Source organism: Odocoileus virginianus, chromosome 27 (genome assembly GCF_023699985.2).
Source record: "Odocoileus virginianus isolate 20LAN1187 ecotype Illinois chromosome 27, Ovbor_1.2, whole genome shotgun sequence".
Classification (NCBI taxonomy): Eukaryota; Metazoa; Chordata; class Mammalia; order Artiodactyla; family Cervidae; genus Odocoileus; species Odocoileus virginianus.
The window spans coordinates 45200846-45342807 of NC_069700.1; the positions used below are offsets into that span (position 1 = coordinate 45200846).

The 141962-nt window shown below is 40.5% G+C and overlaps 10 protein-coding genes, 1 long non-coding RNA gene, 1 other non-coding gene and 1 pseudogene across 29 annotated transcripts; 2 read left to right on the forward strand and 11 right to left on the reverse strand.

Moving 5' to 3' along the window:
* Positions 1–294: 294 nt before the first annotated feature.
* On the reverse strand, positions 295–9876 carry ZSCAN9 (zinc finger and SCAN domain containing 9). Of its 2 annotated transcripts, XM_020890186.2 has the most exons (5): positions 7883–9876; positions 7534–7681; positions 5365–5451; positions 3341–4004; positions 295–1039 (listed from the first exon to the last, which is right to left on the reverse strand). In XM_020890186.2, the coding sequence occupies exons 1-4, from the start codon at positions 8300–8302 to the stop codon at positions 3388–3390; spliced, it is 1272 nt and encodes a 423-aa protein (XP_020745845.2). In that variant the 5' UTR covers positions 8303–9876; the 3' UTR covers positions 295–1039; positions 3341–3387. The 2 variants fall into 2 exon arrangements, with proteins under 2 accessions (XP_020745845.2, XP_020745867.2); XM_020890208.2 differs by lacking the exon at positions 5365–5451.
* Positions 9877–23204: 13328 nt separating this feature from the next.
* TRNAS-GCU (transfer RNA serine (anticodon GCU)) lies at positions 23205–23286 on the reverse strand. The gene has a single exon. It is a non-coding gene; the product is annotated as a tRNA-Ser (tRNA).
* Positions 23287–29319: 6033 nt separating this feature from the next.
* LOC110135162 (zinc finger and SCAN domain-containing protein 12-like) lies at positions 29320–38941 on the reverse strand. Its single transcript, XM_070456907.1, is given in 5 exon segments — positions 29320–32922; positions 32925–33686; positions 37051–37198; positions 37718–38163; positions 38302–38941. Coding segments are annotated over 4 exon segments (1830 nt in total). The 5' UTR covers positions 38126–38163; positions 38302–38941; the 3' UTR covers positions 29320–32410.
* Positions 38942–41203: 2262 nt separating this feature from the next.
* On the forward strand, positions 41204–42952 carry LOC110135427 (dnaJ homolog subfamily A member 2 pseudogene; annotated as a pseudogene).
* A 2845-nt stretch (positions 42953–45797) lies between these two features.
* LOC110135225 (zinc finger protein 665-like) lies at positions 45798–64055 on the reverse strand. Its single transcript, XM_070456906.1, has 5 exons — positions 63931–64055; positions 62050–62198; positions 58421–59270; positions 54414–54522; positions 45798–48186 (listed from the first exon to the last, which is right to left on the reverse strand). Exons 3-5 carry the CDS (start codon positions 59210–59212, stop codon positions 47585–47587), a joined length of 1503 nt encoding a protein of 500 aa, XP_070313007.1. The 5' UTR covers positions 59213–59270; positions 62050–62198; positions 63931–64055; the 3' UTR covers positions 45798–47584.
* On the reverse strand, positions 48968–52417 carry LOC110135206 (zinc finger and SCAN domain-containing protein 31-like). Its single transcript, XM_070456905.1, has 3 exons — positions 52264–52417; positions 50913–51421; positions 48968–50624 (listed from the first exon to the last, which is right to left on the reverse strand). The coding sequence occupies exons 2-3, from the start codon at positions 51339–51341 to the stop codon at positions 50520–50522; spliced, it is 534 nt and encodes a 177-aa protein (XP_070313006.1). The 5' UTR covers positions 51342–51421; positions 52264–52417; the 3' UTR covers positions 48968–50519.
* Positions 64056–66871: 2816 nt separating the features above from the next.
* ZKSCAN8 (zinc finger with KRAB and SCAN domains 8) lies at positions 66872–87254 on the reverse strand. Of its 5 annotated transcripts, none has more exons than XR_011484010.1 (7): positions 86958–87254; positions 79572–80102; positions 78780–78921; positions 74711–74802; positions 74264–74387; positions 71033–72793; positions 66872–68218 (listed from the first exon to the last, which is right to left on the reverse strand). XR_011484010.1 is itself a non-coding variant. In XM_070456892.1 (7 exons), exons 3-7 carry the CDS (start codon positions 79986–79988, stop codon positions 71832–71834), a joined length of 1737 nt encoding a protein of 578 aa, XP_070312993.1. In that variant the 5' UTR covers positions 79989–80077; positions 80162–80265; positions 86958–87254; the 3' UTR covers positions 66872–71831. The 5 variants fall into 5 exon arrangements, 4 of the variants coding, with proteins under 4 accessions (XP_070312993.1, XP_070312992.1, XP_070312991.1 ...); XM_070456892.1 differs by adding an exon at positions 80162–80265 and having other exon boundaries at positions 66872–72793; positions 79572–80077; XM_070456891.1 differs by having other exon boundaries at positions 66872–72793; positions 79572–80074.
* A 746-nt stretch (positions 87255–88000) lies between these two features.
* LOC110135171 (zinc finger and SCAN domain-containing protein 16) lies at positions 88001–103680 on the reverse strand. 4 transcript variants are annotated; one of them, XM_070456904.1, is made up of 5 exons: positions 103593–103680; positions 102342–102811; positions 100713–100851; positions 96833–96941; positions 88001–92416 (listed from the first exon to the last, which is right to left on the reverse strand). In XM_070456904.1, exons 2-5 carry the CDS (start codon positions 102726–102728, stop codon positions 92095–92097), a joined length of 957 nt encoding a protein of 318 aa, XP_070313005.1. In that variant the 5' UTR covers positions 102729–102811; positions 103593–103680; the 3' UTR covers positions 88001–92094. The 4 variants fall into 4 exon arrangements, with proteins under 4 accessions (XP_070313005.1, XP_020745750.2, XP_020745732.2 ...); XM_020890091.2 differs by lacking the exons at positions 88001–92416; positions 96833–96941 and adding an exon at positions 92900–93392; XM_020890073.2 differs by lacking the exon at positions 88001–92416 and having other exon boundaries at positions 93884–96941.
* LOC110135232 (uncharacterized) lies at positions 92268–103871 on the forward strand. Its single transcript, XR_002313301.2, has 2 exons — positions 92268–92355; positions 103575–103871. It is a non-coding gene; the product is annotated as an uncharacterized lncRNA (long non-coding RNA).
* A 3336-nt stretch (positions 103872–107207) lies between these two features.
* Positions 107208–116001, reverse strand: LOC139031496 (zinc finger protein ZFP2-like). 10 transcript variants are annotated; one of them, XM_070456899.1, is made up of 3 exons: positions 115747–116001; positions 112813–112948; positions 107208–111420 (listed from the first exon to the last, which is right to left on the reverse strand). In XM_070456899.1, exons 1-3 carry the CDS (start codon positions 115783–115785, stop codon positions 110396–110398), a joined length of 1200 nt encoding a protein of 399 aa, XP_070313000.1. In that variant the 5' UTR covers positions 115786–116001; the 3' UTR covers positions 107208–110395. The 10 variants fall into 10 exon arrangements, with proteins under 10 accessions (XP_070313000.1, XP_070313003.1, XP_070312998.1 ...); XM_070456902.1 differs by having other exon boundaries at positions 115804–116000; XM_070456897.1 differs by having other exon boundaries at positions 112813–113536; positions 115747–116000.
* A 6130-nt stretch (positions 116002–122131) lies between these two features.
* ZNF165 (zinc finger protein 165) lies at positions 122132–129939 on the reverse strand. Its single transcript, XM_070456893.1, has 4 exons — positions 129478–129939; positions 125412–125894; positions 124778–124916; positions 122132–123105 (listed from the first exon to the last, which is right to left on the reverse strand). The coding sequence occupies exons 2-4, from the start codon at positions 125820–125822 to the stop codon at positions 122201–122203; spliced, it is 1455 nt and encodes a 484-aa protein (XP_070312994.1). The 5' UTR covers positions 125823–125894; positions 129478–129939; the 3' UTR covers positions 122132–122200.
* Positions 129940–133429: 3490 nt separating this feature from the next.
* Positions 133430–134302, reverse strand: LOC110135418 (F-box only protein 27-like). Its single transcript, XM_020890446.1, has one exon. It carries the CDS (start codon positions 134300–134302, stop codon positions 133430–133432), a length of 873 nt encoding a protein of 290 aa, XP_020746105.1.
* A 1706-nt stretch (positions 134303–136008) lies between these two features.
* Positions 136009–136950, reverse strand: LOC110135182 (putative olfactory receptor 1F12P). Its single transcript, XM_020890106.2, has one exon. It carries the CDS (start codon positions 136948–136950, stop codon positions 136009–136011), a length of 942 nt encoding a protein of 313 aa, XP_020745765.2.
* Positions 136951–141962: the final 5012 nt, after the last annotated feature.

The window sequence follows — 141962 nt, forward strand, 5'->3', positions numbered from 1 at the left end:
ATAAAAACCAGGGCCACTAGCTCTTACCCTCCTTTTGCACTGGTGGTGGTGGTTTAGTCCTAAGTCTTGTCTGCCTCTTGTGATACCATGAACTGTTATTTCCTTCTCCAGGAAGCTCCTTATTTGAGCTTACCTGGCTGTCTGCAATGCAGGAGACCTGGGCTTGATCCCTGGGTTGAGAAGATCCCCTGGAGAAAGAAATGGCAACCCACTCCAGTATTCTTGCCTAGAGAATTTCATGGACAGGGAAGCCTGGTGGCTACATCCTTGGGGTCACAAAGAGTCGGACACAACTGAGTAACTAACACTTTAATATACCTGATAGAGAGCAAAATTTCAAATTCTGTCTTGGAAGTTCCAGTCTCAGCTCTCTTAACCTGTGACATCCTTTGCACCATTCAAGTCAATTCTGGACCAGCTTGGGTGCTGCCCTACTCTCCCCGAAAAGTTCCTTGATGAGAATAAAACATTTTTCATTCATTCTTCAGAGCATCATCCCTAGTAACTGGAAGGGGGATTCATACCACCTCTATACAATAAGCACACTCACAGCTCAAAGAGAGGTAACACAAAGTGAAAGGGTCATGTAGTCCTCCATCTACCCCCGTTACCATGTTGACAGTCTGATGCATATATCCCCTACATGATCAAATCTTGACATATCCATAAGCATTCTGGACCATTCTGGATATGTTCCTAGGCCAATCTTCCTTCCTTCTACTGACAGATGTCCACTGTCTGAACTTTTCTTCCCTTATCCCACATACGTGTTCTGTGTCTGGCCATAATTTCTTCTTTTGGCCCCTGGCATCACAGATTTCATCTTTCTCATGCCCTCCTCAAATTATTCCCTCTTCATATACTTTTCAGATACACACCAACTTCATATTCTTGCATTTCATTTGGAAGATTTTCTCCCTCCTAACAGGTCCCTTCTTTTCATTGGATTATTATTTCAGATGGAAAACTCAGCAGTTCCAAAGAAAATATAGGGTCATACAGGACGGTATGTAGAACACTGCAAGCATTCACCAGGATCCTAAGTGTGAAAAAAAAAATGGACACAAGATCAGATTAGAACATCAGCAGACAACTCCAGACCTAAGCAACACAACAGAAAGGAAAGATTCAGGAGATTTAAGATGGTGGTTTTTAAAGCATCTTATGGATGATGATCCAATGCTCTGATGTCTCATGTTAATACTTAGGATACTGATGACTTTTTGTAATGCTGAAGATGGGATGGGAGAGCACTAAGGGAATTTCAGGTGACTGAGCTTAAATGAGGAAATCTAAGAATACAAATATGAAGCATGACACTGTAAACAGTGGGATTTGGAGTCAAAAGTCAAGGGTTTAATTGAAAAGACCTGATGTAAGATGTTAACATTAGGGGAAGATGGGTGAAGGGTACATGAGAACTCTATCTTTACAACTTTTGTGGGGGGAGGGCAGTGACATGCTGCACAGCTTGTGGGATATTAGTTCCGTGACCATGGACTGAATGGGGGCCATGGCAGTGAAAGCCCCGGGTCCTAACCACTGGACTGCCAGGAAACTCCCTCTTTGCAACTTTTTTTATAGTCTAAAATTATTCCATAAGTTAAAAGTTTACTAAAATTAAAGACCAAAGGTTAAGCCTTGGCTCTAAGGTTTGGATCTTCTGAATCTTCAATTCCTCATCTGTAAAACAGGATAATAATATTCATTTCCCTGTGTGGTTGTTGGGAGAAGCAACTGTGGTGAAGTAAATGGAAGCACTCTGAGAACAGCAAAGTGCCCAGCCAACGCTGGTCAGTGATCCAAGGGAGGATCACGCAGGTGTCAGAGGGAAGCAGTAGGCAGAAATAGTGTTTACTATGTGGGTACTGGTCACAGAGAACACCAAAGACCCCTCTATTGTAAAACATCAGCAGCACTCTATGTGATCTTTAGGAATTAAACACAGATACAGGTCGTCCTAGCAGGTTGGCTGTGGCACTGCCATTTATTAATACATTTTTAGAAAAGGTTAACAGTCATCTCAAAGAGAATAAATAAGAGGGAAGGGGCTAGTAAGAAACAGGAAAGGGCAAAGGAACCAAAGAGAAAGCAGCACCTTCAAAACCCCAAACCTTCCTTTTATGGATGTCCCCAGATAAAAACACCAACATCCGCTGGATCATCAAAAAAGCAAGAGTTCCAAAAAAAAACATCTACTTCTGCTTTACTGACTATGCCAAAGCCTTTGAGTGTGTGGATCACAACAAACTGGAAAATTCTTTGAGATGGGAATACCAGACCACTTGATCTGCCTCCTGAGAAATCTGTATGCAGATCAAGAAGCAACAGTTAGAACTGGACATGGAACAACAGACTGGTTCCAAATTAGGAAAGGAGTAGGTCAAGGCTGTATATTGTCACCCTGATTATTTAACTTATATATATGCAGAGTACATCATGCAAATGCTGGGCTGAATGAAGCACAAGCTGGAATCAAGATTGCCGGGAGCAATAGCAATAACCTCAGATATGCAGATAACACCACACTGATGGCACAAAGTGAAGAACCAAAGAGCCTCTTGATGAAAGTAAAAGAGGAGAGGGAAAAAGTTGGCTTAATACTCAACATTCAGAAAACTAAGATTATGGCATCTGGTCCCATCACTTCATGGCAGATAGTTGGGGAAACAATGGAAACAGTGACAGACTATATTTCTGGGCTCCAAAATCACTGCAGATGGTGATTGCAGCCCTAAAATTAAAAGATGCTTGCTCCTTGGAAGAAAAGTTATGACAAATCTAGACAGTATATTAAAAAGCAGAGACATTACTTTGCTGACAAAGGTCCGTCTAGTCAAAGCTATGGTTTTTCCAGTAGTCATGTATGGATGTGAGAGTCAGACTCTAAAGAAAGCTGGGTGCTGAAGAATTGATGCTTTTGAACTGTGGTGTTGGAGAAAACTCTTGAGAGTCCCTTGGACTGCAAGGAGATCCAACCACTCCATCCTAAAGGAAATCAGTCCTGAATATTCATTGGAAGGACTGATGCTGAAGCTGAAACCCCAATACTTTGGGCACCTGATGTGAAGAACTGACTCATTTGAAAATATCCTGACTCTGGGAAAAACTGAACGGGGGAGAAGGGGATGACAGATGATGAGATGGTTGGAATGGCATCACCAACTCAATGGACATGAGTTTGAGTAAACTCTGGGAGTTGGTGATGGACAGGGAGGCCTAGCGTGCTGCAGTCCATGGGGTTGCAAAGAGTCAGACACGACTGAGCAACTGAATTGAACTGAGACCAAAACACATTTTGTAGAGACAGGAAGAAAGGTGTTTTCTAGTCTTTACGTACCCCACGTGACTTGGTGAGTGATCCGGAAAACTTGCACACAGCTTGGATTAGACCAGCTCAGCCACCAGGTGGATCTTCTGATGGCGGATGAGGTTGCAGTGGCGGTTAAAGCTTTTCCCACACTGGTTGCAATGGTGAGGGCGCTCCCCCGTGTGGCTTCTCTGATGCTCGATGAGGAATGAACGCCGACTGTAGCTCTTGTTACACTGGCTGCACCGATATGGCTTTTCTCCCTTGTGGATTCTCTGATGCTGGATGAGACCGGCACTCTGGCTGAAGGCCTTTCCACACTCCTTACAGTGGTACCGTTTCTGAATATTGTGGATTCCTCTGTGATTAAAAAGACCCGAACTCCGACTGAAGGTTTTCCCACACTCATTACACTCATAGGGTCTTTCTCCAGTGTGAACTCTTTGATGTCGAACCAGACCCGAGCTCTGAGCAAAGCTCTTTCCACATTCCTCACATCTGTGTGGTCCGCTTCCTACAGGGTTTCCCCAGTGCCTCTCTACCCCACCCTTATGTTCACTGACTTCCCCATGTCGGGGCCCCTGCTGTGATTCCTCCCAGGTCTGTCCATAAGACACCTTCCCACATGGTTCCACTCTCTTAAGACAATGTTTCCTTAGCACCAACTCTCTGTCCTCAGCCTGGGCCATTCCACCTGAAACAAAAAAAAGACCAGATAAATGTCACTTGTTCCCTGAGCCTAGTGATGAATGGGTTGCTATGTGAACAGAAATGCAAGGTGCTGCTGCCGCTTGTTCTTTTTAATCTTTGTATTTATTTGGCTGCAGGGGTCTTAGTTGTTGCACATGAGATCTTTGATCTTCATTGTGGCATGCAGAATCTTTTTTTTTTTTTGAGCTGTGGCATATGAACTCTTAGCTGCTGCATATGGGATCTAGTTCCCTGACCAGAGATCAAACCCAGGTCCCTGCACTGGGAGCACAGAATCTTAGCCACTGGACCACCAAGGAAGTCCCAAGTGAGGTACTTCTATCCTGATGTCGCAGAGTAGGAAGGAGGTTACAAACTGAGGGGCCAGTGTGGACACCTTCTTCTAGGTAACGAGGGAAGTTTGCCCTCTTTGGCAAAATGCAGCGAGGTACCCCTCACATGGATGGGGCCTGAAGAAAATTTTTTTACATTCTTCACAAGAAGAGAATGGTCAGGATCAGAGTGGCTTCTCTGGAGTCTTCCCTGAGAATTCCCTCCACACTGTGATGCAGGGAGCCTCAAAGTGACCCTTTCTAAAGAAAGTTATTTTGTGTAGACCTCCATTCATGTGGTCATTTATGGAAAAAGTGCTGAGCTTCTCCTATTCTAGGTGCTGTAGGAAGTACTTTATGTCTTTCTAATCTGTAATCATCCTGGGTGCACCGCCAGGACAAAGCCTCAGCTCTAGTGCGTCTCTCTTCCTGGAAACTCTGACCTCAGAGCTCATTCTCTCACTTCCTTGAAGCTTTTGCTCAATTCTCACCTTCTCAATTCTTCCACTTAAAACTATACTCTGTGCGCCCCATCCATAGCAGTCAAATTCCCTGTATGCTCTTCTATTTGTGCTTTAACAAATTATATAATCTTATTTGCAAGCTTATTATTTGTCTCTGCCTTGCTACATACAATCTTACCTTCATGGGAACAAGATCTTTCTGGTTTATTCCCTGAGAATCATGGCTGGTGCACAGTGGTGGCTCAATAAATACTTGTTGAATATTTAGAGAAAGGATTAAAATCAATGTTACTACTATGGCCTGAACTGACAGACCCAGGGGCTGGTGCTGAGGCAAATGCTGTTCCATAGGACTGGTTCACGTTGGACAATAGTCAACCAACCTAATTAGACCGCCTCTATTTAGATGAGTTGAAGGTGAGGATGGAGAAGGGCTGCTGTGGAATCCTTAGGATGTCTTGGGTTCCCCAGTGGTGTGATCACCACTTTGCAACTCAGAAAAACCCAAAACATTGGACTCTTTCTCCGACATGTAACTGCACTGTCCCTCACACTCCTGGATAGGTACCTCTAAGGACTCCTCTGGGATGAGACCACTGTTCTCCACTTCCTTTTAGCTGGGAGGTGACAACAGGTTTGCAAAACAGAAATGTGTCTGCAGAGAAGAAATGGGTCACAAGTGAGGCCAGTACTGTCCTTTTGCTCAAACTTTACATTTACATCTGAAATGTACAAGGGGACTGGGTAGAATATAAAAGCCAAGACATTTCCCACTTTTTAATAATTATCATTTATACAGTGTTCCATGAGTTACGAAGCACTTTCATGTATATTATCAAACTAACCACAAAACCTGTTCATGTTAGTATCCCACTTCTTAAAAGAACTAAAGATATACAAAGGAGTCTGTCTATAGTTAGACAGACTATATTTAGAAAGAAATCTGAAACACACTGCAATTTGACAAGAGTAGTTACTCCTGGGGAGTTGGACTTGGAGGATAACTTTTTTACTGTGTAAACTTGTGTGTTTTGGGGATTCTTTACTATCTGTATGCATTTTAAAAGAAACTCAAATTCAGTGATATAAAGTAACTTTAAATGTTGCTTGGCTAAAAAACTGAAGAGCTGGAACTTGGATTTGGTCCTTGTAATCTCAAGTACTTCCCACATTGCTTTTACAAAATGGGCTTTTCCTGAACGTACAACACACATGTGCACTGACAGTGCTGGAGGGAGCACTCTCTGCTCTGTAGAAGCCCTCTGGATACTCTCCTGGAGCCACTGTAGATGCTTAACACATATTAGTTGAATGAATGAATGACCAGATGGATGGATGGATAGATGGATGAAGGACCTACTCAGATGTGCTGTGGAAGAAGGATTCTCAGCATCGTTCTAGATGCAGGCTTGGAAAGTAGAAGAAAGTTAAAAATGGCTGAAAAATGAGAAGTCCAAATTCATGGGGAGAGGAAGAAGAAAGTAACAAAGGAAATGACTGGAAAGATGCCCATTAAGGAGGAGGATGAAACCGAAGGAATTTTAGTAAGATGAGGTCATGGGAGTCAGAGGAAGGTCTGCAGTGGGCACTCATCAAATATAGTTTTAATTTAAATTAAGAGATGTGTTCCAAAATCATAACTGTGTGATTGCTAGGGTAAATGAAATAAATAGAAGCTGGAAACAGAGCGACAAGCGAAGTTGTAGCTTTGATACACATGGGGTAATGTGAAAGTGAAAACAGGAGACCTCTGCTGTGGATAGATTACCAGAAGGGTAAGAAAAAGGCAGTAAGAGGCTGTGATGTTATATGTGAGGAATTAGACTGAATTTGGAGCCAATTGTGCAGGGAGAGTTAGAATGGGAAGGCAACTGACTCAGCCTCAAGTACCCAGGTCTATACCCACTCGTGCCCAGTGCTGACACCACTAAGATTACACACAAAAAAATGGCAAGGTCTATTCCGTTGGATTCTCTCATCCGGTCTGCCACCTACTAAGTATACCTCATATCTTTTGACTGCAAATGTAAACCCAAATCAACAAGGGTGGCCCTGGTAATTTCTGATAACAGTTAATACATTAAGCATAATGTGTGCCACATGCTTTTCACAAATTGTATTCAATGTTCACAGCGACCTTTTGAGGTACATATTTGTTATTGACTGAACTGTGTCATGCCTATCCCAAATTCATCTGTTGAAGCCTTAACTGTATTTGAAGATAGGGTCTTCAGAGAGATAATTAAGGTAATTGAAGGTGGGGTCCTAATCCAATAGGACTGATGTCCTTATAATGAGAAGAAGAGATACCCGAGGGCTCTCTTGCTCTCTTTCTCCTCCTCTCTTCACACGCACGGGTAGAGAGAAATGCCCATGTGAGGACATAGCAAGAAGGCAGCTCTCTACAGTTCAGGAATAGAGATCTCACTAGAGATCAACTCTGATGGCATCCTGACCTTGAATTTCTAGCCTTCAAAACTATGAGAAAATAAACTTCTGTTGCTTAAGCCAGCCAGTCTGTGATATTCTGTTATGGCAGCCTGAGCAGACATTTTGCAGATGAAGAAACCTTGATGAACTGGTTAAGTAACCTACCCAAGTAAAAGCAGCTTCCAGAAGCTCTGAGCATTGCTGGTAGAGCATTTCTCACCCCCTGGTTCCCCAGTTCTGGTTTTTTTGTCCATCTGTGCTTGACCAGGTGGGATATGTTCAACACCAGATAAATCCTGTCCCTCACCTGTCTCTCGGATAGGGTGGGGCTCCTGAGCAGGGTCATGTGTGAGTTGGGGCTCCTTAGGCTGGGACTGAAAGGCCAGTGACATCTGTGCTTCCAGAGACACTGTCTCTTTAGAAAGGACTTCTTGTTCCTGTCTGCAGGCTACCATCTAGAAACAAAGAAACAAGATTTTTTTTAAGATATAAGATTTGACCTCTGAAGAAATTAACTGTCTAAAGAAACACTTCTCAGAAAGATACAGAAAGCAAGGTCTTATTTAATCACCAAAGTCAAGGGGATACAAAGCAGAGGACACAGAGCTCCTTGGTGACTGACACATACTCTTTCCCTGGTGAATCTCCCTTCCTACCTTGTGTTGCGGTTCATCGAGCTCTCTCTCCAGATCCTCCAGCAAAATCACTGCTTCTTCCCCACTCTCTGGACAGTGCTTCCGCATCCAGCTCTGCAGCTCCTGGGGCAGGATGGACAGGAACTGCTCCAGCACTAGCTGGTCCAGGATCTGCTCCTTTGTGCTCACATGTGGCCTCAACCACTGGTAGCAATGTTCCCGGAGTCGAGTGAGAGCCTCTCTTGGTCCAGGAGTCTCCTGGTAGCAAAGCTGTCGAAAGTGCCTTCGGGAGATCTCTCTTGCCAGTGGATTACTGCGTTTCAGTCTAGATTTCTGCATTTGGAGATGACTTTCTGCCTCCATTTTTTCTGTCAGAAGTTCTTCCCAAACCTTGGCAGCTTGCATATCCGGGCATAAAATCTCCTTGGAGTCTATATTCATCCTGACCTTGAATAGCTTAAAAGGCTCCCTCTAGCTGGAGCTGTGAGTTAGAAACACCTTTGGAAGTTCCCTCCTTTTAAGCAGTAAAAGTCATTGTTTAGGTAGAAAAATGGCAACAGTTAATGATAGAAACTTAGAATCAATTGTTATAGACCTAAACCTCTTCACTGAAAGTAGTGACTTGCTGACCAAAGAATGAAATAATGGAATAGATAAGGTCATAATGTACAAAAAGCAGGCTTTCAATTTACCCAGACCTCAGTTTTATTCTGATTCTTTTACCAAGTGTGCAATCTTGCACCAATTTCTTATCTTCTTCCAATCTTAGTTTTTTATTGTGAAAAAGAAATAGCAATAATACCTTACAGAGTTCATGGAGGAATTAGGGACCAAACAGATCACTCGGAATGGTTAAAAAGTTCAGACTCATTGTAAAAAAGTTAAATTAGAGAGAAAAAAAAAAAAAACAAAAACAAAAACGAAAACTTTGCTTCTTGTCTTGGACTAAATGAATGAACTTATTTTTACTGAAATCTTTACATGAGTTTTTAAAATTAATCTTCAAAACAACCACTAAGGACAGTTTCATTTTCACTAAATTTACAGAAAGGAAAGCTTAGGTAGACTGCAAATTCTCCGAGTTTTCCACACTGCTTTGTTGATTCTCAGAGTAACAGCCAACACTGCACAACACCCTACAACATGCTTTCAGATACAAGACCACATTTTATCCTCACAATTACCCTCTGAGGTTTGATTACAACAACTATTTCACTAGATAAGAAATGGGGGCCAAGGGAAGTTAAGGAGGTTGCTTGCAGTTAAATTATTTAACAGGACAGTCCTAGGAATCTACAGAAGCCCTAGGGAGAAGTCTGCAGGAATCAGGCCTGATTCCCAGGAGGGCTGTCTCCAAAATGTCAGGAAGTGCAGCCCAGCAGCTGAATTTCAGCGTTACCGGCCCTGGGGCAGAAATCTAGGGAATAGGAATCCAGGGTTGGGGGGTGGGGGGCCGGATAGGGAGCCCTGATCGTGTATCTTTAATCCCTAGGCTCCCCAGGGATTTATATGCACTCCAAGGTTTGGAAATCAGTGAACCATGGGAAAGGGGATTGGAAAACGTCACATTCTGCACTGGAAAACCAGTTCATTCAACGCCCCTTTATCTGCTTTTAGAACCAAAGAGTGAGAGTATTACACGCTGGCTCTCCATGAAGAAGGCTACAGAAATTCTACAAATTTGTCCTTAACTTTCTTGTACCCAAATATTTCCCCAGACTTCAGGCATTTCCTGTTCTGAGTCCTAATCCTGCTGCCGTTATTCACAGGGAAGACCCTTCGTCCCGGCAACCCTCTCCCGCGCAAGGTATTCCCAGCCCGGGAGACTGGTCGGTTCCAGGTCCCGGGGCACGACCACCGCCCGCTCCACTCCACCCTCCCCGAGCCGAGGTTCACTTTTCACACCCCTTTCTCAGCCCCACCCACTCCACCCTGGTTCTCGGGCCGTCTCTGCAGACCTGGAAAAGGCGAGGGGGTGGGGTGGGGTGTCCCGCCCCAGCACTGGGAGGAGCGCGCCGGGAACTGCGGGCCGGCGGGGAGGAAGCCAGCCCACCGCGGGGCCCACTGCGCACAGGCACTTCCGGTCGGTCTAGGATTCCGAGTCTCGTTTCCTACCTCCTGCTCGTGCCTCACCTGGAAGCAGCCCCCAATTTCCTGAGCGTCCATGTGGATATCAACGGTGAATCACATAATCAGAATGTGTCCATATGTGTGTGGACCCCAGTTAGGTTTTTAAACTGAAAACAGAGAGGAAGCACAGACCATAATTATTGAACATGTTTAAAAAAAAAAAAACATTAAAAAAAGCAATACACGAACTACAGTTTTTAAAACACCTAAGACAATGCCAAAATTAATAAAGGGTGGTAATCCCGCCTGTCCCTCTTTAGCCTCACTTCCTTGAAGTAAACAGTCAACTGCCGTTAGCTTGGAATTTTCATATATAGTTCTGATTTCTGACACATATTAGGAGATAAATGGATAGATAGGCATTAAACTATTTTACAATTAGCTTCCCCCACCCCCATCACTTACTTTAACGTTTTCATGTCATTTATCTCAGACATCTTTATGGGTCATGTTGGTCTAGCTCATTTAGTGGTTGTGTAATAGTACATCAAGCACCTGCCTCCCAGTTTATTTGTCCAGGCCCCTACGTATTGACAGAGTTCTTCTTTCCTTCCTCCACCCCTTCCCCAACAGTTGTGTCGATTTCTAGTAGTGTTGGATTGCCAAAAAGTATTGGGTTCCGAACAAATTTTTTGGCCAACCCAGTAAATACAAAATCAATTAAAAAATCAGTTAAATTAGGTTTACTGGTACAAAAGAGTGTCATTATAAGTAGTCATTCATCAATTTTATTATGCCAACCAGAACAGAGGCATTTCATCGATTAAACTATGTTTTGTTTTGTTTTAACAGGATCTCATTATTTTATCACAGCAGTAAGAATGCATCTTGCATGCTAATGGAGGTTTCATGATGGGTTTTAACTCCAAAACTGCAGCTGTATAAATTTCTTTAGTTGTTTTCCTCAATGTTGCCACCTGAAGGCATTAAATAAATTCAGGCTTCATCCCTTACTTTAACTTCTTCCAAATGTCCAATAACTGTGTAATCATTAAGAGCACCAGCATGAAGAAAATTTGCCCCAAATTCTGATCACTTTCTCCAATATACCTCATGTGCAAAGCCCTCAGCACAACTTTCCTAAAAACTATATAGTGAGAATAAATGCTCACCTTCTCTTGGGCTTTAAATATATTATTCTCTTCCATTTTTGATGCCCATCTGTAACAAGTAAACACAGTTACCATATGCTTAAATATCTCATTGACAGTTGATTAGGCTCTCTAACTGGTTTGTGTGATTTTTAAGCAGGTAAACTATAGGACTCAGGCCAATTCGAATTAGGGTCAAGTGAACAGCACGCTGGACTTCCTTAGAGTTAAATAGCTAGGAGAAAGTCTGGCTCCCGCTTTTCTGTCTGGAGGAAGATTCCCCTGTAGCAGTACCTCGATGAGTGTCCTAGGACAGAAGGGATTATTTTTTAACTTAGAATTGGGAATCTCTACTGAAAATATTTAAAACGCCACTCAGATTAGGGACAAGGAGAAACACTGATTACTTGGCTAGCGAAAACATTGAGGGTCACCTGAACCTGGAAACAGGCATATTGAGATACTGACTTTACTGTGTGTTTTATCATAAGTTCAAAAAGAAGAAGGAGAAGGAAGAGAAAATATTTGGAGGATTGGTAGCAAAGAAAGTAAGGAACTAGCTGGCAGGTGAATAGACTCAAGTGTAAAAATATTTGTGTCCCATATGAATCTTCACTAACCCACCATGTGAGAGGTTTCAGTAAGAAGTGGGGAAGCTGATCTCCCCATGTATGTCAGCAACTGCTTATTCAGCTACTTCAGGATTTGGTCAAGGAACTTTTGAACATGGTAACCTTGACTACCATGATGGAAGATGTGTGCAGACTAAAAAAAAAAAAAGGCTTTCTTTCACTAAAGCTAATCCAGACATTACCATTGTTGAGCTGCAACCACAGTATGGTGCAGTATCCCAGTAGGAACAGCCAGTCGCCTAGGGTCAAATTGATTACATTGGACTCTCTATGAATCTGCCAGCCAATGCAAGAGGCACTGGAGGGGCGGGTTCAATCCCTGGGTGGGAAAGATCTCCTGGAGGAAGAAATGGCAACCCACTTCAGTATTCTTTCTGGGAAAATCCCAGGGACAGAGGAGCCTGGTGGGCTGCAGTCCATGGGGCCTCAAAAAGTCGGACACGACTGAGTGACTGAGCACACCCTCTATGACAGAGAAAACAAAATTTTACTTCAAAGCTTTCTGTGCCATGCTTCTGTCAGTACTGACTTGATGAAAGCCCTACTCATGCCAGCCCCAAATTAGTTGGGTATTAACATGAAATGATTTCCCCTCCAATCTCTTTTTTTTTTCAATCTCTATTTTTAATTGGGTATTTGTGAATCCTTTGTTGTCCTTTAGTGATAGTTTGACAGATCCCATAGCTTTCTGGTTAATTTTCTCTATTAAAGGTCTCATCCAAATTTGTTTCTAATTTAGAATTGCATTATCTATTGAATAAGTTATAGAGCCATGGTTTCAAAGTACAAAAGTACAAAAGAGACTACATTGAAACATTTCCCTTTGATTTTTTCTCTTCTGTTGAGCTTGACAATGGTATCATTGTTCCACAGGAAAATGTTCTTATGAGAACTGAAGAACAAGGGTGGTATGTCATGATGTCTATAATTTACTATAAAATACGTCAGCAGAGAGAGAGGGTGTGAGAGAGAGCACAAATATGACAAAATGAACACTTAAAAATGTAAGTGAGTATATGGTGTTCATTATATAATCACACACAGACCTCTGGGAGTAACTATGTTTCAAAATTCAGATTTTTTAAGACTATTAAAAAAATTCCAGTTCAGTTCACCTTGAGATTTGTCTCAGATGAGTTTTACTGCCAAATTTATGAGGGATAAAAGAGTTCAGAATTGTATGGATTTTAGAACTGTGGACGGAGAAGGCAATGGCAACCCATTCCAGTGTTCTTGCCTGGAAAATCCCAGGGACGGCAGAGCCTGGTAGGCTGCTGTCTATGGGGTTGCACAGAGTCAGACATGACTGAAGCGACTTAGCAGCAGCAGCAGTAGAACTGTGGATAAGAGATGCTGGATATGTTCTAGTTAAGAAATTTTTAATAAAAATTTTCATCTTACTCCTACCTCTAGTCACTTAATTTCACTCCCTAGAAACAGCCAAAGCTCTTGATTTCTTTTGTAGATTTTCAAAGATATTTTATACATGTGGAAGCAATTATTTATTTATAATTTAACTCCATTATTTTATACAGATAGTAGGATATTATGCACACAGCTCCTCTGTTTGCTTGTTTAATTTTGGAGTTTTTCCCATAGGCATAGATCTCTTTGTTTTTGACAGTTGTATAATATTCTATCATATAGATTTATTTAGCCAGTCCTATATTGATGAGCAATTAGATTATTTCCAAATATTTTCTGTTTATAAATAATATTGTACTAAATATTTTATTTATTTATTTTTTTGACACTTGGTAACAATATCTTTTAACATCATTTTATCTACACAGTACTTTACTGTCTAACAGAATACTGAAAATATAGTCCAACATCCCAGTTTTAAGCGCAACAATCAGAGCCGCCATTGTATTTCGGAAGTGAGAGTGAAAGTGAAAAGTCGCTCTGTGTCTGACTCTTTGCGACCCCATGGACTGTAGCCCACCAGGCTCCTCCATCCATGGAATTTTCTAGGCAAGAGTACTAGAGTGGGTTGCCATTTCTTTCTCCATAAATAGTTTAATATATACCTCATCTTACACATATATGAATATATCTGTAGGATAAATTCCTAAAAGTAGAATTTCTGAATCAAAGAATATTCATTTATTATAGACTACTAAATTGCCTTCAAAAGTAGTTATGAAAATTTCCAGCTCTCTAACACTATCTGAAAGTGGTATCATGCCCAATCTTCATCAAACCTTTTGATTTTTGCCAATATACTAGTCCCTTATGTTTTCTGTGATGCCAAGAAAGGCCTCCATTGTGCCAAGACTATAAAAGAAAATTCTCATGTGGTTTTTTCTAGGACCTTTACAGCTTTATATTTTTCCTATTTAAATTCGTGAGCCACCTAGAAATTACTCAGTTGTAAAATATGAGATGTGGATTGCACACTTTTTTTTCCTCAGATGTCTGTCTACCCAGACATCAGTTTTCATTCCAATCCAAAAGAAGGGCAATGGCAAAGAATGTTCAAACTACTGCACAATTGCACTCATTTCACATGCTAGCAAAATAATGCTCAAAATTCTTCAAGCCAGGCTTAAACAATACATGAACTGTGAACTTCCTGATATTCAAGCTGGATTTAGAAAAGGCAGAGGAATCAGAGATCAAATTGCCAACATCCGTTGGATCACTGGAAAAGCAAGAGAATTCCAGAAAAACATATACTTCTGCTTTATTGATTATGCCAAAGCCTTCGACTGTGTAGATCAAAACAAACTATGGCAAATTCTTAAAGAGATGGGAATACCAGACCACCTCACCTGTTTCCTGAGAAATCTGTATGGAGGTCAAGAAGCAACAGTTGGAACTGGACATGGAACGACAGACTGGTTCCAAACTGGGAAAGGAATACATCGAGACTGTATATTGTCACCCCGCTCATTTAACATTGATGCAGAGTATATCATGTGAAATGCCAGGCTGGATGAACCACAAGCTGGAATCAAGATTGCTGGGAGAAATATCAGTAACCTCAGATATGCAGATGATACCACTCTTATGGCAGAAAGTGAACAGGAACTAAAAGCCTCTTGAAAGTGAAAGAGGAGAGTGAAAAAGCTGACATAAAACTCAACATTCAGAAAATGAAGATCATGGCATCCAGTCCCATCACTTCATGGCCAATAGATGGGGAAACAATAGAAACAGTGAGAGACTTTATTTTGGGGGTTCCAAAATCACTGCAGATGGTGACTGCAGCCCTGAAATTAAAAGATGCTTGCTCCTTGGAAGAAAAGCTATGACCAACCTAGACATATTAAAAAACAGAGACATTACTTTGCTGACAAAGGTCCATCTAGTAAAAGCTATGGTTTTTCCAGTAGTCATATATGGATATGAGAGTTGGACTATAAAGAAAGCTGAGCCCTGAAGAATTGATACTTTTGAGCTGTGGTGTTGGAGATGATTCTTGAGAGCCCCTTGGACTGCAAGGAGATCCAACTAGTCCATCCTAAAGGAAATCAGTCTTGAATATTCATTGTAAGGACTGATGTTGAAGCTGAAACTCCAATATTTTGGCCACCTGATGGGAAGAACTGACTCACTGGAAAAGACCCTGGTGCTGGGAAAGATTGAAGGCAGGAGGAGAAGGGGACGACAGAGGATGAGATGGTTGGATGGCATCACGGAGTTGATACACTTGAGTTTGAGCAAGCTCCAGAGTTGGTGATGGACAGGGAAGTCTGGCATGCTGCAGTCCATGGGGTCACACAGTCAGACACAACTAAGTGACCGAACTGAACTGATCTACTCAGATGTCCCAGTACCATTTATTGAGTGATCTGTCTTTTCTCCACTGATTTGAAATACCATTTTTATCAAATTCTTAAATATTTGTGCTTACTTCTGGATTTTCTATTCTGTTCATACTATAATATTTTTTTCATTGAAGTTTGTTTTAAAACCCAAAGGGCTTGTTCTTCCTTGTTATTCTTTTCTGAATTTTCCTGGCTACTAATGCTTGTTTACTTTTCACACAAATTTTTGAATGTATTTATCTAGTTTGAAAACAAAATTCTATGTTAATATTTATTGGCATTATATTAACACCTAGACTTATGATAGATGAAAGCTGACATTTTGTCTTGGGATCCCGGATGAGCCCTCAGGATGATAGCTTACGGTGAATGTTGCTGCTGGATTTGTGACCTTGGAAGAGGATTTAACTCTGGGGCCAAAGACAGTGTCACTCAGAGCTTTCAGTAGATTTTATTAAAGCAACAGGGATAGAGAGCACTTCCAACAATAGCACTGGAAGGGGGCAGGAGAGTACCCCCTGTGCCAGTTTTTGCAAGGCATCTTATACGCATTAGCGAGCTGTTGATCATGGATAAACACCTCAAGGCTGACAGAGTTGCAGCAGGTGCAGTTCTCTCCCACAACATACATATCTGCACAATGGGAGTCCTCTGTGGGTGAGACACATTGTATAAGTCTTGAAGGAAAACAGACTTCTTTTTTTTGGAAAACAGATTTCTAAACAAGATACATAGTTTCATTAATATAACTTAAGAAAAGCTTTCCCAGGAGTGAGATGTACTATTTTGTTGGGCAATTAGCAGCCCAAGGTTGGAAATAAGTTACTTTTAGGCAGAACCCATTGCCCTTATAGCAACACAGAACTAAAGGTGCCTGCTAAGTGGTTATAGTTGGAGCAAAGGAATGCAGGGGAAAAAAAGTTTGGCCACTTGCCACTGGCCTCCCTAGGCAGACCTGCCTAGCCCTTAACCCTTTCACTAACATGTAGAGAAAATTGATATGACTTTCTCTTCATATCTGGCTTCAGTAAACAAGATTTAAAGTTTTCTTATTATTGACCTGGTATTTTACTCTTAAATTTATTTCTCAACAAAACAAAAAGACAACCTACTGAATCAGAGAAAACATTTGCATATGACGTGATTGATAACTGGTCAGTGCCCAAACATATAAGGAGCTCATTTAACTCAAAGCAGAACTAAAGAAACCAAAAATCCCAACCTGATTAAAAATGAGCAGGAGACCAGAAGAGACATTATTGCAAAGAAGACATACAGATGGTCAACAGGCACCTGAGAAGATGCTCAACCTTGCTAATCATCAAGGAATTGTTAATGAAAACCACAATGAGATATCTCACACCTGTCAGAATGGTTATCCTCAAAAAGTGTATAAATAACAAATGTTGGAGAAAATATGGAGGAAAGGAACCCTTTTCACAGTTGGTGGGAATGTAAACTGGTGAAGCCACTATGAAAAACAATATGGAGGAGCCTCAAAAACTAAAAATAGAACTACCATGGTGGTGGTGGTTTAGTCACCAAGTCGTGTCTGACTCTTGTGGCCCCATGGAGTGTAGCCTGCCAGGCTCCTCTGTCCATGGGATTCTCCAGGCAAGAATAATGGAGTGGGTTGCCATTTCTTTCTACAAGAACTACCATATGCTCCAGAAATTCCATTCCTAGATATATACCCAAAGAAAATAAAAACACTAATTGAAAAATATACATGCACACAAATGTTCATAGCAGCATTATTTATAATAGTCAAGATGTGGAAGCAGCCTAAGTGTCAATTAACAGGTGAATGAATAAAGAAGATGTGGTATATATACACAATGGAATATTATTTAGCCATAAAAAGAATTAAATTCTGCTATTTCAAAAATGTGGATGGACCTAGATGCTACTATGCGTAGTGAAATAAGTTAGACAGAGAAAGATAAATACTTTATATTATCACTTATATATAGAAACTTAAAAAGAAACCAAATGAATAAATATAACAAAATAGAAAAAATTTATTTGTTTTATCCTTTTTGTTGCTATTGAAAACAGATCTTTTCTTTCATTCTGTGTGTGTGAAGGCAATTGATTCCTCTTGTTTATTTTTATAAGTATATTTAGTTTTATAAACAAATCCTTGGATACCTTCATATAATTTTAACTCTTTTCTAACTTATTTCTCATTAAATGCGTTGTCTAGTTCCTGCAGAGCAATATAAAATAATAGTAATCAGAATGGACATTTTTCTAACATGTTGCTAACTTCAAGAGAAGTCATAAGATGTTTCCTCTGAAAGCAGGATGGTGTTGATATAAGTTAGATATGTTTATCACAGTGAAGTAAGGAAATATCTATTCTTTTATTTAAATGTTTAATCTATCAAAATGGATGTTAACATAATAAAAGGCCTTTTCCATATTTACTAAATGTAGATGTTTCTTGTGAGATATGCTAATATGGTGAATTGTATTTAAAAACTTTAAAATTTTAAACAATTTTAATGCTCTTCTCCATCTTGCCATAGAAAAATTTTTACTCCTGTAATGTGCTGCTGGATTCTGTTTACTCTGATTTTATGTAGGGTTCAGCATAAATAAAAATATGTGGTTTTCTTTTTTAATTAATTGATTTTTGGTTGCACAGGGTCTTGTCTCTGCTCAGTAGTTGTGGTCCACAGGGCCTTTGCTCTTTGGCTTGAGGAATCTTCCCAAGACTGTGTCCCCACATTGGCAGGCAGATTCTTATCCACTGCACCACCAGGGAAGAACTAGGTGGGTTTTCTTATCAGTAATCAATTTTAGTTTAAAGATCATTATTTGTTCCCCACCCCAATCCAAGATCAAATAGTCTCTTCTTTGTCTATATTCTAACAGTTTTAAATGCATTAGTATCTGTTCTGTAACTAGTTTATTAAAATTCATCTGTGAAACTTATGTCTGATATTTTTTCAGGGTAGTTTGTTGACAACTTTATGTCTTCAATTGTAACTGGTCTGTTCAGATTTTTTATTTCTTCTAGGGTCATTTTCGTATGTTATATTTTCTAGAAATACACATATCCAGGTTCTTAAAATTACTCTGCATAGCGTTGATTAGGATAGTATCTTTTAGTTTTTCCTGAATTTGAAATTAAGAACATTTCTCACACACTGGGCTGTGCCCTGCGACCAAGAGAGTTGCAGGAACTCTCCCCAAAGAGAACGAAACTTTGGACTGAATGAAACTGGAGCGGAAGGGGCAACGCACCTCCTCTAGACTCACACCATTTCAACGCACGCGCCATTCTAGCCAGGTTATTTGAAGGTCCCTGGGAGCTGGAGATGCAAGAGAATGAAGAACCCAAAGAACTGGAGTAAATAAGGGGGACTGAGAGAGCAGAAGGCGCAGGTTGGGGGATTCCTCCAAGACAGTGGAAGCGCAGGAGCCGTAGCCAAGGCTGCCAGTCCATTTCACTTAAACATCACCGCAAACACCACCAGATAACTGTCCTACTGTGTAACGGTTAGCGCTCTGGGCTTTGAATCTGACGATCGGAGTTCATATCCTTCATATCATATCAAGCGACCTTTGGGTCCAGTTTAGCTTTGCCTCTCGGGTAAGCGACTAGGAGGAGCTCATTTCTGCACACACACACCCTGCTTTTTTTTCCTCCCCCTTTTTGAGTAACACCCCTTTCCGACGTAATGATGCGTTTAGCTTCAAGGAGAGAGTTATATTTCAAAGCGAAGGAGTTCTCCAGTCATCATTTAATGCCCCTTTCTGTGATTCCCAAGTGGCCCGAGCCCTGGAGAAGTCAGAAACGGGCATTTTCTCTTGGAAGTTTACAAACTCCTGGGGAGCCGGTGGAAAGGGAAGGAGAGTGAGATTTCCTGAGATGAAGGCGATCTCTGGCCTCAGAATCGTCAAGAACCCTCCTCGCCGCCCGCCGTGCCCCGAAGGCTGCTCACGGATGTGCAACCACTATCTAGGTTTTCCACACTTGTATACAAAAAATTGCTCATTCTCTATCTGAAATTCACATATAGCTGGGCATTGTGTTTCATCTGGCACCCCACCGCCGACCTCCAGCGGGGGTGCTTTCTTCGCCGCGGGGCATCTGCGGGAAGCGACCTCCCTGCTCACTGGGATCATTCTCGAGAGGTGGCCTTCTCTAAATGCTTTCCTTACCGACGCCCACCCCAACCCTAGCCTGGAAAGGCCTCAAGGCGGCAGCAAGCAGAGAAGGCAGGAGCGCAAGTTTCTCTCCCTCTGAGGGCCGTTTTCCCGCGCCTCCTCTTAGGCGCTTTGGATTGAGGTTAAAAGGAAATCTCGGCCTGCTTCCTCTCCGAAGTCTCCTGAAAGTCCACAGTCAAAGCAACTTCCCCTGAAAGAGTAAAAGCCTGTCTAGATGGAAAGGAAGAAAACTTACTCTGATTGAAAAAGAACAACAAAAAAGGGGGGGATGGCTGCTGTTATCAGGCTGGGAGGAAAGATACAGGTAATGCCAGCTGCAAAGTAAACAGGAATCAATGTTTTCCCCAAGATCAAGCAGCAACTGTAAAAAGCCACCACGGTCCGTCCTTTGAGTGTGCCTTCTTACGATGTCCCAGACCCACTCAGCTACGTCCCATCTATTACTGGAATACCTAAAAGCACCCTCTTTTCAAGACTATACCTAATCCCCAGTTAATCCGCGCTTCTTCTAATCCCTCCTCAGAAACAGCTATCCACCCAGACTGGCATCTCGCTCCCCTTAGAGCCTCTTTAGAGTCATTTAAAGTAACTAGGTTCTTAATAAAGGCGGTTTTCTCTCATTTCTTTTGTTGAGCGGTCTTTCCCGGAGTATCCTGTCGCTGTATTAATTCATTACACTGATTTTGTCAGGTTTGTTCCTGGTGGTCTTTGGCCGGTGTCTTAACACCACCTTAGCTTGCTCTGTGAGTCCTAGCTGCGTGGGTAGAGGAGGGGTTAGAACAACTAATCCTGGCAGAGCAGGGAAAAAATCAGGATAGGCACTCATGTTGATGCTGGAATGACAGGAGAAATGTGGGTCTTGGGGAAAAAAGATTTTACCAAGGCGGACAGCAACTAGGATAACCATGTTTTAAAACAAAATAGAATAAAACTAGAGTTTCAAACTTTAGCATTTATCAGGATTACCCCAGAGTTTATTCAGGCACAAATTGTTGGGCCCCAGTCCTGGAGTTTGTATTTCTAACAAGTTTCCAGGTGATAATGATGCTGGTGTTGCTTGGGAGAAACACACTTTTGAGAACGGCTGAACTAGAGTAGTCTCTTGGATTGCATAGGAGCTAATCCAGTGACCCAATATGAGACTAATGATTTAGACATTTAAAATTTTCATTCTAACAAAAGAATCAAATGAGTTCCACCCTACAACCACAGAAGGCTCAATTTCACCAGTCCCTGAAATCCATTAAATTTTTAATCAGTCCAATTTATAAACTGCCACTGGATATCCAGAAAATCTGTAATAAACAAAAGCCACCAAGCTCATGAGAAATCAGGACTCCTATTTCTTTCTCACTGCAGGTGCTTGTGCTTCCATTTAGATGACCTGTGACAATGCTAGTTGAAATGAAAATTCCTCTCATAGGGCTGCAGGAGCAGATGTGGTCTGGTCTCCTTTCTACTTATTAGGTTGGGGGGCTTCCCAGGTGGGGCTAGTGGTAAAGAACCTGCTTCCCAATGCAGGAAATGTAAGAGATGCGTTCCCCGTCCCCATGTCAGCAAGATCCCCTGGAGGAGGACATGGCAATCCACTCCAGTATTCTTGCCTTGAGAATCCCATGGATAGAGGAGCCTGACAGGCTACAGTGCATAGGGTCACACAGAATCAGACATAACTGAAGTGACTTAGCAGGCACACATGCATAAATTAATATAATCCCTATGGAGGAAGTTGGAAAATATCTTACAAATGACTACACCCTAGAACACAGCTTATCTCCTAGACATTTATATTATAGCTATAGACACACACGCAAAATGGTGTATATATTTAGATACAGATATATTTACCTTTTAAAATAAGTAACATTATATACATTGTCTTGCACTATGCTCTTTTTCATTGAACATTATATTTTGGATACATGCACCCATATGTTCAAAGAAGCACTATTCACAATAGCCAAGACATGGAAACAACTTAAATGTCCATCAACAGATGAATTGCTAAAGAAGATGTGGTACATGTATACAATGGAATACTACTCAGCCATAAAAAGAATAATGCCATTGGACCAACATAGATGGAACTAGAGATTATCATAAGTGAAGTAAGTCAGAAACAGAAAGACAAATGCTATATGACATCACTTACATGTGGACTCTAAAATATACAAATGAATTCATTTACAAATAGAAATGGACTCAAAGACATAGAGAACAGACTTGTGGTTGCCAAGGGCAGGGGGTTGGGGAGGGAAGGATTGGGAGTTTGGGGTTAGCAGAGGCAAACTATTATATATAGAATGGTTAACAACAAGGTCCTACCGTACAGCACAGGGAACTATATTGTGATACACCATAATGGAAAAGAATATATGAATAAAAAGAATATATATATGTAACTGTATCACTTTGCCATACAGTAGAAATTAATACCGGAAAGGCAATGGCATCCCACTCCAGTACTCTTGCCTGGAAAATCCCATGGATGGAGGAGCCTGGTGGGCTGCCGTCTATGGGGTCACACAGAGTTGGACACGACTGATGTGACTTAGCAGCAGCAGCAGAAATTAATACACCATTGTAAATTAACTATACTTCAATAAAAGTGTATCTTGGAGAGCTTAATACTATACATGCATACTGTGTTTCCGGAATGACACATCAGGGCCAATAATGTCCTACTGGTGGGAAGGGTAATTGACAACAAAACTTTGCTGTATAGATTTTTATAGTTTTTGAATCATATGAACATAGTACTTACTCCAAAATGGCAATAAATAAAATAATAATAAAATGAAAAAATACATTATATTTTTTCCTCCCAAAGTCTGTCAAGATGGAAGTCACAGGTAGAAACGGCGTGTTACTTTGGGGGGGGGGGTAGTGCATCACAGGGCATGCGGGGATCTTAGTGCTTTGACCAGGGATCAAACCTGTGCCCTCTGCAGTGGAAGTGAAGAGTCTTAACTGCTGGGCTGACAGGGAAGTCCCAGATTTTTATTACCTTTTTCTCGGGGAGAAATACTTAGCTTTAACTGAGAATATTGTAGTGTGTACTTTTTAGTTTTGTCATATCTCTAAGAGATAAATATTCTTCCTTGTCAATGATAGGGATCCTTAGAAATGGTTGCTTTTAAAGTTAAAAGATAATAGACAAAAATTCCCTAAAGATAAAATTAACCTGATAATGCCTTAAATAATCCATAATTTTGTGTACACTTCTCTATAAACAACTTCATAAGCTTCTCTAAATTTATTAGGCAATGTTTTTCTATGGTCTTCAATTAATTCTCCAGTGATTTCCTCAGTGGAAAATCTCTAAGCAAAACTTGGAATGAAAATTTCACAGGAGAATGAAACACTCATCAAATGTATCATTTAACAAAGTTCACAGCCATGACAATATGCTACTAAGGAAGTCGGGAATGGGGCGGGGGGCGGGGGGTGGAATAGAAGGAATTAATTCACGTCAGTCAACTGAGTAACGAATTACCTCGTACAAAATGAGTAACCACCCCCCACAAACTCAACCAGTCGACGAGGATGGGATTCGAACCCACGCGTGCAGAGCACAACGGATTAGCAGTCCATCGCCTTAACCACTCGGCCACCTCGTCGCATGTTGAGTTTTACTTCTTCAACGTCTTCTGGCAGGCGTTCTATAGTAATGCATCTAATCGTTCTGTTCCCGGCTTAATCGTCACAACCACAGTGTGAGTTAGGTGTCTTAAACTTCACAACGGACAATAATTGACGGACAATGCTTGGAGTGGTGAAGTTACTTGGCAAATACCTGATAACAGGTGAAACTAAGCATAATACACGTTGTTGGACACAGGCAAACATTGTCTTGCCAACTCAGCTCTGCGGCCCCGGGAAACACCCACCGGGCTTTCAAAGGGTCCCTCGACCGCTGCATTTCTCATTGAAGGGACCGATTTCCCCACCTCTTGATCAGAACTCCCAGGATCCCCGTTTTCTACGTGGTACCAGAATCCCGATTCCTTTCTATTTACTTCTGTGATATGCTCGCCAGCCAGGAGATGCCCTCATTTGTCTTTTGTTTTCCTCTCTTGGCATTGAACAGTCTGAAAAATCAGCAACGCAGGGGAATGTGTTTTGGAAAAAAGAAAAAGTAGAAAAGAGCGAGAGTCCTAATGGGAACTTGCTTGCATCGTAGCACAAGATTGGTTTAGCCTGACTCCTATCAACCAACGGTGGGGTGGGTAAATAATCCCAGATGCGGGAGTCAAGGTGCAGGTCCTGGTTATGGCTCTTTCCTAAGCCCCACTGTGCAGACCGGATTGAATAACCCCTAACATCCCTCTGGCTCTGACAACCTCTGGGATAAAATGACCATCAAGAAACCTTTTCCGCTCACAAGAGTTTGTGTACCTTTGAAGGTGGCTTAACGGTAAAGAATCTGCCCGCAAAGCGGGAGATGCAGGTTTGATTCCTGGGTCAGAAAGATCTCCTGGAGAAAGAAATAGCAAACCCACTCTTTCCTGAGGAAATCCCACCGATATAGGAGCGTGGCAGGCTACAGGCCTCGGGGGTCTCAAAAGTCAGACATTAAACAACGAAAAACAAAAATGTAGTGCAGAAGGTTGAAGTGTTCTTTTCTACCAAAAATGTTGGTCCCTTTTTCCTCTCTATGATATCTCTTAGCTCAGCCCTTAACTTTGTTGGGAAGGACTCCTATCTCAACTCATTCACCGAATTTCAAAATACCTTTGATCAGCACGAAGCCCTTAGAGGTACTTCATCTAAAATACCGAATAAAACCATCTTATTTGTTCCTTTGAATGGGGCGAGTAAATTGTTACCCTTTGCGTCATCGTCATCGGCTACCACTCACACCTACCTCTCAGAGACTCAAAGGCAACCTCATTTCACACCAGTGACTTCGGAACTATTCCTAGTGAGAGCTCGGGGGTGGGGGTGGGGATGGGGATGAGGATGGGGGGTGGATTTCTGCTGTTAACTAAGAGTTTCACTGAAGTTTAACTTATACCACTCTCCCTACAGCAACAGGTCAAGGAATGTATTTGTTTTGGTCTTATTACACCAATGTCAGTGTAAGTAAACAATAACTATTGTTAATAAATTTAATACCAAATCTAAGCATTAGAATTAAGGTACCTAGAAAGCATATTTTCAATTAATCAAAACTTTTGGGTTGATAATCTTAGTTTTTTTAACCATAAAGTTATAGTGAGTATTAAATTAGTGAAACATCAAATTAGTTAACATTAAATTAGTTAACATCAGTGAAATGCTTAGAAACTTGTCTTACAAATAGCTATTGCTGTGTAAATCATTTGATATTATGGTAGTTGTAATACTAGCAAAATAAATAATAAACTAATAATTAATTACATTAAATTGTATTCAAGTAGAAAAGAAAACCCAGTGGGGGGAAAATACCCCAAAACATTCATGATGGAATTCCTTGGCAGTCCAGTGCAGAAAACAAAATGATCATTGTAAGAAAATTAACACACTGATGAAAATAAAATAGGATGAAGCAAAAAAAAAAATCTGAAGAAACCATCTTCCCCCTGCTAGACATGTCCATAAATAAATGAGCAGGGCATATATTTAAAAATTCTGTCTCCTTTATGTATTGAAGTCTTGATGGATAAAATTATATTATACCTGGATTTTCTTTAAAATACAGGAGGAAAAATTTGGGAAATATATATATGTATATACATATATATTTAGAGAGAGATTGGCAAAAATACTAATTTTTACAGTTGGGTGATGAACACAGACTATGTTTTATTATTTTCTTTGTGTTTTTAAATAATAATAAAATTATTAAAATAATTTTAATAATAATAATAAATAATAGTTATAACTATATAATATATAACCATAAAAAAGTTATAATATATTTAACTTCACTTTATTGAATAAGCAAGGAAGAATTAATGCAACGGTCAGGGAGACAGAGTCAGTCAGTTTAGTCGCTCAGTCGTGTCCGACTCTTTGCGACCCCACGGACTGCAGCACGCCAGGCTTCCCTGTCCATCACCAACTCCCGGAGCTTGCTCAAACTCATGTCCATCAAGTCGGTGATGCCATTCAACGATGCCATCAGGATGACCATGCCATCCAACCGTCAGGGAGCGTATAAGTAAATAAGCAAAGACACATATAACTGTGTTGACAAGAAAAGCTGAGGTAGGGTTTAATACCCTATTTGTAGGAAATTCCTTATCCACAATTTAAAGGCCTGTAGGTAAAAGTGCGAAATTGAAAAACATCTGCGATCCACAGGCTGACAGCTCCGTGAAAGTTCTCACCCGCCCGCAATCCCCAAACCTTTCCATCCAATGACACTGTAGACTCCTCGCCCCCAACAACCCCCACCCCTTCCCCGCCTCACCCTCCAACCTGCGCTCTAAGCTTCAGCTTTTACTTTATTCCCTGGAAGTGCAGACGGTCGGTCGTGGAGCACAAGTTGGTGGCATTAAACCTGTCATGCTTCTTATTGGGGGAGGTGGGGACCTCTCTCTAGGTTTAAAAAATTTTGGTTCCCACCTTCTAGTCTTTATACCTGGGTAATGATAATAATGGCAAACTCCTACACAGCTCCTATTCTGGGGAGCACTAGCCTAAGTGCTTTACGCGCATTATTAAATAAGAGAATTCCTAGCAGATGCAAAGTTCTAAATAAAATTTATAAACAAGTCTTACTGTACAGCACAGGGAACTGTATTCAATATCCTGTGATAAACCATAATAGAAAAGAATATATGTGTGTGTGTAACTGCATTACTTGGCGGTACAGCAGAAATTAATGCAACGTGGTAAATCAACCGTGAAAGTGCAAATCACGCAGTCGTGTTCGACTCTTTGCGACCCTATGGACTATACAGTTCATGGAATTCTCCAGGCCAGAATACTGGAGTGGGTAGCCTTTCCCTTCTCCAGGGGATCTTCCCAACCCAGGGATCGAACCCAGGTCTCCCGCATTGCAGGCGGATTCTTTGCCAGCTAAGCCACTATCAACGTTACTTCAGTAAAATAAATAAAAAAAAAAATTAAGGTAATCCCAAGCGCCGCCCTTTGAAGATGGATGCCTGCCCAGGGTCCCACGCAGAGTTGCCCGGCTGCGGTTTAAACTGAGCACTCTTGTCTCCACAGTCCAATGCTGCTACCTTTCACGCAGTATTTCAAACGAGAAGGTTGCAAATTATTTCTCCCTAAAATCCAGTGGAGACGCGATCAAGTTTCATTGACTGGCTTGTTTTAGGTTTGACAAGCAAGGGAGAAGGAGAAACCAGTGGTGTAAAAAGTCTTAAAAAGAAACAGAACGCTGGGAAAATCAGAAGCCATTCTTAGGACCTAAATTGCCAAATACCAAACCAAAAGACGGGAAACAAGATCTGCTCAGTGCGCAGGTGAAGGCTTCCCTCGACTTTTCTGGAGGGTTTTGATGGATGTTGCTCTGGACTTCGGTTCTCTAGATGGGGAAAGCTGTGATTATAACTAGTTCTATGACGCGCTTCTCTGAGCTCTGATTCTATCCCTGATCACAATCCCCATGTCCATTCAAATCAGCTGCCCAGAGCTGAACCTTTCCCATCTGAAAGAGAATCTTGGCTAATATTTCAAAACTGCTCTCTCTGCATCCTGGAGGAATCAGGGGACCAGGTACGGTTCACCTTCTCCGAGAATTACGTGTCCCCAGGCACACGGAGAAGAAAAGGCAAGGTGGATAATGTGAACTGTAGGAAATTTAGGCTGTGGTAACATGGTTGCAACCTTTTCTGCTCCCGCTGGGATGCGCGCTTGAGTTTCTGAAATAGAAATTCCAGGAAAGCAGCCTCTCTTTGGATGTATACCCTCCCTTTCTGTCAGTAGGTAAACAAGCCACATAAACAAGGTGTTAGACAATACTGGGATGACAAACTCAAAGTTGGGGTATTAGGGTGGATAATGATAGGAAGAGGTTCCAACATATTCCCATGTTAACATCTGGATCCTAGCAGGGTCATAATTTTCACCCACCCAAGTAGCTTTCAGCCATTCCCAAGGCCACAGACCTTTCTTTCAGATTGCCCCCCTCCTGTTTCCAGACCAGATATTGGGAAAATCTGGTGGGGAGTGTGGCTGACTTTTTCTCTTATCAGGGAATGCTAAGGAGCTGGATGCAGAGAGTTTCGTGGAAACCGGTCTAGTGCTGGAACACTGCCTGGGTATTGCTTGGACCTTGAGATTAAGACCTCTATCTCTCTGCCAAGGGAGACAGACCTTCTTTGTGGTTGAAGGCATTGCTTTTCTAGAGTCTCTAATGAATCAATGCTCTGATGAATCAATCTTTTTAAAAAAGATTATTATTTTAATAATTGAAGTACAGTTGATGTACAATAGTTACAGGTGTATGATACAGCAATCTAAAAGTTTTAAAAGGTTAAACTCCATTTATAGCTACTATAAGATAGATTATATTGTGTTGTACAATATATCCTTGTAACTTATTTTATACACGATAGTTTGTACCTCTTAAGCCTCTATCCCTACATTATCCCTCCCTGCTTCCCTCTCCCCACTGGTAACAGCTAGTTTGTTCTCTTATTTCTGTGTTCCTTTTATTATATTCATTACTTTTTTAGATTTCACATGTAAGTAATATCATACAGTCTTTCTCTGATTTCTTAATATCCTTCAGGTCCATGTTGCTGCAAGCATGTATTTGTTGATGGATACTTAGGTTGCTTTCATATCTGAGCAACTGTAAATAAGAACATTGGGGTGCATGTTATTTTTTTGACTTAGTGTTTTAACTTTTTTCAGGTATATATGCAGGAGTGGAATTGCTGGGTCATATGGTAGCCGTGCTTTCTCAGAGTCTCTGATGAATCAATACAGTACTTGTTTTCTTCCCTACATTTATTTTTAAAACAAATTACAAACATTCCTGAAATTCTATCTTTAACATCACTTTAAAGAGAATATAAGCTCACGTTTCAATGGTTAAAAAACAGAATCCCCCTCAAATTCTTTTTTCCATTTTCTGGAAGTGACTAGTGATCCTTATTGAGGGTCTTCAGAATCCCTTACAAGATTTTACTGCCCGTGGGTCAGGCTGTGCCTATCAAGGGTTTGTGTTGGTTGATAACCCAGTGCTGAAGGCTGGGAACCAACATTTTCACTGAGGTAAGAAGCCCTTTTGAGAAGCTACTTTAGATTTTGACGCTGTACTACACAATTGAAAGCAACCTGGATCCATGGCTAATTCATTTCAATGTATGACAAAAACTACTGTTATGATGTAAAGTAATTAGCCTCCAACTAATAAAAATAAATGGAAAAAAAAAAGACTTATTGTCTGCTACTTAAAAAAATAAAAAATTAAATGTTTCTCTAAGTCAAAAAAAAAAAAAAAAAAGCAACCTGGAGATTCAATGCAATTCCTACCAAAATTCCAATGATATATTTCACAGAAATAGAACAAACAATCCTAAAATTCATGTGGAACCAACCAAAATAGACACCCAATAGCCAAAGTGATGTTGAGAAAGAAGAGTGAAGCTGGAAGCATCACACTTTCTGATTTTAAACTATATTACAAAACCATAATGATCAAAACAGTATGTTATTTGCATATAACAGACATACAGATCAATGGAACAGAGTCCAAAAATAAACCCATGCATATATGGTCAATTTATTTACAACAAAGGAACCAAGAATATACAATGGGGAAAGGACAGTCCCTTCAATGAACAGCATTAAGGAAACTGGAACACAAGCAAAAGAATGAAACTGGGCCACTCTCTTACCATCATACACAAAAACTGTCAAAATGGATTAAAGAGTTGAACATAAGACCTGAAACAAAACTTCTAGAAGAAAACATAAAAACTCCTAGAAGAAAACATGAAGGGTAATCTACTTGATATTGGTCTTGGTGATGAAAAATGCAAAAAAAAAAAAAAAAAGTCAGACCACATTACATTAAAAAAGCTTCTGTTCAGCAAAGAAAGCCATCAACAAAATGAAAAGACAACCAACCTACAAAATGGGAGATACCACATGGCTGATGGGGGAGTTAGTATTCAAAAGTATAAAGAACTTATACAACTTGACAGAAAAAAAAAACCAATTAAAAAAATGGGCAGAGGATCTGAATAGACAGTTTTGCAAAGAAGACATACAGATGGCTGACAGGTAACATGAAAAGGTGCTCTGTATCACCAATTATTAGGAAAATGCAAATTAAAACCAGACTGATATCACCTCAAACCTGTTTGAATGGCAATTACCAAAAGGCAAGAAATAAATGTTGGTGAGGATGTGGTGAAAAGAGAGTGCTTGTACACTGCTGGTAGGAATGTAAATAGGTACTCTCACTATGGGAAACAGTATGGAGATTCATTAACATGATCCAGCAAGTCTACTCCTTGGTATTTACCCAAATGAACAAAAACACTAACTCAAAGATACCTGTACACCCCTGTTCACTGCAGCATTACTTACAATAACCAACACATGAAAGCAAACTAAGTGCCCATCGACAGATAAATGGATAAAGAAAATGTGGGTGTGTAATAGAGTTCAGCCAAGAGGAAACCTTGCCATTTGCAACTTGAGGATATTATGCTGAGTGAAGTGTCAGAGAAAGACAAATACCATATGATCTCACTTATACATGCAATCTAAAACAATAGGAAAAAAAATAAAATTCATAGAGAACAGGTAGGTGGTTGCCAGAGTTGGGGGAGAGGGTAAGGGTGAAATGGGTGAAGGGGGTGTCAAAAGTACAATCTTCCAGTTATAAAGTCATTGGGATGTAATATACAACATGGTGACTATAGTTAATACCGTATTGCATACTTGAAAGTTGCTAAGAGGGTTGATTTTTTTTTTTTCCTGTTTGCACTGTAGATATTCCCAGCAAAGTGAAAGTGAAGTTGCTCAGTCGTGTCTAACCCTTTGTGACCCCATGGATTGTAGCCTGCCAGGCTTCTCCATCCATGGGATTCTCCAGGCAAGAATGCTGGAGTGGGTTGCCATTTCCTTCTCCGAAGAGGGTTGATCTTAACTGTTCTCATCAAAAGAAGAAAATTTTGTTACCTGTGTTGATGGATATTGACTAGACATTTTTCTGGTGATTATTTCATAATATATATGAATACTGAATCATTTTGTTGTAGATCTGAATATGCAAATTACATCTAAAAAAAGTGTTGGACTAGTGAGTCACACTTGACTTGGGCTTCAAGGACTGACACAATATTTAATAACTCTTAATGCTCCATATTTGCCATTTAAGAAAACACTGTATTTATATGGATAGGCTGGAGCCTGAAGAGAGTTAAATATCATTGGCCTAAAAGAGAAATGATAGTTTTATTCACCTCGGAAGTGAGAGGTAGCAACTACAAAGAGACAAGGGGAAACATTCTCCATGAACAGGAAAGTTTTGAGTCTTGTTTTCAGAGGATTAAAGGCAGTAGTGTGGAAAAGCGACAGAATGACAAATCAGCAGACTAGGTAGCCTAAGAGGGACTTAAATACACCAATATTTTTACCATGGTTGGGCCAGATTTTCTTGCTATTGACAGGGAATTCTATTGCCCGATAAATATTGTAAAATCCAACAGAAGTCAAGTGCAGTCACAAAACTGAGGAAATATTTTTCCAGTGCTTGAAAGCTATTACCAGCTTCAGCAAAGTCCCTCACTACATTGACTGAGGGAGGTATGCAGTGCTGAAGCTGAAGGAGATTTCAGTTGTGTTAATGTAATTTGTAGGAGATGGAAAATGCTGGAATGAAAGGCTTACTTTCTCCTCTTCTCTTTTGTCCTCTGTTTGAACTCAAGGAGCTGTGTTCACAATGAAAAATGTGTGCTCTAGGCTTTAGCCATGATGGCCACACTAGACTTTGATGTACTGTGGGCCCAAACCTCTATGCCTTCCACATCACTTAGAATGTAACACATCTTTTTTCATGAGGAAATGGTAGTTCTGGGGCGGGGTGGGAGGTGGGTTTGCCGGGGGGAGATGTCAGGATTGGGAAGGGTCTGCAGGCCACCCAATTCTGGTCAGAGACTTGGTTAGGAAGACAAGGTGGTAGAGAAACAGACAACTGATCTCACACATTCCAAGCTCTTGGATACTCCAGTGACCTCAACTGGTACCGTGAAAAGCAATTTCAACATTAAACTAGGCTAAGGCTACTCAGAAATCAAAATGATTTCAAAAAGCAAAACATAAAAACTCATGAATTCAGCATAAAAAATAATTTTTTAACAGAAGCCCTTGTTTACCTTTTCACTGTATTAACTGACACTCCATTGCATTTAACAAAGGTAATTATAGGTAAATTTCTTGTTGATGTTTATTTTCCCAAATTCTCAACTTTTCCAGCATTTATGACCTTTAAACAACTTTTCAACACAGTATCTCTGACATTTTTTAAGTAATGAAGTTTAAGAAACATTTCACCTCAATTTAAAAAAATTCTGAATTCTACTTGAAGTTGTCACTAGACATCTTGGCAAGGAGTCATTTTAGTGGATTCTCTGGTGACGAATCAGAGCTGAGCTTCTAGGCTTTACCTCATTCACACCACTGCTGAGGCTTAGCAGGATGTGGCCTCTCTGATGTTGGATTAGCAATGCTCTCTACCTAATAGGCCTTTCCACACTATTTATATGTGTAGGATTTTTCCTCAGAGTGGACTCTTTTATGTTTATTGAGATTTGATTTACAGCTGAAGTCTCACTCACACTGAGAACATTCAAAAGGTTTCTCTCCTATGTGGATTTTGAGATGATGACTAAGACCTGTCTTCTGACTGAAGGCTTTGCCACACTCTTTACATTGATAAGGCTTCTCCTTGTTGTGAATCCCCTGATGTTCAATAAGATGCTCTCCCCTTATAAAGGCCTTGCCACACTCAGGACATTGGTAGGTCTTATCCCCATTCTGGATTCTTTTGTGGTTTCTCAGGCCAGTTAACTGTGTGAAGGTCTTTCCACACTCATCACATATATATTTTCTTAGTTTAGGAGAGTTTCTGTGCTTTCCTCCTAACTTGTGTTTGTTAAGGCCTGAGTATCGACTGAACGCTTCACCACACTCATCACATTTATAGGGCTTCTCCCCAGTGTGACTTCTCTGATGTATGACCAGGGTTGAGTTCACTCTAAAGGTTTTTCCACACTCAGCACATTCATAAGGTTTTTCCCTGAGTGAATTCTGTGATGTATTACAAGTTCTGAGCTTCGGCTAAAAGCTCGTCCACATCCAGGACATTCAAAAGGTTTCTCTCCAGTGTGGAGTCTCCGGTGTTGGTTAAGTCCTGCATACTGAGTGAAGGCTTTTCTACATACTTTACAATCATAAAGTTTTTCTTTACTGTGAATTCGCTGGTGCTCAGTAAGATTTGAATGCTGCCTGAAGGTTTTCCCACATTCATTACATTCATAAGGCTTCTCTCTGTTGTGCAATTGTTTATGTTCAGTGAGGTCTGCACTATGGCAGAAGGTTTTCCCACAGTATATACATTCAAAAGGTTTCTTTTCAGTGTGGAGACTCTGATGTTTTGAAAGAACTGATCTTTGACTAAAACATCTGCCACATTTATTACACTGATGAGGCTTTTCTACAGTGTGGATTTTGAGATGTTGAGAGAGGCCTGCTTTCTGACTGAAGTCTTTGCCACACTCTTTACACTGATCGGGCTTTTCCTTGCTGTGAAGCCCAAATTCTGTACTGGAGTATGGTTTCTTCCCATTGTGGATCCTCTTGTGCATATGAAGGCCTCTCATCCAGGTGAAGGTTTTCTTACATTCATCACAGTCATGTATTTTCTCACCTGTGGCATCCCCATTCTGCATTTCCAAACTTTCACTAGGCTCATTGTCTCCTCTCTGTATGGCATGCTGACATATAGTTTCATGATGTCCATCAGACCCCTCCCTACACCAATCTGTTTCTTCACAAGGTTCCTGTTTCACTTCTAATGCCAAATTCTCAGTCCTCATCTCACCATCTGAAACAACACACCACACAATTTGAGGAGAAAAGGTAACTCAAAAATGATTTAACAGACAGAGCTAGGAGGGTTAATGTTTATTTCAGATTTAATAGAGCACTTTCTATCTTTTCTTTATTTAGTGTCAGGGATTCAGAGAAACAGGTGAGCCAAATAAAAGGAATGGGAGTAATAGAGGTGTAAACAGTAATACAGGTGAGAAAGAATAAAGCATGGCTGATTTGTCAATATGGTAAAATTGATAGGCTGTCCCTTCTGTGATTACCTAAGACTGTAATTTCCACCTACCATAAGACTTTCTTTATTGACACCCTTCCTTTCTGGTTTGCTGGCTTTGATTAAGAATGCCACCATATAGAGAAGCCCATGTGGCAAGGAACTGAAGGTGGTCAGCAACCAGGAAGGAAGTAAGGCCCTCTATCTGTGTGACTGCCAAAGAACTGAGTCCTGCCAACATCCATGTGAGGTTGGAAGTGGATCCTTCCTCAGTCACAACTCAGGTGAGAACCTATCTTTGGCAGCAACCTTGTAAGAGACCCAGAAGTGGAGGACCCAGCTAAGCCACATACCCAGACTCTTGACCCACAGAAACTATGAGATAATAAATGTGTGTGGTTTAATTGCTAACTTTGTGGTCATTAATTGAGCAGAGAAAAATTCAATTACACTAAATATACAAGATACACATCTAAGATAAAATGATTGAGTAAAGTTATGAATAAAGGATGAGCAAGAGAAAATTGAGCAAATGCAAATAAAAAGAAAGGCATCATGATCTCAATTTCAGAAAAAAGGTGAGATTCAAGCCAAGAGCATGAAATGGGACAAAGAAAAATACTTTATAACGATAAATAAACTTTAAAATTTATAGTGACCATGGAACAGATATGAATAATTACATAGAAAATAACAAAGGAACAAATTTTCTAGAGCAGAAATTATAGATAAGATAAAGAGACAAAACAAATAACAGACTTTATTTATTTTTAAATAACAGACTTTAATCATTCCTTTCTCTGTCTAGAAAAAACCACCAAATGGACAAAAAAATAAACATTCAGAAGATTGACAAGATTGTTTAATCTATGGATAAACATGTATATCAAGTTCTGTATCTGGAAAATAGAACACCTTCTCAGATGTTCAATGACCTTTAATGAAAACTAATTTTTGGGTCATAGGAAAACCATAATAAACTCCAAAAGGTGTAAACAACACAAGCATTCTCTGATAACAATAAATCTACAATTAGTAACAGAATCAGAAAATAAGCCCTTCCATCTGAAAATTTTAAAACTTTCAATTGTTGGTTCAAAGGAAAAATAAGTTTCAGATTTTCTAGAAAATAACTAAAATGCTACATTTCAAAACATTTGGGATTCATCAAAACCAGTGTTCAATGAAATATTTGTAGCATCAAATATTTATATTAGTAGTAGATATACAGATCGATTCAGCTCAAAAATTAAAAACTAAAAAGGACAACTAATTAACCAAGAGAATCTGCTCATTTAGGAACACTTTTCTCTCTTCTGTCTCATTCCCCCTGCTTAAGCTTCCTGGGAACATTTCTGATACAAACTACTATAATCTGAAATAAATAAATTTTAAAAACAAGGGAGAACATAAGGAATGAATTAACAAAAGTAAATGCAGAGACAAAATATGATACAGAAAAATAATGGAACATTGTAATGGTAAAACAAAACTGAATACACCAATATGAACTCATAATTTTTAGGAGAAAAAAAAAAAAGTACATTTAGCTCCACCCATAAAATGCTAGAAGTATTGTTACCCGAGGGAAAAAGAACACTCCCAGCATCCAGATTTTGTACTTCAATAGCCTTCTCCATTAAGAAGAATTAAAGCTCCTTCAGAAAGGGTTGATACCAAATCTGGGTCTAGGGAAAGTACAAGGTGAGCATGGAATAATCAATTTTGTTCAGAAAGCAAGGATTCAAAGCTCATAGGGTCATGGCAAAAAGAGTGAGGAACAGGGTAGAAGACATCCAAACTAGACAAAGATGTATCAATCTGAGTTTTAAAACAAGTAATAACTGTGGTAGATTGAAACACACTGACTCAATGAAAATTACTAGCCCATAATGATACTAACACAAAGAAAGTCCTAAAATCCCATGTTGTCCTAAAATCCCATGTTGTCCTTTGAGGTGCCTATTAAACCATTCCTTGAATTTGAAAATTGGTATATACGGGGGTAAACTAAGCATCAATCTTGACTGTCTAATATGAAGTGATCAAACAGATGATTTGATGATTTCTTCACTATAAAGAAGACTAACAGTTAATAACATAGAAGGAATGAAAGAGTTACAAAATCATTCTGCAACACTTAATAAAATGATTGACCCATTGAAGAATTCTCAAACATTTTGTATTTTGTTGCTGGGAAACTAGCCAATCACATACTGCCAAAGTGACACCACACAGTTATAAACGGGAAAAATTAGCTGTTCAATGGAGGAATCATATTGCCATGTCTTTCAATCTTTTTTCCATTTTATGGAAATACAGCATACATGGGCAGCAAAATAAATGATTCAACGAGGAAGCAACCAGAAAGCTTCACAGAATAGGAAACTTGCCCAGGGTCATGAAAATGTCTGGGCCATGAAAGGGAAAATGGGAAAGGGAAACTGTTCTAAAGCAACCAGATGTCTCCCACAGCCATGGATTCTATCCTGGTTTGCACAAATCAGCTTTAAAGACATTTTGGAAAAAATGGACCAATTTGAATTTGCACTGAGTTTAGATAACATTAAAATGTATTGCCAAGGAAAAGGGAAGATAATTAACTGAACAAAATAGATTACAAAATAGCACATAGAAATGATCTCTTTTCAGTGAAAGGAATGTGTGTATACACATATATGCATACAAAAGATATTCAAATATAAAAAAAGTCATTGTAATCTCTGGATGATAGAATATTATGCTTGTTTTCTTATTTTGCAACTCTGTATTTTCTAACTTTCTACAATGCATATATACTTCTCTGGTAATAATAAGAGGTAACTTTCAAAACAGTCAATATAGTTTTACAATGTTAATGCCCTATCAGAGTCTACTTAAGGATGTAAGCATCAAAATACTTGAAAGTAACATCTGCTACAGATGATCTGCAGAAAATTCAACTATGCATATTTAAAATTAACATACTACAGAGGCTGTTCTGAGATGACTTATCACCTTTTAATCATTATTACCTAAAATGTCAGCTTTGTCATACCCTTTAACAACTCTTGTCACAAGGAATTAACATGTCATACTTCACAAAAAAAAAAGGGGGGGGGGACTTCATTTCATTCCAAATTCCCTAGAGAAATTCTTGCCTCACCTGTTTCCTCTGATGGTCGGGGCTCAGGTCTTTTGCCCTTGAACTGGACTGCTGGGGGCTGAACTCGGGTATATGAAGATTCTTCATCTAGTGTTTGAAGGGTCATTGTCTGCAAAAGTATCTTCTGTTCCAGAGCACAAGCTGAAACCTAGAGACAAGTGGCACTCATTAGGCCTGAATTTAACAGGAACTAAACCTCAGAAAAGAGTCTCCAAGAAACATCCCTGGAGAAACTAGAAGAGAAACCAGGGCGTTAGGGTGCTAAAAGGTAGCCAGAAAGGTAAGTGATGCTTACCTTTTGATCAGAAAGTCTGATCAAATCCTGTCTCTATCACTTCATTTATTGGCTACGTCTCCTCCGCTAAGTTACACAACCTCTCTGAACTTAGTTGCCATATGTGATACCACCTAGTTCTTTGTTGCTGTGAATGTTGAAATGACCAGTATAGTACATGGCATGATACTTACAGAATGCCTTCAGCATCTTTACTCCATCCCTGAATCTCCTGTTTCCCACCCTTCCCCTCCTTACAGGACTGGCTTAGAAAGCAGCTCAGTTCCTTGCTGAATGCTAGGTTTTCCCACTGTTCTCAGAGCCTCTACACTTGAGAAAGTTTGGCTCCCAGTTCCCCACAACCACATCAGACTTGTCTCTTCCTATTTGTACATTTCTCTTTCTTTCCAGATTCTCCAGCATGGTCACTGCTTCTTCCCCACTCTCTGGATGATGCTCCTGAACCGGGACCTGGAGCTCCTGGGGCAGGATGGACAGGAACTGCTCCAGCACCAGCAGGTCCAGGATCTCCTCCTTGGTATGTGTCTCTGGTCTGAGCCACAGATGGCAGAGCTCCTGGAGCCAGCTCAGGGAAAGCTGGGGTCCAGGGGAATCCTGGTAGCAGAAGTGCCTAAACTGCTGCCTGAAGATCTCCCGGGCAGGAGGCTGGTTCTCTGGAAGGCTGAGACCCTGATTCCTGGGGTGGTCTTCCTCCAGCTTCACTGTCACCATCATAGGGCCCTGCTGACCCCATGGGGCTTGGAACAGCTGACCAGCAGACTTTCTTGTGTCCACAGCCATCATGCCTGGAGTTTCAACTGAAGGCTTCTGAGGGCACCCTGGGGAATAAGAATTAAGTGATAAAGGGATACATGGCAAATACTTCGAAGAACCCACACAAGAAAGAAGACGACCTGTAACCAAGATAACTAATTTTATTAATTCACTAAACCCACAAATATGTTTTAGAAGCCTACCTTGCACAGAAACAGTTCAAGGTGTTTGAAACGCATTAGCAGAGTGTCCATTCTAGTTGAAACAGTAAAATAAACACAACCAATATGAAAAGTGTATAATATGTGAAGGAGATAAGTAAAAATATATAATTGCCGGGGGTAGGGTGGGATGAAGACTTGCACTTAATGGAACATTTCTCCAAAATCCGGCGTTAAGTATGTGGATGTGGCCCCAGCCTAAAACAAACATTTCTAATCACTTGGCACAGTTTTTCCACATTTGAGTACATACGATCCAACCTGTGGGAAAGGAAAAGTTACAAACCACAGCCAGAAAATTACTGATGTTTTCGTGCTAATCTTGCAAAACGGAGAGCGGAATTCCACTTCGTTCACACAGTAGTGGTGGCCCTGGTTTCGTCAGAGTGTGGGAAGCATGGTTGCCAAAAAGGGGACCCCCAAACCCAGGACAGGAGCCTGGCTGAGGGGTTTGGGGCCAGCCTTCCCAAAGCCTCTCAGACAGATGCCTGCTGCCAGCCTCTCCAGGCACCGGGTGTCCCAGAGCTGGAACCAGGGCTGGTGCTGGCTGTTTCATGCGGCCCAGTAAGTCTGGGGTCTCGCAGGGTTGAACCCGAGAACAAGGCGGAGGGAAGCCACAAGAGACTCACCAGACAGGAGCGCTGGAACTCGGCGCCCGGAACTGGACGCTCAGGCGCGCCCGGCTTCCGGCGACTCCAGGAGGTCACATCCCTGAGCGTGCCCCCGTGACCCGCCTCCGCGCGCGTGCCAGGCGTCTCCTGGTTACCTTGCAGTGCTAGGACGCTACAGGTTCGTTTCTAGAGGTTCAGGACTAAAGGCGTTGACAGATAGCACTAAACCCAATTACTGGATCTCTGAGAGTTTAAAAAAAAAAAAAAAGTTTCGGACACTCGCTCTTGTGAACCCGTCAGGATACGTGTCTTATAACTGAAAGTGTATGGGAAGAATGCTTGGTGACGACATGGAAAAAAATGATTGCCCTCTGCCTTAATGGCGGTAGGCCGTTGGCAGTCGGCATCACTACCAGTTTGTCTCCCCTCTGCCTTCTCCCTGGGTGTTTTCATCTCTGTCCTGCGCCCAGAACAGGATTTCCCTCTAAGAGGGAACCGAGCCTTCCCTCTAAGGAAGGAACATGATTGCTATCCTTTAGGACCTTGTGAATATGCTGAAACCAGCAAGAAACCCTAAGAAAGTAGAGATGGTAGAGAAGAAATAAGTACAGATGTGGGAAAGAGCTTGGGCCGGAAGACAATGGAAATTTAAGAAGCCAGTGGGAAGTCCAGGAGTTGGGGAAACCATCCTGGGGCAAGAAATGGAAAAGAGATTTGTGAATTGAACTAGTTCAGTTGAGTTCAGTTCAGTCTCTCAGTCGTGTCCGACTCTTTGCGACCCCATGAATCGCAGCACACCAGGCCTCCCTGTCCATCACCAACTCCCAGAGTTTACTCAAACTCATGTCCATCGAGTTGGTGATGCCATCCAACCATCTCATCCTCTGTCTTCCCCTTCTCCTCCTGCCCCCAATCCCCCCCAGCATCAGGGTCTTTTCTAGTGAGTCAACTCTCCCATGAGGTAGCCAAAGTATTGGAGTTTCAGCTTCAACATCATTCCTTCCAGTGAACACCCAGGACTGATCTCCTTTAGGATGGATTGGTTGGATCTCCTTGCAGTCCAAGGGACCCTCGAGAGTCTTCTCCAACACCACAGTTCAAAAGCATCAATTCTTCGGCGCTCAGCTTTCTTCACAGTCAAACTCTCACATCCATACATGGCCACTGGAAAAACCATAGCCTTGACTAGACAGACCTTTGTTGAAAAAGTAATGTCTCTGCTTTTTAATATACTTAGATTGGCATAACTTTCCTTTCAAGGAGTAAACGTCTTTTAATTTCATGGCTGCAATCACCATCTGCAGTGACTTTGGAGCCCCAAAAAATAAAGTCTGACACTGTTTCCACATATATTTTCCAAGAAGTGATGGGACCAGATGCCATGATCTTAGTTTTCTGAATGTTGAGCTTTAAGCCAAGTATTTCACTCTCCTCTTTCACTTTCATCAAGAGGCTTTTTAGTTCCTCTTCACTTTCTGCCATAAGGGTGGTGTCATCTGCATATCTGAGGTTATTGCTATTTCTCCCAGCAATCTTGATTCCAGCTTGTGCTTCTTCCAGCCCAGCTTTTCTCATTATGTACTCTGCATATAAGTTAAATAAGCAGGGTGACAATATACAGCTTGACATACTCCTTTTCCTATTTGGAACCAGTCTGTTGTTCCATGTCCAGTTCTAACTGTTGCTTCCTGACCTGCATATAGGTTTCTCAAGAGGCAGGTCAGGTGGTCTGGTAGTCCCATCTCAGAATTTTCACACAGTTTATTGTGAGGAGGCTGGCAAACAGCAGTTGGCCAGAGGCCATCTGGATGGGGGAGATGACCAGCAGGGCACAGTCTGCATAAAGGTTATCAAAGGTCTGCTCTGGGACTTCCCATCATCAAACTGTTGACTTTAAGCAAAGGATATTACCCTCCATAATGGGTGGGCCTCATCCATCAGCCATCAGCCATCCGCTCATCCTTCAGCCCCCAGCTGAAGGCCTTGAGACAAAACTGAGATATCCTCAAGAGGGAATTTTGCCTTAAAACTGTAACATAGGAATCCTGCTTGCATTCCCTGCCAACCTGCTCTGAATAATTTGGAATTAGTAGCTCCCCAATTGTTTGACAAAGAAATGCAAAAAAGCAAAATGGCTGTATGAGGAGGCCTTACAAAAAGCTGTGAAAAGAAGAGAAGCGAAAAGCAAAGGAGAAAAGGAAAGATATACTCAATTGAATACAGAGTTCCAAAGAATAGCAAGGAGAGATAAGAAAGCCTCCCTCACTCTCTGCTGCCACTTAGGGCCCGGCTCCGCTCCTCCTGCTTCTCCGCCTTCTTCCTGAGCGCTGCCCGGCCGGTCGCCATGGCGAACGTGGCCGACACGAAACTATACGACATCCTGGGCGTCCCGCCTGACGCCAGGGAGAACGAGCTGAAGAAGGCATACAGAAAGTTAGCCAAAGAATACCATCCTGATAAGAATCCAAATGCTGGTGACAAATTCAAAGAAATAAGTTTTGCATATGAAGTACTATCAAATCCTGAGAAGCGCGAACTATATGACAGATATGGAGAACAAGGTCTTTGGGAAGGTAGCGGTGGAGGTGGTGGCATGGATGATATTTTCTCTCACATTTTTGGTGGAGGATTATTTAGCTTCATGTGTAATCAGAGCAGAAGTCGAAATGGCAGAAGAAGAGAAGACATGATGTGTCCACTCAAAGTATCTTTAGAAGACCTGTATAATGGCAAGACAACCAAACTACAAATTAGCAAGAATGTATTCTGTAGTGCATGCAGTGGCCAAGGTGGGAAGTCTGGAGCTGTTCAGAAGTGTAGTGCTTGTCGGGGTCGAGGTGTACGCATCATGATCAGACAGCTGGCTCCAGGGATGGTACAGCAGATGCAGTCTGTGTGTTCTGACTGTAATGGAGAAGGAGAGGTAATTAATGAAAAGGACCGCTGTAAAAAATGTGAAGGGACGAAAGTGATTAAAGAAGGCAAGATTCTTGAAGTCCACGTAGACAAAGGCATGAAACATGGACAGAGAATTACATTTACTGGGGAAGCAGACCAGGCCCCAGGAGTGGAACCAGGAGACATTGTTCTTTTGCTACAAGAAAAAGAGCATGAGGTGTTCCAGAGAGACAGAAATGATTTGCACATGACATATAAGATAGGACTTATTGAAGCTCTTTGTGGATTTCAGTTCACATTTAAGCACCTTGATGGACATCAGACTGCGGTGAAATACCCTCCTGGCAAAGTAATTGAACCAGGATGTGTTCGTGTTGTTCGAGGTGAAGGAATGCCACAATATCATAATCCTTTTGAAAAAGGTGATCTTTACATAAAGTTTGATATGCAGTTTCCTGAAAACAACTGGATCAACCCAGATAAACTTTCTGAATTAGAAGATCTTCTGCCATCTAGACCAGAAGTTCCAAATATTATTGGAGGCACAGAGGAGGTAGAGCTTCAAGAATTTGATAGCACGCGGGGCTTAGGAGGTAGTCAGAGGTGTGAGGCCTATAATGATAGCTCTGATGAAGAAAGGACCAGGAGTGCAATGTGCCCATCAGTAAACTCTGCAAACAAACTGCACAGGTGGATTTTCTTTCCACACTGGCCTGGTTTGTTTTCTGCAATCCAGCTGGAGCGTCTGGTCAACCCAGATGAACTGATGGACATCTGTTGGTCTATGTGTAACTTTTAAAATTGGTATAGTATCTACAGAGTGTATAATTTAACCACAAAGCTTTACATCTTCTTTTCGACTGTTCTATAGCAGAATAAAGCACTTGAAAGGAAACAAGACTCCCTTTCACACATGGGTTATAAGTTTCAGTCCTGATATCTGTGCTTGATTTTTATCAGTTTGTGTAGATTTTATGTTTCATATTTTAAATTCAAATCCCACATTGTAAAGTTTGTGTACAATTTTGTCCTGAAGCTTTGTGTTTGGCTGCACCTGCATAAGCTGCTACAAATAGAATAAAGAATTTCATAGCCTGTATCTATCATTTAGATGCATGGGAAAATGGGCTTTGCACACAATGGGTTTGGAACTGACTGGGAACAATGGAAAAAATATCATTAGCTGAGCTGTGGTTGTAAAGTTTTGGGGGGGGAATGTTTCTTTTTTTCTTTCTTTTTTTCTCCCCCCGCCCCCCCCCTTTTTTTTTTTACCATCTTGTGAAAGGTTTTTGGAACTGAATAATAAAAAGCAGTTGGTGTAAAAAAAAAAAAAGCCTTCCTCAGTGATCAAAGCAAAGAAATAGAGGAAAACAATAGAATGGGAAAGACTAGAGATCTCTTCAAGAAAATTCAAGATACCAAGGGAACATTTCATGCAAAGATGGGCTCAATGAAGGACAGAAATAGTATGGACCTAACAGAAGCAGAAGATATTAAGAAGAGGTGGCAAGAATACACAGAAGAACTGTACAAAAAAGATCTTCACGACCCAGATAATGATGGTGTGATCACTCACACTCACCTAGAGCCAGACATCCTGGAATGTGAAGTCAAGTGGGCCTTAGGAAGCATCACTATGAACAAAGCTAGTGGAGGTAATGGAATTCTAGCTGAGCTATTTGAAATCCTAAAAGATGATGCTATGATAGTGCTGCACTCAATATGTCAGCAAATTTGGAAAACTCAGTAGTGGCCACAGGACCGGAAAAGGTCAGTTTTCATTCCAACCCCAAAAAAGGCAATGCCAAAGAATGCTGAAACTACCACACAATTGCACTCATCTCACACGCTAGTAAAGTAATGCTCAAAATTCTCCAAGCCAGGCTTTAGCAATACATGAACCGTGAACTTCCAGATGTTCATGCTGGTTTTAGAAAAGGCAGAGGAACCAGAGATCAAATTACCAGCATCCGCTGGACCATCGAAAATGCAAGAGAGTTCCAGAAAAACATCTGTTTCTGCTTTATTGACTATGCCAAAGCCTTTGACTGTGTGGATCACAATAAACTGTGGAAAATTCTGAAAGAGATGGGAATACGAGATCACCTGATCTACTTCTTGAGAAACCTGTATGCAGGTCAGGAAGCAACAGTTAGAACTGGACATGGAACAACAGACTGGTTCCAAATAGGAAAAGGAGTATGTCAAGCTGTATATTGTCACCCTGCTTATTTAACTTATATGCAGAGTACATCATGAGAAATGCTGGGCTGAAGGAAGCACAAGCTGGAATCAAGATTGCTGGGAGAAATAGCAATAACCTCAGATATGCAGATGACACCACCCTTATGGCAGAAAGTGAAGAAGAACTAAAGAGCCTCTTGATGAACGTGAAAGAGGAGAGTGAAATACTTGGCTTAAAGCTCAACATTTAGAAAACTAAGATCATGGCATCTGGTCCCATCACTTCATGGCAAATAGATGGACAAACAGTGTCAGACTTTATTTTTTTGGGCTCCAAAATCACTGCAGATGGTGATTGCAGCCATGAAATTAAAAGATGCTTACTCCTTGGAAGGTAAGTTATGACCAAACTAGATAGTATATTAAAAAGCAGAGACATTACTTTTTCAACAAACGTCTGTCTAGTCAAGGCTATGGTTTTTCCAGTAGTCATGTATGAATGTGAGAATTGGACTATAAACCAAGCTGAGCACCAGAGAACTGATGCTTTTAAACTGTGGTATTGGAGAATCCCTTGAGAGTCCCTTGGACTGCAAGGAGATCCATCCTGTCCATCCTAAAGGAGATCAGTCCTGGGTGTTCACTGGAAGAACTGATGTTGAAGCTGAAACTGCAGTACTTTGGCCACCTCATGTGAAGAGGTGGCTCATTTGAAAAGACCCTGATGCTGGGAAAGATTGAGGGCAGGATGAGATGGTTGGATGGCATCACCGACTCACGGACACGGGTTTGGGTAGACTCCAGGAGTTGGTGATGGACAGGGAGGCCTGGAATGCTGCAGTTCGTGGGGTCGCAAAGAGTCAGACATGACTGAGCAACTGAACTGAACTGAACAACTGTCTGAGTCAATTCTTAAAAAAAAAAAAAAAAACTAATATATATTTTTTTGAGAATCTTGACTAAAATATCAAAATCCTACTAATCCTTAATGTCTGACTAATGTCCACCTTTATCTACTTTCCTAATTTTCCCAGGCAGAATTGTTTTTGATTTGTGTTTATCTGTCCTTCTTGTTTTGTATTATAATTTTTTTTTCTTGTATATACCCTTAAAATGCATGACACACTTGGAGGCAATAACCATTCTTTAAACACAGTGTCTTCAGAAATGTGTACTAGCCAAGTCACTGTGGAGAGATGTGTTATAATAACACATCTTTTGTAAACATGTCCCTAACTCTAAGGTTAGGAAGGCCACAGAGGTCAAATTATTGACACTTAAAGTATGTTTTTTAGTATTTGTATTTAAACAAAATCAAGAAATACAAGTATCCCCTGCCTTTTGGAAATCTGCATTATGCCACTTTGCCTTTACAAATAAAGACCTACATTAGTATCTGCTTTTGCTAAATAAAGCTGAAGAGGATTTTACCCAAAAAAGGTGAAAAGTGAAAACAGCGTTGAGCATTTGCATTGCTGCTAGCCTTGTAGAAAGGCATCATGTACCTCAAGCAGCAAGAGTGATGTCACTGGCTCCTTCTCTGGGAACTATACTCAACACCTCAGCATTAAGCCACGATAGCTTTGAACTGTGTCTGTGCTTTACCTCGATTCTGTCCATCTGTTAGTAAGATGTGTCCTAAGGTAACTCCCTCTGCTTTATGCCATTTCAGCTTATGAAAAATTTCATAACTCTCAGGTATTTCCTACTTGAGCCACGAAACAAGGCAGAATAAAGCAGAAGTGGTATGATGGCAGTAAGAATGAACAACTAGCACCTCCAGAGTTTTTCTTGGGTGGCTATTTATTTATACCATTCTCATAAAAATATGAATATAATGAAATAACCTCACTTTTATACACTTTCTACCTCATAAACTTTCCCGTTTCTCAAGTCTTCACAATAGTGGAAAGTATATTTCATTCAAAGTAGAAGACAATACCAATGATTTTTAGACTGCCTGTTCCAAAGATTGCAAAGATAAAGTAGTGAGGACATAAACATCCAGATGATTATGTGTGAGGGACAGCGATGGAGTTGAGCTTGAGAAAACCACTGGTTTTTAGCATAAAGTCAGAAAGATGTAGGAAAAGCATTAAAGATACTCTGCTACCTGATGTCTCTTCAGTCCTACTACCAATATGGAATCAAGTCCAACTGGCATGCTGGATGGTCAAAGGTAGTTCTGAGATTTTTTCCTAGAGGTAACTGGAAGAGTGGGTATCACTGGGATTCAGAAAGAAAGAGGCGGGGGGGGAAAGGACATATCAATGAAGAGTAGAATTTGAGGGCACAGATATATATTTTAACTCTTTCCTAAATACTATGCCTTTTTTCTAAGTTGACAAAGTAAGCAGCAAGGCCTAAAACTTCATATGCCACCTTGACATCTTTGAGCCTCATGCATGTGTACTCAGTCATGTCCAACTCTTTGTGACCCATTGACTGTAGCCCACCAGGCTCCTCTGTCCATGGGATTTTCCAGGCAAGTACACTGGAGTGGGTTGCCATTTCCTCCTCCAGGAGATCTTCCCAACATAGAGATCAAACTTGCATTTCCTGCATTGGCAGGTGGATTCTTTCCCATTGAGCCACCTAGCCCTCTTTGAGCCTCAGAGGGACCAAAAGCCTAACCATCAATTCCTCCACTCTTGCTGTATATACCTCCCACCCAGCAGGAAGTGACCCCACTTGGCTAGTTCCCCATCAGGTGGACTAGCTACACTCTACTTGGTCCTCAACCTACTGGATTTCACCTCCTTGCTCCCCGCCTCAATGAAATTATTCAAACAAGCCAATCACATCCTCCCAAGGAAACCAGGCATCACCTCATCTTATTACTATGAAGCCTGTATCCCAAAGCTCCTGTTTGTTTATTCTGCTCCCAAGTGGCCCTCCTCCCCTAGGCTGTGAGTACACATGACTAATAAACTCTTGTCAATCCCATCTGTCCAGAGCCAGGTGTCATGTGTTTGGCCATCCCTAGAATCTTAGGGTGGGACTTCCTCTCTCACCAATAAGGTGAAGAGGAGGCAAACAAAACAGCAAGCTATGTCATTGAGTAGTTGCTTTTAAACTTAACTTACCTAGTTAAAAAACTACCTAGCTTACCCCTTATTTAGGTAACTTTAAAAACAATGTCACTTTCCTCACTCATCCTGCTAAAGTTATCCTTTGCACAGTGTGCACATTTAACAGTCTCAGTGGTCCTCCGTTCAAAATCTGAGCGCCACTGTATCATCAGGATATTCAGGGTATGTGATGATAGTGACTTCACGGAACAAAAGTGCTGAAGGACCACAGAGGAGAAGGATCAAAAGAATGGGAGAAAGAAATAGCAGCATCCATAAAAGATTCAGCCCAAAATCTGGTCTGCTCCAGAGACAAGCTACCAGCTTCTTTCAATCTGATGGATGATACCAAAATGTCTTCTAGTTTGACTACCTAGAATAACAATGATAATGGAGACACCACATCCCCAATTTCTTCAAATTATTACAAAATGATTAGGTCTGTATTCAGCATAGCTTTCTAAAGTGTTCACTAAGGCCTAGGTGAAGGCTTTCTTATGCTTAGGATATAGATACAGACTTCTGCCCTCTGTGGATCCTCTGATGATGAACAAGGCTTGACCTGTGAATGAAGGTTCGGCCACACGCCTCACACTGGTAGGGCTTCTCCCCAGTGTGGATCCTCAGGTGTTGAGTAAGGCTGGTGCTCCTGCGGAAAGCTTTCCCACATTCCTTACACATGTAGGGTTTTTCTCCAGTATGACTTCTCTGATGTTCCATGAGTCCTGACATCTGAGTGAAGGCCCTCTCACACTCATTACATTTGAAGGGTTTCTCTCCAGTGTGGATCCTCAGATGTCCAATAAGGTGTGAACTTTGACTAAAGCATTTTCCGCACTCTTTACACCCATAAGGTCTCTTTCCAGTATGGATCCTCTGATGAAGAACCAGGCCTGTGTTTTGACTGAAGGCTTTCCCACATTCATTACACCGATAGCGTTTTATTTTATTATGAATTTCCTGATGTGAAAGAAGGGCTGATTTATAACTGATGGATTTTCCACATTGATTGCATTTATAAGGTTTCTCTCTAGTGTGAATTCTCCAGTGTTGAACAAGCCCTGAGCTCTGAACAAAGGCCTTTCCACATTCCTTACATTTGTGTCATTTTACTCTTGTGGGGTTGGCCTTTTGGTGTTCTGATTTACCCCTATATTGAAAAGTTTCTCCACACTTTGGATCCTGGAAAGCATCCAATGAATTCCTTTCTGCAGAAATCTGCTTTGGGGCAAATTCACCAGTTGTATTCCTGGCCTCATCGGCTGAAAGAGCAAGTCGATTATTTAAGAGTTGCATATCCCACATAAGGGTTTGGAAGTAAGGTTAGTAATAATAATTGATAACATTACTAAATGCTTATTAACGTCAAGGATTGTGCTAAATAATTAAGAACTATCATGCTAAGGGTTTGACAGTTACTGTATTTATGAATCTTAGAGAATAAAAATAAATAAATAAAAGGCTTTTGGGCCTCAGTCCAGATATAAAAACTCAGAATGGCAGGAATGAAATGTAAATTTCCCAAGAGTCTTCAAAGGGTCCCTAATGAACATACCCTCTTGTATCCATCCCATGTGTAGTCCAACCCCTTCCCACACAGGATCTAGGCTGGCCTGTGACTTGCTTTATCCAGCAGAATATGGTGAAAGTGATGATATATCAGTTCAAGGACTAAGACTTTAAAAGATGCTTTTGAGATCCCTGAGTTACCATGTTAAGAAGTCTAGTTACTCCACTAAAGAGATACATGGAGCCTGAGAGAATAAATAAGATAACCTGAGGTCCATCCATCTCATAATCTTGCTAAGCCCAGTTTTCTAGCCATCTCCTGATAAGCTATGAGATGTGAGTGAAGTATCTGGAACATCACAGTCCAGGCACGTCCTCAATACCTACAGCTTCATTTAATATCACGTACAGCAGCAGAACCACCCTGTTAATCCCAGTCAATCCACAGAATTGTAAGAGATAACATAATGGTTGTTCCCTTTAGCCACTAAGCTCTGGAGTGGTTTGTTACATGGAAATAGATAGCTAAAACACCAAGTGATCAGTCAGTTTGTGGTGATGCTCACAGTAACACAATAAGCTAGGTAATAGAAACAAAAACTGAAACACAGAAATTAAATAACTAGTCTGTGATCACATGACTAGCCTGGCTTGGAGTTAATCTGAATCTAAAGACTGTGCTCTTTATTTTTATTACAAAAAGAACAGATACTCAAGGTAAAAATTTCAATGGTATAAAAGGCATAAAAGTAAAAAGCCCAAATCCCAATTCCTTCTCCATCACCTTGTGTCCTTTTACTTTACCTAGGTAATCACTATAACCTTGTTGCCTATATAATAAGTAGCCTATTTTAATCTAGTGACTGTTAATTTCTTACTACATTTATAGAAATATTTTTCCTTCAATATTTTCACACAACGGCCAAAAGATTTTTACATAAAGACATCCACTGATCATTGTTTAAAATAACAAAAATACTGGAAAAAGTCTAAATGTACATCAGTAGGAGACCATTAAATTAATTACAATACATGTATGCATCAGAAAACTAAACATTAAAAAGAATAAAATAACTCTACTGATAAAATTGGTGTGTGAAAGCTTGATAAAGGAGATGGTTGGGGGACTGGGCTCTAGATTGGCTGGATTGTATATGAAAGGCCCACAGTTGTTAATTCTTGGGAATAGAACTTTTTAAAATTTTTTTCATTTTCTATCTTTCTACAGCACTTGACTTTTTAAAATATAAACTACCATTATTGTTCTCTGATAATAGCTAATTAAAACATATAATACTAGGGCCCACTGTGGTAAATCTATGGGCGATCTGGGCATCAGTATTTCTTAAAGTTCCATAATGATTTGGATTCACAGAATTGTAAACCACTATAACAGCCCAGTTAAAAAATAGCACATAGCCCAATTCAAAGTGAAATCAACTCTAGATATGCTCACTTTGTAAATAAGCTTTTGGTGTTAAATTTGTTCTGCTATTTCTAGATACATTTTTTTTTTCCATCAGAAATACTACTTTTAGCAGATGCTATGCTCAGTGCTTCTGCTGCTGCTGCTGCTGCTAAGTTACTTCAGTCGTGTCCGACTCTGTGTGATCCCATAGGTGGCAGCCCATCAGGCTCCCCCGTCCCTGGGATCCTCCAGGCAAGAACACTGGAGTGGGTTGCCATTTCCTTCTCCAGTGTGTGAAACTGAAAAGTGAGAGTGAAGTCGCTCAGTCGTGTTTGACTCTTAGCGACCCCATGGACCGCAGCCTACTAGGTTCCTCCATCCATGGGATTTTCCAGGCAAGAGTACTGGAGTGGGGTGCCATTGCCTTCTCTGGCTCAGTGCTTCTAAAAGATCACAAAAATTCATGCTGTAAAGCTTACCATTCTCTTGCAGAGGAAAGTTCTCCCAAACTGTGATCTCCTAAAGATCACACTTTAGCTGGACAATCTGTGACTGATTTGTAAGGCTTGCAGGTCTCACTTCCTTCCATAGCACTTCTTGTTTGTAACGTGCACTGGCTTGGACCTAAGGACATACCAGTAGAGCTGGTTTTATGAAAGGACCAGAAAGATGGCAATAGCTAACTAAACCTCAGAGTTTGATTAAAAATAAAATTTCCTACAGGTATAGAAAGCAGAATAAAGAAACTAGTGTCTTAATCAGCAGAGTTTTAAAGGGAAAACAGAAAGATAATGCTTCAGCCCAGAAAATAACAGTCATAAATCCCTCTCCTCTTGCTTACTCATGGCCCCTGTCTTTGCCGGTAGACCCATGGTGAGCTCATAAATGAACAATGGATTACCCTTTCCCCACCTGTTGTCCTTTGCCTTCAAGTTCTGTCTCCAGATTTTCCAACACAGTCACCACTTCCTCTTTACTCCTTGGATGATACTCCCATACCCTGGCCTGAACCACCTCTGGCAGGATGCTCAGGAGCTGCTCCAACACCAGCAGCTCCAGGATCTGCTCCTTGCTGTGCCTCTCAGGCTGCAGCCACTTTTGGCAGAGCTCCCGGAGCTGTCTCAGTGCCTCTCGAGGTCCAGGGGCCTCTTGATAGCAGAATTGTCTGAAGTGCTGACGAAGAAGCTCCTGATAAGTGTGCACATTCCCTAGTTGTCCAGGCTTCTGCTCCCAAGCACGGTTCTCCTCTTCCTCTACCTTCACTATTCTCAGACCCTCCTGCTCCTCTGGGGTGAGAACCACAGGAGTCAAGACTGGATCCTCTCTCAACTTGGTGGACATCTTAGACTGCAATGGCTCAGGATAGGATTCACTTGGCTTACATCCCAGGAATCAGGAAGAACCTTAGAACCAGAGCACTCCTGTGGGAGAAGAACCCACTATTAAAGCAGCAAAATAACCAGAGCAGTCAAGAACCTATGTTATTAGTAATGCAGACTCACTGCCAAGGTGATATTCCTGAGACCCACAAAAACAGATAATTAAGTGAGAAAGTGCACTTTGCTGCTGATATACAAAATGCAACATAAATATTAGTATCAGAACTTCTATTGTGGGAAATAAGGCCACATTCTTAGAATTTAAAGACTTTAGTTTATAAAAACTACATTACAGGAAGAAAAGCACAAGAGCAAGAGACTGTGGGATCACCATAGTCCATTTGCCAAGGCTTTCTTTCATGCGTACTCATAACCTACCATCCCTTCCTAGAACTGCTTCAGCAAGAAGGGATGGATTTTGGGACACTCCTGTAGAGTTAAAGCACATGAGCAGAGTCAAAGTTGTTTTTCCGGTAAGACCTTTATCATTTTTAAAGGAATCAAGCTAATTATACAGGGGAGTAAAACACTAAAGTTCCATAAACTCGTTATAGTCTTCATTCAGGGAGTAAAGCAATAAGCACCTCTCCGTCGGATGAGATACCCCCAGCATCTATAGTGTGTGAAATAATGAGAATTAGCAAGCAAAATCTGAGTCATTTGTGCTATTCTATAAAGTAAAAAACAAACAAACAGCAACAAATCCAAATCTAACAATAGAGACAAATCGTCACTGAAGCTCATTACTAAGCACCGTGTGCACTTGTTGGAGGGAGAACAGGACACCCACGCTGCAAAGAGCCCTCCCCGTCCCACTTTTGCCCCTCGCGAAAACAGAGATTGAAAATTCTGCAGCTTGGCTGGGGAGAAGTACGACCGCTCACCCGCAGCTCTGGGGATGGCTGGCGCTTCCCGGAGACTATCCCTGGCAAGTAGTTAAGAGAAAACTGTAATCACCATCCTGCCGGACTAAGCAGGCACCCAGAACGACAGAGTAAAAGGCGCCCAGGACCACGAGGCTGCTTCCGGAAGGTGCCCGCCTAGGAAACCGAAGGCGTGGTCCTCTCTATGATCTTCTTGGCTGCGGGTTTTGCTACCTTCTCCTGGTTCGGCCAGGGTGGGCGCAGCACTTGACTCTGGCAGTTTGGATTTTTACTCCCTTCTCTCTCCCACTGCCTCCTGAAGAAATCCGAGCCGATCCATAAAGGTTAAATCACCCACAACGTTGCTGCAGGAGTTAGCCACGAGCCCTTTTTGTAGTGTACTTATTATTGATGAGTGAAAAGTTTTTTTACATTCTGGGTATGAGCTGTTATATGAACACCAGATACTGGCTCCCACTTCCCTTTTTATTCCCAGTTATGTCTTTTTGCTGAAAAATAGCTTTAAAAAACATTATAGTTTAAACAGTACTATTAGGTTTATAGAAAAAGCTTCCCATACCCTCCAAACCCCTTTCCTGGCTACATACAAACTCCATTATTATCATCTTGCATTAGTGAGGTATCTTTGTTACAGTTAGTGAGCCAATATTGATAAAGTATTATTAACTTAAGTCCATAGTTAATATTAAGTTTAATGTAAACTGTGTAGTACATTCTTAGGGTTTTGGAAAATATATAACATGCATCAACTATTACAAGTATCATATTAAACAGTTTCATTGCCCTAAAATTTCCCTATGCTCCACACATTCATCTTTCCCACACTTCAACCCCCACAGCCCCCTGATCTTCCTACTGTCTCTATACTTTTGCTTATTCTACAATGTCATGTATTAATAGTTGGAATCAGTTTGTAGCCTTTTCAGACTGGTCCCTTTACTTAGCAAAAAGCATATAACATTTTCTCATGAGTTTTCTTTTTTCTGGCCACACCATCCAATATGTGGGATCTTAGTTCCCTGACCAGGGATCAAACCCGGGATCCTTGCACTGGGAACATGGAGTCTTACCACTGAACTACCAGGGAAGTAAGTCTCTCTCCATGGATTTTCATGGCATGATAGTTCATTTCTTTTTACTGCTGAACATTCTATTCTCTGGATGTACCAGTTTGTTAATTCATGAAACTACTAAAGGAAATCTTGCTTGCTTCCACATTTTAACAATTATGAATAAAGCTTCTAAGAACACCCTTGTGCAGGTTCTTTTGTGGACATGTTTTCGGTTCATTGGGGTAAATACCAAGGAGTGAAAACTGCTGAGTAAAAGAGTATGTTTACTTTTGTAAGACACTGCTGAACAGTTTGCTGAAGTGACTGTACCATTTTGGATTCCCACCAGGAATATATGAGAATGCATTGCTCCACATCCTCATCAGCATTTGGAGTTGTCACTGTTTAGCAACTTAGCTATTCTAATAGGTGTGTGGTGGTATCTTAACTTGCAATTTCCTAACAAGATATGATTTGGAGCATCTATTCATGATTATTTGCCATTTGTGTATCTTCTCTGGTGAGGTGTCTGTTCTGATCTTTTGCCCATTTAAAAAACTGAATTATTTTCTTATTGTTCAGTTTTAGGAGTTCTTTATATATTTCAGATGCCAGTATCTTTTTTTTTTCTTTTTCTTTTTGGCTGCACTGCATGGCATTTGGGATCTTAGTTACTGGACCAGAGAGCAAACCCATGCCCACTGTGTTGGAAGGGTGGAATCCTAACCATTGACAATGAGATAAGTCCTCCAGTTTGTTTTTTAAAAAATCTATTTTATTACAGCTGATTTACAATGCCATGTTTAGTTTTAGGTGTACATTACAGTGATTCAGTTATATACATATCCATACAAAAGAATGTATATATGATATACATAGGGTTTCATTCCAGTATGGATTTTCCAGTGTAGAAGATTGAGTTTTTAAGTGAAGGTCTTCTCAAATTTTAATATTTATGAGTTTTCTGGTAATAAATGCTGGCTTCCAAATGAAGGCATTACCCCACTCACTATATTCATAATGGTGTTCTCCACTGTGGGTTCTTTGGTGAGTGACCAGACTTGAAACACAATGAATCCATATACTCTTTACACCGCTAAGTTTTCTCTTCAGTGTGCATTCTCTGATGATTAGCAAGGCTATCACAGAACTTAAAGGCTTTGCCACACTCATGACACAAATAAGGCTCCTGTCCAAAATGAATTTGCTTATGTTTAATGAGATTTAAGCTCATACAGAAGGCTTCTGACACTGAAGATATCCCCAAAGGTTCTCTGTTGTCTGACAAGATCATTCCAGTGTCTGAAGGTTTTGCCACATTCTTTACTCTCATGAGACTCTTCTCAGGATGGCTTCTCTGTTGTTTAATGAGACTTGGATTACACAAAGGTCATTCCAAGTTGAGGATCTATAGGGCTTTCTTTAACTTTGGACATGCTGGTGCTCGGTCAGGGCTGCTGGGGTGCCAGGGTTCATTTTATTAGGGAGGGGGTATTTTTGAATGACTGACTTCCACTCCCTTTACAATGAGTGGCTGCTACTTTTATTACAGTTGAAGTTGGAAACTCCACACAAGCTGAATGGAGAATTTCCCACACCCGGAGCATTGACAAGACTGAGTGAAGCGAAAGTCACTCAGTTGTGTCTGACTCTTTGTGACCCCATTGACTATAGAGTCCGTGGAATTCTCTAGGCCAGAATACTGGAGTCAGTAGCCTTTCCCTTCTCCAGGGGACTGTCCCAACCCAGGGATTGAACCCGTTTCCCGCATTGTGGGCAGATTCTTTACCAGCTGAGTCACAAAGGACTGAACTTCAGGGTAAATTCTCCCAGATGTTCTTAGGCCTTTTTATCTGAGTGCTATTCTCCCTTGTTTGAGGCAAAGTAAACTGTGTATCCACAAAGGGGCTCCTCCCTCACTTGGGTAAATTATTCAGAAGCCTATGAACTTGTCCAGTGTGGAGCCCCTGATGATGTTCCCATTTGATCTTCCGAACATCTCCTTGTGTGTTAGACTTCTGGAAAATTCTGCTTTGAAACAGACTCCTTGTTTAAGGCCAGGAGTTACCATCTGAAAGAACAGGTTGATCATGATATTAGCACCTTTTCCCCAGAGGCAGAAAAAGGGTGTCAAATGTGACATATATGAGAGTAGCCTAAAGAGAGAAGTTACAAAACACAAAACTCTTCCTGTGCTTAAGTTCTAAGTAAGAAAATACACTTGCTTTTCCTTTAATTGCAGCTTTTCAGTATTTTCTTCCTTTTGTTTCTTGGGTTTATTTTACTGTGTTCTAAGATCTCAAAAGGGATGTTTAGAGCAATTTTCTTTTTTTCAGCTTTGCTTTTATTCTAAATGTAGCATCTAAACTTTTAAATGAAATAATTTACCCTAAGGAGCCTGAAAAAGTACCTGGAACAGATTTGCTAAATGCAAACTACTCATTATTAGTATTATCACTAATGTAAAGCAGAAAGGAGGAATTGGTGCAGAGACTCATTTATTCAAGAGCTCTTGTGAACATAACAATACATAAAGTAGTAGATTAAAAAAGAAGTCATCATATAACAAAGCATTTTACAATCTATTTGGAGAGATTATAAAAATCTCAAAGCTGTAGGGGATATCAGAGAATAGCTGGCCTCTCTCCTTATTTTTATGGATGTAAAACTGAGACCCAGCCAGGTGGATTAGCCTAAGTAATCTTAAATGGATTACCTCTAAGAGTTACTTAGAAGTAAAGACAGATTGAGACTGAAGAAGACTTAAATTTCACCTTTAAAGTTTTTACCAGCACAGTGTGTTAGTTGCTCAGTTGTTGTCCGACTCTTTGCAACCCCATGATTATAGCCTGCCAGGCTTCGCTGTCTGTGGCATTCTCCAGGAAAGAATACTGGAGTGGGTTGCCATTTCCTTCTCCAGGGGACCTTCCCAACCTTTTAAGGCTCACTGTAGTACATAAACAACCTTCAGATTAAACTTTCATAGTGTAGCACAGCAGTTAAGAGAAAAGACTGTCAAGTTAAACTTCTGGTTTCAATTCCTTGCTCTACCATTTCTACCTGCATGACCTTGGACAAATGACTTAATGTCTCTGTTTCTCAATTTCTTTAGCTGTAAAATGGGAGTACAGTTAAGTCCTCTACATACAAATGAGTTCCATTCTAAGAGCGTGTTTGTAAGTCCAGTTTGTTCTTAAGTCCAACAAAGTTAGCCTAGGTATCTGACTAACAGTCAGCTATATAATACTGAACTGTAATAGGTTTATAATACCTTCCACACAAATAATACATAAAAAACAAACACAAAAAATAAAACATTTTAATATTACAGTACAGTATCTTTAAAAGTACAGTATAGCAAGTTACATCACTGCTGCTTTTATCCTTACTTCTGGACATCTTGGGCTTGAAATAAAGATACCATACTACTGTACTCTATACAGTACTATGAAGTACACAAAAGCATAACCACTTGTAGAGGATGCACACACATGACAATGTACATCAGACAGGTGAACTAACTTACATGACTGGGAGAAAGTCAATTCTTAGGTAGGTTGATAAGAAGTCCGGGGTCCCCAAGGAGAAAGCGGTCTGAGGCTCTTGAGGAGGAGTCATGTTAATCTTTGAGAACCTTCTGACTAATCCTGTAATCTTAAAATATAAATTGTGGGAGTGGGTCTAGTAAGACCTTTCTATTGTTAGTTCTAATCCTGTCATCTTAAAATGTAAGTTGTGGGAGTGACCTTTACAATCTTGAGACATTCTTTTGATTTACTCTAATAACTGAAAAAGTATATAGCTCCCTTGCTAAGACTAGTAAGGGGGCATTCTCTGTCTGCTTCTGATGTCTATGTCAGAAGCTGTCTCTGTCCTTTTTCACTGTAATAAAACTTCTGCCACACAAGAGCCTTCAGTGATCAAGCCTGGTCCCTGATCCTGAAGTTAAATTTTCTTTTTCGGAGATCACGAATCCAACACTGTTCACCGTAAGCTATCAACTGGACATGTGCATGCATGTTCAAATCTTTGAAAGTTCACAACGTGAAGGTTCACATGTAGGGGAGTTACTGTATAGTAGTATGTATGTCATATCATTATTTTTTTATTGAGAAAAATACACATATAAGGCACTCAGAGAAAGCCTGGGTACAGAAAACATTGCATAAACATTGGCCAATATGGTAGATACACCATCTCAATGATAGATTATATTACTTTCCTTATTCACTGTCCTCTATGTAAGCTTTACATTTTTTCAATCATATGGATGGGGAAAAAAGCTTGGTTAGCTGACTTGCTTTAACTAACAAAACCTAACGGGAATGACATATGCTCCTCCTGAGTAGATGCTTCAAAAGTCATCATGTGGTCCTACCTCTGTTTTTGTTTTGCCATAAGTGTAACATATTCAAGACAGAAATACTCTTCTGGACTGGATCCTGGAGCAGTGAGAATGTGTTGCATTATAACACAAGCAAAAATGAAACACAGTCAAGCCTTTAATTACTTACTGCAATAACATTAGCAAGAGGCCCAATAAGAAAGAAGTGCTGGCTCCTGCAGTGCTTTTTATTCTTATCCATGGAATAGCGGCAGGCAAGGGTCAGGTGAATCAGGACAGGTGTGGGGATTGTCTCACTGCCAAGACAGCACCAAAAAAAGACTCCAGTATTTCCAGATTCAAAGAGGATATGTTAGTCTCCACCAACCAACATCACTTCCAATTTCAAAATTTAATGTTTCATCTATAAACTGGTAGCAACAATAACAACAAAATGTTTGCACATAAAAAAAGTAAAACTTATGTTAGAGATACTGAGGTTGAACTTACTAAACCACAACAAACTACATTATTTACCTTATGATTTGTAAAGCTGCATTCTCAGAAGTGGGTATGATTTTAGAGACCGAGTTGATCATTATAATGGTAGTCATTTTTCATTGACTTCTCATTTCTCTGATATTCCAAGAAATTGAAGTGTCAACTAAAGCATTAATTTTTGTCATACCCTTCTTCTGGTGACAACTTCTGACTTGAAAGAAAAAAAAAGCCTTTATAATATCTTCACCATGTTAAGTCACTGATTACACTTTCCTTTAGCATGTATTTTCTGGTGTTTAGTAAGATTAGAGCTCCCACGGAATGCTTTCCCACACTCATCACACTCGTATGGTTTCTCTCCAGTATGGATTCTCTGGTGATGAATAAGCGTTGAGATTTGGCTGAATGCTTTTCTGCATTCTCCACACTTATAGGGCTTTTCTCCAGAATGAATCCTCTGATGATTAATAAGGGCTGAGTTCACATAGAAGGCCTTCCCACACTCCTTACACTCATATGGCTTCTCTCCTGTGTGGATTCTCTGATGTTTGATAAGGGCTGAACTCACACTGAAGGCCTTCCCACACTCATCACACTCATAAGGTTTCTCACCAGAGTGGATTCTCTGATGTTTGATGAGGTCTGAGCTCACACTAAATGCTTTGCCACATTCATTACATTCATAGGGTTTCTCTCCATTGTGGATTCTCTGATGTATAATCAGGTGTGCCCTCACACTGAAAGCTTTCCTACACTCATTACAAGTATAGGGTTTCTCACCAGTGTGGATTCTTTCATGCACAGTGAGAGTTGAGCGTACACTGAAGGCTTTTCCACAGTGATCACACTCATAGGGTTTCTCTCCAGTGTGGATTCTCTGATGTCGAACAAGGCCTGAGCTCTGAGCAAACTTCTTTCCACATTCACTGCATGTATACCGTCTTTCTTCTGCAGACCTCGCCTCATGACTTTCTAACTGGTCCTCATACCAGTTATAAGAAGCTTTTTCATTCTCAGGAGTCTGTAAAGTATCCCCATTATATGTGCTGGGGACCTTCTGGTGTGGATCCATCCTTACAAAAATCTTCCCTTCAGAATTAACACCTTGTTCATACCTTTGGCCTTGATTCCTGAAACAATAAACACACCTTTCAAATGCGATTTATTCCCTGCAGCTAAAGCAATATGACCTGGGTTTGATCCCTGGGTGGGAAGATGTCCTGGAGAAGGGAATGGCTACCCACTCCAGTATTCTTGCCTGGAGAATTCCATGGACAGAGGAGCCCGGTTGGCTACAGTTCACGGGTTTGGAGGAGTCAGATATGTCTGAGCAACTTAGACTTAACTAGGACTCTAAAACATGTTCCACAAACCTAGGACACACTGATCAAATGTGGCCAGATCAAATGTTTTTATTCATTTGGTACTACCACAAAACTCCTGGAATGAACACCTGACTAATATACTATTTAAATATATACTTTAAAAGGCAACTCAAACACAAAATCTGGGCTGTAAGTGAGTATATAAAATAACATAGTTTCTACTTAAAAAGACTTTTTGTCACATTTAATTAAATTGGGAAACAAGATAGGAGTTGAAGAGATTTGCAGCTAGTAGAACAGATGAAGGAGCATAGGAATAGAGAAGGCAAAAAATGAGAAATTCAACTGATATTGAATTAATTTGGGAAAACAACAATAACATCATTATTGTTTTACCACTCACAAGTCCACACTACTTGTGTTGGAAGAGAGATATGGAGATTAAATAAGCTCTGTCTACTGCTACCACTACTAGCTGACGCGGCTATGGCAGACAGTATTTTAGCAACAGGGATGTTCTGTCTCCTCTGGAATTGTGACAGAACAGATCCTCCATCTCTCCAAAGAAGGGTCCATTTCATCTTTGTAATTTAGACCAATGTGTGGATAACTTGTTGGATTGTTCCCACTCTCTTATACCCTGACAACAATATTTCATCAATTCTATCTCCAAACTTAATAAAACTTTTGCTTCAAACTCAAATTCCACAAATTATCACCCTCTGCCTTTTTCCATTTTACAAGTTGTTTTATGTGTCAACAGTCATAAGTTGACAGTGTGAACCCTTGATAAGAATGGCATTTCACCTCTGTGGTCTTTCTCCCCAAGACCTCTAACCTCAGTATAGTAATGAGAAAAATATCAGTCAAATGTCAATTGAGTAGCATCCTATAAAAAACCTGACAAGTATGCCTCAAAAATGTCAAGGTCATCAGAACCAAAGAAAGTGTGAGAAAGTGTTACAGCCAAGAGGTACATATGGAGACATGACAATTAAATGTAACACGGTATGCTGGATGGGATCCTAGAATAAAGAAAGGACACTAGGTAAAAACTAAGGAAGTGTGAATAAAATATGGACTTTGATAATAATAATATGCAATAGTAACTCAAGAGTTGTGATAAATATACTATGTAAGGTAAGATGTTAACTATAGGGAAACTAAATGTGGGAGGATGTAAGAACTCTCTGTACTACTTTCACAATTTTTCTGTAAATCTAAAATGACCAGATGTCAGAAACTACTCCAAAAGTTCTATTAAAAAATTTGTCCATGTTTTTGAACAGGTAATATACAATTCAAGTCAAAATGATCTAAAAAGATACAGAGAAAACTTGTTTCCACCTTGATTCCCCATTTCCCACCTCCATTAGGTAGCCAATTTTATTAGCTTCCTGCATCTTTCTAATGTTTCTTATTTTAAGCCTCTAATTTCCTTAATTCAGTTTCAAGCCCTACAAATCAGTGATAAGTTTATCGTCACATGGACACTACATTCCACATGCCATTTATTTCTAGGTGATGCTGTTTTATCAAGTTTCTCTGAACAGTAAGTAGCTCTTTGGCAATACTGAAAAAGGCTCACTTGGTTCACAGTTCACATACAAATGAACCCTTGCCCAAAGTCCAGAAATGTGGTTACCATGGAGCTTATGGGGCAAGTTGCTTTCTCCTTAGCAAAACATGGAGAACTCCTAGTCCTACCCAAAGCCCCTTTGGTCTGTAGCTTGCTCACACCTGAAACAGTCTTTCCTGTGGCTGCTTCAGTGCGCTGTCTTTTTTTCCTCTCGGCCCCAAATCGCTGACATTGACTTAATGATCACAAATATTGTATTTATTGTCCTTTATAGTGGCCTTAAGTCAATGTCAATCTTAAGGCTACAAATATGTATAAAATACCTCTCTGAGTTGTTATCAGTTACTTTAACATTTTTAATGTCAAAGAAAAGGTATCAAGAAAAAAGAGGGACATTTGCTCTCATCTTTTAAACAGAAGAAAACGGCTGGAGGCAGAGGGGAAATGCAATGTAGACATCAAAAGAAAGGAACTTTCATGAATGTTCAGCTAAACTGAGTTTTTTCCTTTGAGGCAAATGAAAATATTTCAAGAACATCCAAATAAAACTGTCAAGTGTCGGTGAGCTACTAAAGTTATCACAACAAAGCAGAGCTGGGGACACAGGGCCAAGAGAAAGGGTCTGCTCCATTCTCCGACTCCCCTTCCTCGCACCCAAAAATAGGACTTCGCCAGAAAAGCGAGGAGGGGCACTCCAGCGACCAGCGACTGTCAGTCCTCCGGGCCTCCGAGACGCTGCAGGGGAATTTCCAGTGCCAGTATGGCAACGACTCAGAGGATGGGGGGTGGGGGAGGGAGAGGGAAAGGACAGGAAAAGAAGGCGTCGGAGGGAAAGGACAGAAAAAAGGGAAGAGGGAAAGGAAAAGGGAGTAAAAAAGGAGGTGTGTGAGAAGAAGAGGCAGAGAGAGGAGGGGCGGCAGAGGGGCAGGTCTGAGGTAACCACCCCCCTCGGGGGCCCTTCGCTCAAGAGCTTACTCCACACCCAGCAGAAAGTCGAAGTCTCACCCGGAAAACCGTGCTTTGACGACCCGAGGGGCCTCTGATTCCTGCAGTGGCCTCCACAGGTCAACTTCCGCAGAACCCCGCCCCAGATACCACGTAGTCCGCTCTAGGATCCTGGAGGTTTCCCTCTCAGTGGTTCGTGAGAGGACTCTCTGAAAGGAGCAAGAGAAGAAACGATTCTATTTATATAGAAAAAAGCATTTTAGGCTTTTTAGCTCTTTTAATCCTGGGTGGCACAGTGGTAAAATATTGCCTGTCAATGTAAGGGACGTAACAGACTGGGTTCAATCCCTGGGTGGGGAAGATCCTCTGGAGGAGGAAAGGGCAACCTGCTCCTGTATTCTTGCCTGGAGAATCCGATGGGCAGAGGAGCCTGGCAGGCTATAATCCATGGGCTCACAAAGAGTGGGACAAACCTGAGCTACTGTGCACACACAGACACAGACTTGCGGGGCAGACATTACAGTCACCCTCTCATGTATAAGAAATCTGAGAAACAGATAAATTTTCAGAGGTTGGGCAACTGATAAGAGAGCAGAGATGAAATCTGAACCTAGATCTGTTTAGTCTCTACTCCTTTCACTTGCCACCCAGGGGAACGAGCGAATGGATCTTCAAGGCTTAGGTCTCAGAAAGTAATTCTTATATTTATTTGTAAATTTAACACTATTCCAATAAAATATGAACTTTTTAATAAGTAGATTTTAAAGTTAATACAGAAAACTAAACAAGCAAGACTCTGCATGGAAAAGCTGAAGAAGGGCAATGAAGGGGCAGTTGTAAGGCAAGTGCAGAGAAAAAGAAAGAGAGCTGGGAAGTCAGGCAAGAAAAGGGAAATTTATTAGAGGGAAATGACAGAGTGACTAGCCCTTAAAGAGAACCAGTGTCCTCCCTTTCTGACAGGGTCTCTCTTATACCCTGCCAATGAAAAATTCTCTGAAGGGATGGTTAATTTTTAGCCTGTAGTTGAGTCCTGTGGTCACATAGCCAGAGGTCCGGAATCTGGTGGTCTCATAGCTTTGAGAAGGTAGGCACCAGTGAGAAGTCAGAATGTTTGGGCAATTTGGTCAGTCTCAAGGATCACTGTGATTTTATTCTTTGTTTGTGAGGTCAACATAATCAGCCACCTTAATAATGAGACCCTATGTGGGCCCTATCAGCAGTTGCTCTGAAGAATTTTAAACATGTATTACAAAGCCTCAGTAATTAAACAGTGTGGCACTGGTGAGCAAGATAGATGTAAGGGAGATCTTACATCCAGATCTTCAGAAAACTACAGAATGTCAAAGTTTAACACTTAATAATTCTCCTGTAGGGAGATTACTATAGGAAGAAGGGTCCCTATGATTAATATTTCAATGGTATATTCCTGGCTAGGATCTGGAGAGACAGTGGTTCTCCTTCTGCTGCCAGAGTTGACATTTACTAATAGATCACTTCTTGACTGTGTGCAAGAACTGGGACCTAGAAAAAAACACGTGAAATTATGAGAGAATCACTGTATAAGCAAATAAATCAGCAGAGTAGGGCAAGTTCCAGGAAAGTAAGGAGAGGAAGAAATAAGTACAACAAATATCTAGATAGCACTTCTTATGTACTACATAATGTTCATGCAATGTAAAAGGCAGGTGCTTTTATCATCCTCATTTACAGATGAGGAAATGGAAGCATAGAGACAGTTTGACTTTAGACTTGCATGCCTAAAACGTAGGGAAAAATAAGAATCACTAACAGACTAAAAGTTTTAAGATAACAATAAATACCTCTCCTTTGCTGCCCTATTTTCTAGGTTTATCCAACTCCCTCTTGAGGTCCTCTAGCTTAGCCACCTTCCCAACCCTCTCCCACCACCCGCTTCCCACAATGTGGCTCCCATTCCCAGACCTGGTATTACTCAGCAGAAGAGTCAGGAACTGGCCTCAGCCATTATCAAAGGAGCTGCAGGAGCCAGCTCAGAGCAGTTTTCTAGTAACAGAATCTTTGGAACCAGCAAAAGCAGCTCTTCTAAAAATTCAGACAGGCAGCTTTCTTGTAACCGGAGAATCTGCAATTCAGTAAGATTCCTCGTGAGGGCCTCCCTTTTCTGCAATACTTCTGTAAAACAAACATTAATTTACTCAGAGAAAGCAGACTGCCATAGCTGTTACCCTGTTACTGAGGGTTATGGAAGGGGGTAAAAAGCCATGTCAAATAAGGGGCTAACTTGCAAAGGGCTGTCTGATCACAGACTGGGATTAGCAAGCGCGGCCCTGTGCCACAGGAATCTCTTTGCCATCGCCTTGGGGACACTACTGGGAGAGCAGATGCAGAGGTGTGTCAGGAGAGAACAGCACCGCCCTTGATGGAAGGCGGGCCTGCCCAGGTGTGGACGGAAAAATTACTACTAAAGGGGAACCGCCATCACTTATTGCCAAGCTGAAATAGAGATGTATTCTGCATTCTAAGGGAAATATGGACACAGAATGCAGTCGTGGAAGAGGAAACTTCTCCTAAATTCAGATCTCCTAGTACTTATTTCCAATCATTTGCTGTTTCTCCCTTTTGTTTGGGATGGCAAGCTGAGGGATTTGGTGGGCATTGATTCCAAATGTACCAGGTGTACACGTTGTTAACGTGATTCAATAAAACTCTGAAGACCTCAGGAAAGATTGGGGTTATAACCCCAAGAGTAGTTCCAAATGTGTACTCTAGCAGCAGTAAGTCGTTAAGAAAAACCCTTCGACGGGAGGTTGCATCTGGGGTTATTGCTCACCGTCCCGCCTCTCGAGGTTCACGCCCAGATCCACCCCGGCCCGCCCAGGGAGAGGGAATCCAAGGGATTGCAGCTGAGCAGTGCCCGCCACACTACCGTCGAACAGCAGAGAACCCTACTGCAGCCAGAGAAGTAACCAGCTTCGAGAATTCCTCGTGGGCGGAAGTCTCTCATCACTTCCGGGGCGGGGCCTCGCTTATATCCTGACTTGCAGCCCTGGGTCCGGGGGCCAACTGCAGGTTTCGTCCCTACTCATTTTTGTGAGAGCCTCTGACCGTAGTTTTCGCAAGATTCGCAATTCCTGCCTCACCCGTCACGAAGGTGGTTTTTTTTTAACTTCCTGATTTTACCCAGGGTAGAACCAGCCTTGAATATTGGAATTTAAAGACTGAAGCTGGGAAAGGGCATCTCCAGTGTTACAGGATGCCTAAAACCGACACCCTGGACGGCAGGAGCGCCGGTTTTCATCGTTAGTGTTCTGAATGCCAATGCTGCACATCCTGTGTGCTTTCTTCAAGATTACGGACCGACCTGAGAGAGCAAGACCTTCAAAAAGCGGCTGCAATACTGCAAAATCCCTTGGACTACTCAGGCGTTCATTAGAGAATTTAACTCAAGACACCAGTGTACTGGTTTGGTCATACAAGCTGATAAAAGTAATAATTCCTAAAATGAAACACTACAAGAGGCGGCACTAAGTATGAATACATTCTATGGTACTGGATGAATCAAGAACATAAAACAAGGGTCATAACTAGTCAAAGAGGTAAAGCCTCCGGAAGCCTGGATTCTGTTTCCACCTGTACCATTAACTTAATGGATCACCTGGTGCAAGCCACATGACCTCTTTGGACCTTCCCTTACAGAATAATAGACGGGAAAATGATTTCAAGTCACTTCCAAACCTAGCATTCTAGACTAATTAAACACATCAGAGCACAGTTATTTCTTTGATGTATTATACTTATTTTTCTAACTCTGGGATTGATCCTTTTAAAACCTGTCAAAAGTACCATTGAGTTGCAAAAAGAGACTAGTTTTTAAAAAGTCTTCTTTTACACTACTTAATTTCTTAATTGTATTTCTGACTAGCCATATTTCCCCCTACATGTATCGTCTTAAGCAGGATTAACAGAGTATGTTAAAAACTTTATGTGGGTCTGCTTGGGGTTTCGTTAGGAAGTTAGCAGTCATTCCTGTCTAGTGGCTGCCCAAGGGGTGGTTAAGTGTCATGTGTTGTCCCCAAAGCTAAATCTTTGATTTGCAGGCTCCCTGCTAAAGATAGGCCCCAGTGTTTTATCTTTCATTTTATGGGAATAAGCAAGATACAGAAGGCTAAAACTAGACTTGTACTCCTACACCACCTTCCACTTTGGAAGGCAGATCTGATGCTGAGAGCAACCTTAAAACATACATGTATGTTGCTGTGAAGTCCAAACATTAAGGCTTTCATAATATTACAAACTATAAAATATATAAACAGATTCTCATAAAGCTTGGCATAGCTGATTTTTCTAATTGTAAAAAAAATCTAGTATTTTCTCTCTCTTCTTTTTGCTATATACCTTAAATATACCTATACTAGGGTTTCTCAGGCACTATTAAAACATATGGAAATTGGGAATGTTTTCTTTTGTGGGGGCTGTCCTGTGCACACAGAACGTTTAGCAACATCTCTAGTGTCTATCCATTAGATGCCAGTGGTATCCCAGCCATCCCTTGATAGTACAATCAAAACTGTCTCCAGACATTGCTAAATTTCTCCAGTTAGGAACCAATGGTCTACTTGAGACACAAAAAGCCTATTTTCAAGCACTTTTGCAATGATAAGCAGTAATCTTAATAGAGTTTCCTATTTTCCTTCTTAACCAACAAACAAATCTGAACAAATGAAAAGTTTCACATTTCAACTTTTCACACATACCCTCCTAACATTTAATTTTTTTGTCTTCCATCTTGAATGCAGTTATTGACGTATAATGAAAATGGGTCTGTGCATAAAATGAAGAGACATATATCCTTGAAAGCAGTGTAAATATTTCTGTAGATAGAACACCATAAACAATGCACACAGTAATTTGACAAGCATTTATTAAACGCCTACTATGTGCTCAGCACTGTACTAGGCACTAAGGGGTGCGGAGATACAAATGTAAAAGTTATTATTCCTGCCCTCAAGGAGCTTACAATTTAATTTTGGAAATAAATACAAACATGAAACTACAATACAGAGTGCTAGAAAATAATTACAAAACAACATATTAGTAAGTGCATGGACCACACTACAAATTTAAAGGATCAGTGCTGAGGCAGCACAGAATAAGGGTGAAATCATCAGGGAGAGCTCACTCAGAAGATATAATGGAAGCTAGTCTTTGCAGGGAGTAATGAACATGAGCTGGGGCCAAAGAAAAATCTAAGCAAAAGGAACAGCATGAGAAAGGCACAGAGGCAAGGGCTTTATAAGACATCAGTGGAAGGTCACAGGAAGTGTGACTATGATGAATCAAGGTGAATATGCTAGAGAGAAATGAGGCTGAGGCAGATTAAACTTGAGGACAAGGTAATAGAGGACAAGGTCCTATCACTGCTCTGATAGGAATTACCTGATGTGAAAATTATCTTGATTATCTTGTGAAATGAGACATCAGAAAAATGGAGTTTGAGGAAGACAATCTTGGAAGCAAACAAGGTGGGAATCTTGGGAGTAAGAAAACTGAAAAGGAAGAATTACAATAACCTGGGCCTCAGATGATATGTATCTGCAGAGAAGGATACGAAGAAATGGCAGAAACAAGGGAAGGGGAAAAAAAAATCCAGCCTCAAGGAGAAAACTAAGAATTGGAACAACTTAATAAGATATTGGACATGAACAGTGAAAACCAGAAAAAAGACTAAAAGACCACTCCAAGATTGGGATAAGAAATATGAAGGGTAGTGAGTCTGTTAAGGGTAAAGATGTTAACCAAAGATGCCTATTTAAAAGGAGAATGGTGGTTGGGGACACAGTAACAAGTTCTGTCTGCAAATACCAAGTTATATAAGTACCTGTGGAAAAGTTCACAAGTTAAGAGACAACCTATAGGGTAGAAAATATTAAGTTACTGAAATACAGAAGTATAATCCAATGGATAAAGAGGAGTATAGAAAAAGTAGTGAATAAAATTAAGACAAGGATATTTTTTTTCAGTGGAGAGGAGGAAAAAAAGATGCATAGAGAAAAGCTAAAAGTGAAGAAAATCGACCAACTCTCAAAGGAGAATTCCCAAGATGCAGGGTCAATTCAAAAATTATGAAATGTAAGAAGGACAAGAATTGTGGCCTTCCTGGCAGTCCAATGGTTAAGACTCTGTATCCACTCTGCATCCCAGGGGGCACAGGTTCAACCACTGGTCAGGGAACTAAGGTCCCACATGTTACCTGGGTTGGTCAAAAAAAAAAAAAAGGATAAGAGCTAAGAAAAGGCATTAATATTTATCCACTGGTGATTCTGAGGACATTTCAGTGGCGTGAGTACAAAAGCCAAAAATGAGTTTTAAGAATGCATTAATGAGGAAATGGGGTTTAACAACAGATGACATGTTTGAAAAACCATGAATGACAGAATAAGAAAATGGTAGTTGGAAATGAGCAGTAAAATTGAAGCTTTTACACATCTTATGCTGTAGATGAACTTACTGTTGTCATCCTAAATGTCCATTTGCCTGGCCTAAGACATGGATATTTCATTTTCCCCCATAATGCTACTTTCCCTGGGGCAGTTTAGAGAGAAATGTATTTGAGTTATAAGTTACTGCTTTTCCTCCCAAGTTTTAAACATATTTTACTTGTAGAATTTAGTTTTCTAATGCTACAAAGGACCAAAATTATCAACATTTAAAGATGACATAATAATAAACCAAAATGACATTTTCAACCAATTTTCCAGTAATTGTAATGGATTTGCACTATATTGCCTATTTTCTTCCCCACTAACTTTTCAGCTAAGCCTCAGTTTCCTCATCTATAAAATGGAGGATATCATAAGATATCAAAATATCTATCAATAAGCATGAGAAATAGGGTTTGACACATAGTAAGTGCTCAATAAATAAAAGCAATATCTAGACCCTCAGAACCAAGAATAAAACTAACTGTTCTATATGGGAATCAACCACGACCACCTTACTCAATGCAGAAAATCTTTGAAACCTAAGATGTCTCTCCTAGGACCGCGTTGGATGGCAACTGTTACGGAAGAACCACTTTATTATGCCAGGTCTTAAAAAGTTGAGTATAGGGGAAGAAAGTACTGGTGAACAGTTAATTTCAGATTACAAGTATAAAAATAGAATCTGCAGGATAAAGGAATTTAGTGCTGTCACTCATAGTTAGGAGCTCAAAGTAAGGTCATACAGACTGATCAATGCTAAGAGTGAAAACTGTAGACTAAGAAAGGACTTCTACTTATGCCCACGAAGAAACAACAGCCCTTTTCTGCTGTCGCGAACTATTTGGCTACATCTATAGGTGTGCTGAATCAGCCTTGACATATATTGTTCTATCAAGTCATAGTCTTTTCTCACATGCATCCCAGTGTAATACTCATCTTTCTGGTCATATTTTCTTTTCTCTAAATTTCTGCCAGATGCTCAGTAATTCTAAGAGTTAAGTAATCTGGCTATACATTACTTTGAGTGATGTAAAGAGACGTTAGCTGGTACATCTGCAAGTCATTTCAATACCATGGTGCTCTGCTAACAGCTTTCACTGGAAGACTACTGTTCCTCTGAACTATTTGGGAGGAGTGTGTGCACACATGCACATGCATACACACACTCTCCCTCTGACAACACACCCATCCTGTATGATATTTGTACACAGGTAACATTGGCCTCAGGCAGGATTAGTATTTTATAGAAAGTAAGGCACGACTGAAGCAGAGAGCAAAGATCTAGAGACAACTAGATTTGTTTCTGGTTTCTTATAATTTCAAGTACAAAGGAGTTAGGAATAGTAATCTATAGGCTAAAAAGAGGGAAAGCAGAGGGAGAAGAGAGGATAAGAAAATAAAAGATAATGAAAAGCATTGTTTTGAAAAAGTTAACCAAGGAAACCAGGATGACAAATGACACGTGGATATCAATGGCTCAATGAAATAGGTGTAGATAACTTTGATGTGATCAGTAATCAATATGGGCCATAGTGGGGTACAGAAGGGATGTTACAGGGAAGGAATTTATGATCCAAAAGGCAGACCTCTATGATGTATTATTTTATGACTGACTTTTAAAAACATTAATCATAAAACATTATTAGTAAGTGCAGTCCCTGTTCAGGATAGTCACAGTGTGAAAATGTATAATTTCTCTTGGAGCTTTCATCACAATGTGTTTCATATTCTTCTGAATAAGATTAATGGAATCAATTCCCATTCTGAAAGGTGATTTTGGAAATAGTTAAAAGTTACTCAATTCCAAATATGGTGAATAAGTGCATAACCAGATGGTCAAAGATGAGATGAAATTAAAGAGTAATAGAGTGTTTTTCTTGAATGATGTATTAAATGGGAATCTTAAGAGTGTTCCAAATATCTAGAGGAGTGGTAGTACTTGGAATAACAGTACTATTAGAATAGCTAGAACTGCCCAATTTAAAAAGACAACCCATGTTTGGATTCTTGTGTAAGTTCTTGGTGGTAATAAACCAGCCTCATTACTTTATACAGTATCCCTTGGTATACTGAAAGCTTCAATGATGAATTATAGTGCCTGGTGATGATGAGTTTAATATTGTGTCTTTGCTGGATTATAGAGGGAATGCACCAGAATTCAGAAGAAAGAGGAATTGTTAGGTGAAGTACTCAACCGATGAACACTGTAGATATGTAAAGCTAATGGCAAGAAACAGATAAAGAGTGAGTGAGGTGCTGAGGCCATCTAAGGAAGTGGGTTCAAGGTAAAGCAAGAGTGGCAGACCATCTAGTCAGGGGGTTTGTGCAGACTGACAGGAACCTGAGACAGCAGTACTGTGATGGACCAAAAGAGATGAGTGTACATTCTTTGCAGGATTTTTATGTCTTCTTCAAGCACCTCTGTCTTTGTCTCCTGTGTGACGCCTTAATGAGGATAGTATAAATACCTATTTGTACCACAGTGTACAGTGGGAAGGTGGAAAGGAGAGTCAGATTACCAAAAGGTGTAAACCATCCAAGCTCAAGAGCAGCCGAGCTGCTGCTGCTGAGTCTCCACTCACCTCTTTCTCTGCATCATTCCCACAACCATCACTAATGCGTCCACTTCCTTTGCTGACACAGGTACTGGGGCTGGGGGTGGTGAAGGATACGTATGGATGCTCAGTGACTCAGGGGAGTCAGTGAAGGTGATATATGAAGAAAAATGCTGGAGTGCTGTTAAAAATATAGCATTCTGAGTTTGCATGGGAATATGGATTTCCACTATCAGGAGCATTAGAATAAAATAAAATGTACACTCAAGCATAAATACATTAAGTGTTTATAAAAATTCCCCTAGAACTAGGAGCTCAGAAAGTTAAATATAAGTGTAAGTCTCATACAGAGGCTGCTTCAAACTCTAAAACAGCTTCTTAGATCAGATTAGGAGCACAAAATGCACCTTTAGGGGAATAAATGGGAGACAGGGATCACAGGAGATCGGAAGAAGAGAGAAACTAGAAGGAGTAGCTACTCTCAAACCTACAGCTACTCACCAAAAAGACAAAGTTAAGTGCCTCAAGCCACACAAGCAATTTTTCTCTAATGCTATTTTAAGCTTCTAAAGGATCAGACCATCAGGAGCTCCACTCTATCAGACACCTCCTAAGATAGTCAAGCTAATTAAATTGTATCAAGGCACTGGACCCAAACTACTGAAGAGCTATTCTAACTTTGCCACCCCTATCAATCTGACCCTAGATAAGGTTGTAATGATGTTGAACTTTCTGCCCTTTTTTTTTTAAACAGTGAAAGAACTCTCACCAGCACATGGTTCCTCTAATGTTGAATTAACGCCCAATCTACAACTGAAGTTTTTCCCTAAACTCCTGTGGATTCAGATTTTTCTCCACTGTGGATTCTTTGATGTCGAATGAGACTTGACCTCTGAATAAAGGCTTTCCCACACTCATTACATTGATAGGGTTTCTCCCCTGTGTGAATTCTCAGATGCTGAATGAGGCCAGTGTTCCCATTGAAAGCTTTCCCACATTCTTTACATTTATAGGGTCTTTCTCCAGTGTGGATTCTCTGATGTTCAATAAGGCCTGACTTTTGACTGAAGGCCCTCCCACACTCATTGCATTTGTAGGGTTTCTCCCCAGTGTGGCTTCTCTGATGGCCAATAAGATGTGAGCTCCGCCTGAAAGTTTTCCCACACTCATCACACTCATAGGGCTTCTCCCCAGTGTGGATTCTCTGATGTCCAATGAGGTGTGAGCTATGACTGAAAGCTTTCCCACACTCATTACATTCATAGGGTCTCTCCCCACTGTGGATTCTCTGGTGCAGAATAAGGCCTGCACTCTGACTGAAAGCTTTCCCACACTGATTGCACTGATATGGCTTCTCCCCAGTATGGATTCTCTGGTGCAGGATCAGGCCTGTGTTTTGACTGAAGGCTTTACCACACTCCTTACAGTGGTAGCGTTTTACTTTGTTGTGGATATCCTGGTGGGAAAGAAGGGCTGACCTGTAACTGAAGGCTTTACCACACACATTACACTGATAGGGTTTCTCCCCAGTGTGGATTCTCCAGTGACGAACAAGGCCTGAACTCTGAGCAAAGCTCTTCCCACATTCATCACATTTATGTCGTCTCTCTTGGGTGGGATTTCCCCGCTGCCTCTCTAATGAGCCCAGAAGGTCTCGGGCTTCTCCAGGCTCAAGACCCCCGATAACATCCCCGTTGCATTTGGCAGCTGTCTCTCCATGTGGTTGGATTCCAGTAGATATTACCTGTTTTGAAGTTAATTCCCTGTTCTCATTCCTGGTCTCACCACCTGGAATAAAAATGTAATAAACATCAAGTGAATGTCACTTCCTAGTCTCTATGTTAGGAAAAAGAAATCAAACAGAGGAAAGAAACATACACATGGAGGTTAAGAGTAAATGAAAAGCTTCCATCTGTCTCCAAAATGCCTTCATTAATATGGGGAGAAAGGAGCAGGGACAAACTGAAGTACCACATACGCCAACTAGGGAATAACTGCCGTCAAGAAATAGGGTTGTTGGAAGGAGGACTAAAGTAGAGATGGAATCCCCTGAGGAGAATCAGAAATTGGGGAGTGAGAAGGAATATGGAACTACAAAAAGATCTAATGAGTGAAGTAGGAATGAAAAAAGCCCCAGTCATTAAAAGGGAGGAGCACAATGGGTCTAAGTATGAGAGATCTATGTGAATGCAGAGAGCACCAAAAGATTTCAGTATCCAACTGGCAAAGAGACCAATACCCAGTCTACGGCCATACCACCCTGAATGCGCCCGATCTTATCTGATCTTGGAAGCTAAGCAGGGTTAGGCCTGGTTGGTACTTGGATAGGAGACCAATACTCAGTTACAAGCTGTAAGATAAGTCCTAGATAAGAGAGTAAAAAAGTTTCCTTTTATTTTTAAAATTAATTTTTTTCTGGTTATTTTTTATTGAAGTACAGGGAATTCATAAAATTGTTTGCTTCAGGTGTATGGCAAAGTGATTAAGTTACACGTGTGTGTGTGTGTGTGTGTGTGTGTGTGTGTGTGTGTATACTCTTTTTAAAATTCTTTTTCGTTATAGGCTATTATAAGATACTGAATATAGTTTCTGAATATTGTTGTTTATCTATTATATACATGGTAGTGTGTATCTTAAACCCATATATCCCATATTCCTAATTTATCCCTTCTCCCACCTTCCTCCTTGGTAACCGTAAGTTTGTTTCTGTTTTGTAAATAAGTTCATTTGTACTATTTTTTAGATTTCACTATTTTTAGATTCTCTGACTTACTTCACTTAGTGTGATGATCTCTAAGTCCATCCATGTTGCTATAAATGGTATTATTTCATTCTTTTTACAGCTGAGTAATATTCCATTACATGCACACACACCCCCACCCACCCAACCTCCACACCTTTATTCATTCATCTGCTGATGGACACTTAGGTTGCTTCTATGTCTTGGCTACTGTAAATAATGTTGCACTGAACATGGCGGTGCATTTCTTTTTAAATTAAAGCATCTGTCTTCTCTGGATATACATCCAGGAGTGGGATTGCTAGATCATATGGTAACTCTATTTTTAGTTTGTTAATGAACTTCATAATATTTTCCACAGTGGCCACAAAAGTTTCCTTTCAGAACTCCAGAAGTCTCAATATTTTCTCTCTCTGATGGATCCTGAGTTTAAACTCAACTATGTCTTTCAGAAAGCTCAAAGCTACTGTCCACATAAACAAAAGATTTTTAACAATAACAACCAGAGCTCTCCTTACCCAGGGAGAACATGTTTCTATAATTCTCTGGCCTGTTATCTCTACTCAGATCCTTCTGGGATGAATCAAGAAGCCATTCCTCTCGAATTAGGGACACAGCCATGTCTTCGATCTTCTCTAAAGTCTGAAACAAAACAAGATGCTCATTTCGGGGCTGGGACTGTTCCACAGCTTAAACCTAGAGTATCAGAGAGACCCATCAGGGGTGGAGAGGATCATGACATGAGAAAGTACCATGTAAAGTGATCTGCGAAGCTAGCTGGGAAGAGCAGGAAAATGCATCGGATTTACTGGGGCGGGGGTAGGGCAGAATCAAGGATCCATCTGTCTCTATGCATTAGAATGTGGAGCAAGTAAGTACTGCTACAGACAGTCTAGACATGGGGTAGATGCCACAAACACTCTGAGTAGAGCTATGAGGTTTCAGTGAGAAGAAGTACAACTCACCTGGAACCCTGCTGTAAGCAGTGTAGCTGTCATCTCCTGGTCTCGAGGACTTCCTTTCTGGGAAGGGGTAGGACTCTGTGAAACTGATATGACTAGGAGAGGAGAAAGGAGCCATGAATGAGACCGGCCTTGTCCTATGATTATAGGAACCAGCACTAACACATTCCAAAATTTTGTATATTTCAGCAGATATGCATGCCAAAGATTTTGCATATGAAATTCTGTTAGTCTTGGACTATGTGTCTAGACCTATGGTTGCCCACGAAACATTGTACTTTGATGGTCCACTCAGCTTGAAGCTACGTGTCAAAAATAGAATGTTTACTGGTTTCCTAACAGGAACTGCTTTACAATTTCTTCTCTACCATCAAAGCTGTAGTCCATTCTTGTGCTTGTACACAGTATTTCTTTAGGTCCTAATCTTTTGTCAAACTGAATATGGTAACCAATCTATCTCTACTAACTCTATCACTTTTTTGAAATGTCCACTATGACTGCCAGTATCTGCTTCCTGTAGATACCAGACAGGGTAATAAAAAAATCAAAAAGGACTACTGGGTCTTGCACAGCAGGTATTAGAATTTTACTTAAGAACTGTTTTAGAAACATTAAAAATCTAATAATTTAAGACAAACTATGAAACCACATAAATAAAAAAATAAGAAACACAGTACGATATGAGACTAGAACATTTTATCTTGTTCTATAGAAAAGTAAGAAAATTCACAAAAATTATGGAGAAAAGTCAACAGGACGCAGGAGTCAGATGGAAGAGGCCTCTTATGGTCAACTCTGAGACAATTTAAACATCAAAATAAAGAGAATAACAGAAAGAAAAAAAATGAATTTGAATACATATTGATAAATTAAAAAATGAAAACAAAATAAAATGGGGGAAGGAGGGAACACTTTCCATTACAATAAACAAATAAATATGAGGTAGTGACCAAAACCATTCCAAAGAAAAAGAAATGAAAGAAGGCAAAATGGTTGTCTGAGGAAGCTTTACAAATAGCTGAGAAAAGAAGAGAAGTGAAAAGCAAGAGAGAAAGGGAAAGATACACCCAACAGAATGCAGAGTTCCAGAGAATACCAAGGAGAGGTAAGAAGGTCTTCTTTGATGAACAATGCAAAGAAGTAGAGGGAACAATAGAATGGGAAAGATTAGAGATTTCTTTAAGAAAACCAGAGATATCAAGGGAACATTTCATGCAAGGATGGGCATGACAAAGGACAGAAACTAAGAGGGGCAGAGGAGATTAAGAGAAAGTAAGAATACACAGAAGAACTATACAAAAAAGATCTTAATGACCCAGATAGCCACGGTTGTGTGGTCATTTATCTAGACCTGACAACCTGGAGTGTGAAGTCAAGTGGGCCTTCGGTAGCATTACTACAAAGCTAGTGGAGGTGATGGAATTCTAGCTGAGCTATCTAAAATCCTAAAAGATGATGCTGTTAAAGTGCTATACTCAGTATGTCAGAAAATTTGGAAAACTCAGCAGCGGCCACAGGATTGGAAAAGGTCAGTTTTCATTCCAATCCCAAAGAAGAGCAATGCCAGAGAATGTTCAAATTACTGGACAATTGTGCTTATTTCACATGCTAGTAAGGTAATGCTCAAAAATCCTTCAAACTAGGCTTCAGCAGTACGTGAACTGAGAACTTCCAGATATACAAGCCAGATTTAGAAAAGGCAGAGGAACCAGAGATCAAATTGCCAACATTCACTGGATCATACAGAAAGCATGGGAATTCCAGAAAAACACCTATTTCTGCTTCCTTGACTAAGCAAAAGTCTTGGACTCTGTATCTGGCAAACTGTGGAAAATTCTTAAAGACATGGGAATATCATACTATCTTACCTGTCTTCTCAGAAACCTGTTTATGGGTCAAGAAGCAACAGTTACAATCTTACATGGAACAACTGACTGGTTCAAAATTGGGAAAGGAGTATAACAAGGCTGTATACTGTCACTCTGTTTATTTAACTTATATGCAGAGCACATCATGTGAAATGCCAGGCTGGATGAATCACAAGCTGGAATCAGGATTGCTGGAGAAACATCAACAACCTCAGATATGCAGATGACACCACCCTTATGGCAGAAAGTGAAGAGGAACTAAAAAGCCTCTTGATGAGAGTGAGAGGAGAGTGAAAAAGCTGGCTTGAAACTCAACACTCAAAAAACTAAGATCATGGCATCCAGTCCCATCACTTCATGGCAAATGGAAGGGAAAAAATAGAATCAGTAACAGATTTTCTTTTCTTGGGCTCCAAAAATCACTGTAGATGGTAACTGCAGCCATGAAATTAAAAGACGCTTGCTCCTTGGAAGGAAAGCTATGACAAACCTAAACATCATATTAAAAAGCAAAGACCACTTTACTGACAATGGTTTGTATAGTCAAAGCTATGATTTTTCCAGTAGTCATGTATGGATGTGAGAGTTGGACCAGAAAGAAGGCTGAGTGACAAAGAATTGATGATTTCAAACTATAGTGCTGGAGAAGACTCTTGAAAGTCCCCTGGACTGCATGGAGATCAAACCAGTCAATTCTAAAGGAAATCAACACTGAACATTCATTGGAGGACTGATGCTGAAGCTGAAACTCCAATACTTTGGCCACCTGATGTGAAGAGCCTGGAAAAGACACTGATGCTGGGAAAGACTGAAGGCAAAAGGAGGAAAAGGGGCAATAGAGGATGAGAGGGTTAGATGGCATCACTGACTCAATGGAGATGAATCTGAGCAAACGCCAGGAGAAAGTGAAGAATAGGGAAGTCTGGCATGCTGCAGTCTATGGGGTCACAAAGAGTTGGACATGACTTAGCGACTGAACAACAATGATAGAAAATAATCACTTTAGCAATTCTTGATTCAATGAAGGAGCATCAACAAATACTAAAACTAGTGTTTCAGCAACAAAAGTTTGATGAAGACCAGGGTATTTACTGATACACAGACTCAAGAGTATATCCCCAGAAATTACTCATTAATTACAAAGGGAAAAACAGTAACAAAAACCTAGCAAGAACAACCTTAAGCAAGTCATTGAAAAAAAACACTACCAACAATAGACAAATTCCTGTCATATTCCTGAGAAGGATACAAAATCACTTGTGAGGTGCTCCTGCCAAATAGACACAAATTGAATCTAAATATGAGAAAACATCATACAAACTCAAATTGTTGTCATTCTACAAAATAATTGACTTGTACTCTTCACAAATTCAAGATTATGGAAGGCAAAGAAAGGCTGAGGAACTAGTCCAAGTAAAAGGAGACTAAAGAGACAGGACAACTAATTACAAAGTGTGATCCTGGACTAGACTCTGGAAAAACTTTGGGACAGCTGGCAAAATATGAATATTTTGTTTTTTTTTTTTATTTTAATTTTACTTATTTTTGGCTGTGCTGGGCCTTTCTTTGGTTGTGGAGAACAGGGGTTTCTGTCTAGTTTCGGTGCCCGACCTTCTCATTGCAGTGGCTTCTCTGGTTGCAGAGTACAAGCTCTAGGGCTCCAGGGCTTCAGTAGTTGCAGCCCCCAGGCTCTAGGGCACAGCATCAATAGTTGAGGCACATGGGCTTAGTTGCTCTGCGGCATGTGGGATCTTCCTGGATCAGGGATTGAACTCATGTATCCTGCATTGGCAGGCAGATTCTTTACCACTGAGCCATCAAGGAAGCCCCTGAATATTTTCTAACTGTGATCAATTCATTGTGGTATCTATGAAAATGCTCTTGTTTAAGAAAATACATACTGAAATACAAATAAAATGGCATGTGATACCAACAAAATCTAAAAATGCCTATGCAGTAAATACACTGTGGTAACAGAAATATATGAATCTATAAAATCCCCAAATTCTTTCATTTGTTCTTGAATTTACCACTGGGACTGACAGTCTGTATTTGAAGTCTAGATGAAATTGAAATCAGATCTTATGACCAGTCTGTAAACAGCAGATTCTAGTTCTTGGTTCAAGGAACTAGACAGGTGTCCTGAATGTACTTTCTTTCCTTTTCACTTCCTCACTCCTCATCAGTGAAATCTGGCTCCTCACCTCTATTATGTGGCCCTTGGAGCACTGGAGATTTGTGCTGCATTGCCACAGGCTGGAGCTGAGTATCTGGAGGCTCCGATGCAGATTCTGAATGCATCACCTCCTCCCAGAGTACCCTATGTCCATGTGCACGAGCTGGGACCTAGAAACAAGACAGTTGCATTACAAGGAATTCCTCTGAGAAATGAAGTGAACAATGTAAGAAAAAGCACATCTAAAGGAATATATGTGGGGGGAGGAAAAAGAAGAATCTTAATTACTTCCAAGGGGCAGTAAGGAACACAAACATGCTGATTCACACAGAAAGGCATCATTTCTGCTTAGCACTGAAGAAAAAGATTTCTGCTGATGCCCTCCTTGACGCACAAAATGCTGACACTTTGTACTCTCAAGAAAGGACAAAAATGATAAACAGCAACTTAAAGCAGTACTCTTCAGTAGAAAAAATTTTTGATAAGGAACTAGGAAATCTGAGTTCTGGCCTCAGATCTATCTTTAGTTATTTGGTTGCCCCTGGAAAATAAATTAAGTTCTCTATGCATCAGTTTCCCATCTGGCAAACAGAACAATAATACAACTGCAGGGATGTTATGAGGATAAAAAAAATGGATTTATATCCTTTACAAGAATAAAAAGAACTCTAGAGATAGAAGCCATGCCACACTAAAACTATTTTCATTCTCCTATAACAAAACTCATGCTCAGCATTTATTCTCCCACTTTGTATCAATGTCCCTCCACCCAGCTCCCTGGACTCTCACAGTCACAGCATGCCCACCTCCTTCTACGTACCGGCCGTCCCAATATATCAATTTGCCTTTCCAAGTCCTCCAGTAGGGTCACCACTTCCTCTCCATTCTCTAGCTGATGTTCCTTCACCAGAGTCTGGAGCTCCTCAGGCAGGATGGTCAAGAACTGCTCCAGCACCAGCAGCTCCAGGATCTGCTCCTTGGTGTTCAAATCGGGCCTCAGCCACTGATGGCAAAGTGCGCGGAGTTGGATCAGAGCTTCTCGGGGTCCTAGTGTCTCTTGGTAGCATAACTTCCTGAAGCGTAGGCGGAACAGCTCTTGGCCAGGAGGGTTATTTTCATGTAGACTTGATTCCTGGTCCCAACCATGATCTTCCTCTACCTTGACAATTACAAGGTCCTCTTCAGGAACCTGATTTGGTGGGGATGGGGCTAAAGACTTTCTTGATTCTGCTGCCATTTAGGGCCAGAAAAGCTCAGGAGACTCGTTTCTACTACCTTCTTTATCTTCTTAAGAACCTTCTGAGGGCCTCTTCTTTAAGGGTACTTCTTTGGGGACAGAAAATGACAAATACTGTAAAGGCAAGCCAAAGGTCACAATAATTTACTGAGATATCTTAACAAGTTCCCTACCATGACATGGATGTAATTTAAGTGATCCTCTCCAGAAATAACTCCTTGCCTTCTTAGCCTTCTGCCATGCCAATTCCATCTGGGAATTCCTTCTGCTTTCTCTCCTGGGAATGTGGAACATGGCTAAACAAAGTCAGGAAACCATGTAGACTGGGTCTAATTGAAATTCCATCTTTAATCTCATCTGACACTCAGAGGTGCTGATTCGATTCCTTTCAGCATTTGCTCTATCAGCTATACTGTTTTGACACAAAGAAGCTCTTAGCCTGCCCCTCACTCTCAACATGAGACTAATTTCCACATAATCCAGCTCAAGGTATTGTCAAGAAAGGTCCTAACACTTTCCTCTTCTCCACTTAACATTCGTTATCCCACATGTGCTCCACGCCCCCACCCCACTCCCAACCCCCCTCGTCTCCACATTAACTTCTACTATGGACTTTATTTCAAGTTCTGTAAAGTCTTCTCTGGGGCACAGGTCCTGCACCTCTAAGGAACCCCGATGCCCTATCAACACTTGCAACCCCCAAATCTAGTCCCACAAACTAATGACACAGAATTTTTTAGAAATAAAATCATACAGTATGTAGCCTTTTGAGTCTGGCATCTTTCACTCAGCATATTGTACTTGAGTCATCAACGTTAGTATATGTATCAGACGTTTACTCCTTATATAGCATGGCACGGCAAGCATTCACCAGTGGACTTCCTATGACCATTTGCTTCAGTCGTGTCTGACTCTTTGTGACCCTAAGGACCACAGCCCGCCAAACTCCTCTGTGCATGGGATTCTCTAGGCAAGAATACTGGAGAGGATTGCTGTGCCCTCCTCCGGGGGATCTTCCCAACCCAGGGATAGAACCTGCGTCTCTTACATCTCCCGCATTGGCAGGTGGGTTCTTTACCACTAACGCCACCTGGCAAGCCCTCTCATTCCTTATATGGATAAATGTTTACCCATTCTCTAGTTTAGACTATCTCAGTTGCTTCCAGTTTTTGATGATTACAAATGAGGCCACTATAAATATCTGCATATGAATTTTTGTGTGAACATTTCTCCTTGGTAAATATCCATAAAAAAAACTGCTGGGTCATAAGCTAAGTATATGGATAACTTTATGAGAGACTGCCAGACTGTTTCCCAAAGTGGCTATAATACTTTGCATTCCACAAGCAATATGTGAGAACTGCAATTGTTCTACATTCTGACCAGCATTTGAAACATGCACATACACATATATACACATAGATTTTGGTATTCTAAAAGACATAGTGGTATTTCATAAGGTTTTAAATTGCATTTCTCTACTGACTAATAATGCTGGGCATCCTTTTCTGTGCTTATTTGCCATTCATATAATTGGTCCTTCAAATCCATGGGTTCCACATCCCTGAATTCAATCAACCATGGATCAAAGATATTTGGGGGAAAAAAGTTCCAGAAAGTTCCAAAAGGCAAAACATGAATTTGCTGCACATCACCAACTTTGTAAATACAAAGCATTTATATTTTATTAGGGATTATAAGTAATCTAGAGATGATTTAAAGTATACAGGAGGATGTGTGTAGGTTATATGCAAAGACTATTATATTTTACATAAGACTTGAGCATCAACAAATTTTAGTATCCAAGAGGGTCCTGGACCCAATCCCCATGGATACCAAGAGACAACTGCATCTTCTTTGACTTTTTCCTATATTTAGAATTAGATTTTTTAAAATAATTGACTTTTGAGAATTCTTTACATATTTTGGATACAAGTCCTTTATGAAATATGTGACTTGCAAATATCTCCTCCTTTCCATTCTTTTAACAGTGCTTTTTTAAGAACAGAAATTCCTAATTTTTTGAAATTTAATTTGTCAACTTTTAGGGATTGTACTATTGTTGTCATATCTAAGAAGTTTTTGCTTAATCCAAGGACACAAAGATTATAGTTTAAATTTTTACTTTTAGGTTTATGATCGCTTTTAAGTTAGTTTTCATTCAGAGTTTGAAGTATGGATGGAGGTTCATACAGATATCAAATTGTTGCAGCACTATTTGCAGAAAAGATTTTTAAAAATTTAAGTATTGAATTGTCTTTGTATCTTTGTCAAGAATCAATGGACTGTATGTGTGGATCTCCTTTTGGAATCTCTATTTTGTTCCATTGATGTATATGTTATTCCTTTTGCCAATATGAACTGTCTTGACAGTTGTGGCTTTTTAAATCTTGAAATAAATTACTAAGAGTCCTGAGACTTTGTTGTTCATTTTCAGAATTATTTTAGTTTTTCTAGTTCTGTTGCCTTTTGATATAAATTTTATAACTGTTTTCTAAAAAAAAAAAAAAAAAAAACCACCAAAACTCCTGGAATAGGATTTGTGTTGATTCTATAGTTCAGTTGAGAGACAAGTGACACCTAAACAGTATTGTTTCCCATCTCATAAATGTGGTATGTCTGTCTATTTATTTAAGTTTTCTAATTTCTTTCATTAGTACTCAAACTACCTATTCTCAAAGGACTGGATGAAATGCTTTCTTCTTTAAAATCCTTTCTTAATGATTCCAATTTGAAGTGATTTCTCTCTTAGTCTACATATCTGTTACATAAGTATCACTTCAATGTTATTTTTGCCATAATTGTGTATTATTAGTTGCAAAGGAGTTTTGACTTTCTAACTTAATTCTATATTTCCTATGAGTAGAGATCTTTATCTTTTATCTTATTGATAGAATGGAATAAGATTAGAGGGCTATTATTTATAATACTCAACACAGACTGTACTTGTATTTGTTGAGCAGTTAAGTTTTACATAAAAGGCCCAAGTCTTTAGACTTCTTCAATTACAGGGGCTTGTTTCTTTGTGGGATATAAGTCTACGGCTTTCACCTTTGGTATCTGGCATCACTCTTGCCTGCAGTAGCAGTGTAAGTGATCTTTCTACCCTTGGTTATGCTCTTCATGTTCTATAAAGCTGCTTATTGTGGGCTGAATTGTGTTCCTCCAAGAAAAAATATGTTGAGGTACTAACCCTTGGTACTTGTGAATGTGACCTTATTTGGAAATAGAGTCTTTGCAGTTTTAATCAAATTAAGATGAGGTTATATTGGAGTGAAAGTGAAGTCGCTTAGTCACATCCAACTCTTTGCGACCCCATGGACTGTAGCCTACCAGGCTCTTCTGTCCATGGGATTTTCCAGGCAAGAGTACTGGAGTGGGTTGCCATTTCCTTCTCCAGGGGATCTTCCCGACCCAGGGATCGAACCCGGGTATCGGCATTGTAGGCAGATGCTTTTATATATTGGAGTAGGGTGGGCCTTTAAGCCAACATGATTAGTATATTTATAATAAGAGAAGAGACATGGAGATTGACACATACAAAGAGAAGGCCACGTGAAGACAGAAGACAGTCACGTAACTAAGAAGGCAGAGATGGAGTTATGCAGTTTCAAGTCAAGGAATGCCAAGGATTGTCAGTAACAATCAGAAGTTAGCTATCACATTGACCTTGGACTTCTGGCCATCGTAACTATGGGAGAATAAACTTCCGTGGAAGTCATCCAGTTTGTGGTACTACGTTACAGCAGCCCTACCAAACTAAATACACTGCTAGAGAGACTGTTTTAACACATATGTAATACAACTTACCTCCTTAAAATCTTTCAATAAGGAACTTAACTCTTCAGCACAGGAATGCAAGGCCCTTTATGATAGGTAAAACTGTTTTGCTTTATCTGCTATAAACTTTCCTTTACAGGGCTTCCCAGGTGGCTCAGAGGGTAAAAGCATCTGCCTACAATGCGGGACACCTGGGTTTGAGTAGGTAGAGACCAGAGATGTCATTAAACATCCTACAATGCATAACATAATTCTCCATAGAAAGAATGATCTGGTTAAAAGTGTCAGTGTTATTGCTGATAAACCCTAGTGTTGCAGAAATCACTGAACTCTAACTTAAAAGTCTCAGCTTATCTATTACCTTTTTTTTTTTCTATTACCTTTTAAATCAGGTCTTCCCTGTTGCCCCCAATCCTCAGCTGCCAACATCCCCCACCCTGGAAGATTAAGGTGCTCATTTTTGCCAAGTTATTTTTCGCAAGGTCTAGGCACAGGATTTATCACATTGTATACAGTATGTACTGCAAATGTCTGCCCATGGTCATGGTTTTTGTAACAGTGATCTTTTCTTTGTATCTCTTTGTAACTTACATTACATATTTGTAGGTCAGAAAGACCACAATGGCAACATTGTGGACAAGGGCCTGGAGAAAATGTAACTGAAGGCAGCACTGTAGAGAATAGAGAACAGCATAACTAAAGGAGGCATATCCAAAAGCAATTGGCAAGAAATGCTAATATCAAGATAAAATCACAGACCTGTAGTCCATCAAGGGAAAGAAGAGGTAGGCACTTAGAAATCAGATTACGTAGTGTTACTGACATGAGTCTTCAAGTCAGTATCTCTATCTTTCAAGCATCTGAGGCCAAGAGAATAGGGTAGGGTTCGCTCAACATCTCTCAAACTAATGAAACACAGCACTTTTTTTTCCAAAAAAAGCCCATACACACAAAAGTTTACTCTTCAGTGTTCATACATCAAACACCCTCCAAAGACCTCCAGGAAGGTTAAGAACCCCTACTTACAGAGTGTGGACAGAAAAGGAAGAGAATCTGAAAAATTATCTCTAAACTCAAGACAGACTGGTAATAACAGTTTACTCGCCAAACTGTACAGATGGAGAAACCAGGGAGCATGAGATAAGATTAAATATCGTGATTAACAACAAAGGGTTTAATTCATAGATAATAACTACAGAGAAGTGGGGGAATTTCCTGGTATAGAGATTTGAGGGAAGAGTGAAATCTCTCAGTCTCAGCAAAAGGCTGAGATTTTGTGGAGGGTTTGAGACAAGGGGTAAAGACAGACACTTTTGTTTTGAACACACAGGACCAACATCCATGGTTTTTAAAATAATTCATTTAAAAAGTCAATAAAAATTTAATAAATTCATTACTCTGGGACATGAATTCTAAGCTCTAATTGTTTTGAATGCATGGTCATAGTTTTACCATGTTTTCTTATGAATTTCCTAAAGTCAAGGTTCATCTTTAACTACTGAACTACTGGCCACCTTCCACCTTTTAATCAATACGCATCAATATTAGCTATTAAAAGTTTCGATGTTAAGTGTGCATCATTCAAGAACTTTACATTGCTGATGTTAAAATAGTAATATAGTACTAAATGATATTTTAAAAAGTCTCAACAGTGAAACTGATGGGAGTCATCTAACTATTAGGTTTGTTCATATTTCAAACCACATCAACCAACAAATCTTGTCCATTATCCATTTGATTATTCTTTTTAGTAGCTAATTTTCCTTTTTTGGTCTGTCCCTCTTCAATCAGACAGTTTTTGAAAGTTACAGCCTATAACCAAGTACAAAGATATGTACTACAAAATTAATGCACTATAAATAAAACACCTTCCTCTCAAACAGTTTTGTGTATATACCTCTGTATTTAAGTTGGTAAGCACCCTGTGGATAAAGACTGCTTCTTACATCCTCTTTTAAGAATACTCCATCAACTTTATTGATTTAGGAAATTAAAAAAATCTTTAAGGCTTCTTCTCCTCTTTAATGCAATAATCGTGTGAACTACTGAAGGCATGTTTTAACACCACTACCTTTTTAATAGATGAAGAAAGAATGCTTTCTTTATTTAGGTTAGTTTAAGTCTAATTTGGGATGTTTGGGAGCTGAAAATAAAACCAAGCAAAGGTATTTTCCAGGCTTTAAAAATCAAGGTGAAGCAAACACTGTGTTTTATAGGTATCTCAAGCTGTGTAAGTTGAATATTTTAACATCCACATTTTACACTTAACTACAGCAGAAATTCAAAATATGTATGCATTTGCTAAAACTATGATTACTACATAAGTATACTTAACTGAACTAATCAAACAACAGAAATATGTATTTTTTAGAAGTGGTAGTGACAAAGTTATTCATGAGTCACCTGAATTTCGGAAATGGGGCCCCCCTAAAGAGTTTTCAGGCATCTGCTTCAACTAGCTTTAATAAACAAAGTATTCTGAATAAGGTTGAACTTTATATTACCGAGAAGTCGTCAAAAACTGTTTCGTTGTACATTATCCAGTCAACGCACTGTCATTTTCTGAATACACTGCTGCTGCTGCTAAGTCGCTTCAGTCGTGTCTGACTCTGTGCGAACCCACAGACGGCAGCCCACCAGGCTCCGCCGTCCCTGGGATTCTCCAGGCAAGAACACTGGAGTGGGTTGCCATTTCCTTCTCTGAATACACTACAGAGAGCAAAACAAACTAAGCTGGAAAAACAGGTTTCCAAAGACAACTGGGGTTTCCAAAAACAAACAAACTATATATATATATATATATACACACACACACATATATATTTTAATGACAATTGTGACGGAAACGCAAAAAGCTAAATAAAAACAATTCAAATAGTGGACAGTGGTCAATAAAAGATAACAAAGGGACAGTTTTCTACTTTAAGTAAGACTGACTGCAAATAACACCACAAACGATTAGCGATGAAGAAAGCGTATCTTTACTGAAGGTTCCTTAGCAAAAATTTTGGGCACGCGGACTCGGCCTGCGCTGGCAACCAAAGCGACCCTTAACCGACCGAATCACCCCGGGGCGCAGACCTCGGCTCAGGGCCCCTCTCCAGACGCCTCAGGCTTGTCCTCAGCTGCGGCCTGGTCTGGCCACAAAGTGTTCCTGTTTCCTCCGGCCCAAGGTCCGATTGTACTCACCGTGCGTTCCAGGGGCGGCCCGCGGTGGGGAAGGGATGCTACAAACGGTGGACAGACGCAAAGGAACGGCTGCAAGAAGAAAGATGCGAAAGCAGTAGCCGGCCCGGGAACCTCCAGCCCCTAACTTCCAGACGTGAGGCACACCGCCGGCCAACATGCATCTTGCCCCAAGCCACTTCCGGGAGCTCTCTAGGAATCCTGGAGGTCTGAAAGCTCTATGGTCGGCCCAAAGAACCGACTGGGGCACCACGCCCCTCACAACCGAACGCTAGGGCTCGCTGTCCTCTAGCGTCTACGCGTCGCCGGGTTGCGCGCGGCTCTAAGGCGCCGGCAAAGTTGTGAGGAATAACGGATTGTGGTGTCACTTCCGCCTCCCATACTTGGCCCAAAGACCCCGCCCCGCAGGCTCGCTGGGGAGTTAAAGGTGCCCCGGAGAGCTGATCCGAGGGCTTGCAGAGGCCAGGGCTGGAAGCAGGCGGTAGCTGGGGTAGGGGTGGAGGATGCACTTTAAGGATCCTTATGATGCTAACTAACTAGACTTGCGTTTGGCAGGGTTAGATGTCCCTGTACTTTATTGTTCTCTCTCCATAAACATATCTAACCCTCCCACGTAGACTGCAAATTTCTTGAGTTCCAGTTTATCATGGTTCATAGAAAATATGAATTCTTTTGAGTCTTTACATATGTTCCACCCTTTCCTATTTTAATGAACTGCAGTCTCTTACAAAACCTGCTTTGCAGTTTAGCTTTTTAGTACTGAGTTAAGTTTAGGATTATGACGTAATTATGACATAAACTTAAGTTGTAGACCCTATTTCCAATACCACAAATTTAGAAAAACCCAAATTCAAATCCATGTTCTTTCCTTATACACCCTTACAATTTTAACTTTTTAGACTACATAGGATTTGAGGGCGGAGGTTGTGGATGCTGGCCTCAAAAATCAAACAGCCAATTATTTTAACAGCAAAATGGGTTTGTGCAGGAAAAGCAGAGAATTGCTATTTGGATCACGCAAGAAGTGGTGTTTCAGAGACAAGACCAAGAAACAAAGGGAAGATCAACTTTATTAGTTTGGGAGAGGGCTGTCTTGAATAAAAGTTCGCTGGAGAAGAAGGAGGTTATGGCCGTTTCTTATTAGCTGCAAGCAGTGGTCCGTGCATTGCCGCTGGGGCAGGGAGGGCTCTCCTTAAAAGCAGGTGATGAAATTCCCTTGTGAAAAATGTCCTCTCTTGTACCAGAAGAAAAGTTATATTCTTATCATCATGAATAAGAAGTTGTGACAGACAGACTTTTGTACAAAGAATTCCATATAAGCGGAAGCGGACCTTGTTAAAATAATTTTTATTTTCTTTATTCTTACTGGTTATGCAGACTGTAATACTAGTACATGTGTGTGAGCTCTCCGTCAGGGCTTCCTGACTCCACTGTAAAGGAGGTTTTCTTTCATTTTTTTTTCTCACATGAAAAATGTTGTTGGTTGCTGTTTTGGTCCCCCATTTTTATTCCTTTAACATTTTTTCTAACTATCCATTTATGCTGGGTTTTCAGGTGCCCCTCCAATCTTCATCTTAATTTTCCCTCCTTATCTGATCCTGCTGATAGCCACCACCACCAATGTTTCTATCCAGTCCCCAACCTTAACCTAAAAATGTCTGTCCTCAGGACTAAGCCTTAGTAGTATTGATTTGCTTGTAAGAGTTTTGTCAGCTAATCATCACAATAAAACAAATAACAAACACATAAGTTACAGTGTTTCAACTCTTTCAAAATACTTTTGTTATTTCATAGTTTTTGCTTCCCACCAGAGATGAAAACTGAAAATAACTGTCAACAGACTAGATGCTGTTTCATTTTTACATTAAAAAACAATTTTTTAAAATCAAAGTTATACACACAGGTAGTAAAAATGAAATAGTATTGTGACCTAAGCAAAGATTTCTCAAAGGCATTAATAATAACAGATAAAATTGCTAAATTTGACTTCATCAAAATTTAAATTTTCTGCTCAGCAAAAAGCACCATTTAGAAATGAAAAATGAAATGGAAAATATTTAGGATGGAAATATTCCATTTAGAATGGAAAATATTTTTTCAATACATATTTCTGACAACTGGTATCCAGAATATATAAAGAACTCTTACAGCTCAATCATAAGAAAACAAACATAAATAGGCAAAGGTTATGGACACGCACTTTACCAAAGAAGATATATGAATTATCAATAAGTTCATGAAAAGGTACTAAAAATCATTATTCATCAAGGGAATATAAAATTAAGACCATCACACATCCATTAGAATGGCTAAAATGAAAATGACTGACAATACTGAGTGCTAGAAAGGATATAGGAGAGCAAGGTGGAGGCTGCCCCTCCAGTTGCTCATGTCTAACTTCCTACCTATTACGTTGAGTAAAAGTAGCCTTGTGTGAGCATTTGTTTAAGTAAAATTAATATCATCCTAAAGGAAATCAGTCCTGAATATTCATTGGAAGGACTGATGCTGAAGCTGAAACTCCAATACTTTGGCCACCTGATGTGAAGAACTGACTCATTGGAAAAGAACCTGAAGAAAGATTGAAGGTAGGAGAAGGGGACAACAGAGGATGAGATGGTTGGATGGTATCACCGACTCAATGGACATGAGTTTGAGTAAACTCCGGGAGTTGGTGATGGACAGGGAGGCCTGGCATGCTGCAGTCCATGGGGTCGCAAAGAGTCAGACATGACTAAGCAACTGAACTGAACTGAAGTGAGGCTATGAAGCAACCGAACTCTTATACACTGCTAGTGAAAGTGTAAAATGGTACAACTAGTTTGAAAAATAGCAATTTTTAATAAAGTTAAATAATGCCTACATTATAGCCCAGTAATTTCACCCCTAGGTATTTTTACCTAAGACATAAAACCGTAAGTCCATAGCAGCTTTATTCATAATTCGTAATTATTCATAATAGGCCCAAATTAGTTCATCAAAAGGAGAAGAGAAAATCAAATACTGTTATGATCATACAACAGAAACTAAACTGATCATACAGTCAGAAACTAAAAGCAGCTACTGATAGATAAGGCTTTCCTGGGGGCTCAGATGGTAAAGAATCTGCCTGCAATGTGGGAGACCTGGGTTCAGTCCCTGGGTTGGGAAGATCCCCTGGAGGAGGGCATAGCAACCCATTCCAGTAATCTTGTCTGGACAGTCCCCACGGACAAGAGGAGCCTAGTGGGCTATAGCCCATGGGGGTCACAAAGAGTCAGACACAACTCAGTAACTAAGTACGGCACTGATAGATGAACAACATGGATAAATCTAAAAAAATTTGTTATGTTGGTTTATTTCTTTTTCTGGAGCAATGGACCAAAAAAAGTAGAATGACAAAGGCAGACAGATCTTCCATTAGTCCAATCCTCCTCATCCTTCCTTTTGAGCCCTCTTGGCTTCACCATTTTATACTTCCAGTTTCCTCCTTTTGGTTATACCTAGTGCAAAGTAGGGCTTGCACTCACCACCAATAAATGAAAGGGAATGTAAATGGGCATATACTCAAGGCTGAGTGACAATTATGTTATATGACAGCAAGTTGTATTGTTTATGTCTTCCCATAATTTTGTTATAATTAGATGCAGAATATTCATCAATCCTTAATGGGCTCCTAATAGCCTAAGGTTACTTGGGGAAGTCTCTCTCATTTTGTATCCACTGTGTGCCTAGGGTCCATGTGTAGGAGTTGAAATGTCTCTGTGGTTATTTTGTAGCATATCTGTGAGCTTTCCTGGGTGTGTCTGGGCTGGAGTTTAGAGATCAGATTGCATCCCTTTCAGCCAGGCTGCCCCTCCAGTTGCTCATGTCTAACTTCCTACCTATTACGTTGAATAAAAGTAGCCTTGTGTGAGCATTTGTTTAAGTAAAATTAATATAAAGATTAATAATATCTGTGGTGACAGAAGATAAAAAATGTTTACTATGGGTTGGAGTTATAGTTACATGGTTGCACATATTATAAAAATTCATTGAGTTGCACATCTGATTTGTGCATTTTACTAATAAAAAGGCATTTTTAAAAAGTAAATAAAATTAATAGTACTCTGAGGCTTATGGTGTGATAAACACCAGGCCTCAGTTTTCCCTTTTGTTATCAATATCTATTTCTCAGAGGCAACCATTTTAACTTTTGTTTACTTTTTTACTAACCTCCACATTTAAAAATAACATGTTAATGCTAACATTTCTTGAATTTTTCAAGTATAGATATATTACTTATTGACTTCTTACTATGAAAAATAAACTTTTAATCCTTTTAAATCACTACTAGAATTAGCCACACCAGGGTTTAGAACATATTTTAAACTTCCTGAGTCACTAGGTCCAACAGCAATGAAAGACCCACCAAAACACAAAAATAAGACTCTGGTCATTCATACTTTCCCTGCTTGTATAAGCAGATGACATGTTTCTAATAAGACTCCAAACATTTCCCACACCTAGGGCCTCAAGGTATTCCTGCATTTTCCAGTTGCTCTACATTTTAGTTTCAGAAGCATCACTTCATATAGTATATGGAATAGCATATTCTCAAATATTTTGGCCTCATGACTCCTTTTATATTCTTAAAAACTAGTGAGGACTCCAAAGAGTTTGTTTACATGGGTCATATCCTACAAGATTTGCTGTGTTCGAAATTAAAACTGAGGAATTAAAGTTTTTCTTTAAAATAACAGCAAGGTACCCACTACATGTTAGGTAACATTTTATGTTACTTTAATATTTTATGAAGTTTATCTGTATTTTCAAAAAAAGTAAAAGGGGTAGAATCATTTCACATTTCTGCAAATCTCTTTAATGTCTGACTTAATAGAAGGTGGCTTGATTCTCCTATCTGCTATTTCACTCAGTATCACACTTCTGCTTATACTGACCCTTCTGCTGGAAGTACACTTCCTACTACTCTGCACTTACCTAAACTCTGTCCATCCTTCAAGGTCTGACTCAGATTTCACTTTAATCAGAAAGCCTTCTCTAGGAATCCAAAAATGAGGTGTGTAAAACAGCGAAAATGAGAGGACGGTATAGAAGAACATGACTTATTTCAAGTTCATGTTGGAAAATGACCTACTTCCTTACCCTCCCAAGAACCCACTTAAATGACGGAGTTCTCGGATCCCTCAAACGGTTTTCCGCCTCCTCCACCTGGGGTCCTGAGTTCCTTCCCAGGCGCCAACCTCAGTGCTTCTGGATCCGGGAAGACCGGCCCCTTTCCTCGCGCTCTCGCGCGTCTCGGCCACTTCCAGTAGCTAACGGTTCCAGAGCTCCCGGGCCGGCCTTTGCGGCCGGGTAAACGGCGCTGTGAGCTGGGCCCTGCGCCAGGGGCTGGAAAGCGCCGGGAGACGAGGGCTGGCGGGTGAGTGCCCAAGCGAGGGCGGCGCGGATGGTGTTCTCTCCGTCGGGTGGGACCGTCCGGGCTGGGATTGGGGTTAGGTATTTAAGGAGCAGTTCAGAATTAGGGTAATTGTTAGCATTACGGGAAAACACATACACAACAGCAACAGTTGCTGCACTGAATTCATGAAGATAAAATACCACTCAACTAATTTAAGCAGCTTTGAGGGGAAGAAATGCTGAACATGATGCATTTTGATGAACAAAAAGACTTAACAGCACTATTGGCCTAGTCTAATGCTAACAGTATTTACTATGTGCAGGCACTGTTCTAAACCCAAAACATTTGGTCCCTTCTGTAATTCCTACTTTTTGAGGTAGGCACCATGTTACCACTGTTTTACAGATGGGGGATGTGAGGCACAGAAAATGGATATGCCAAGGTCATATAATTAGAAACAAGAAAAGCAAGGATTCATACCCAGTCAGTCTGCTCTTAACCTCTGCTCTACTGCCTTTCATTGATAACCTGATTTTACCAGTTCAGGAAATATACAATCCAGAAGAAAGTCTGTACTGAGACATGTTATTATTGTGGTGTTCTGAATCAGGTTTGTTGGCAATTTCTGTCTAGACAAAGAGCTTAACAAAGGGTGCCTTCCACAGAGAGTTTTAAGGAGAAAAGTATACAGATTTTCATTTCACAATTAGGCCCTTCAGAGTCCCTTTTCCTATTCCATTTCTCTCTAGATTCTTCTCTGTTCTTATTTTGTTTCTACTAAGTTAAATCATTTGAAATTGATGATATTTGACTGTACGAAAATGGAATTTCAAATGTTTAACCCAGTATTAACCATCTTTTTGTGTGAGAATTTAGGGGTCTATACCAGTCTTTTCTTTTAGCAAATTGTTCTGGCATTCTCTCCAAAATACACCTTGAATCTGTTTATTTCTCTTCATGTCCACTTTGGTGGGTGCCACTGCCTTCTCTCATCTGGGTTACTGCAGTAGGCTCTTGACTGGTTTCCTTACTTCTGCTCTTTTCTCACTCTTGGTTCCCTAAGGGGCCAGAAGGATTTTTTAAAAAGATGAATCAGATCATGTCCTTCCCTTCCAGTGGTGCCCCATGCTTTAGAATACATATCCCCTGCTCACCTCTTGAGCCTAACTTTATACCACATTTCCTTTAATCCAGAGCTTTAGACCCAATGACTTTCTTTCATTTCCTGTAAACACATCAGATTCATTCCTACCATATAGGCTGTATTAGTTATTCCCTTTGCCTGTCATGGTCTTCTGCAGAAATTCCCAAGGCTGGACATTTATATTTCAGTTAAAATGTCAGCTCTCCAGAAAAGCCTTTTCTTATTACTTGTAGTAGTCAGTCACTCTGTTTCAATTCATTGTTTATATTCCACATACTGTTAGTCCTCTTTGATATGTCTTGTCTCCCTTTACTGTAATGTAGGCTTATATAAGTAGGGATCTTATTTATCTTGTTATATCTTGCTATAGCCCCAATACCTAGAAGAGAGGGTTGGCACACAGCATGCACTAAGAAAATATTTATTGGATTAATGAATAAAAAGAAATAGGTATAAAGTCTTTGGCACAGCAGAACTTGGCTGTACAAAATTGAGGTGGTTTGGAACATAGTGAATGGGACCTGCCCTGAGAATGAGATCTTGATCAGTGTTGTCCAATAGGAATGTAATGTATCCAGCTATGTAATTTTAAGTTTTCTAATAGCCACATTAAAAATGTAAAAAGATTAATTTTAATATATTTTATTTAAACCAGTATACCCAAAATATTATTTTAAAATCTAAACTTATAAATGAAAGTTAATACCTTTTTTCATACTAAATCTTTGAAAGCCAATGTTTACACTTATTACACATCTCAACTGTTATTAAATTTTCATTGGAAGTACTTGATCTATATTGAGATTGCATAAAATTCAGTGGAAAATTATATACCCAAATTACTCTAAACATACTTAAAGGTTTTCCAATAACTGAATTGAGTATCAGTTTTTAAGTTTAAATTAAAGTGAAAAAAAATTTAGTTCCTCAGTTGCGTATAGCCATATTTCAAGTGCTAAATAGCCACATGTACCTAGTGGCTAATGTATTGGACAGCACAGATAGTTAAAGGATAAAATGTCTGTTTATCCTTGGGTCAAAAGGGGCAAAGGAGAGGGTAGTATCAGAAGTATGGTAGAGGGAAGAAGGTCTAGAAAAATGCAACTGTAAGCTCTTTATACAGGTCACATTTGAGGACAGATTCCTCTGGTGCTCAAAACTGAGGTATGGCTTCCTAAAGTAGACTACTTAGCATGTGTACTGCAGAGATTTTAGGTATTATGGGAATCATTTTGTGGGGTAGTAAAATGGTCTAGTAGTGCTGGTCATATATATTTCTAAGTTGAATCTTATATGATGTGGAACAGTCATGAAAATCAGATTATTTTCCTATAGAGCAGTGATTCTTCACTAGGCTGGTAGGGTCGGGGAAAGATTTTGCCTTTCAGGGAATATCTGCATCTCTTAAAAAATTTTTGCTTGTCACAAGTTGGGGCTGCTGGTGGCCTCTAGGGGTATAGAAGCCAGGGAAACTGCTTAACATCCCACAGTGCAGAGACAAATCCACAAGGAATCGTCTGGGTGAAAATGTCAGTAAAACCAAGGTTGAGATACTGTGCTCTAGAGGATTTGAGTAAGAAAGACTGAGAGATCTATTCTTTTAGAACCTTTATCTCTCTTGTGATATTACTAAGGGGAGAACAGGTTGTTTTGAAGCATTTCAAAGTTTCTAGTAGGTGTTCACTGTTGATGGACTTTTTGGTTAGACTATAAAGAAATAATTTCATGCTCAGGATGAGACTGTAGACTCAATAAAGATAACATAAATAACATGTGCATGTATGACTCAATGACCTTGGGATAAGCTGATCTGTTCACCTTTGCATGGCTTGTGACATGTGCCCCACTGTTTCAATTATTGATGTCAATATTAGAATTGTCACCCTTTTCTCTTCTCTATCACCATCTCTTATCTTTGTTCCTTTCCCTATACCCTTATTCCTTTTTTTATCCTTCTCTTTTCATTCCATCCCTTTCTCTTCTATCTTGTTTCCTCTCTCTTTACCAATGCCTGTGCATACCTCTGACATCACCTTCTCCCCAACCGTCAATCACTTTTTCCCTTTATAGCTATTGGTTCCCCATTCAGAATCACCAGTTTAACCACCACCCCCACCTGTGTCTGAAAGAACTGTCCCCATAATCCCTTTAGGTGCCTCTTAACTGTCACTGCCTGTTCTACTAGTTCATGAAAACTACAAGTTCTTGCCTCTCTCCAAAAATGATGGGAGAAGTGATGCATGTTTCACAACAATTTGAGAAACTGCCTTCCATGTTTAGGGTTCTTTTAGAGCAGGTGCCATATTTCCAGGATGGCTGTCTGCTAGAACCCAGTGATTCTGGATTACAGTGTCTAACATATAACATCTTCATTTCCAGAAACTGTGGCTGTGATTGGACTCAGAGCTCTTCTTTCCAACTGGCTGCATCCTCATCGATTTTTTGTGGGTTTCTACAGACTTACTAGGGCACTAATCCCATAGTACTAACTACTTAGACCTCCTTTAACATCATGCTTCCTTTGCCTTATGGCAGCAGTTATCCCAGGTCCCACTGGACTTTCTTTTATTGCCACTATCACTCCAAGCTGTCTCTGCCCTGAAATCTTTCTGTACCTCTCTGACTCTTATCCTTGCCCTCTGGTCAAGATCAGATGGTAGACACTGTGGTAACAATCTGGAATCAACATTAGACTAAAAACGGGTAGCATGGTCTCAATGTTCCAAACTACTTTTCACATTAAGACTTTGAGGGTGTACAACTCTAAGACTAATTTAGAAATAAAATGAAATTTTTACTCAGGTAGATTCTTTGGTACCAGAGAAATTTTTATGATGATTGAAGCTTTGCCTACATTTAGGATACTCAAGGTCTCCAAGGTAGATTTCTCTGATAACTACTTTGGCCTGAGTGGCTAAAGAACTTTTGTTACTTATACCATGTTAGTAGAGCTTATTTGCTGTATGAATTCTTTGATGTCTAATAAGGGCTGAACTTACACGGAAGGGCCTCCCACACTCATCACATTCATAGGGTTTTTCACCTGTGTGGATTCTCTGATGCTGAATGAGACCTGTACGCCCACTGAAATCTTTCCCACATTCTTTACATTTATAGGGTCTCACCCCAGTGTGTACTCTATGATGTCCAATGAGATGTGAGCGTTGAATGAAAGATTTTCCACATTCATCACATTTATAGGGCTTTTCTCCAGTGTGCGTTCTCCTGTGTTTACTAAGGTCTGAGCTATGACTGAAACTTTTTCCACAGTCATCACATTTATAGCATCTCCTTTTCCTCTGCTGCCACTCAAAAATGCCCTCACTTTCAAAAGCATCTTTGGATTCAGGATACTGAAGAATATCTTTGTTAAGTCTGTCATTTATCTTCCCAAGGAATTCCATGTCTTTGGATTTATCTTCCTTCTGGGACAACTCTTCAGTTTTAGTCTTGGTTTCATTACCTGTAACAAATGTACAGTATACGAATAGGTCCTATTCTAGGTTTGAGAAGCAAGAAACCCATGGAATAAAGAACATGTAAATGTTAAAATTATGTTATAAAAATGAAAAACCACATACAATGCACAAATTAGATAACTGGCACCATCAAAACATATATTGGCAATATAGGGAAGAAATTTACAAAGAGGCCACTAAGGATGACATCAGAATCATTTGGGAATAAATTAGGAGGAGAAGAAAAAGCAAAAATGTGGACAAGGCAATCATGTGCAAATGCAGAGTGGTAAGTAGGAATTCCAGATATGCCAAAGATAATTAAGAGGGATAAACAGAGATTAGAAAACAAAGAAGGGGAGGGAGGTATTTTGGGAGAAATGTAAGGGGTCTGAAACATAGGTAGTAGGAGTAAAACCAAGTAAAAGTGATTGGAGAGGGTAATGGGATGAGGAATTTGAGAGGAATGTACTGAGTAGGAACCATTGAGGGAGAGAAGTTTGTATAAATAACAGCTAAAAGCAGAGAGAAAACATGCAAGTCAGGATAAATAGAGGGAGGAAGATAAGCAGGAAGTGACAGTAGATAGTCTGGCATGTGTTCTGGGTTGAATCCTTTCTTCTGAAACTGATGTCCTCGCTATCATCTCTTCTTGTCTAAATCCTAGTTGGTGGTTCTCAAACTTTATTGTGTATTAGAATCATCTGGATGCTGCACTCCCTACCACCAGGGCTTCTGATCTGATGGGGCTGGAGTACAGCCCAGGAATTTGCACTTCTTGGTGTGATAGATACTGCTGGTCTAGAGACCATACTTTGAGAGCCACTGACCTACCTATTATTCAAGGTCCATCTCAAATGCTGTCTCCTCCAGAAGTCTTCCCTAACCTCCTAAATTGGATGTGCTCTTTTCCCTCTTCCTGATCCCATATCCTCAACCCCAAGCTTAGCATGGAACTTGACACACAGCAAGTACTCAATAAATTTTATAAGGAAGTAGGTGTTTTAATGATTTGGAGGGGGTAGTCCTAGGGTCTAATGTTGGATGTCACCTGTTTGGTTATGCTGAAACCTCCATCTCAACAGGTCTAGGAATCCCAACTGTGCAACAATCATTTAATCACATGGTTTTCAGTGGTCCACTTGGCATGATGGGAGAAACAGCAAGAGCTACCAGAACATTTCAGTGCCTGGGCTGGGAATGGAAAACACTGGCTCTGGACTGACTGAACTCCACTTTTCACTGTCATCACAATGTCCTCTTGCTACCAAATCTTCCTCAAATTTTACCTTCTTCCTTACAATACATATTTTTAATCAGGCAATAGATTAAAAAAAAAGTTTGGTTATTTGCTCTAAAATGATATTGTTTTGGAATCTAAATACCATTTTATCTCTGGCTAGAATTACAAGGACTGGATTAGAGCCAGAAGGTCAAGATTTCTGTCCTGGCTCTACTGATAACTGTTTATATGTTGGCAGATCATAACCATTTGGTTCCATATCACCTCTGTATCCTCCTCCTTACCTATTGTTTGATCAGATGAGGAAATGTATGATAAAGCATGTGGAAAATTATAATGTGTGGCAGAAGTATTGCTAAGTTAGTATTAGTAGGTTAATGATCATTAAGCAAATCATGGAAGTTGGAGATACCACTATACCATTAAGAAAGTATTTTCAAACATCAACACCTTGGCTCAGCTGCTTCTTTTACGTACTGGAGGCACTGATAGTTGGTTTTTGGCGGCTTACTGATGAAGATGAGTATTTTTTTTTTTTAAAGAACACAAAGAGTTGGCACTTGTAGTCAGTTACTACCTTCAGAGGAATCTACCAGTCTTTAGGATGAATCTCTCTCCCATGACTTCAAGAAAAGTCTGGAGAAAATCCCTCACCAGGACTTCAAAAGAATTAAAAAAAATATATATAGGGTTAGCAATTCAACCCTCTCCATTACATCTGCAATTGAATAATGTAAAGAAAATTGTATGGAAACTGTCAAATGTGAACTTTTCTCATCTCAGGGACATGAAGTTTCTTTGGCCAACTGGAGTTTCAGGGCTCTGTTGATGTATCTTTTCCAGTTGCCAGCTAATCCCAGGATAATATGATATTAGAAGATCCTGTTTCAGAACTGACAAGATTAGGATTATTTCATTTTTGCATCTTCTGCCAGGGCTATTCTTCCAATTTTATTTTGGCACATCCATGAATTGCATTATCATTCCAGATGAGCCCAGTTCTGCTGGTCACTGGGATGAGGATATGTCCATAGAACCATCTGATTACCATTTGTACAACTTGCTTGACAGTCTAGAGGGAGAGGACAAGGTTAAATGCTGAGTGAAGTGAAACAGGAACAAAGTTAGGGAGACTATCACTTACTGCTACCAGAGAGTCAGTGTTGTGGGTTATTAGCATATCCAAAAAGTTTCCTTTGAAATACCTGACAATGTGTTAGAAAGAACTGCAAGACACTCAGTTCTCCAAGTTCTCTCATATATGAAGATAATTCTGTATTAAATGACCTCAATTATAATTCCAAGTTATGTTTAGAGAGATGAGTTCCATCACCCTAGCCAACAGATAATATTCATAATCTTGCTGATATGGACAGAATGAAATTTTTAAAACAAGATCCTGCATTAAAAAGTCTATTTAATAATAAATTTATATAAAAGACACTGGCTTTATTGGGTTATTATCATGATTGTTTTAAAACATTGTTCTGGACTAGTAGGCAGGAGCCCCAGCTCTCCCTCTAACTCTTGTGGAAACCTAGAAAAGTTACAGCCACTGTGGGTACATCTGTTCAACTGTAAAATGAGGATTTGGACCAGATATTATATTATTTTAATAAAGTTGAGAGGCATTTCTTCAAATGTATTTGTTGTGATATCTACAGGGTTGTGTGTGTGTGTGTGTGTGTGTGTGTGGTAGTTGTTTTGTTTTTTCCTTGTCTGTTTTTTGGTGGGGAGCCTGGTTGGAGGGTACATAGATTTAAAAAGTTGCCAGGGTGGTACTTTAAAAAAAGTCATATTCACACTGTTGAATGCAGACAAAATGGACTTCTCTAAGAATTCACAGGCCTCACAGGATAGCTAGATTTCATGAGGCATCTTTCAGTAGATTAGAATTAGAAAATACAATTCATATTTTAACTGCATAGTATTCCCTTGAAATGTTATTTTGGTAGCAGCACATATGTAAATCTCTACAATTTTAGGTATAGGAAGTGTGTATTTTTCTGGACTTACACTAATGAGAAGCAGAGTGAAACTGTCCAGAAGTATTTGTATAAAAACATAAGGAAAGACCATCTAGAATTTAAAGTTTTGCACAGACAAGCCATTAATCATAATAGTAATAACCTCTGTGTTCTACACAATAGAATTTAGTATGTTGACATGTTAATTACTATTGTGCACTATTTTATAAGTGCATGTCCTGTCATCTCCCAAAGGTGAGGAGAGAAACTTTTTATATGGCTTCTTACAGAACATAAGTGAAGATTCCACACAGTTAAGCTTACTAAAGCTTATTAAAATGATCTGTATCTTTCAGCTTCTACCTCCTGAAACTCCTGCCCATAAGACTCATTAAAAAATAGCACCTAAGTCTAATGATAAGGTCAAGGGGGGAAGGGAGATAAAATCTTCCACAGCGAAGTGAAGGACAAGCAGAAAAACTTAAAAAGAAGAAGAAAATGAGGAAGCTCATCTCTAACCTAAGGAACCAGCTCTTCCTTCCTATACACACACGCCTATACCTTACCATTTCTTTGGGCCTCCCCAGATTTCTGCTCCTGCCAGATCTTCTTGGGATGAAGCTGGATAGTCAATGACTCATGTGGCCTCCTCAAGGGGGCCAACTTGTCCAAAAGTGCGTCCTGTCTTTCTGAATTGCCTGGAACCTGGGAAAAATTAAGTATGTTTGGGTGTGTAAGGTAGATTTTGTGAAAGAACAGAAAGAATTTCAGAAACAAGATCAGAAGAAGCATGTGCCAGGAAACAGGGCCACAGAAAAGAGGACAAATTATCATTCAACTGCAAATGGCAATAATGACTAAAAACGAAGAGACAGAGGTTAATCTACACTTCAGGACACTGGAGAATAAAATTCAGTGTCTCTAACAGTGATCTGCAGAGGCCCAGAATCATAGTCTTGGGACTTGAGATACCTTAAATATCATCAAACTCAACTCCACCAAATGGGGGCATTTCTTCTATAACTAGGAGAAGGAAATGGCAACCCACTCCAGTACTCTTGCCTGGAAAATCCCACGGACGGAGGAGCCTGGTAGGCTACAGTCCATGGGGTCGCGAAGAGTCGGACATGACTGAGTGGCTTCACTTTCAATTTTCACTCTCATGCATTGGAGAAGGAAATGGCAACCCACTCCAGTGTTCTTGCCTAGAGCATGCCAGTGAGAGAGGAGCCTGGTGGGCTGCTGTCTATGGGGTTGCACAGACTCAGACACGGCTAAAGTGACTTAGCAGCAGCAGCAGCTTCTATAACTGTGTGGTCCAATATGATAGCCACTAGTCAAACATGGTTACTGAGCACCTGAAATATAGCTAATACAAATGGACATATTTAAAATACATACCAAATTTTGAAAACTGAAAAAAAAAATGTAAAATACTTCATGTTTAATATTGATTGCATGATTACATATTTTGGGTAAATATATTTAATTTCACAAATGTGGCTACTAAAAATTTAAATTACATATGTGGCTCACATTATATTTAATTACCATATATTAAATGTATATTTAATTACAGGTATTAAATGTGAATGGGTCACAATTAGACAGTGCTGTTCTGCAATATCCTTTTTATCTACTTGAACCCCTCCTTGAAGGGGAGTTTTTTATTACAAGGTAGCCTGTTTTATGTATGTGTTGTGCTTAGTCACTCAGTCATGTGTCACTCTTTGCTACCCCGTGGACTGTAGCCCACCAGGTATGTCTGTCCATGGGGATTCTCCAGGCAAGAATACTGAAGTAGGTTGCCATGCCATCCTCCAGGGGATCTTCCCAACTCAGGGACTGAACCCAGGTGTCCCGCACTGCAGGTGGATTCTTTACCATCTGAGCCACCAGGGAAGCATTTTGTGTATAGGTAACCATGAATGTTAGAAAATTCTTTGTTTTCCTCTGACACCTATTTGCCTTCCTGTAGCTTCTCACTGATCCGAGCCTTCCAAATTGACATAGAATCAGCCTAGTGTCTCTTTTTACTCAGTCACACTTCAGTTGTTTGACATGGGCAGTGTCAGTCCCTAAGCCTTGTTCTTCTCTAGGGTAACATATTAAAATATATTCTTGCATATGCCTTTTGCTTTGGCTGGGTGCATATACCCTGAAAACTCACAGCCAAATGACCACAGCCTTCCCACCTGCTTTCGAGGTTCATCAAGCTCTCTCTCCAGATCCTCCAGCACAGTCACTGCCTCCTCTCCAGTCTCTGGATGGTGTGCCTGCACCCATGCTTGCAGGTCCCTGGGGAGAATGCTCAGGAATTGTTCAAGCACCAGCAGGTCTAAAATCTGCTCTTTTGTATGGCATTCTGGCCTCAGCCACTGGCGGCAAAGGTCCCAGAGCTGGGTGAGAGCTTCACGGGGTCCAGGTGCGTCCTGATAGCAGAGCTTCCTGAAGTGCTGCCTGAAGAGTTCCCTTCTGTGAGGACTGGACTTTTGTGAGATGGAGTCCTGTCCCCTGTAATGGTCTTCTGCTTTAACTATTAGAAGTCCTTTTTGTTCTTCAAGTTCCAGAAATGTGGTCATTCTGGGCTGTTTTTCAGGAGATTAATCCTCTATCTGGGACTGAGTCAAGGGGAATCTCTCAGAATCTTGTCTCAGAGAAAAACCTATTGCCATAGAGAAATGACAAAAACTGTTGTGAACACAAACACTAATAAAAGGAAGCTACCAAACTGAATAAACAATCTGATATACATGTTAGTTGCTCAGTCATGTCCGACTCTTTTTGACCCCATGGACTGTAGCCCACCAGGCTCTTCTGTCCATGAGATTCTCCAGGCAAGAATACTGGAGTGGGTTGCCATTCCCTTCTCCAGGGCATCTTCCCGACCAAGGATTGAACCTGGGTCTCCTGCACTGCAGGCAAATTCTTTACCGTCTGAGCCACCAGAGAAGCCCAGTCTGATATGAGGCTGTAAATAAGAACACTGAACGAGGAGCATGAATTTGAATCTGGGCTGTTGTGTAATTTAAAGCAAGTTACTAGATCCTCATCTGTAAAAATCCTCAGGTTTCTCATAGGGTTGATGTGTAAATAAGTAGTCAAAGCCCTTGGCCTGGCAGCAAGCATTGAGTAAACGCTGAATATTAATAACTTTGTTAAAAGGCTTTTTCATTCCACAACCTGAGGTGGACCGGTCCGTAGGATTCAGTGGTTGAGAGGTACATGCTCCAATTCAGGAGGAGGGTTATAAAAGTACCCTCGCAGAGCAACTCACAATCACTGTTCCCCTTTAGCGCCGTTCTCCGGGCATGTTGGCCCTAGTCCTCCCTCGTAGCTCTGTTTGGAGGGGTGGGGCAGCCTGGAAGGGGGAGGTGTGGAGAGGGGGTTGCTGCTTACAACTGTGCCCTGTCTCCTCCTCCACTTAGGAGCCGGGAGAGACTCACCTCACGCCAGGAGGAACAGGTGCGACAGTTAGCGTCCTTTGGGGCGGCCGAACGAAGACTGACCGACCAATCGACGCGCCGCTGCTTTCAGCCACGCACTTCCGGGCCGCTCTAGGAAGCCTCGCCTCGGTGGAGCTAATCCTAGCTCGTGGAGGACCCCACTTGTGAACATCTGACTTATGGGACTTAAGCGCTCGCTGATGTTTTCTTTGCCTTTTTTTTTAAGTTCCCTCTCAAATTTTTTGACTCAATTATTAAATAATATGAATATGTAATGCATTCACAGGGTTCAATATTTATAAATAATTATAACCTATAGTGGAAACGAATCTGAAAAAAAAATATATATGTAATAACTGAATCACTGCTATACACCTAGAACTAATACAACATTGTAAATTACGCGCGCGCACACACACACACGGTAGCAGTTCTCCAACTTTCCCCCCCCCCCCCTTCTACTAATTGATTCTGGAATTTGTACATAAAAGACTTCTTTCATTTTGCTCTTTTTTCTTTTAAAGAAAAATAATCACATAGTTCAACTATGCCATAATTTATTAACAGTGACCCTGTTGATGGTTATGTAGGTTTTTTCAATAAATTACTCTGCACATAACTTCTTGTGTTTAAGGGTATATCCATAGTATATATTTCTAGAGCTAAGGATTTACTAGAGTGCAGAGTTGGAGCATTTGTATTTTTGTTACTGCCAAATTACTAATCTTAGAACTCACTTGTGATGTTAATTTATACTTGTCAACATAATGTTACAAAATATTTTGATCTTTACCAATATGATGGGTAAGAAAGCTTAAGTGTTTTTTTTTCCCTTCTTCGCTTTCTTATTAAATATTGTTTATTCACCTACCTTGCCAGGCAATGTTCTGCAAGCTGGAACTGTAGTTTAAAGCAGAACAATGCCTTTGGGTGGGTGGGTGGGGGGGTGGTGGTGGCAGAAAGGAGGGCGAGTGAGGCAAGCAATAAACAAACAAGAAAAATATATTGTTAGGTGGTAGATGTTAGTACTCAGGAGAAAATAAAGAAAATATGGAGTTTGGGATGAGAATGAAGTAATAATGCAATTCTAATAGGGTGATCACCAAGGACCTCACCAGTACACTGACTTCTGAGCAAAGACTCACGAAGATGAGTAAATGAGCCATCAGGGGCAAAGGTGTTTCTGGGAGAAGGCTAGAAAATGCAAAGGCTGAGAGTGAACTGTGTTTGAAATAATCTAAGAACAGGAAGGAGATTTCTGTGACTGGAGCTGAAGGAGAAAAAGGTGTTAGGAGTATAGAGAGAGAAATGTGATTGTTGTGAGTATAAGGATATTACTTGGTACTCCAAAAGAAGCCATTCAGAATTTCTGAGCAGAGGAGTAGCATGATCAGATTTAGGCATTGAAAAGATTTCTCTGCCTGCTGTGTTAAAGATGAACTTGTAAGTGTGAAACTATTGCTACCTTGGAATGGGGAAGGCCTAAGTGTGGCATAAAAAACCTAAAGACATAACTGAAAAGTCACGAAGAGAAAGATAAATGGAACTGGTGATGTAAAAATTTAGAATTTTTGAATGGGAAAAAGAAAACCTAAAATATAAGCTCTGTGTGTGTGTGTATACACACACACACACACACACACACACACACACACACACACGTAATATGCCACACACATCAAAGACACAGTGCTGATTTTCCTAATAAGTAAAGACCTCTGAAAAAGAAAAGAACATGAACAAGCCGATAGAAAAATTGGCAAAGCACATAAGTCAGCATTTTTAGAACACAGTTTTTGATAGACAACAATGACTGTTAAAACATATTCAAAATTGATAATTAAAGAATTTACATTAAAACAATGAGATTTTTAAAATCCTGGATTCTGAAAGACAAAGACTGATAATATTCCATATTGAAAAGTATGTGGAAATAGAGGCACTGTTAGTTGTAAATTTTTGGAAGGCAAGAGCTGTTAAAATTAGTATGTCCATACCTCTTGATCCAGCAACTTAGCTTTGAATTATCCATATAAAATAGTTTTACAAATGTTTGAATATGTACACAAACATTTTTTATATTGGAAAATCCAAACATCTAACATTTGGGAATTAAAATTTCTACATGCCCAATCATTTTTAAAAGTAAAAACTATAAGATGCCAAAGGCATATGAGTAAACAAACAGTATATGATATGATCATTTTTGTAAAATAATCATCTTAAATGCGTTCTCAATGATTATCACTTGGGATAAAAGAAAACCCGCACTTTTTAAATACACTATATTTAATTTTTTTTTATAAAAGCCTAATACTGGTGTAAACAGAAAAAGATACTTTTTTTAAACCTTATTTTTCACAACTTACAAATAATTTTCCTGTTTGCAATGTCTCTTTTCTCTCTCTGAAATTCTTTGCCTGAAAGTTATCCTGTAGAGGAATGTAACTCCTTTAAGATGAAAATCAGATCCAACTTCCCTGTGCTGCTGAAGGGTAAATATAAGTAATCAAGTAAACCTAGGTGGAACATTTAGAAAGGGTGTAGAAATGAATTATCAAGTAAACTTTATAAAATTTAGACAAAGGATAACCCCTGCTCTGCATAATATGTCTCGCACAGCCAATTGAGCAAGTAGAAAATCTAAAAAGTGCTTAAGTATTTGTTTCTCCTTCAGTGTATGATGGACTATTAGCATGTCTCTCGTTCCTTATTCAATGTTTGTTCTATCAAATTCTCTTACCAGGTTTTCAAACACAAACCTCACTACAGGCCATGAACTTCCTGAGTAGCTGAGTATTCTTCAGATACCCCTGATTTCAGTCACTCGTCAGCTTCAGAGAATCAACTCACCAGTCCCTTGGAGCACTGGCTGCGGTTGAATGGTTGAACACCAGACAAAATGAGGCTTCCAACCATTGTCATGGATATCCTGTTAAAATTCTCTCTCTGCTGTTGGCTTAGGTATGTCCTTCCTCTACTGGGATAAAGCCTCTCTGACCTCTTTACCAAGATATAAGCAGACAGTTTGTGTATGACAAGGAGAGCTTTCCCTCTTCCCCTTCTAGTTATATCTCCCAGAAAGACTAAGAAATAAAGCAAAATAAAAACCCAGAAAAAACAATAGTTGACAACTTAAAAAAAATCAGTACTTGGTAGATATATACACTCACTTGCTTTCACTATTTACACAGACAGAAACAAAATGAACTAAGAATTCAACTCAAGAAATCAGAAAAAGAATGAGGAAGAAACCCCAAAGGTTAGAGAAGAAATCAAGATAAAAGGAGAAGTAAATGAATTAGAAAACAGAAAAAGTCATGTTAATAAATAAATCTAAGAATGGAATCTTTGTAAACAAGCCCATAAAAACAACAAACCCATGGTAAATCCAACTGAGAGAAAAATTATCAATGTTTCCTCATCAGGTATCAGTATCTCATCAAATAATAGCAGGTGAGGAAATAAGTATGCTACCGAAAATTTTTAAAACTCTTAGTGAAAAACCATTAGTTCCAAAATTCATTCAAGAAATTGATAAATCTAAGTCAGTACTAAATAACGGAAAAAAAACAAACAAACACAAAACTATTAAAGAATCATCTCCAGGAAGGCTCAGATATTCTGTAGCATTTTAATTTTTAAAGAGTTTACATGTATAGATGAATTCTAACTTTTCCATTTGGAATATAAAATAGAAAGAAAAGGAATCTATTTTCATCACCTATATGTTGACATTTTGTTGTCATTTACTTCCAATTTTTGCTACTTTAAATGTTTAAAATAGTGTGTGATCTTATTCTATAAACATTTTAGTAGGCTGCTTAACTGTAATATAATAAAACTGTTCATTTAAAAAATTATATGTAGACACAGATATAATAGTGCTCATAGAAGAGATGGAAAGTTTACATGAGATATATTATAAGGTGCTTGGTACAGTGTCTGGGACACTGGCGTTCAACAAATGGTAGCTACTATTGTTATAGTTTGCAAAGGGCTTTTCCTTTTGCAGATATTATTTAATTCATAATGGGTATTACTATCTCTCAACATGCTTTTTCCTCTTTAATGGAATAGGCAAGCCTAGGGCAGTACGAGTTCTAAGTGGCAAGGTCCTGGATACTGTCCGAAATAGAGCCAAGATAACAATTTGTGGTTGGTTAGGTGAGGGAGAGGGGCTCCCCTGGTGGCTCAGAGCTAAAGAATCAGCCTGCCAATGCAGGAGATGCAGGTTTGATCCCTGAACTGGGAAGATCCCCTGGAGAAAGAAATGGCAATCCACTCCAGAATGACTGCCTGGAAAAACCCCACAGACAAGAGGAGCCCGGCAGGCTACAGTCCATGGGGTCCCAAAGAGTTGGATATGACTAGTGACTGAACAACAACAATGCATCCCAGAGAGGCCAAGAATATATTATTGCTCTTCAAGAGAATCCTGCTTTGTTGGTTTTGCTAAGAAGGAGCGTCCAGGCTGAGCAGAGTTCAACAAGTTGGGGCTTAGAGTGTGGTAGAGAAAAGAGAAGTGTCCTATGTCTCAAATCTCAGAGACGCACACAGGGCCAGGATCCTGAGTGGTTCATAAAGACATTAGTGAATACAGGTTCAGTTCTTTCATATGAGGGATTTGGCCTACATGGCATGGAAATAAAGGATTGATTATTTTTCTGAAGTCACTGGGAGACCCATGATCAAAGCAAGTACTCCAGCCTCTGCAAAGCCTCAATCTCCCCTTCATGTTTCTTTACAGATTGCTTTTTCACTTATGTTTTCATTGCTTCCATTTCCTGTTTGAAATTTCTTTTTCTAATGTCTCTGACCTTTCCCCTTTTCCCCTAACTTCTCTCCGCTGCTTTCCTTCTCTCAGTTTATCCCTGTCTTTCCCTTTCTTAACTGCTTTTTCTTTTCACCCCTCCCCACTTGCCCATTCAGACCTTAACCCACTGCTTTCCCACAACTGCTTCTATTACTGAATGCTTCACATTTCAACGGTTCTCTTCTCCAAATGATCTCTACTTTTGGACCTGCATTTTTTCAATTTTTCACTTAAATGTTGATTCTCTTCATATTTGTTTTTATGTTTTTCATCTCACCTGATGAACTGGTCTCTAAGAATTTGGTTTGTTGTTTTTGTTGTTCAGTCGCTCAGTTGTGCCTGACCTTGTGACCCCCCAGGGCTGTACCCCTGTCTTTCACCGTCTCCTGGAGCTTGCTCAAACTCATGTTCATTGAGTCAATGATGCCATCCAATCATCTCATCCTCTGTCATCCCCTTCTCCTCCTGCTTTCAATCTGTCCCAGCATCAGGGTCTTTACTAATGAGTCAGCTCCTTGCATCAGGTGGCTAAAGTATTGGAGCTTCAGTATCAGTCCTTCCAATGAATATTCATGGGTGATTTCCTTTAGGACTGACTGGTTCGATCTCCTTGCAGTCCAAGGGACTCTTGCAAGAGTCTTCTCCAACACCACAGTTCAAAAGCATCATCAATTCTTCGGCACTCAGCCTTCCTTACGGTCCAACTCTCACATCCATACATGACTACTGGAAAAACCATAGCTTTGACTAGACAGACCTCTGTCAGCAAAGTAATGTCTCTGCTTTTTAATATGCTGTCTAGGTTTGTCATAGCTTTTCTTTAGAAGCTATTATTATTGACTTTCAATAGATTACCTATAAATTGTATCTAAAGAAAATTTTAAAGTGGCTTTCCTCTACCTTCAGGTGCTCAAAAGTTACATTTTAAAATTTATTATTTAATCTAAATCTTCAAACTGTTGTTAGCAGAAAATCTTCAGAGAAATCTTATTTGGGAGGCCAATATATAAAACTAATTAAAGTGAAGCTGTTTTGGTGGTAAGGGACCTAGAGCCCTGAAGCCTCCTTGAGAAACCCTTAAGGCAGTGGTAGGGGTCACACAGGCAAAATGAATGAAGGGAGGTATATAAGACAGTAGGAAGCTATGCGGCAGTGGGGACCATGTCTCATTATACAATAGTCAGCTCTAGTCAACTTTCCCACATGGGAATGTGGTGCCTGGTGTTGCCACATCATGCATTTTTTTATAAGAGAATCTGGGAAGTCAGATTTTATGTAAAATCTCTTTAAGTAGTGGCAATAATTTTATATTACCAAGAGATAATCATACTTTGTGAGAAAAATGCATGCACAGGCTAAATAGAACCCATTGGCCTGTCTGCTCTCTCTGGTTTAAGATGTGAAAGGTCACTGGAAAATTGCAAGATAAATCTTGCTCCACCACCCCTAACCTATCCTACCCATGCAAGTCATAGTTCATTCCAATATTACAAAATAGCTTTTGTAGTACACAATATTTTTAGTGTATATAATTCATAGGCTAATATATTTTATCAAGCTAACCAAAAACTCATAGTCTTTTTTTTTAAGTGTAGATCAGATGTTAATTATAAATTCATACTTTAGCCAACTCCAAAAAAAGGGGAAGAATGGAAAGGGAAGGAGAAAAGAAACAGTAGTAATCTTTAAAATCTTGTTATATGTCTAACAGAACATTTAGATTGCTGGAGCCACTTGCTTCAGAGAAGAAAAGTTTCAGAATAATGAAATGAACCCTTCCAATGTCCTAGTTCATCACATGATGTGCTTAGTGGCAGAACATTAGTGTCTTGTTTGGTAAACCATCAGGTGCTTGTCTATCTCAGCTTCTATAAGTATTTCCGAGTGACTGCTGAAATTGCAATAGTGATCACAGAGTTCCCTACATCTAGCTGTGCTTTTTTGATGTCCCACAGGAATGAGCATAGATGGAAAATAACTCTGGACATTACCAGGGCTTCTCTTCAGTGTGGATTTGCTGATGTACAATGAGGTGTGAGCTCTGTCGGAAAGCTTTTCCACACACATGGCATTCATATGGCTTCTCTCCAGTGTGGATTCTTCGGTGTCCCAGAAGATGCGAGCTATAGCCGAAAGCTTTCCCACACACATCACACTCATAGGGCCTCTCTCCACTGTGCATTCTCTGGTGTCCAACAAGAGCTGAACTATGACTGAAAGCCTTTCCACACTCATCACATTCATATGGTTTCTCCCCACTGTGGCTTCTCTGGTGATGGAAGAGGCCTGAGCTCTGGCTGAAGCTTTTTCCACACTCACTACACTGGTATGGCTTCTCTCCAGTATGAACTCTCTGATGTTGTATCAGATGTGAGCTCAGACAGAAAGCTTTCCCACAGTCGTTGCACTGGTATGGTTTCTCTCCTGTGTGGGTCCTCTGGTGTCGAATAAGGCCCGAGTTATAATGAAAAGCTTTCCCACAGTCATTACACTGGTATGGTTTCTCTTCTGTGTGGGTCCTCTGGTGTCGAATAAGGCCTGCACTGTAATGAAAAGCTTTCCCACACTCATTACATTGGAAGGGTTTTTCTCCAGAGTGGATCCTTTGATGCTGAACAAGATGTGCCCTGTAATAAAAGCCTTTCTCACACTCATCACACTGATGTGGTTTTAACTGGCTATGTATTCTCTGATGGTCAGTAAGCTGTGAGCTCTGAATGAAAGTTTTGCCACATACATTACACGAATAGGATGTCTCTCCAGGGTGGATTCTTTTATGTCTAATGAGGCTTGACTTTAGAGTGAATCTTTTCCCACATTCATCACACTTATATCTCTTCTCATTTGAAGTGTTTCTCTGATATCTTTCCATCCATCCTTTATGTTCTTGGGTTTCTCCACATTCAAAAGCCTCTCCATTGATTTGGTCTGAAAACTTTTCTTGGGATTCCGTATCTACAGTAAGTTCCTGCTTTTCATCCGGTTCTTCTTTCTTTATTCTTATCACATCATCTGAAGTAAAAAACACAGTATTCAAATGTCACTGAAATATACAGGAAATAAAATGAAACATTTATTAGACATACACAGCTTCAATATACTAACAAAATGATTTTACAACATCTGAAGAGGAGATTGGGAGATGGCAAAGGAAGAGATTAGCAGCCACTGGATGGCGAGGGAGTGATTCAAGAAAAGAGTAGAGAAAAATCAGGGAGGATGATGAGGGATCTAACGAATAATCGCTGTGAACAATAGGAGAAGATCTCAGATAAGAGCGAGTTCATCAGGGAGGCCACAAGTTGGGTAGAGAGGGATGAAAGAGCAGAAACTGTGGGAGTAACAAAACAAGACAGGAAGCCAGCAGTGGCAGGTATCAAGATGGAACCATGAAATAACTTTGTGCAGAGTGTTCTGAGGAATAATGGGAAGACCTTTAGACATATTAAAACATGAGAGATCAGCCAAAGAGAAGTATGACATGTCCAAATATGAAGAACAATGAGATTAGACTTTAGACACACAGGGTAAAAGAGACAGAAATTGCTTTAGCTCACAGAGACATTATTACTCTTCTTACAAAGAACACTGGGAATCTGTCAAACCTGAAACTACACTCTGTGGGTCATTTGAGACTGAGATTCTCAAGAAAACAGTAGTAACACAGAGAAGGTTCTTTAGCAGACCCTAGCCTCCCATCTGACCATATCCAAGGAAAGCATGATCCCATAATTTCTTTGCCTGTCTTTCCTACAGAAGTTCCTCTAAGTAGAGTCCCAACAACCCCCACTCTTTCAGGGTGAGAGATGTGGCCACCTCCTCAATGATCAATAGTTTCTGAAAAACAAAAGTGAGAGATCCCATTCAAGCCATGTTCTCCCTGTAGTAGTCACATTTTTAGAGTAAAGGGCAGAATTTATAACCATGTTGAAATAATGCAGGGAAAGGTGGTTTGCTTTGTGTGACAAAAGACACTAAATGAAGGAAAAGACAGCTTGGAGACAGTCACACTGGCCATCTTTCAAACCCACCAATTTCCTTCCCACTTGGTTTTGCACATGCTCTTCTGGCCTACAATGCTTTCCACCTCTACTATTCACTTGGTTGATTCCTATTCTACTTTTAGGATTAGTTACCGTGTTATTTTCTTAAAGAGACCTCTGACATACCTCTCTCCCCATATACAATCTATCACAGCATATTTATTTGTGTGGTTATTTGTTTAATGCCTCTGTCATCAGACTGTTGTAAGCTCCATGAAAACAGATCATGTCCACTTTGTTTATTATGCCCAGTGCCTTGCACAGTGCCTGGAATATAACAGGTACTTAACATACATCTGCTGAATGATGAACAATTCTAAGGTCTTCAGGGGAGCTATATGACCTACGTGTCAACACTAACCACAATCCTGTTGGTGTTGAGGGTCCTTAAACTGGATTTCCATGGTGTGAGGCTGGAGATATGCTGCTTTCTTAGCTGGATCCAGAGGTACCGATGTCTCAGAAAGCACTTCCTGTGTCCAGGCGTGGGTTGAAACCTGAGGATAAGCAAGCTCATTTAGGCAACTGAAGGGCCCACAGAGTAAATGATCCCCAGAAATCCCACAAAGGACCAGCCTGGATGCCCACTTCCCAACTCTGTCCCCACTGAGCATAGGGCCCTTTCCTATCCGCTGGCCTGATTAATCTAACTTCCTCTCCAGATCTTCCAGCATAGCCGCTGCCTCCTCCCCACTCTCTGGATTGCTTCTGTATCCAGTCCTGCAGTTCCTCAGGCAGTATGGTTGAGCTGCGCCAGCACCACCAAGTCCAACGTCTGTTCCTTGGTGGGTATCTCAGGCCTTACCGCTCATAGTAGAATACCCAGAGCTGGCACAAGACTGCAAAGGGCCAAGGAGTCTCTTGGTAGCAGAACTATGGGAAGCGGTGGTGGAATAACTCCTGGTTGTTTTGGCTGCTCTCCTTTGGGCCAGATCTCTTATTCCCAGCATGCCCTTTTTATTAGTTACTTCAAAGAGCCCTTATTGACTCTTCAGGAACCTCTAGATGAAAACCAGTGGCCATTCTTGCTCCAATGGGCCAAGAGGAGGATTGCTGCTACAAGTGTTATCCTTTAGGGCACACTCCTAGGGTTACAGAAACCACAGTTAAAAAGATAGGAAGGCTGATTCAACATTTGAGCTCACACACTAAGTTTAATCTTTCTGTTCTAGAAGAAAAAGGAAGCTCAATCCCAAATTAAAGAGAATTCAATAAAGAAAATGTAAAAAATAAAAGTTTAAGGCAATTAATACCTTTTTCTAAATAGAAGAAGGAATGTTTGTCAAGAGACAGCATTTTTGACAATACTGGGAATATTGTTGGATGCCTTATTCCTCCAAGTAACAGCAAAACAATTAGTTGATATGGCCAAGTTAAGTTTATTCTTATGAGAAATGGAGAGCACTTTGATAGTCTTGCTAGTACCTCCTAGGGGAGAAGGCAAAGTCAGAATATTTACGAGGTTTGGGGGGCTTACGGCAGATCTTTCAAGGCAGGATAAGGATTGGGCAAGGATAGTGATAAAGTAGTATAGGTGAAGATTTTCAGTTGAAGGTTTTGAAAAGTCTAAATCCTACCTGTTGAAAGTTGAAGTGTTTGATGTTCACATAAATGGATAGAGGGGTAAGTTGTTAAACCACATAATTATCAGCAACTTTTATCTTTTAGGGCAAGTAAAGTTATGTTGTTGAAGAAATAGAATAGTGAAGTCACACTTAGGGAAGACAGTTGAGTACTAAAATTACGTTAGCGTAGGTAGCAGGCTGTGTGGGTGTAGATGCTTTCAGTTTTCTATGTAATAGGAGACTTAAGCAGGTCCTGTGGGTTTAGGGAAATGTGAAGTAACAACTGATTAGCATGGTGGACAGTGATTAAGAGCACAGGCTTTGGATTCCAAAAGACCTCGGCTTGAATCCTGTCATGTTTTCTTATACATGATAGCTTAACATCTCCAAATTTGCTTTCCCCTCTGTAAAAATACCTTAGAGGCTTTTAAACAATGTTTTATTTGAAATAATGTTAAACTTACTAAAAATTTTTCAAAAAAGGTACACAACAGTCCCTATAACCTTCACTCAGCTTCCCCTAATATTAACATCTTACATAACCACAGCACAATTCCAAAACCAGAAAAATGTTACAATGTGATTAACTAAACAGCAGACCGTATTATATAGCGTCTTTTTGAGGATAAATTAAATTCAGTGCCTGGCACTTAGTAAGACCTCAGTTTAGAGTGCTGCAGTTACCACTGTGACTTGGTCACCCAGCCGCTGGCTCCAGGAATGACGCCTAGAGCTTTGGTACACTTCTAGGTTTCCGGACACAGAACAGAAGATCACGCAAGGAGGCCCTCTAGTGCCTTCTCTGCACCTAGCATCTTTAACTCACTGGGCAGCTTTGGTAAACACCTCCACTTTCCCAGCCGTAGGAGAAAGACTGTTTCAGGAATAACTCAAGATAAAGGATATGGAGTCCACTAACACGTGTTCTCTTCTACTAGTTTAAATCTTCGGGCGAATAAGACAATATAGTAAGTTAACCAACCAGACTACAAATCCCTTTCCCATTTACCGCACTGGCACATCACGGTTCCCCAGCCTCGGGAAGTGTTGACTGTCTGTGTATCCTTTAAGCCACAAGGACCTGGCTGTCCATAAAAGGCTTCCGGGAGTAGGCGGCCGAGTTGGACAAACGGATGGCCCTCATGGAACTCCTCAGGTTAACATCACTGACCCAGGAGTCCTAGTCTTAGAAACTTTCTGGAGCGCTGGCCGGCAGTGGGGCGGGCTCCTGTGGAGTCTCCGCTGGCACTTCCAGCGCCGGCAAGAGCAAGGAAGTGACTCCCCCGACCCGCGCCCGACCGACCTGGGGGTCCCACCGCGGCGTCCGGCTGTCTTCCCGCCAGTCTTATCCCAGCCCAAGGGAGGCGGCCGCGCTTACCGATCCAGCTCCTCGGAGCCTCAGACCTGCCGCCAGCGGAAGTGCGTCCGCTAACCCTGCCCGGCCGTGCGCCCCCGTTTCCGGAGGCTTCGGAGGAAAGGTCCGAGCCATTCAGTGTGGCCGAGCCCCCCGCGAGGTCTGCACATGGGGACACCCATGTCTGTGGCGTTTTGATTCATAACTCTCCTCTTAAAAAGAGGATCTGAAGGCCAGCTCCGCGGCTTTGAGTTCCTAGGCCCTGTCCTGTTCGGGGCGGCGGGCGGGGACATTCCCAGGCGTGCTGCCCCTCCGACCACCACTTCTCGGTTCCTATTCTCTGACCCGAGTACACGCGTCCTCCTTGCCAGCCTACCTCTCTGGACAGCATCCGCCACTCCGTCCCGACCTCCATCAACTTGAATATATTTACCAGGCAGACACATCGCTCAACCAGAATGTGTCCGCAGCATTGCCATCAGCACAATTGCTCAGTCTTGACCCGCAAGGAGAGGAAGGGAAAGGAGAAGGATTAAGGCACATTGATGAATGCGGTGTTGTCCGTTCAATTTACAACCCGGAAACAGGCAAAGAGCAAAGTGATCTGCCCAAGTTTGCACAGCCAGGGACAGGATGCGCACCACGCATGCGTTACCCAGACCTGTCCTGGGATCCCTACAACGTGGCCACAGTGAGGGCTCCAAAGCCAGAGACTACCGCTGCTCAAATTAAAATGACAGTTTCCAGGCTTAATGTGTGACATTTAAAAATGAAACTTTTACAGGGCTCTTTCAGCCAGATGCAATGTAATGTTGGTTAGGAGCTGTTCAGTACTATAATAAGCGCGAGGAGTACAGCGAAAGTATAGGAAGGAGATGGTCCTTGGCCTAAGAAGCTTACAGTCCAGCTGGGGACACGGACTAGCTAGTGCTTAGAAACTTCTGATATGGAGTTGGGCAAGTTGTACTGGAATCCTGAGTTCTCCGGATTATTAGCTAAACTTTAATAAACCCATTTCCTATACAAATTAGAGATACTAGTAGTTCGCAGGAGTACTGTTGTCAGGTTGGTTTATTTCTTTTCCTGGACGGACTAAAGAGTTTTCAAAGCAACAGGCAAATTGCAGCTCAGTTCAGCTCAAGCAGATATTAGACACAAACTCTCAAAACACAGGAGCAGGTCGCCTCCACATACTCCTTATGTATTAGCTGTTCAGTCATGTCCAACTCTTTGCCATGCCATGGACTGTACCTGCCAGGCTCCTCTGTCTATGGAATTCTTCAGGCAAGAATAATGGAGTGAGTTGCCACTCCCTTCTCCAGGAGATCTCCCAGACCCAAGGATCTAACTCAGGAATCTGCCTTGCAGGTAGATTCTTTACCATCTGTGCCATCAGGGAAGTGCATATTCCCTGGCTTCCCCTCTTTTGTACTTCCTGTCTCTTCTTTTGGTTATGCCCTGTGCAAAATAGGGCTTGTACCTGCCACCAATCAATGAAAAGGAATGCAAATAGGCATACACTCAAGGTCAATTGACATTTGCAAGTTATATAACAGCACATCTGTTGTATCTGTCTTCCCATAATTCAGTCTGTTATAATCAGGTGTATATATGTATAGAATATTTATGAACCCTTACTAGGCTCCTGACTGCATAGAGTTACTCCAGGAAGTCCCTGAGGTTAGTTTGTATCCACTGTATACCTAGGGCACATGTGCAGGATTGGAAAAATCTCTGTGGTTATTTTGTAGCATATCTGGGAGCTCTCCTGTGTGTGCCTGGGAAGAGGTTTAGAGGTCTCTACAGGATACTAGCTTGTATCCTTTTCAGCAAGGGCAACCCTCCTTGTTCATGCCTACCTTCCTACCTAACTCTGTGATGAATTAGGAAATATTACACTGCAATGTTACAATGCAACAGGTAGTAACTTGCTGTTTTCCTAAGAATTATAATAAAAACTACTTGGTAATTCGATTTCTTACCTTTAGGCAAGAATCCTTATTATATTATTCTAGGCAGTAAGTGAGTGAACTCCTTGAAACTACCTTAAAAAGTGAGACTTTTCATTTTTGTTATTTCTGCATCCTTGTCTTAAACAGAGTGGCAATTCATTTGTTGCACAATAAAGTTTAATTGTTGCAAGTGGCGCAGAGGAATGAGTGCTTCAAAACTTCTTTGGCAGACACCACAAAAGGTTTAAGAAAATTAGGACCCCAGGGAGAGAACAGAATCTTCTGGAAAAATCCAACAGCTGATGGGCTGTAACTTGTACAGAATGCTTCCACTCTGCAGGCTTTTTCAGTTGGTAAATGGAGTAGGAAACAGGTGTTGGGGAGGAAAAATTTTCTTTCTACATTTCTAGGTTCTTTGGTTGGTCTTATAATTGACATAAAACATTCTCAGGAGAAAAACAAACCGAATTTTGTATGTATAGGAGCCCTGAAGATAAGAGGGGCTTATATGCCATCCTGACTTAATGAATGGAATAGGGGTCTGGGCTTCAAAGGGCAGGAGGGTAATTCACAGGAGGATAAGAAGAGCAGATGTTTGGTAACTAGGTGTTTGCCCTGCCATATATATAGGTCTTTCAGATTTAAAAAGTTATCTCTGGTAATAACTCCTTTTTTTTTTTTTTTTTTAGCACAAGCTCCCTATATAAATTCTTTCAAGTAGTTAAGGGAGAGGTAAAAGTATTTCCTGAGTCTTCCAGGTTGATAGATTTCAACTCAAAATAATTCCCATTCCAAAGTAGCACATTTAAGAGTAGTCTATTCTTCCCTCCTTCATACTCACTTTGAGTCTTGCTGAACTCCCATAACTTATGGGTCCACTGGAATTCTGTGCTCATGGGGGATTACAAATGCTACACGTGAATGGGGGCAAATCCTCTGCTCAGGCATATGCTCTGTTGTCCTATTTTACTTCACTTACAAAACACAAGTTAAAAGATAAAGTTAAGAATTTCAAGACTGTGACAACAGGGCATTAAACAAAGCTCATGACTTTCTGAAAGCAGGACATTTCTGAGCTCTAAGGCACTGTGTGACTGCATGAGTCAGCTTTGAAGCTAGTACCACACATCTAGCAGACACAGTGGGGAACCTTACAAGGGAGGCAATTGTGGAGCAGGCTTCAAAGAAATGGGTGATAAATGCAGGAAAAATTTCACCTGGAATTCACAGGTTCTGGTTACAGCCTGGAAACAAGATATGGTAGGATTGTGATAGACTTAATGAATGAACTAGAGTTAATACCTTTGAAAGACATCTTACAGAACAATTCCCAGGGCACAGAATATAGAAAGAGTGAGCACAGTCTTATTCCATCCTCAAGAGGAAGTAAAAACAGAGTGACTATCATATCTAGTCAGGGTGAGTAGAGACTTGCGTTCTGCAACCTGCTCCCATGGTAGTATGGATGCTTCTCTCTCTGGCTAGGACTTTCATTCCCCAATGTTCCCCTATTTAATCACACTTGCAGTCTTGTTTCATCAAGTTCTTTCTCCAAATCCTCCAACATGATCACTGGCTCCCTGTCATCCTTTCGCTGATGTTCTGACATCCAGGCCTGGTGCTCCTGGGGCAGGCTGGTTAGGAACTGCTCCAGCACTTGCAGCTCCAGGATCTGTTCCCTGGTGTGGCACCATTCATTGATGGCAAAGTTCCTAGAGTTGGTTCAGAGCCTCACAGCGTCAAGGTGCCTCCAGGTAACAGAAATGCCTAAAGTTCTGACTGGCAGCTACCTCCTGGTTGTTACATTTCCTCCCATGTTGCCTATTTTCATGGCCCTGAGTGTTGCCCTCTTCTTTCACTGTCAGGAGACTTTCCTGTTCCCTGTGATATTTCATAGAGAAGACTGAAGCCAATATGGCTTCTCCTGTTGCACAGGCTCTAGGGCACACAGGCTTCAGTAGCTGTAGCATGTAGGATTGGTAGTTGTGGGGCACGGGCTTAGTTGTTCTGTGGCATGTGGGACCTTCCCAGACCAGGGATTGAACTGGTGTCTCTTGCATTGCAAGGTGGATCCTTAACCACAGGACCACCAGGGAAGCCCTGGCACCACTTCTAAGGTGAAATACATCATTATTAATTTAGAGAAATGCCTACTGAAATCTTTAGCTGAGGTGAAAGACTAGTCATCTTGAAAACCACTGAATGAACCACTAATATATTAATTTAATGAACCATTAAAATGTAAATTCAAAAGGAAAACTGACAATTCTGGTGAATCGTGCGAAAGCATAAACTAGGTAAGACAGACACTACAACTCATAATATGGAAACAATGTGAAGCTTGGCCACAAGTGATGAGATTAAAAATACCAAACCAAGCATGTTAATGTTCTCCACTACAAATTAATCTATAGATAAGATTTCTGATCATGATCAGTAAAGGATCAAATTATGTCCAGATGTTTGCTAGCAATATAAACAGATAGGTCTGCATGCTTGTGTGTGAATACATATTCCCCACTGACAAGGTGCCTCTGCCAATGTCTCTGGAAGACAGACAGAGCTTCCTGTAGCCAGTGCTGGAGGGAGAGGGGGACAGAGGCAAAGGAGGAGGATCTTCTTTCCTCCCTCTCCCGGGGGCCTCTGTGTGCACGTGTGCGTGCATGTGTGTGTGCATGCATGCGTGCGTGTGTGTGTGTCGGGGGGTGGTGGGTGGAAGAGCAGCTGTGTATTCAAAGTTTCAGCCCCTACCTACAGCTGCTGGCCTCATCTCATAGCATCTTATAGCAGCCCAGAGGGAAGTTAAACCTTGGGAAACAGGCTCTTACCCCTTTCCAGGCCTGGGCCTGACAAGCCCGCCAGAAGCCCGCTAACCCTGGGCACAGCGGCTACTGCCTGGCCTCTCTAGAAAGATGCTCTGGGTGGTTGTCTCCTGGGGCCTCCAGGGAAAAGTCAGCCCAGCCTACCAGGTCCCTACTGCCACCATGATTTTGAAATGTATCACCCGTTAGTCTTCTAAAAGGATGATATAGAAACCCCTTCCCCCCAAATTTGAAGTTGTGTTGCTGTGTGGCAAGACTTGTGGGGTCATAGTTCCCTGACCAGTGACTGAATGCGGTTGCCCCAAGTGAAAGCACCCAGTCCTAAGACAGCCAGGTAATCCCCCAGGACTGTCTTTTCTGATTTTATATCCCATAGTCACATTGCCAGTGACATAGTCAAGGTTAAGAACTAGGGTTCTGGAATAATATGTATGTTTATATCCTGCTTTCACTGTTTACTATGTATTCCTGTGCCTGCTACTTTCAGCTCAGTTTTCTTAACTATAAAATGGGAAATAAAAATGGAAAATATAACAGCACGTGTTCAGTCATGTGATAGGATGCATAAGCCTAGTGCCTGTAAAAAGAAATTATGAGCTCAACATGACCTTAAAACAAAATACTGGGTTATCTAGATCCTATAGTTCAAGGTCATTGAAACACAAATGCCATTCTTATTAAGCTTCTTCATGGAAAATTTTGTTCATTAGATTATCGTATTATTAACATAAAGGTTCTGTTTCTAGTTAGTTTTCATATAAAAACATAAATTTGATATTTAGACCTTAAATGTTTTTATTTCTCACATTAGTGAAAAGGTACCTCATCAAACAGGTAAAATAAGTAAAGCAGGATTCACTTTTATATCCTGAAATCACTGGTAGAGCTCCAACTTGTTGCAGATTCCTCTCCACTCTTTTCTCAGATACCAACCTTTTCTATACTCTCCTGCCAGGCTTTTCTAGAGAGCAGCCAGCAGCACTGAAATAGTTTCAGGACCTAGTTTTGTAGTACTAATTTCCTCAGCCCTCTTCCAAAGTTGTTAATAGCCAGAGAACCCTATTTCTACCAAGACAACTCCCCAGAACCACACCATCCTCCCACCCCAGGAAGGTGCCCCAAACCCCCACAGCATGGCAGTAAAGTCCTGGTTATGCTACTGTGTATGTCCTCCAAATTCGAAGGTTTACTTCAATTTGCAACACCTTTCCTTACCTCTAACCCCAGCTCTTGCCTAATTTGCTTCTACTCCCTCCCTGTCTTCCTTCAATCTCAGGATTATGGCCTCTTGCTTTAAGTGCTCTTCTGGTTGTTTACTTCCTGGCATGACTGCTGGACAGAGTTTGGCTTACATATTGGAATGCCACCGTTGCATACATCCTCGTTTTTGACATGACTAATTTAGTTTTGTTGTATCTTCATTTTTTAAAGGAATACTTTAAAAGCACTGTTCTGCAGTACCTTGCTCAAACTATTCCATTTCGAGGCTTAGCTTACCTCTTCTTACGGAGAATCATTAACTAGAGTTAATGATAATGATCAGGCTCTCTTTACCTGAATCTTCTTTCCCCCACACTGTAATTCTGGTTATTTCCCAAGAGTCCTCTTTTTCTATTTTCATTGCCATAGACTAACTTATTTATTTGTTATTGTTTTGTCTCTAAGTTGTGTTTGACCCTTTTGCGACCCCATGTACACCCACCACACTCCTCTGTCCATGGGATTTCCCAGGTAAGAATACTGGAATGGGTTGCCATTTCCTTCTCCAGGGGATCTTCCCGACCCAGAGACTGAACCTGTGTCTCCCGCACTGGCAGAAAGATTCTTTATCACTGAGCCACCAGGGAAGCCTGACTCATTTATTAGCCTCCCCCAAATTTTGCTTTTCTGGTTTGACTTTAGCAAGCAGACATACGGCAATAAAGATTATATGCAGAACAGCAAACCAAAAATGAGAGAAAATAAAGAGATACTGGTCTTTCAGTCATTCATCTCAACCGATATTTATTATTTATTCAATGTTTTTCCTGTTCTATTTCCTATGAATTTAAGTTCTTTACATGAACAGGTTTTCCCTCTTGTGAATTCTCTGATGTTGACTAAGGTGTGAGCTCTGGCTGAAGGCTCTTCCACACTCACTGCATTCATAGGGTTTCTCTCCAGTGTGGATTCTCAAGTGTCGAATAAGGTGTGAGCTCACTCTGAAGGTTTTTCCACATTCACTACATTCATAGGGTTTCTCCCTGGTGTGAATTCTCTGATGCAGGATAAGATGTGAGTTCAGGCTGAATGCTCTCCCACATTCTTTGCATTCAAAGGGTCTCTCCCCAGTGTGAATCCTTTGGTGTCTAATAAGATCTGAGCTCCCCCCAAAGCCTTTTCCACACTCATTACATTCATAGGGTCTCTCTCCAGTGTGGATTCTCTGATGCCTAATAAGCTTTGAGCTGTGTCTGAAAGCTTTTCCACATTCATTACACTGATGGGTCTTCTCGCCAGTGAAAACTGCTGTATGTTTAATAAGGTTTGGGTTCTTGAGAGATTTCCCACATGGGTGAATTTTTTCTCCAGCATAAATTCTCTGATGCTTAATAAAATCTGAATTCCATTTGAAACTTTGGTCACACGTACTGTGTTTACAAGATTTCTGGTGTGTAAATTCATTTGAGTTCAGATTTAAGTTTCTCTCACAGCCATCATGGCTTATTTCACCTGTAAGTGTATTTTTATGGGTGAGGATTTTACTGAAAGCTGCATCCTGAGCAGATGATGATTTCCGAGACTCCCCTGAGTCTTTTTCCTGCTGCCTCTTTATCTTGCCTGCAGACTTACAGATGTCTTGAGGCTCAGCAGATCCTTCTGACACAAATTCTGAAATTCTTCCTGATACAATTCTCTGTGATTCCATTTTCTCATAAATGTCCAGCTTTGGCATGGATTCACTGTTTTCACTCTTGTTATCTAAAAAAAATGATGAAAAAATAAAGAGGAAAATATCTGTTTGCTGAACTAAAAGAAGGTAAAACTTTGAGATGCACCCAAGATAGTTACACAGTAGCCATGATTTGGCTACTCTAAAAATGTGACCTTTCAAATGAGAGGAGGGATGGATGAGGATAAAAGAGAAAGAATAATTGGTAAAAGCATATGTATGCAGTAGTTGGCAGAGAGAGGAAACAGACATGTGAGATGAGCAGACAACAATAGAGAAGAGTAGGAAGAGGATCATCACCAGCCAGAATGGGAGTGGGGGGAACAGGTAAGAAGACAGAACTATGAAATGTGACTGTGAAGGATTCTGGGGAACTTTGGGTTTATACTTCTACTGTTAGAGGGTGAAAGGGAGGCACCGTTTTAAAGAAAGTAGATGAGGACATAGATGCATAGAGAAAAGTAAAATTATAGACTCAGGTATGTGTATGTGGTGGGAAAAACCTCCATCCATCTATTCATCCAATCCATCTGTCCACTTCTTCATCTTTCATGGATAATCAAATTCTGTCATTTCTGCTAAATGTCCCCTATATACCTTCTTTTCTTTACACTTCTGTTAACTATAGAACCTCATCACTTCCTGTTCAGATAACTGTAACAGCCTCCTTGTTGTTTCACTCAGAGCTATTCTTCCTAGTCATCCTAAATACTCTCACCAGACTAATCATCATTGAACCTTGTCATTCTTACACCCTACTTAGAAATCCTAATCTCCTCTACAATACATCTGAGCTCTTCATACTCATTTATGATCTAGTCCTCACAAATTCTACCTTTTAGCTCATCAATCTATACTGTGCTCCTGACTCTATATTAAACTATATTAAACTGGAATCAAGCTGCCCCTCTTTTTATAGGGTTTCCTTTGTCTATAATAAGCTAGGATGGGAGAAGGGGTTAGGCAGTACTGGCCTTAGGGTGGGAAAATTTATAGTTTTAGATGAGATGGATGGAAATATTTCCAGAACAAACCTGAAAGCAGAATTTGGGTAATCTTAAAAATTAGTGTAATCTATTCTTGGGTTTATTTTTTAGGACCATATACACTTAAAGTGATACTGAGTCCTTGAACCTTTTAAACAATGAATTTTAGAACAGCAAAGAGGATTCTATGGAGGTAGTCATCACAAGTATGGCCAACTTTCTACAAAAACATGAGGGCTTTGTAAAACCAAAAGTAAAATAAAAAGGCAATAATATGGATCTTGTTCTATGTATCTGTGAATTATATTCTATTTCTGAGTGTATCATCACATATTTGTCTCTTTTTTCCTATCATTATATCTGCTTCCCTATTAACATGTTTTATTTCTATGCATGTGTTTCTTTCACTTTTGCCTCTTTTCTCATTCCCTAACATTTTCTCAACCCATTCATTTTCTTTCCTTTAATTAGCTCATAACATGAAAACATCTCATGTTAGATAAAGAACAAATGAAAAAGGAGACATTCTGAATAAAAAACAAAGTTCTCTCTCTCTTATTTTGGATGGACAATGATACAAAAGGAAAAGAGTTTTCTATTTCTTATTAAGTAATAAAGGAAAGGACCGTCTACAGTTACTAAGAATAGTCTTAGAAGGGAGGTTCACTGTCCCAGCACTTCAGGGACATGCACCACATAGAGTATTGCTCCTTACCACAGTCCAGTAGGAGCTGGGGTTCTGAAGAACCATGGAGGGCCATGGTGTCCACTGGCTGGAACTGGATACTAAGAGCTGGCCCAAGAGGTGCCACTTTTCTCCTGAATGGTTCTTGTCCATGTCCACAGACTGGAATCTGAGAAAAACAAAGTACATTTGGGCTTATGAGAGAATCCCAGTTGGAATTAAACATCTTCCCAAACCAAAGAGAATCTTCCAGAGTTATACAAAACTGGGGAAGGAAGAATTAAGTCTGCCTCAATTGTAAAAGGTAGCATAGTACCTAGCAGAGAGGGAAGAGTTCCTACAAAGCTCACTTTGGGAGCCTGGTGCCTCAGATGGTAAAGCGTCTGCCTGCAATGCAGGAGACCTGGGCTCAATCCCTGGCTTGGGAAGATCCCCTGGAGAAGGAAATGGCAACCCACTCCAGTACCCTTGCCTGGAAAACCCCATGGACAGAGGAGCCTGATAGGCTACAGTTCGTGGGGTCGCAAACAGTCGGACACAACTGAGCGACTTCACCTTCACTTCTTTTTCACAAAGCTCACTAGATATTCAATCTCAGGTCCCTTTCTCCCTATGTGCGACTCCATCCATCCTGGAGGTCTTAGATCCCCCAACCCCTTTGTACCTGGAGTGCAGCTTCATCAGTGCCTCTCTTTAAATCTTCCAGTAGGGTCACTGCCTCCTCTCCACTCTCTGGGTAATGTTCACGCACCCAAGCCTGCAGATCCTCTGGCAGGATAGCCAGGAACTGTTCCAGAATTAGCAGCTCCAGGATCTGCTCCTTGGTCTGGGTTTCTGGCTCCAGCCACCGACAGCAGAGCTCCCGGAGCTGGCTCAGTGCCTCTCGGGGCCCGGGAGAATCCTGGTAGCAGAACTGCCGGAACAGCCGCCGGCAGAGCTCCTGCCTGAGGGGATCACTCCTCTGTAAGCAAGCATCCTGCCTCCAGACAAAATCTTCCTCTTCCATCTTCACTATCAGAAGTCCTTCATCCTCCTGAAGGTTCTGAGCTGCAGCTTTCTTTGATTCAGTTGCCATCTTGAAATAAACTGTATTATCAGAATCCCACTTCTGCTCTGTGAAGAGCCTTTTTTAGTTTTAAGAACTCTCCTGAGGGATTAAAAAGATTACTATTACTGTCCAGGAAGACAAAAGATCACATCATAGAAAAAGTCATTCTCCATTATACAAAAATTGGCTGGGCATTTAAAAGCACTGAAATACCTGTTTTGTGGACTTACAACTGTTACATAATTTCCACCTAAAAGCAGCTTAAAATTTAATTTTAAAAATAAGATAATTTATAGGTATTAAATATAAGAGTATAAATATAAGGCAATAATAAATGTTACTTTGTCACACACAATTAAATTATATATTACTCATAAAGAAAATAACCATCAAAAAAGAGAAAAATGACAGAAGTGCTCAATAAGTTGGGGATGGAAAAGAACACAGTAGGTTTCAATATTCAGGAAAAGCTTAATTAAAAAACTAACTTCTGATGAATGGATAGAATTTGCCTAGGATGTTGGGAGAGAGAGAAACAGGAAATTACAAGCAACTGGTTAATGGTAGGAACACAAGTGGGAAGGCAAAATGTCAGTAGGTTTGCATAAATAAATTATAGAGACAAAGATTCTATTGAAGGAAGCTTCAAATGTCAAGCTCACGAATTCAGAGTTTATCTTTTAGGCACTGGGGAGCCAATGAAAGCTTCTGAGCAGAATGGCCTGATAAATACTGTTTGCGGAGATAAATATATTGTTCATCTCTAGGATGGACCATAATAGGATAGAAACATAAAGAGGTAACTGTCCTCAAAGTGTGGGGGAAAATACAGGCTTAGAATGTTATAATTATTCAGAACATTGAACTAGGATTACTAACACATCTCTTAAATAATAAAAACCAGGCAACTTTCCTTAAAGGCCAAGGTTAACAATTTCAGTGTAACGAACTTCTTCTCTCAAAATCTGAGATAAATCTGTTTCCTTTTGTCTCAACAATTCTCTCAGCCTTCTGAATTTAATGGCTCAGTCCATGTCCTAGATATCAAGGCCAATTAGATTACCAATAAAGCATAATAAACTGCACCAAGACCTGCTTATCAATCTTTTGTGAATCTTATCATTAGATATCAGTTCCTCAAGTCTTAGCAGCACTTGGGAATGGTCTGTTTGGCATCTGAACTGAAAAACTGAATAAAGTAATTCAGAAGTGAAGCCCTAGTGAAAGGCAAATATTCATCTTTCAGGTCCTTCTACTAAACATTTCACCAAGCTGACTACTGATTGTTGCACAAACATATACTTTATTAAGACCTTAACACGGCAAAGCATTGGGCTAGAAGTTATATGGCAGTGATTTCTAAGAAAGTCTGAATTCAGAACTGGGCTCACTGCCTGTCATGTGAGAACTTTGTTAAAACAGATTCCTTGGCCTTCTGCCTATGGTGATGCTGATGTGGTTAATATGGGATATGCCTGGATTTTCTGTATTCTGATGTACAGATATAAGGAATTTTAAAAAGTGTTTGAGTTTCCAAGGAGTTTGCAAGAGTTGGAAAGAAATGACACAAAACACACATGGATACAGAACATTTAAATAACAAAACCTGCTTCACATGATACTGAAAAAGTGTGATAAATGTTGAAAGCTGAAGTATTGAACAGACTGTATGGCAGAGACACTAAATAGCTTAATGGTTCTGAGGTAGGGGGAGGATGTGTGTCTATGTGTGCAAATATTTCCTACAGGTGGTGGGGCTTAACCTGAACAATAAAGGATAAGAAAGATCCAGAAAGGCAAAAAGGAAGGGAGAGTAAACAGTTGAGAAAGTGCGAATGAACAGCAGATTGATGGTGAGACCAGCTTACAGGGTGTAACTGGAGTGACTAAGAATTCTAATACCTCTGAGAAAGAATTCAGTAACTTGACTTTTGAGTTCTAGGTTCCTAACACTTAACATCTGTGGATAAAACACATATCATCTTGTATTATTTTCAATGTTTTTTTTTTATTGATTGGAGCCCCATGAGGTCAAGGACCATGCATTATTAATATTCTTAAGTTCTCACTTTTGTTGATTTATTGGATAAAAGGGGAAATTAAGAAATATGAATTTCCTATTGCTTTGTATATTCTGTATTTTAGATGCTAATGAGATATTCACTTAGGAAAAATTTCCAAAAGGTATTAAGAGATTTTAATGGAAAGAAGTTAGGAATGGAAATACAAGTTTAGATAAGATCCATGGAAAGGGCAGTTAAAGATAAATACTGAGGATAATTCTCCGAGAGTATGAAATGAAGCTCACAGGCTCAGACTGAATTTTGGAAAACAAGAGTCTGAGTGAGTGTAAATGAGGTAAAAATTTAGCAATGAGGAGGAGGAAAGTGGGAGGGGGGTTTGGAGCTATGATGTATGTCTCAATTCTTACTAATTTATTAGGACATTCCTTTGACATAGAGAGCTAATTGAACTTCTTGTTATTTTCTAGACGTGTTAAGTGTTTACCAGGTAGTGTCCTAATACTTTATGGGCATTATCTCATTCTACAACATATGTTACTCCCTCAGATAGCTGAAAGTTCTGTCTTCAGATGTTTAATCACTTCTTATCCACTTAAAACAGCTCAAAACTCTAGATAAAAATCATCTAACTTGCAAGGATTTGATATATTCTCCCTAAAGCTGAGTTTCAAATGTCTTAATAACCTTAAACTAATAAACATTTTTTTGAGCATCTAGTGCTTTACAATCACTGTGTAGAAGGAGCGTTACAAAACTAGCTAAGCAAATATGTAAATAAATATTACAACAGAGTAAGGAGTGATTGGAGGTTTGGTAAAGAGAGTAAGGAGTAATTAGTTACATTGGAGAACTGGTAATGTGGTTTCCTGTTGGATGAGTAGGTTCTTGGGTAGGTGGATGGGTAGCTGCCGGGTGTGTACCATGGGATAGAAGTATGAGGTGTGCGGGGCTATACCTCCAGCAGAGGTCACAGAATGGAACAGGGGATTCACAGTGCGTGATGACGAAGGCTCTCACAGCACCTTCTGTTTCTCACAGAGGCATTTTCCGGTCTTCCAACTAACTTGCCTGCTTTGCTGTCTGGTCTCTCATTCTAGAACGGGATACTCGTTTCAATATTAGTTTCAAGGCATCCCTAGTACACAGGGAATACTAAATATTTACTATGTGAATAAATTTCATGAGGATGCCGGAGCTGTCCCACTTTTCGTACAAAAGGGCCGGTTACTCCTCCCAGGATGAGAACAGGACTCTGGGGCGGACTCTGGGACAGTTTCTTCTGGCAGAACGCAGTCGGCTCGAGACAGATGCCACCTTTCCCCGCCTCGCCCAACTGGGTCAGGCCACTTCTTTTCCCAGTGACCCCAAAATATCAGCCAGCAGGAAGGCCCGTAGTCCCCCAAACCACGCCCCCTCAGCGCTCAACGATGACGTCACGCGCGGCGGGGTAACTATGGAAACCCCTATCCATTCCAGATATAGGCCGGCGCAAACGCTTTTCCAACGCCAAACCTAGTTCCACATTTCCTCGGGATTCCTCTGAGGTCCCAGGTCCAGAGTGTCCCAGGGCTGTTGCAATCCCGAAGGGACCATGATAGGGACTGGGTGTTTAAAGGAGACAAAGGACCGGACACCTGGGTCCCCAGACCCGGACTCACCTCTCCCACAGGGCTGGTTCCGATCGGACACTTCCGGTGGAAGGACGGCGCTGCACGACTTCTCAAGGCTTCCTTTCGCAGAGACTTTTGAGGCTGCGCAGAAGGAGACGGGCTGACTTTGGACTGCACTTCCCAGAAGCCTTCGGGTATCCTCAGGGTCTGGGACTCCATTTCCCAGGCATCTTTGCCCGTCTTGGAGCTCTTGGAGCTTGGAGGGGGCGTTTTTTCTCTTCTGTAGCAGTAAGCTTGCCTTTACGTCTCATGTGAACCTCATCCTTAACTTTTTAATGGGCCCATTTCAGTCTCAGTTCAGTTCAGTTCAGTCGTGTCCGACTCTTTGCGACCCCATGAACCGCAGCACGCCAGGCCTCCCTATCCATCACCAACTCCCGGAGTCTAGCCAAACCCATGTCCATTGAGTTGGTGATGCCATCCAACCATCTCATCCTCCGTCGTCCCCTTCTCCTCCTGCCTCAGTCTTTCCCAGCATCAGGGTCTTTTCAGATGAGTCAGCTCTTCACATGAGGTGGCTAAAGTATTGGAGTTTCAGCTTCAACATCAGTCCTGATTAGTCCCAGGACTGATCTCCTTTAGGACATTTCAGTCTAGAGCCGTGACATAAAAGCTCACGCAGCAGGGAAACGGTTCCAAGTTCACCTTTGGATGTACAGGAAACCCTTTTTCCGAATCCTTGTTTTAACCCCCCGGGTGGAACACAGATACATCAAGTCTCTAAGAACTAGAATATTACAGTAACTTAAATTTTACTACAACTCTTTCTCTTGTTTCCTTCCGTATCTCCTGTAATCTGAGTTAGTCATTATTACAAATTTTGTGTTCTCTTATTTATTGAAAAGATAGGTCTGTTTGGTGCATACTCATGAACGAAAAGTATATGCTTTTAATTTTAGTTGGTTTTGATCTAAAAGGCATTGTCTCAAAGGTACTCTGATATTTGTTTCTTTTCATTCAATTTGTCATTAAGATATAACCATATTGTTGAGTTAAAATCATTTTCATTACTATATAATATTCCACTTGTGAGGATAGCATTGTGTTCATGTTTTCTCCTAAAAATGGGTTGATACACCATTATCTCTTCTGATTACTGCAGTAACCTCTTAAGTGAACTCTGCGTGTACCTATCTCATCCATAGTCCATTTTCAGCAGAGCAGCCAGGGTAATATATATATATATAAAAATCAGAATATCATTTCTCCATCACATGGACCTTCTACTATCATCTCTTGTTTAGTTAGTTATTAAACATTTTTAAACTGAGATATAGTTGATTTACAATATGTTTCAGGTGTACACATATTTCACAATTTTTAAAGGTTATACTCCATTTATAATTATTATAAAATACTCTGTTGTTATAAGTATATTCCCTATTCTATACAATATCTCCTTATAGCTTATTTACTTATAGTAGTCTCTACCTGTTAGTTCCCTACCCCTAACTTGCTCCTCTCCCTCCCTTTTCCCCACTGGTAGTCACTAGTTTGTTCTCTATATCTATGAGTCTGTTTCTTTTTGTTATACTAACAAGTTTGTTTTATTTTTTAGATTTTACATCTGTGATATATGCAGATGTATATTTTACATATGTGATATATATTATCTTTCTCTGTCTGACTTATTTTGCTAGTATAGTTCTCTTCAAGTCCATCCACCTTGCTGCAAATGATAAAAAAATTTCATTCTTTTTTATGGTTGAGTAGTATTCCATTGTATTTATATAGTCTTTATATATTTATCTATTGATGGGCACTTAGGTTGTTTCCACATCTTGGCAATTATAAATAATGCTGCTATGAATATTGAGGTGCATGTATCTTTTCTAATTAGTGTTTTTTTGATTTGTTTATATATAAATCCAGGAGTGGAATTACTGGGTCATATGGCAATTTTTAGATTTTTGAGATGCCTCCATACTTTCCCACAGTTCCACCAACACTGTACAAGGGTTTTGTTTTCTCCACACCCTCATGGTTTTTGTGCCAATACCACACTCTTCTGAAAAAATTTCTGCAACTTTTCAGTTTTTCTGAAATCTGAGAGGGTTATGCCTCCAGCTTTGTTCTTTTTCTCAGCATTGCTGGCACTTCTGGGTCTTTTATGGCTCCGTATACATTTTAGGATTATTTGTTCTGTTTATATGAAAAATGTCATGGGTAATTTGATAGAGATCACATTAAATCTGTATATTGCTTTGGGTAGTGTGACCATTTTAATAATATTAATTCTTCCAATCCAAGAGCATAAGATATGTTTCCATTTCTTTCAGTTTCCTTTATCAATAGTCTGCTTCGCCAACCCTTCCAGCAATTTTATGAATTCCTGATGAGTTCATAATGAACAGTACTTCTGCATTAAGCTTTCTGTTTAATTAAGAGTAATTAATTTCTTATTTGCAACTAAGATATCTGGTACACACAAAGATCTCTCAAGAGACAGGGAATTGTGAACTGGTTGACTTTTGCTGTTGCTTCTGTCCTTGCACCAGTGTTATTTACATTGATCTTTACATGCTCCAACAAATTTTTCTGATCTCTCTCTCATCATAAAAGAGTAAAAACCACAAAGGTAATTTCTAGAAGGTCGTCTTATCATAAGTAAATACATATTTATAGCAAGATGTCTTTTAAGAAAAACCTGTATCTTTATCTCATCTCTATCTTTTTATCTTTATTTCTGTCTCTCAGTGATCACATCATAAAAAATGAACATTTTTAAAAACCAGCTTTGAGGACATATTTTGGATGGTATGACTTAAAATATGGGACTTATGACCTATGGAACAATGCTTTTTGCAGGGCTTTGGGGAACATTGTGGACACAGAAAATGTTAAATCAGATATGATTTTTAAATCAAAATTCACAAGGGCATATGCTTTCTATTGCTGGCAGGGTCAACTCATATAGGCAACTCTATGCATATCGCAGAGTAAATAACCACAAAAAATTTTAAAATTTAAATTGATAATTAATAGCCTCCCAAGTAATTTTTTGTAGAGCATCATGAAGATATATAGGTATACACATAGACAACAGATTATAAATCCTACTTTTAACACAAAGGAATAAAGACTGATTATAGGAAATGCATATAATATAGCTGTAAAACATGAATAAAACATTGGGGTGAGAAATAATCCATCCCCCATTCTCACTAATCCCAATATGGACCCTTCACTGCATTAAGGTTAATTTATTCAATACATTTGCTCATACACACCATGGTCCTCCTTACCTAAAATTCTTCCTCATGTATTTTTTTTTTTTTTTACTTTAGGCAAATATTGTATTTATTAACTATGATTGGAAGATACATTCCTGATTATCTCCAAATTAAAAAACAATTTCAAAGTAACAAAATAATTCTATCCACCATAGAATCCAGAATAGGGCAGGGCTCTGGGGACCAAATTCATTGTGCACAGGGTGGGCAGAACCCTCTGCCTCTAAACAGAACTAGTTTAACTTTCAGCTCTGAGTCCTGGTCACAGTCTTGAAATCACGAAAGGTTAGGGACTGGAATTACTCAGCCAGAGGGATGGGTTTCTGGTTCAGACATGAGGAGAGGGATTCTTGGAAGTGATCAATGAAGCCTCTGCAGCAGAAACAGAAGACGAGGGCAGAGGGCACGGGGGCCGAACCAGAGGGCCTGGCACTGGGGGGGAGGGTGAGGAGCCCTCTCACCATTTCCTTGTTTTCACCCGTGTGTTTCCACTCCGTAGAACAGGGGCTGCATTCAGTCAGTAACCCTGATGTAAGAACGTTCTCGTAGTTTCTCATAGAATTTAAAGACAGGGCCCAGTAGGTCCCTTGATTGGACCCAGGAGAGATCCCAGGATGCCAGGAGCTACAAGCTCTTGATAATTGAGGTGGTCTGGCCAATGGTCGCAGTTCCTGGAAGGCATGGTCAGGCTCTCTTACAGGGACAGCTTAGGGACGGATCCGTACGATGACACTGGACTGGGGCCTGGAGACTTCACACTGCTCCGGCCACGAGTCATAGCCCTCGACACTGTGGTCAAACAACACAAAGCGGACGCCCTTCTTGATGTTGGTGAACGAATGCATGATCCGAAAGGGGAAGCTGCCTGTCCGCGGCCGGACGGGAAAACGTTTATGGAAGAAATAATGCAAGGTGGCATAGTTGGAATCTAGAAGCTTGACGACTAGCTGATACATCCGGTCACTGCCTTGTTGCTCTGTCCAGCGGCGACAGACAGAAATCCAAATCTTTCCACTATCCAGGAGTTCCCGCCACAGGCCCTCCTTCTCCAGATCCAAAATTTCTCCCTTGTACCAACACCTGTAGGCAGAACTGTAGCTCGTCTCCTCAGAAGTCTTAAGCCTGACCCCCAAGTCTTCCTCTTCTTCCGAGCCATCGCTACCGCTCAGCATCAGACAGTTCCAGAGGTCTTTCTCCATGGGGTTCACGGTGAGCTTGCGCCCTATGGGTCTGAGCTCGCAGAAGCGGCCCAGGATGCGGGGCCCGGGGCCGCCAGCAGGGGGCAGGCAGGTGCGGATGACGGGCCACAGGTCGGGGTGTTTCCAGGACAGGATGCTCAGCCACAGGTCCTTGTCGTCCACCACCTCTCGCCAGCGCCGGCACACCAGGCGGCACTGCCGGAGCAGCGTGCTTGGGGGCAGGTAGCTCAGCATCTCCCGGAGCAGCTCGATGGGCAGATGGTTCGGGCCCGGAACCTCCTGTAGTTCGTGGTGCGGAGCTGGGACACAGGCAGGCAGGCCCCAGGAGGTTGAGGCGCCCATGGTCTCCTCGCCAGGCCCCGCGGCTGCTGCTGCCTGCATCTCAGCCAGTGTTCCTCACCAGTGGGCCTTCACCTTGCCTCTTCCTCATGTATTTTGAATATTTTCATTATTCCTTTGTAAAACTCATTTGCAGTTAAGACCCAGATTAAAGTACTGTCTTTTCACTGAAGCCTTACTTGACCTCTTAGCCTTTACTAATATCTTTGGTTTTCTTACCTCAACTTGTAGTCATGGTTTGAACCTTTCATTACATAGCCCGTTTATTCTCTACTGTTCTTCATGAATGACAATGTAATTACCTATTCCTGTCAACTCTAGGGCAGTCCTAGGGAAAAGATCTTTTGTGTTCTCCCTGTGGTATATTCCTGCATTAATCCTAACCATATGGGATGCCTTAATGATGCATTTGAATGCTGATTGCATATTTATATTGTGATTTTCAGAGACTTTATATATAAATATTTGCCCACATTATTAATATCCTAGGGAACTCAAGGGGAGAAGTCCTAGGATCATGTCATTCCTAGAGTTGTAGCAAAGTGAGGTAGGTGTTAAGTTTAATTAGGTATTTTGTAGTTCAGTTCAGTTCAGTCGCTCAGTTGTGTCCGACTCTTTGCAACCCCATGGATTTCAGCACACCAGGCTTCCCTGTCCATCACCAACTCCTGGATCCTCCTCACACTTGTGTCCATTGCATCGGTGATGCTATCCAACCATTTCATCCTCTGTCGACCCCTTCTCCCGCCTTCAATCTTTCCCAGCATCAGGTTCTTTTCAAATGAGTCAGTTCTTCCCATCAGGTGGCCAAAGTATTGGAGTTTCAGCTTCAGCATCAGTCCTTCCAATGAATATTCAGGACTGATTTCCTCTAGGATTGACAGGTTGGATCTCCTTGCAGTCCGAGGGATCCTCAATAGTCTTCTCCAACACCACAGTTCAAAAGCATCAATTCTTCAGTGCTCAGCTTTCCGTATAGTCCAACTCTCACATCCATACATGACTACTGGAAAAGCCATAGCTTTGATGGACCTATGTTGGTAAAGTAATGTCTCTGCTTTTTAATATGCCGTCTAGGTTGGTCATATCTTTTCTTCCAAGGAGCAAGCATCTTTTAATTTCATGGATGCAGTCACCATCTGCAGTGATTTTGGAGCCCCCCAAAATAGTCTGTCACTGTTTCCACTCTTTCCCCATCTATTTGCTATGTAATGATGGGACCAGATGCCATGATCTTAGTTTTCTGAATGTTGAGTTTTAAGCCAACTTTTCACTCTTCTCTTCCACTTTCATCAAGAGGCTCTTTAGTTTTTCGCTTTCTGCCATAAGGGTGGTGTCATCTGCATATCTGAGGTTATTGATATTTCTCCTGGCAATTTTGATTCCAGCTTGTGCCTCATCCAGCCCCGGGTTTCTCATGATGTACTCTGCATATAAGGTAAATAGGCAGGGTGACAATCTATAGCCTTGATGTACTCCTTTCCTGTTTTGGAACCAGTCTATTGTTCCATGTCCAGTTCTAACTGTTGCTTCCTGACCTGCACACAGATTTCTCAGGATGCAGGTCAGGTGGTCTGGTATTCCCATCTCTTTCAGAATTTTCCACTTGTTGTGATCCACACAGTCAAAGCCTTTGGCATAGTCAATAAGGCAAAAGTAGGTATTTTGTAACAGCTTTTCAATTATGATAAGAATGAAAATAATGATCTCATTAGGATTTACCACCTGTTGAACTCAGCCAGAATGAATCACTGGGAGAAGATTTTGCTCTGGCCTAAAATCTTCTTTAAAGCCCCCTTCAGCTCATTGTTCCTTAGACTGTAAATGAAGGGATTCACCACAGGGACTACGATCATGAAAATTACTGATGCTGCTGAGTCTTTTTCAGTTGAACTGTTAGATGAGGAACTCATATAGACCCCTGTGATTGCTCCATAGAAAAGAATGACCAAGGCGAGGTGAGACCCACAGGTGGAGAAAGCCTTGAATTTTCCTTGGACAGAAGGGATTTTCATCACAGCAGAGATAATGAGGCTGTAGGATGCCAGGATACACACTGAGGGTACCACAAAGATTAGCCCCACCACAGCAAGAACCAAGAACTGATTAAGACTGGTGTCAGAACAGGATAGAGGGAGGAGAGCATTGATATCACAGAAGAAATGGTGGATGACATTGTTAGAGCAGAAATGCAGACGGGTCATCATAAGGGTGTGCAAGAGGGGGTTCAAAAAGGCAATCACCCAAGGTCCACCCACAAGGGAGATGCAGAGGTGCTGGGTCATAATGGTGGAGTAACGCAAAGGGTGACAGATGGCCACATAACGGTCATAGGCCATTACTGTGAGAAGAAAATTGTCCATGTTGGCAAACATCATACAGAAATACATCTGAACCAGGCAGCCAGGATAGGAAATGGACTGAGTCTGTGTTTGGATGTCCAGGAGCATCTTGGGTACTGTAGATGAAGGAAGGCAGAGGTCCACTACAGACAAATTGGCGAGGAAGAAATACATGGGTGTGTGGAGGCGATGGTCTGAGGAAATGGCCAGCAAGATGAGTAAGTTTCCAAAGAGCCCTGCTAAGTAGAGACATAGGAAAAGTGCAAAAAGCAGCTCTTGTTGCTCTGGCCAACTTGAGAAACCCAGGAGGAGAAATTCAGAGATGCTGGTTTGGTTTTCCCTTTCCATCACTTGAATGTATCTGCATGAAGACCAGGGGATGACATTTTTTTGGCTGCAACTTGTGGCATGTGGACTTCCCCAACAGAGATCAAACCTGTGCCTCCTGCAACTGGACCACCAGGAAAGTCCTGGAGGATGAAATATTTTTGACAGAAAAAAAACATTCTCTTCTCACTTTTTACATACTCACCTAGTCTTGTCTCATTTACTAAATATTTTCTCTTTAGGCCATCCTATTTTCTCACTGATCTCCTTTAGGATGGACTGGTTGGATCTCCTTGCAGTCCAAGGGACTCTCGAGAGTCTTCTCCAACACCAAAGTTCAAAAGCATCAATTTTTTTGGCACAAGGAAAGCTGAGCACTGAAAAATTGATGCTTTTGAACTTTGGTGTTGGAGAAGACTTCTTGAGAGGCCCTTGGACTGCAAGGAAATCCAACCAGTCCATCCTAAAGGAGATCAGTCCTGGGTGTTCATTGGAAGGACTGATGCTGAAGCTGAAACTCCAGTACTTTGGCCACCTCATGCGAAGAGTTGACTCATTGGAAAAGACCCTGATGCTGGGAGGGATTGGGGGCAGGAGGAGAAGGGGATGACAGAGGATGAGATGGCTGGATGGCATCACCGACTTGATGGGCATGAGTTTGAGTGAACTCTGGGAGTTGGTGATGGACAGGGAGGCGTGGCGTGCTGCAATTCATGGGGTCACAAAGAGTCAGACACGACTGAGCGACTGAACTGAACTGACTGATTTCCTCTCTGATGCTCTCTACCAAGCCTCAGTGGACCTTGTGTGTTAGTCACAGTCATGTCCAACTCTTTGTGAATTTATGGACTGTGGCCTGCCAGGCTTCTTTGTCCATGGATTTCTACAGGCAAAAATACTGGAGTGGGTTGCCATTCCCTTCTCCAGGGGATCTTCCCAACCCAGGGATTGAACCGTGTCTCTTGAATTGCAGGCAGATTCTTTACCATCTGAGCCACGAGGGAAGTCCAGGGTCAGTGGACCTTAGGCATGATCATCCATTTGTTCAGTTGGTTTACTTACTGGGACCCTTCCTCATCTGAGGTTTCCGAGGATCTCTGTATATCTCCCGGCAGTAGGCAAAGACTCTCTTCCTACTTTCCATGTTGATACCAACTGTTGCACATTCATTTTGTGTGGCTGCCTGTCAGCTGTGTTTTGGAACATATCTGTGAGTCTGACATACTAAAGGACTCCATGCCAAACATGGAGATTTAAATGATGAATATTTTACAGGTTTTTGTTCAACCCCACATGAACCATTAGTTATTGGAAATAAGTCAGACATCTACCACTTAGGATTCATAAGATGTAAACAAACTATTTTATCTTTTCAGTATAAAAAGAAAAAATATAGTAATGTGCTTGAAAAGTGTAAAAAGTTAAACCTCCAAAAATTAGTTTACCTGAACACTGTGAGAAACATAGGAAAATATTTACAAATAATTTTAAAAGTTATATAACACATGTAGTTTTATAATACACTGTGTGTTCTTCTTTAGTAGATAAGGCTAAAGAGGAACACGTGGAAAAAGTTATGCCCAAATCTGGCTGATTTAAAAGACTCCCTTTTAATGGTTTTGTAATATTTTAACTGTAACTGCAAAAAAAAGGCTTCATGTTTATAAAGTGTTGTTAATACTTGTGCTCCTGCATTTCTTGGAGTTGTAGAAAACACGAAATAATAGAAGGCAAAGCTCCTAATGCAAGAAACTTGAAATCAGGTTGTAGATGGAAAATACCGTCATTAAATAATTAAGAAAATTAAATAATTTTCATAGAAAATAATTCAGAGGACAAATGTCCACATATACATGTGAATAATTTCAGAAAAATGAAGGACTCTCTAAGAGACAGAAAAAATCCTGGAGAGTGTGGGCTCTGAGGTCCGACACAGTGAAACGAGACCCCAGGTCACTTAACCTCTCCAAATCTTAATTTTCTTGTATATAATAATGGCACCTACCTTAAAGGTTGTGAAAATGAAATGAGTTGGTGTACGCAAAGGTTTTAGCAAATGTGATTACTCAATAAATGCAAACTATTGTTGACAAAGCCAAACTAGGGGTAAAGCAGGTTTCTTTCTTGTCTTCACAATGGCTGTTTTAAATCTTTTTTCTCAAACTTTTTACTCTAGCAGTCCCTTCACATCAATTACTTCACTTACTGTAGTTTCACAGAAAATAAAAGCCACTGCTAGATGGATGTGCCTGACTTCTTGACATGATGCAGAAAACTTGTCTGCATCCATTTATCCTTCCTTTCCCCCTTCCCTCCTTTTACAAAAAAGCCTTATCTTTCTTTCCTGAAAAGACTGACACCTCCACATATGTTCCCTCCTTTCCCACTTCTCTTAAAACTCCCTTCTCTTTTCTATAACTTGAATGTTCTCCTGCTCTGTTGGACTCATACTTTCAGCTTCAGTCTCTTCCATCTTCAACATCCCTTTCCAGATCCATGACTACTTCTGGCTTCTTCCCTGACACAACCCCTCACAGAACCGACTTCCTCACATCCTACTTATTTCCCATCTCATGTCATTCTATCTATTGCCCCAGGAATTCCAATGAATTGCTCTGCCAAGTCTTCTTGAAAAAATTCAGCGGACACTTCTCAGTCCTTGTGCTTTTAGACCTCTTAGAATTCTCTCCTAGGGAAATTCTATTCCTCTTTGGATTTATTTTCAGATTTCCTCTAATCTTTCTGGCTATTTCTTTCCAGCTGTTTTGCAGAATTTACTTCTTTTGACAATCCCTGAAATGTTGGCATTTCTTTGGTTTTCATCTTACGCTTTGTTTTCTTTTCATCCTACAGATATTCCTGGATGAGTCTATTCACTCCCATGGGTTTCATACTATCTGTATGCCAATCTCTCCCAAATTTGTTTCTCTAGTGCAACTCTCTTTCATATTCAGGCTCATATTCCCAATGCTCTTTGAATGTCAACTTGGATATCATAGACACTTGTATATAAGATTTCCCAAACTGAATCCATTAAATTCTCCTCCCTGCTTGAAGACTGTTCCTCTCTTCATGTACCTTTTATCAATAAATAACACCACAGTGTATCCAGTTATTCAAGAAAAGAAAACTTGACAGTCATCCCAGACTTCTACCTTTCATTAACCTGTACATCTAATCAATTCTTAAATCTTGTTGCTACTGTTTTTGGGGAAGAAGAATCTTATTATTAAATAAATATATTTTTACATCTACCACAAATTAACACACTGTTTTAGGCGTCGAAAAACAGTGGTGACAAGAAAGGCATGGTCTCTACCCTTAAAAAGCTTTCAATAAAAGCCAGAAAATTTAGAATTATCCTTGACTCATCCAGCACATGACCAAGCTCCACTGATTCTCACTTTTCTCACACTCATGCTCCTTTTCTTCATTACTAATTATACTGCCTATGTCAGACTTTTATCATCTCTCATCTGAACACTTGTAATAAACTTAAAATTCATTTTACTTCCTGTAATCTTCCTCCTTTCAAGCTTTCTTTCATATTTCCTAAAGAATACCACTCTAATGGCAGAAAGTGAAGAGGAACTAAAGAGCCTCTTGATCACGGTAAAAGAGGAGAGTGAAAAAATTAAGATCATGGCATCCAGTCCTATCACTTCTTGGCAAACAAGAAGGGGAAAGTTGAAATAGTGACAGATTTTCTTTTCTTGGGCCCCCAAATCACTGTGGATGGTGACCGCAGCCATGAAATTAAAAGATGCTTGCTCTTTAGAAGGAAAGCTATGACAAACCTAGACAGCGGAATAAAAAGCAGAGACCTCACTTTGCTGACAAAGGCCAAATAGTCAAAGCTATGGTTTTTCCAGTAGTTATATACAGATGTGAGAGATGGATCATAAAGAAGGCTGAGCACCAAAGAATTGATGCTTTTGAATTGTGGTGCTGGAGAATATTCTTGAGAGTCCCTTGGACTGCAAGGAGATCAACCAGTCAATCCTAAAGGAAATTAACTCTCAATATTCATTGGAAGGACTGGTGCTGAAGCTGAAGCTCCAACCTTTTGGCCACCTGATGTGAAGAGCCGGCTCACTGGAAAAGACCCTGATTTTGGAAAAGATTGAGTACAGGAGGAGAAGAGATTGACAGAGGATGAGATGGTTGGATGGCATCTCTGACTCAATGGACATGAGTTTGAGCAAACTCCAGAGATAGCAGAGGACAGAGGAGTCCATGGGGTCACAAAGAGCTGGAAACAACTTACTGACTGAACAACAACAAAAGAATTATCTTTCTAAAACAAAAATTTCCTCACTTTCCCTTCTTAAGAACTTCTAGTTGTTTTCAATTGCCTTCAACTCCAATTCCAAATTCCTTATTATGGTATAAAAGATCTTCATAATTCTTTTCTTACCTCTCTGGTACTCTCTCTTGCCATGATCAATTTCTCACCCTTAGAATTTCCTAACATACAGTGAAAGTTTATGTCTATCTGGCTTTTCTTGTCTTGAAATTCTCTGACCACCCCAACTGAAAATTTCCTCAAGATAGTCTCTATTGCATTGCCCTGCGTTTTTCTTCATGTCATTCATTACTATCAAGAATTTTCTTATTTCTTAAAAAATAATTTCTTAATTATTTTCTAATCTGGGTCAATAAAATAGATGATTTATAAGATCATGAAATTTGTCTTTTTTTAAAAAATCACTATACCTCTTGACATACTGGAGGCGATCAACATGTATTTGTTGAATGAATGAATATACTTCTTAAAGACTTAGGAAGTTCTTTCTTATATCAGATAGAAGTATGTGTTCGCAAAGCATATTTTATAGTGACTTTTATTCTAAGCTAAGTAGCCACTGAGATTAAATATAAAATATATATAATAAATATATAAAATATACACTATTCAAATATATATGGGCTTCCAAGGGGATTCAGTAGTAAAGAATCTGCCTGCCAATGTAGGAGATGTGGGTCAGATCCCTGGGTCAGACAGATCCTCTGGAGGAGGAAATGGCAACCCA

Excerpts from the sequence above, each read along its gene's own strand:
- ZSCAN9 (XM_020890186.2), bottom strand. The coding sequence starts at position 8,302 with ATGAATATAGACTCCAAGGAGATTTTATGCCCGGATATGCAAGCTGCC. Across the intron at positions 7,682-7,882 it reads TCGATGAACCGCAACACAAG|ATGGTAGCCTGCAGACAGGA; the intron begins GTAGGAAGGGAG and ends CTTTGTTTCTAG. Across the intron at positions 4,005-5,364 it reads TCCCAGAGGAGTCCTTAGAG|GTGGAATGGCCCAGGCTGAG; the intron begins GTACCTATCCAG and ends TTTTTGTTTCAG.
- LOC110135171 (XM_020890073.2), bottom strand. The coding sequence starts at position 102,728 with ATGACCACATTTCTGGAACTTGAAGAACAAAAAGGACTTCTAATAGTT. Across the intron at positions 100,852-102,341 it reads TTGATGAACCTCGAAAGCAG|GTTCCAGGCAATTCAGAAAG; the intron begins GTGGGAAGGCTG and ends AATTTTTCCCAG. Across the intron at positions 96,942-100,712 it reads TGGGGAGGCCCAAAGAAATG|GTAATGAAACCAAGACTAAA; the intron begins GTAAGGTATAGG and ends CATTTGTTACAG.
- ZNF165 (XM_070456893.1), bottom strand. The coding sequence starts at position 125,822 with ATGGCAACTGAATCAAAGAAAGCTGCAGCTCAGAACCTTCAGGAGGAT. Across the intron at positions 124,917-125,411 it reads CTGATGAAGCTGCACTCCAG|ATTCCAGTCTGTGGACATGG; the intron begins GTACAAAGGGGT and ends TGTTTTTCTCAG. Across the intron at positions 123,106-124,777 it reads CCAGCTCCTACTGGACTGTG|ATAACAAGAGTGAAAACAGT; the intron begins GTAAGGAGCAAT and ends CATTTTTTTTAG.
- ZKSCAN8 (XM_070456891.1), bottom strand. The coding sequence starts at position 79,988 with ATGGCAGCAGAATCAAGAAAGTCTTTAGCCCCATCCCCACCAAATCAG. Across the intron at positions 78,922-79,571 it reads TTGATATATTGGGACGGCCG|GTCCCAGCTCGTGCACATGG; the intron begins GTACGTAGAAGG and ends TCTTGTTTCTAG. Across the intron at positions 72,794-74,263 it reads TAGAAACATGTTCTCCCTGG|GTGGTGAGACCAGGAATGAG; the intron begins GTAAGGAGAGCT and ends TTTTTATTCCAG.
- LOC139031496 (XM_070456897.1), bottom strand. The coding sequence starts at position 113,065 with ATGCTCAGTGGGGACAGAGTTGGGAAGTGGGCATCCAGGCTGGTCCTT. Across the intron at positions 111,421-112,812 it reads TCAACACCAACAGGATTGTG|ATGATGTGATAAGAATAAAG; the intron begins GTTAGTGTTGAC and ends TTTTTACTTCAG.
- LOC110135206 (XM_070456905.1), bottom strand. The coding sequence starts at position 51,341 with ATGTCCACCAAGTTGAGAGAGGATCCAGTCTTGACTCCTGTGGTTCTC. Across the intron at positions 50,625-50,912 it reads TTGAAGGCAAAGGACAACAG|GTCCAAGCCAGTGCACGTTA; the intron begins GTGGGGAAAGGG and ends GTATGTCCTTAG.
- LOC110135418 (XM_020890446.1), bottom strand. The coding sequence starts at position 134,302 with ATGCAGGCAGCAGCAGCCGCGGGGCCTGGCGAGGAGACCATGGGCGCC.
- LOC110135225 (XM_070456906.1), bottom strand. The coding sequence starts at position 59,212 with ATGGATCCACACCAGAAGGTCCCCAGCACATATAATGGGGATACTTTA. Across the intron at positions 54,523-58,420 it reads CTAAACACCAGAAAATACAT|CAAATTCATTTTGGACAGGA; the intron begins GCTAAAGGAAAG and ends ATTAAACATAAG. Across the intron at positions 48,187-54,413 it reads GCACACTGAAGAGAAAACTT|ACAAATGTAAGGAATGTGGA; the intron begins AGCGGTGTAAAG and ends GAGTAAAATGAC.
- LOC110135182 (XM_020890106.2), bottom strand. The coding sequence starts at position 136,950 with ATGGAAAGGGAAAACCAAACCAGCATCTCTGAATTTCTCCTCCTGGGT.